Source organism: Aotus nancymaae, unplaced genomic scaffold (genome assembly GCF_030222135.1).
Source record: "Aotus nancymaae isolate 86718 unplaced genomic scaffold, 86718_ANA_hifiasm-v0.15.2.pri h1tg000040l, whole genome shotgun sequence".
Classification (NCBI taxonomy): domain Eukaryota; kingdom Metazoa; phylum Chordata; class Mammalia; order Primates; family Aotidae; genus Aotus; species Aotus nancymaae.
In genome coordinates this window covers 115109401-115231671 of record NW_026988454.1, presented here as the reverse complement: position 1 = coordinate 115231671, position 122271 = coordinate 115109401, and the positions used below count along the sequence as shown (strand labels likewise).

Below are 122271 nucleotides of genomic sequence, written 5' to 3'. Positions count from 1 at the left end.
AGGGATGGCTGATTAAAACAAAGCAGGGCCCCACCCCCAGAGTTTCCAGATCAGTAGATCTAGGGTGGGATCTAAGAATGTGCATGCTTAAATGTGCAAGGATCTAACAAGATCTAAGAATGTGTCAGGATCTAATAAGTTCCCAGGCCAAGGTGCCACTGCTACTGACTCCCCCACAACCCCCACCTCACAGACACCTTGTGAATCACTGCTCTAGTGGATAGAAAACAGGTCTGGAAGTCAAGCAAGCACCCTGGCTGCAGGCTTGGATTGCCCGACCAGCTAGCTGGGTAATTTTAGTAAGAAATCATTTAAGCTCTTGGTCTTAGTTTACTAATTTGTCAAATGGAAATAATAGCTCTCTCCTTCCACACCACTTTACCACCTACAGAGTAGCAGAGTAATACAGTGGGATAATGAATATGAACCTATCTTAGATTTTAATATGTATGAAAATATTACTATTCAATGTTCAGACTAGATAGGAAGCTATTCTATCACTAGCCTGGTTATATTATGTCCAAGACCAAACTGGAAATGGATTCCAGCTTTGTTTTTCTCTGTGCTTCACAGTCCTGCAAACCCTCCACTAACCTCACAGTTAGGCCTGAAGAAAGCTGTGTCCTTAACACTCTGCTCAGTATCTGACCTCAGAAGTGAACTCTAGGCTTTATTGCTGCTGCTGCTATTATTTTCCTTTTGTTTTATTAAAAGGAGCATGCTCTAGTCCATCTCAGTGGGAAAGGCCCCATCCCAAACCAAGGACAACGTTTCTTAAATATTTGAGTTTCTCTCTGGAGGAAGCAGAAGCTCGGATTTCAAAGACAACCTAGTATTTTCATCTAGTACTGCAGATTAAAACTGCTAGGTCAAAATAATAATAAGGAGATGCCAGAATGAGGGTAAAGCATTTTGATAGTTATTTCTCTCTAGATTCTCATCCAGCACCATGCCTACTATCTATGTTCATCACTCTTAGTGATTAATGGTCACCTCTGTTGATTGATTAATGATCTGGCTCACTATAGATCTGACATGGTATTCAGCTTTTCTTTGAACCCAAAGACCTCAATCATTTCAGGAGGACTAGCAGATACTTTATTCTTTTAAGGTGTTGGGGAGTTGATGGCAGAGTTGGCATGTAGGATGGGGAGTAGATAGAGAAATAAGCATTTTATCATGTCTAGGCAGTGTGGAATTCGGGATTTAGATGAACAACATGAAAAATATGGGAAATCCTCCCTGCATCTGGGTGTCTGACTTCTTTAACTTTATATAGTGGAAATAAGTCGTAGTGGCTCAAAATTTTGAAAATGTCTCATGCTTCCTCCACCCTCTCCCTGATGTATCCCCATCTGTTTCATTTCCTTCTATAAACTGACCTGAGCCAATCTGGCCATTCACAAATGCCAGGTTCTTTCAGTAATATCTGGAGCCTCTGATAATTAGAAGTGGGTGGGAATTATAACCCTCTCTCTGATGATGTTAAAATGAATCAAGATTCAAACTAAATTCTGCTACACTTCATATTTGTTAACCATCGAGTCCCCAAATAGCCATCCAACATGTTTTATATGTGTAGTGAAGTCTCTACTCTGTCCTTTTAAGTGCTCCACCAAGCCTTTTGGATTAAAGGTTCATTCTAGACACATGCAGTCAAATAATCTGAAGGCCAGGATCAGTAACTTACCTACTCCAAGGTTTCTGAACCTCAGCCCTGGTGATATTTTGAGCTGGATATTCTTTTCTGTGAGGGCTGCTTTGTGAATTGCAATATGTTTAGCGGTATCCCTGGTCTCTACTTACTGTATGCTCATAGCACACTTCCCCAGTAGTGACAACCCCAAATCTCTTTGACAAATGTCCCCCTGAGGGACAAAATCCTCACCAATTAGGAATCACTCGTCTAGTAGGATCAGTCCATGAAACCTTGTATTAAGTGAGGGAAACCTGGGACCAAATAGAGTTCTAGTCTAAGGTTCTACCCCACAAGTTAGCTCACTGGGCCTGCCAGAATATTGTACCTACAGCTATCTTGATAATTCTGTTTAACCAATGCAAAAATTACTTCTAGCAACCTTTACGCTAGTAACAAATCCTTTGTTGTAGCTTGCTATAGAAATACATAAAGTTTTGAAGTTTTGCAACAGATATTTCTCCAGTAAAGACTTTTGATTAGCATCTTTCAAATACTAACTAACTGCTATTGGAGTGTGTACTCCTTTTCAGGGTACTTTGAACACTATTTACCCTCCCCCAGGGTGTGGATTATAGTCCCCCTGCAGGCTATATACAGTGTGATTCCCATATGGAAGCATTTACAAACAAATTACAGATGACCTCACACCTTTCCTTCTTGAGCTCCTTCTTTCTCATGAATTATATCATCTGCTTTATGGCTTAAAGAAATTTTAGAGATTCTGAAATCCACCTCTTATATTTTGGTAAACTAAGACAATTCTAGAGAGGCTAAGTGCCTTAGACAAATCATAGAGCCACCTAATAGCAGAATCTATTATTCTTGTTTGACTACAGAAAGGCTTAATAAGATAAGAGTTTTGGAAGGTGCTATCAAATATAGGCTAATCTATATCTAACACTATGCAGAAGTCTATTTTAGTTGTTTTTCCTTATTAGGGATATCAGTTTTATGGATGATTAGTCACTACTCAAATTTCTATGTCTTTATAAATATGGCTAAAACATCTTTCTTATGTTGGTTTTAATATAAATGTGTTTTTCAAAAATCTCTAAGCAAAGAAAAGTTTGAAAAGATGTATAGTTATCCTGTAGCTGTGAATATGATTTAGCAAACTCTTGAAAACTCTAGTGAATGGGGGATGGGAGATACTGGAGTCAGGTGCCAGTGATCTCTAATGAGTACTGATGTGAAAAAATATGATGTGAAAGATTTGATATGGGTAGGGCAGTCCACAGGGTGTGTGTGTGTGTGTGTGCACATGTGTGTGTAAGAGTTGCAGCTAACAGTGATACTGGAATAAAAACAAGACTCATCTCTCTTTGCTTCCACAATTTTGCCAAGGACTAGTCCTAGAATCCCAGAATAGATTGAGACATGGCCTCATCTGGGTCACAGCATCACTTAGGGCCAAGACAAATTTAGGACAAATTGACACATGTTTAGCTCACCAGCTCAATGAAAATCATTAAAAACATTTAAAGATCCTATCTGGTCAGGAGAATAAAAGAATAGAAAAATGGGGTCATAAGAAAGGTGTGAGAAGAGACCAGGGGCAGAGGAGATGGTTAGATGACCATCCCCCAACAAAAAGGGTCACCAACATCCATTCTTCTTTTCTCAGTAACAGAATCCCCAAACTCCGGCTGGTCAAATGGCTACTCAGAGTCTAGTTTACATTCTCCTGCTTTTTGCAGGTAGATGGATGATATGGTTTCTCTCTGTGTCCCCACCCAAGTCTCATCTTGAATTGTAATCTTCATGTGTGGAGGGAAGGACCTGGTGAGAGGTTATTCGATCATGGAGGTGGTTTCCGCCATGCTGTTCTTGTGATAGTAGGTGAGTTCTCATGAGAAGTGATGGTTTTAAAGTGCGGCACACTTCCTTGCTCTCTCACTTTCTCTTGCTGCCATGTAAGATGTGCCTTGCTTCCCCTTTGCCTTTTACTATGATTGTAAGTTTCCTGAGACTTCCCAAGCCTTGCAGAACTGTGAGTCAGTTACACCTTTTTTCCTTTATAAATTACCCAGTCTCAGGTGGTTCTTTATAGCCGTGCGAAAATGTACTGATCCAGTGAGGTAGTGTGGCTGAATTCAGGCCAATGGAATGGAAGCAGGAATGTTGCATGTGAGCTTCTGGGAACCTTTCCTAAAGGAGTCTTGGTGCACACCTACAGTCCCTTCCTTTATCTTAATGACTGATAAAGGGGATGTAATGGCCAGAGTGAGAGCTGCCAAATGGGGCCATGTGGTGACCTTGGGGAAAGCAGATTATAAAAAATTGAAAGTATCTGAATTTCTGAGAACTGCATCAAGCCAGGCTGCCACACCAGTCTTGGGCTGCTTATCTGTGTTAGAGAAATAAACTTCTACTTTAAGTCACTGTTATTTTGAATGTCTGGTACACACAGAAAACATAATCCTAATGGATACAATTATTTCTATGGGGCCAATATATGGCTCAGACTAAGTCAATCATGATACCCTGTACTGCCATATATCCACGTACATTTGGAGAAGAAAAGGGTTAGTCTTCTTTTTAAATCCCAATCTCTGGGTATGTGGAACTCATCAATTTCTCTCCTTGAAGATCTATCTTGGAATGAAATAAATACACAAAGAGAGGCAAAATACAAAAGGAAGAGCCAGAACTCTGAGAACACTGTTTGAGCACCTGGATCCAACTGCAGCTGAAGGTGTCCCAATCTAGTATCTTTCCCAGTTATACAGTAAGTGCCCATTTTTGCTTAAACTAGTTTGAGTATGGTTCTGTTACCTGTAACTGAGAGAGCCTTAATTAACACCACTGCTACAGCTCGTAATTGGCTCATCTATAAAGAAAATAGGTAATGAAATTAGTCTGAGGATTAAATAAAATTATGTAATATGTAAGATTACCAAAACTGATTTGAAATGCAGACGTTGGGAAGTTAACCAGGCTCACACACTTGTTATGTGAATTGTTCGCCCACTCTGGCCTCATAATAAGCATGATTTAAACTCAAACCTTGGTAAAGTTATGATTTAGGATGTCACGTACTGTTGACATTACTCTCAAAAGCTCTTAACCATGAATTAAATGTGACAATGTGAAAGGCATATGTAGTTTGATTCTGAGTAGAGCTGGTGTCTAAATCTGACTTCTGTCAAGATCCATCAAAATTCCGAGTGTTGGATATGATTTAGGCACACAGGAAGAAAATATGACTTCTCAGAAATTAAGTGTGATTCTGAGGCTGTGTTTAAACATATCAAGTGGAGAATAGAGACATTTGCCCTAATAAATTTGGCTAAGTCATGATGTATGATGTATATGTGTGTGCATGATACATATATATTGTAATTTTTATGCCTACACAATATGATACAAAATTATAAAGGCTAACTTTATTCAGCAATAATTCCATGCCAGATATGATTTGTAGGCTTTATAAGAATTTTATAAAAACCCATGAAGGCTGTGGCATTATTATCTTCTTTCACGGAGTGGAAATTGAAGCAGAAAGAGTTATTTTACTAAAGGTCAAACTAAGAAGTGGTGGACCAGAACTGAAAAGCACACAGTTTGGCTCTAGAACACATGCCCTTAACCACCATACTGTATTTGCCAAACTGGCTGTCAATCAATGTCCAACACACTATCTATGCACAATGAAGCAAAGAATGCAAAGCATTCAACTAGCAAATCAGCTGCTGTGTCAGTCTGCATATCATGAGGAAAATCATGACTTAGCTAAATTTATTAGGGCAAATGTCTCAATTCTGCATTTGATGTGTTTGAACATAGCCTCAGAATCACTCTTCATTTCTGGGATCTTCCTACGTGTCTGAATGTCATCCAACACTCTGAGAATTCTTGATAGATCTGAGACAAAAATAAAAACAACAACACTGGTGATTGAAAGCTTGCAGGAAGCTCACTTGAATGAAGACTCAAGCTGGGGAGTCCACTAAATAGCTAAGTTGAGATCTACTTTCAATAAAGCAGCACAGCAGGAATTCTTTGATGCTTCATCAGAGACTTAAAAGGGAAGTAGGCAGATTCTGAAGTTTGCCCAGAACATCGGTCATTATGTCCTGGGCTGCCCCAATGTAGAATTATACAGTGAGATGAAGCTTGGAGAAGCCCTAACTCCTCCACCCTATCTGTCACTGTTGTTTTCCCTCTCATTTTGTGCATTTGAAACTCTTCCTGCTATGGAAGCCTACTTTTAAGAAAGTAACTGGCATCAGGTTGCATAGAGAAGCAATATAAGGAGGTGGATACAAGCCCATGTTCTAGGTCAAACACTGCATTCAAAACCTGGTTCTACTGGTCCTCAGCCGTGTGACTGTGGACAAATTATTTACCTCTCTGTGCTTAGTTTTTTCCTCTGAAAAATGCAAAGAAAAAGAATATTTAGTCAGCTTTGGTTTGCTACAGAGTTTAAATGAGATTATATGCATAAAAATCTTAGAACAGCACCAGGTACACAGCAAGAGCTCAAAAAACGTTGGTTAACATAGTTACCTAGTTACCAGCCATTTTCATTGCAGGGTAAACTGAAGTTACTGTGTTTCTCACCCAGAGATACATTTGCATACCTTTTCTGTCCTTGAGATTAACCTGAGATTAACCTTGTTAACCTTGTCTGTCCTTGAGATTTCAGTTTTTGTAAAAGAAATGTCCAACATAAAGGTGTCAGAGCTATTCCAAGGGGATAGGAGCAGCAGGCCAAGGCGTGTAACATCCCCCCAAACTAGAAAGCTGTCTGCCTCATTACTTAAGGCCAGTTCAGCTTGTTCCTCTACTCCAAAGACCAGCCCTGCCAGCAGTTGGCTCTGTTTACTTCTCCTGGGTCTTCCTGGATCATGAATTGGCAATGTGTGCCCAGAGGCTAGGCTAGGAACTTGCCATCTGGCCTCAGCCACTGGCTGGACGTCATACAGCCCTGAGATAGCTGCAGGTTCATCTGCAGATTCATCATGGATTGAAAATGAAAATCCAGGCCAGCAGTAGCTTTCAACGGATGAATTAGAAAATGGAATAGGACCACCTAAGTTAATCCTTCTGCAGGACTGCAAGGCAAAATGTAATCCTTTGCTTTGATGAAGAAAGTATTAGTTTCCTGTGAAACATGGAAGGCACCCATTTTTCTTCCTCAAACGACCTTCCAGCAGCCTATCTGGAATGGGTGAGCCAGATCACTTCTGGGGCTTTCAGCTTTGCTGTCAGTGCCATAAATGAGATTCGCTCAGTGAGCGGGAACACAGGAAAGAGGGAGCTCTCCCGGCAAATATGTCTCGGAAATGTATGCCTGCCTGCAGATGTGCTATGCACACTTGTAAACCAAACAGTCTGTGAGACAGGTCTCACTCAACTTAGAAGTTTATTTTGCCAAGATTAAGAACATGCCTGGAAGAAAGAAACACAGAATCACAGAGACAGTCTGTGGTCTGTGTCCTTCGGCAAAGATGATTTAGAGGGCTTTAATATTCAAAGGGGAAGAGTGGGCTGAGGGGAAAGAGGGAGGGTGTGGTCACATTGCTGAATCCATGCATTGTAAGAGAAAAGGAACAGGTAGGGGAATAGTCAGTGATGTATTCATCTCAGTAAATCGGCACCTTACATAAAAGAAGGTGAACCTAGTGTGGCTAGCTGTGGAGATATCTGGCCTTTCATCTGATAGCTATTTGCTTAGCGACAGAAGGAAAGGCCATTTCTTGCATGACTCAGCTCCCATAATTTTTTCCTTTTTGCATAGTGAATCTGGGGCCCGAAATTTCCTTTGCCTTTCACACACTGAAACTATATGACTGGGATGTTCCCTCCCGCCACAGACCCACGTGGCTTTCTGACTACCCTTTCCCCGGCAAGGATCCTAATATCAAAGTGTTAGGAGGAGGGACTGAAAGGCATTTTTTTCATTTTTGATTTCTGTTATCCTCTATGCCTTGACCTTTGCTCTGTCCATATGACCCAAATTAACTTTCTGGATGTAGCCCACTGGGCGCGTTCCCCGCGTAACAAACGCTACCTCCTATGCGCTTCCTGAGTCATACGCAGGAGGGACGCCTCCTCTCATGCCCACCAGGGGGCGCGCGAGCCTCAGGAAACGCCGGCGATGGTTGAGGAGCCGTGGTGCCTGAGGCCAGCTGGAGATTCCTGTCGGGACTGCTTGGGATAGGACACCTGTGAGGGAGTCCCTGGTGCATGGGAAAACACTCACAGTTCCAGAAAAAACAGAGAACGTGTGCACAGTTTTTCTCGGTTAATCAAAGTCAAATTCCTCTTCCCACAACTGCTGGGGTGCGAGCTGGCTGGCAGGATGGAAAACCCAGGATGGCACCAATCAAAATCCGAAAAAAGCAGGGCCCAAAGTCGTTCCTGGGTTTCGTTGTTTAAAGTCATCGGAAGTGAGCCGTGACAGCACTTGCCCACCACTTGCCCAATCGGGTCCTCTTGCCTTTCATGCTGAGAATAAGCCACGTTTTTATTGTTGTTGTTTGTTTGTTTGTTTGTTTTACCAGGCTCCTGGGTTTGTTCCGTTTAGGCTTTAATAGTCACTGACATCCTTCACTTGGCTCTGCATGACAGAATAAATCCCTGGGGTGGGAACAGGCTGCATATCTCCTAACCATGCCCCATGTGTGCAGAGGGACCTGTCATGGACACTGGTAGCCTTTCAACTTCATTGCAAAGTTTACACGTAAAAAGGGAAGAATGGGTGTGTATAAAATCATTTAAGAATAGGCAGGAATGCTGTGTCTGAATCGTAGGGTACCACGACCGAGGCCCCCAGGCCCACCCCTAACACAGATGGCATTCGAAGATAAGAACTGGTGTCTGGCACAGAGCAGGCTTTGAGAGTTGGCCTATTTCCTCCCTTTTCTTCCTCTGTCCACTCCATATTCACTAAGAATGGGAAACTTGGTTTCTGTCTAGAATGTGCTGTAGGATAAACAGAGCCCTCACACCCTGTATATTCATCTATAGGACATGAGGGCTCTGTTTTCAGCCGTCAATGAACATTCCAAGCAATCCACACACAAATGTTGGAACAGGCATCTGTTTGTTTACCAATTTGGTTCTAAACACTTTACTTCAAGGACTCTTGCTTAAACTTTCTAGAACGTGCCAGATCTTTGCACAGAGCTTGGGAGTGCAGATGATGTGAGGGAAGTCATCAGCCCTGCCAGCCAGTTGAGTTCACCTGTGAGTTGCCAGCCTCCCCCATGTCTGGACGATGGACAGGATCATTGGCTGTTTGGTGAATGGAGCTGCATTCTGGGTGACATGGGGAAGCCTGAGCAGCTGCAGCAGCATGTTGTAAGAAGGCAGACAATTACTGCAAAGACAGCTCAGGAGATCTTATTAGATATTTCGTTGTTACAGTATGGAAAGGAAGCATAGCTGTGTGCTGGCATGCATGACATGATTTTAAATCCCAAGTCATAATGTTAGAAACCAATACTACCTAATATCAAAGCTAAACTACTGTCCTCTTGAAATGATGAGACACTATTTCCATTGCCCTTTTAAAAACACATTCAAAACGTGTGTTCCCTGTGAGTTCCACATTCATTTTAGACACTTGGAGAATCAGACTCTTATTGCCGTGGGTCACCGGTTTTCTCTTTGGGATGCAGAGACCTTATTTAACTTCATCATCACGTGGCACAAAATAAATACATTCCACCTACCTGGCATTTCTAGGACCAGCTATTTCCTTTTGTCTTCAAATGACTATGACTTTCTGCTCCATTCATCTCAATTACTCGCCCATACCTCATTTCTGTATTTACTAATTGCTGTGATCGTTCTCATCTCCATGTAACTTTTTTTTCTGAAGCATTTCAACATGGACCTCTTTGAAGTTCTCTATACAAACCACAAAAGGCTGTGACTTCCCACATTCTTTCTTAATTTCTGGCCTTACCAACCTACATCCTGAAAACCCCATGGACATTTATTTAATTGTTTCCCTACGGAAAGAATAAGAAATGGGGGAGGAGGATCAAGAGATGATATGTTAGTCTGGACTTAGAATATTCCCAGAGAATATTTCTGTCATCTGTATTAACTGCTCATTCGTGAATGTTCTAACCTCACGGCCTTTGATGCATTAGCACAGAGCTGTTTGCAAGAAACTGACTTAATGGAAAGCTCCTAATGGAAGAGAGTTTAGGCCCAGGGAATGGACTTTATACACTGGGAGAGGTCAGGAACACAGGGAAGCACTGGGCGCCTTACAAACAAAGTAGATCGCACAACTCAATGTGCCTTCATTCTCAGTCTGCTGCCCATAGCCTTGCAATCATTGGTGATTGAGAGGTGGCAACCTCAGGGCTGAGTGAGGCTCCTACATTCATAAAATTCTCAGCTTCATGAACTGCTCTTCTACAGTTTTGAATTCTACGGTTCATTTTAGGATTTTCTTGGGAAAGGGTAGTGGCTGGGCTAATGTGTATTACAGTGGGCAGAAAACCAGCAAACGTTTCTCCAGTTATTTGCTTTCATAGCTTTTCTGGAATTTGGACCCAGTGGTGTGGCTTGAAATGGTGAAGGCACCTGCAGGCATGTATGTGCGCATGTGCGAATGTGTGTGTTGGGGATAAGGGAACATGCCCCAGTTAACGAATGTGAGCAGAGGGCGAGATCCACATCCTGTACAACTCCCCACAGGCTCCCGCTACGATGGAAGTTCCCTTCATAGGTTGAACATGATGATTCCCCAAGGGATCCCGGCTGCAGTGGGTGGAAGCTGAGAGTTACTTGTCCCACCGAATTTTTGAACATGACAACCACATCCTGCTCCCAATACTGTGTGTGCTTTCCTTGACTGATCATGTTAAGATAGCCCTGCTCACCGTGTGCTCCAAGCCTAGCTCAATTCTTGATGTCACTCCAGGAAACAAATCAAAGGCCTTCTTTCTCTAATTCTAATTCAAATGATTTCCCCCAACTCAATCTCTGACTCTATCTTCTTAGTACCAAGCTCTGCCCAAAGTTTATCATTCCTGAAGACCTTGGCATGTACTTAAAGCATAACAATTATTTCTTTTAGGGACCTTAAGTAACACACCGTTCATTTGGGACAGGGATGTGACACTTCTCAGGCAAATGTGACAGTAGATGTTTATGTCGTTTGTGAATATGTAGAAATAAAGAGTTCATTTACATTTAACTGTCTGTCCCACCTCTGCCCCATACCTCTTCCTCCCCATGAAGAAAAGAGAGACGGAAGTAGAATTTAAGTAGAATTAAAAAATAAAAATTAAAAGAAGATATTTTAAAGAGTTAAAACATTAAAAGAAAACTTCTTTGAACCTCAATAAAAAAAATGGCTGTTGAATCTCAGCCTCGTTTGCCCCGTCTTCCTGATGGCTGGGCCCATTTATGTTGCCATAACGCCCACATATCCTGAGTAGTTCCACATTTCCGCATCTCTGTTCTGTCTCATTCTCCTTTTGGGATCAGAGTTTTATTTGCAATGCAGGGTTGCTGTATTGCTGGCACAGGGTTAACTCTAATATGGATGCAATTTTCATAAATATTTATATTTTTTTAATGAAATACATACACACCAAAAAAATCACACATGCAGATAATTCACAATCAAATCCTTGGGAAAGGCTCTACCATTTGTTCATCAAAGTCAAGTGTCATTAGGAGCACAGAACAGCCAAATGTAAAATTTCTTTCCAGAAGCTTTCCAAGTGGTTGGAATAAACACAACTTAGATCACGCAAAACTCTTACTGTGTATTGGTCTGGTGGAAAGAGAGAATACATAGGTAGCTATACGACACACCAAGGGCCGTTATCCACAGTAACAATGATGGTGACAACAGCGATAGTAATGTGCAATGTTATAAGATTATTAAAATCTATTCTATAATGCACAGAGAAGTACCTGCTTAAAGCCGTGAAATATATGACAGTTAAGGTCTGTTTTCAGTGCAATGTCTCAAATTTGGCAATTGAAGGGTGTATAAAATATATATTTTTTGCTTTTAAAATGTGGAACACACTAAAATGTGTTTTATACTTTTTTGATAAACTAAAAATTTAATCAGCACTTGGATCTAATGACGTATCTTTATCACACTTCCTCTGCAGATACATTCTACTTAGTTCAAACCTTAACATACAATATATGCATGTGTTTAGCATCAGGAGAATCATGTTTCCTTCCATTCGTTTCTTATAAATATTGTTATCCTCTTGAAGTCGTTCTGATGAAGGAATTTCCTCCCTCTTTTTCAGTCTTTTTCTTTCCCTACTCTTAGCTAAGAAGACATCAGGAAGATATCGCCCAAAGTATTTGTTCTCCATGACTACTTTCAATTTCCATTTTTGAGCCATTAAAAAATAATTATCAGTGTTGTACTATCTCAGTGATTACACTAGATCATTAGCATGGAAATCTTAAAATGTGGCCCTTAAAGTTGTTTCCCTTTATTTGTTCCTATTTTCATCTTTCTCTTTTTCTTTTTTCTTTCTCCTTCTTTCCCTCCCTCCCTCCCTTTCTCCCTCCCTCCCTTCCTTCCTTTTTACAACTCACTGAACTATTTCCTACGTACTAGCCTTTTACTTACTATTTTAATCAAAGCTTATCTTTGTGCCCAATATGTAAAAGTGAAAATGTCTCTTTAACATTCTATATTACAATATAGACAGAGAAGTTGGGCCTTGGGGGGCTCGAGTTTCACTTAAATACTATACACATGTGGTATCACACAAGGGGGAGGGGGAGGGAACAAGCATAAACATAACAATTACTTTTAGTCTGTCTTTACCAAAAAACACCTCTTCTCTATTAAAAAAAGCCTTTTCTGCACTTGCTCCCGGAAACCTGCCCAGAGAACATGTTCCCCATTGCTTTGCAAAAAATCTCTTTTTAAAAGCACATCCTGTCCCCTGGAGGTCACGTAGGTTGGATTTTCCTGTTCTTAGTTGAGCAAAGAATAAGCACTGGATGAGTTTTCCACGGATGAGCTGGTTGTTTCTGGGGTGGAAACATTATACGTTCCTGAAAAACAGAGCAGTAACTCAGCCTTGAAGACAAGCCTCATGAACTTTGGGGTGTGAACATCTCCTAAGGGATCCAGGGAAGAAGTGGTCCAGTCGCCAGGTAAGCTTGGCCTTGCCTGGAAACCAAGCCATACCTGCCCTCCTCCCAAGACCCAGAAATGCCAGAGAACTAACAGAGATATTGTTCTCATGCACGCGTGGCAGCCAACAAGCAGTCACTACCTCACATCACACCAGCAGCCAGGTTTCTACAGAGGACAGGAAGATCTCAAGGTGGGAAGCCCTCCACATGCCATCACATGCATGGCCTGGGAACAGCTGCATGAGGGAATCTCCCTGGACCCCTTGGGTTGTGGTGACTTTGGGAAGCTCTTGGGAGGGACCTGGAGGCGCTACTGAAGATGGAGGCTTGTAAAGAGAGTAAAGAAAAAAAAAAGAGAAAAATATAGGGGGAGAAAAGGCAGGGCCAGAAAAGAAGCAGGAGTCAGGAATTCCAACAGAAGTGCTGAGAATCAGCGCAGCAAGGAAGGCAGCCTCGGAGCAACTGCACAGGCTTGTGTCTGCGGGGAGATGGGGACTGTGCATGGGGACTGGGTGGAGAGTGTGTGTCAGGCAAAAAATGGGTTGAAGTGCCCACCCTACCATCAGATTGCTGAACTGCCACCGCTAACAAGGTTTCCATCATGGCCTGGGGGTACCTTAGGGGCTGCTGACAACATAAACCAAAGTTACAGTGCTTATGGGGACCCAAAACAGGCCCAAGTGGGACTTTCATAATCAGAAGTGAAGGTCCATCAGTTTCATAAGTAATTCATCAAATTGAAGCAGAAAAAACCCCAAGTCCTCTGGAGTTTTAACAGTTATAGGCATTCTCAGAATTTGCTTGTGTATGAAAAACCTTCGTCTGGATATTGACACATTTCTCAACTCTGCATTTGTGAGATCTTTTCAGTTTCCAAAAGCTAGAAGAAATCCTGGGGCTTATTTTCCTGTGGGGGAGGGATGGTGGCATGGGACAGGGGTTTCAATTTGCCAGAATAGCTGAGATCCATTGCCTAAAGTTATTCATTACATTCATTTCATATCTCCAAGGTAGAAATTTAACTGCGAATATTTCCAATAGTTAACTTGGGTGATCCCTTACATAATGAAGTTCTGTACACTTCAATGTGCAACACTAGCACACTTTATGAAAAAGAACATAAAACAAACTTACACAGTGAGATCCTGTAGTAAGATTTTCTAAATGTGTTCTTTGCTGCCCCATAACCCAGAAACATGACCTATCTACTCTTATTTAACGTAAATTGAAAAGAACTCTGTGTTTGACAAGGCCAGCAATTTACAGTTCTTATTTTCATGGATGATATTTTGACAGACAGCTCTCCAAATTATTGTCTAGATTCTCCAAATCTTATTCTTCATGAGTTATCATGAGTTGCCCAGCGAAGGCAGCTGTCCTCTGTACCCACTTTTTGGTGATTTTTGAACATGTAAGTTCCTCTATTTAACCTCTACCCCAAAAGGGGACATTTCAGGTGAATGCCATGAGCGGGGTGAAAGAGTTGGGGTGTTGTGACTCCCCATTTGAGCAAATGTGCTCTGGGCAACCAGGGAAAACCTAGAGGTCACTACTCACCTGTTTTACCAAACAAATTGTTAAATCTTCTTGATATTGGAGAACTCATAGAAAACACAGGTGTGGATGAACCCAGGGACGTTGACTAGAAGAGAGAAAATAAAGGACAATCATAAAGCAAATTTCTGGGACAAAAGTTGTTTCTATCTCTAGGAAGACTGATTTTCCACCCTCTAGTTCTCACTGTCAGCATCTCTAGTGCCACTCTCAGAGGTCACATTAAAATACTGGAATCTTATCATCTGTATTAGAAAAATAACTGTCAGAGCAAGTTTTATTGTTCATTAGGCTTCTAGTATTTTTTCATATGTGAAAGTCAGTCAAATATCTCAAAGAGTGATAATTATGTTTCGAAATGAACTATAGAAAATTCTACCCATTATTATTCTTCAACTTACTTTCTTTAATGCCTCGAATCCCCCAGAAGATTGCTTCTCATTGAACGTTTGATTTCAACCTTAAGTTTATATTACATATGATTTTAAACCCTATTTAAATATGCGGAGTAGCATGTCAATGACAGCTCCATGGCTCTGTTCAATAGGCAGAAAGACTTGAGAAGCAAAAACAACGGAATGATCTATGCCAAATATAACTGTTGAGGGAGAGGTTTGAGGGTGCAATATATTTAACCTAACTGATCAAAATCCCAAAGAAAACATTTAGTACTCTGTACTTCAGAATGCTAGTGGAATATAGGAGGTTATAAAATGAAAAGTCTCTGCAGAGAAAAGGTTTACCTTTGAGTGCTGTGAAGACCATCTGGACAATGAAAACCTACTCAGCAAAGCTTCCTGTACCTGCATCGTTTAAAAGAAGCTATCGTAACTTCAACATGCCACAAGCACTTTAGGCTTTTCTAGAAACATAAAACTGTCATTGTTCTTACCTTCAGATCCCAGAGGCAACCAAAGAGTAAAATGAATAATCCCTGAGAAAAAAAGATTAAAAAGAAGTGCATTTTAATTATAGTCTATTGTCCAGCAAAAGAGAAAGTATTGTTAAGCTGGTGTTAAATTTGTACTTTCTTTCCCCATCTGAGTTTATGGAATGAGTCCAGTACACGACACTGTTCAGAGGGAGGAGATGGTCCACACCAAGGAACTCTGAATGTTATAATGTTAGAAGGACATTTTCTATTTTCCCATTTTCCTTCAGTTGAGAACTGGAAGTCCTGTTGGTTATGCTGTTAATATACCTCTGTGTCTTCAATATTCCTCACATGGTTGTGATGAGAATTTGGGGTATGGGGTGGGATAACTAGTTCCTTCCAAATGAGGCATGTTATGAAGGTTATTACATATGAACTTCATAGCTTGGAGGCACAGACTCAGTAGCAGAAATCAGGGTTCATACGTTCTTCACACAAGCATCCTAAAAGCAATACCTTAAGTGCACCTCCAGCCTCTGCCCCTTCACAAGCTCACAGTGGCCTCAATCCTTGGGCAGGTATTTTTCTATCCTTACCACCTCTCCATTAGGTGAAACAGAATTAATCACTCCCTTCCTTGTTCTCTAAAGGCTTGCTGTCTATACCTCTGTTACAGTAGTTCTAACAAACTGGCCTGCATTGCAATTAGTTATGTGCTGCAGGAGAGCAAAGAAGATGTTTTTTCATTGTAGTATAATCAAGCAAATTGTCTGGCATTCACAAGTCACTCATTCTTTGATTTTTGGTGTTTCCAGAGAACCTGCTATGTGGTACATATCATTTATTTCATTCAAACAATTATTGAGAACCTACTCTGTACCAAGGTCCCTATCTGGCACTAAGGGTTTATTGATGCACAAGAAAGGGGCGATCCCTGTTGTCTCAAAGACAGGATTTTCATTTAAGAGATAGTAGACTGCATCAAGATAATCTTACACAAATGGAGATTTTCCTTTTACTAGTGTAATCAGGGCATTAAGCAGAGACTGGCAAATGCCACTAAATTATAATGTAGGTGATAAAAAGCATGAGGTTCCATAGGACCAGAAGAATGTGTCCTTTCCATCTCACTGAGTTCTCGTTATTACTGCTCTTTAGAGCTGAGGCTTCCTCTGGACTGAAATCCTTCCTCATTCCTACTCTTGTATGTGTTTCTATCATTAATTTGTTCTACAGGAATAAAATCTTCCTGAAAGCCACGCACTATAAAACTCACCTGGAAGACATTGAGGATGGCAAATATGATATGGAATGCAAGGTTGGTCCCGGGGAACACAGTGGTGAGACCAAAACCCCAAGTGAGACCCAAGAGTGGCGTGAGGACCCCAATGCTCTTGCTGATCTGAAACAGGCTGCTCCTCTCCTGCTTGCATGGTTTGTCTCCAATGGAAGGCCTCAGGATCTTGGTGATGACCACAACAGTGATGGTTATGTTCACCACAACAATGATCAGTGCTGGGATGGCGAAAGCCAGCAGGGCCTTGGTGTCCTCCCAGTTGAGCCAACAGACATTCTTCCTCGTGTAGACTTCCCGGGGCTGGGTGGCTGCCAGCGTGATGACCGAGATGGCAAGCGGGCAGCCATAGCCAAGACAGAAGGCAATAGCTTTCTGAGTGGACCTGCTTGTTTCGTGCAGAATGAAAACCAGGCGATAAAACAGCATGAGGCCCAGTGTCAGCATCCAGAAGAAGACGCTGAGGTAGAAGAAGTGGATGAAGAAGGTGGCAGCCACACAGGCTGTCTTGTATAGTATGTAGTGATTGTCCTGGATGGCAGCGACCACGATGAACCAGGTGTTGGCAATCAGAAGGGAGGCAGCAATATTTACTATGCAGGTGTGGCGCATATAGGAAGTCCGGTTCTTGGTCACTGATTTCCACACCACGGCTTCCACAACTAGACAGGCCGCCAAGCTCAAGATGGAAAAACCCACCCCAACGTAAGAAATAATATCCAGTAGTATTCCCAGGAGAGAACTAGGGTCTGGGGTGTCAGCGGACATGAGGATGGAGAATGAAGTTAGGTGGTCACAGATACAGGTGACATTGTCCCCATCACCTTCTTCAACGTAGCATCCACTGCTGTCCCACCCCCCTGTGTTGTTGGCAAGGCTGAAGTTCCAGAAGACACATTTTGTTTCCCCACTCGAAGGGCTGCTGTTCTTAAAAGTCATTGAAATCATGAATGGCATGGTTATATTGTGGCTGACAGTGGTTGTCATCACTAAGCTCTCTGCAAAGTTATTTTCCTGGATATCCTTGGCAAGAATGGCTTGGAGAGTTGGGAAAGCCATAGTGACAACAGATGAATCCGGCTGCAAGTTTTCTAGATGGCTCTTGTCAATGACCACATTGCCCCAGAGGTCAGAATCTGAGAAAACAAACTTCTGTTGATAGGTTTTTAGGTGGCTGGACTTGATTACCATGCTGCTCATCTGCACATTAGTTTGGGAGAAGGACAAAGGAGGGCTATCTCCAGACCGTAATGCTTGCGAGAATCTTTCCACTGAATGCAGTAGCTGTGAACTCTGATTGGTCCGTTGCTGCTGTAAAACCTTCCAGGTGTTCAAGACGGGCTTGCCGAGGATGACATTAACCGTAGAGAGCACATGCTGAAAGTGAAATGGTCTGGGGTCAAACCAACCAAATTCTTTCTATCATAATAAGAGAAAAACAATATCTTCCTAGAAACTGATTGCATAAAGATAAGAGGAAAAGAGAAGACAAAAATGAGACATCACAGGCAGTGGGGATTTATGACCTTCTTATGGCCGAGTTTAGCAGAGGATGGGTCCCCAAGACTGCAAGGATGTCAGTAAGCATTTAGCAATGGTGACAGTGAGAGTCACACCCACTACACACACCACTCACTAAGGCCAATTCATTAGGCTGGCAGAGGCCAATTCAGCAGGCTGGCAAGGATATTTACTATTTTATTTTATTTTATTTTATTTTATTTTATTTTATTTTAAATCTCAAGCCTGTATTTTTAGTAGAGACAGAATTTCACCATGTTGGCCAGGCTGGTCTTGAACTTCTGACTTCAGGTGATCTGCCTGCCTCAGGCTCCCAACGTGCTGGGATTATAGGCAGCCACCTGTAATCCCCGCTACTTGGGAGCCTGAGGCAGGAGAATTGCTTGAACCCGGGAGGTGGAGGTTGCAGTGAGCCAAGATGGTGCCATTACACTCCAGTCTAGGCAACAAGAGGGAAACTCCATCTCAAAAAACAACAACAACAACAAAAACCTCAAGCCTGGAAAGGCTTTTTGGTGGGTGGTATTCACCAGCAATGGTGAGGAAGTGTCAGAAAACCATTTCAAATCCTGAACATTGAATGAGCTATACAAGTGTGGTAAAAGGCATCTTCCTTTTCTGCTGAACAATTTGATTCTCTTTCCCATAGTCATGGGATTGTCATTTTTCATTCAGACCAAATAATTTATCTGCCCTTTATTGCCCTGTTATATGAAATGTGACCCCTAGAGCAGGTTAAAATGAAGGCCCCAAAATGACATAATACATGAATCCTGTGAATGTGACTCTATTTGGAAAAATGGTTTTTGTAGATCTAATGAAGTTAAGGATCCATCTTGAATTACTGATGTGGGTCTTAAATCCAATGACAAGTATCCTTGCAGAAACAGAAGAGGAGAAGAAAAGTGGAAAAGAGAAGAAGGTCATGTGAAGACAGAGGCTGAGATTGGAGTGATGCAACCACAAGTCAAAGAATGTCTGGGGCACCAGAAACTGGAAGAGGCAAGGAAGGATTTTCCTCTAGAGCCTTTGGAGGCAATGCTTCCCTGCAGACCCCTTGATTTTAGAGTCCTAGCCTCCAGAATTGTAAGAGAAAAAATGTGTTATTAAGCTACTCAGTTTGTGGTAATTTGTGTTGCCAGCCCTAGGACACTTATATGACCTCTTTGGACTCTGTTACTAAGCTTGTTTCCAGTTGGTTTAGGTTGGGTTTGGCCAGTGGGAGCCATTGGCAAGAGATGTGAGGATGGGAGAAAAGGGACATTGAGATACATTTTTCCTGCTGCCCACTGCTCTCTCCGCTCATCTCCCTTTCTCCTCAGCACATGTCTGGTTATACCTATGACCTTCCAAGACTATCTCTTCTGCTGACTGGTCCCTCCTTCAAGACTTCAGCTCCCACTGGGCTCTGTTTGCCTTATTTTCTCTTTTTCCTAGGGGATGATAATGTCTTCTAAATGTTGCTGGTCTCTGAGTGCCTCACCACTCCTGGTTTGTTTGTTTGTTTGCTAACCCTGTCTTTACCTCTGTAGGTATCCCTTCATTAAAGTCTCTTCATTTGAACTCTGGTGGGAGAATTCTCTGTGCTTCCAGAACCTATCCTCCCACAATTACTTTAAAGTTCATGTTTAGTGCTAGACCTTCGAGAATCTCATCTTGTATATTCTGAAAACCTTTAATTACTGGTTTCCTGGAAAGTAAGCAAGAATTCATTCCATTTCATGAAAAAAATAAGAAATAGTCTTTTTTTTTTTTTTTTTTGAGATGGAGTTTCTCTCTTGTTTCCCAGGCTGGAGTGCAATGGCGTGATCTTGGCTCACCACAACCTCCGCCTCCTGGGTTCAAGCAATTCTTCTGCCTCAGCCTCCCAAGTAGCTGGGACTACAGGTGTGTGCCACCATGCCAGATAATTTTTGTATATTCAGTAGAGATGGGGTTTCACCATGTTGACCAGGATGGCCTCGATCTCTTGACCTCATGACCCACCCACCTCGGCCTCCCAAAGTGCTGGGATTATAGGCATGAGCCACCACGCCTGGCCACTAAAAAAATTCTTACGGTCTCAAAATGAATACTGGAAACATTTCCTAATATCCTAAAAGCTGTAGCTGGCAGAATGTGTGGCTCTAATATCCTGAGCATTGCTCTGGAAAAGACAGAGAAGCTGCAATGGGAAGGAATTAATGTTTCTTGAACACAAATTCTGAGGTGTAAAAAGGTAAGACTCAAAACTCCTGCAAAGGTTAAGCAAACTCACCATCATCATTTCTGAATTTACTTGGGTTGGAACTGTTGAGAGCAGATCAAGGATGTTAATAACAGCTCCCAGACTCCCAGGAGAAGAGCTGATTTCATGTTCCACTTTGTCTATGCTAATAGAAAGATTCTTCAGGTATGTAGGGAGCTTCTCATCCTGAGAGGGGCTCTTGACCAAAGCCTAGTAAAACAAAAGCCAAAACAAAAAATTTTACAGATCAGTTCAGCTACAGATTTTGCCAGCTGATCCATTTCTGGCAAAATCTCTCACATCTGTAGTTTCCTTTTTGCTCCATTTCCGTAAGTATTTCCCATAAGATGATGCATGTATCCCTTAAGCACTCCATGCGTGCTCTTTAGAATAGAATATGACATAAGACTGCACACAGAAGGGGAACAAACATATGTCAACCTGGTATTTAACTGGAACAAAAAAAGGGAAGCTAGATGTGATTGCCTGAGAAGTAGCTTAAAGTTCAGTACAACGGTCACTTGGATAGTCAGCATGGAAGCACAGCTGCCACTCTGGTTTTCCTCATATCACTTACCCTTCCAGTCATTAAAGTGACTGTTCCTTCCAATTTTCCAGGGACAGGTCTGCTTTCTACCTTTTTTTTAAATATAATGATTAAGAGTGCTCTCTGATATTCTCAAAATATGTCCCCACTTGGATGATAGATTATATGGTCACTCTACCCATAATGATTACACTTCTACTTTCTAATGCTCTAACTCTTACTTATATGCATAGAATAGCTCATATTCTATCTTCTAGGAAAAGAATTTGATGAATGTTCCAACCCAGGAAAGTTCCATCCTCTGAATGCATAAGTATTGGTTTTATATGGCATACTTTTCATTTGTGGCATCTCCAGTAATGTCATCTTGTGTTCTAATTTCAATATTGCTCTAATTAAATTATAAGCTCCTTAACAACATGGACCATGTGCTAATTTCTTTAGATCCTTCTCATATCCCATAATTCCTAAGATAGTATGAGTCATATAACTCAGCATATGGTAAGTATCCAGTAAGTATATGCTGAATGGATAAATCAAATTAAGCATGATAGACCAACATGATCCTTTTCCATTGAAAATGTATATAGGTATCTAGAATTGGAACTTGGTCCCACACCAAGTTCAGATTACAATTTCTATCTTTCTTCATTAGGATAATTTATACCTTCATGCCTCATCCATCAAGGTCCAGCTCAGATGCTTTTTTTTTTTTTTTTCCAAGACGATCTTCTTAATTGATCTTAGCCAAATTAATGTGTGTGTAACTACCCAGTTAGATTATATTCTTTATCAAATCAGAGACCAAGATCTGATTTGGCCCATTTACCTTGACAGCACCTATAACAATGCTTTACACATAATAGATATTTTAATAAATTTGGTGGAAGGGGAGAGATAGAAGTTAATTAGACAAAACACAAATAAGTATTGCCCTAATTTTTTTTTTCAATTCTTCTCCCAGTGGTGAGAGGATTTGGACCTGGCTGTCTGAAGACGTCATCATTGGCCATAACCTCACTAGTTGCATCATCAGAATTTTTTTACGTCACTCATGGAATTTTAGGAGTGTAGCTTACAACAAATCAAGTGTGGAGGTACCACTTATTTATATTGACGTAAGGAAAGGAACTTTGCCCCTGTTACATAGCAGTAACCTCTACTGTAGGTAAGAGAGGTGGGTGATCGCTTCTTCAGAAGTACAAGTTACTTCCAACTAGTGAGGAAAATCTCACACCTGTAAAAGCATCAAGCCCAGCTATTTTTTTTTAAAGAAATTGATGAACCTTATTTTTTGTATTGCTCCTTTTTCTGAAAGGGTTGCAGCTATTTTCTTGATATTAAAATTACTCAAAGGAGAGCAATAAGACAGAGGATAATACCGCTGCCCCTGGAGGTATTGAACACATGGTACTGAGAAGTCAAGGTTAAGGTACCCTGCTGGTCTGAGAGAAGAACACATATTTAGTTTTCTTGATATCTGAGTGTAGGCATTTCATGCAGCTCTGTGGTTGCATCTCCTTTGGAAATACACAAATAAAAGTAGTTTTGGAGCAACACAAAGTAACCCCAAACCCATTTTCCTAAGTGCTGAGAAATATGATAAGTCAGACAGATCTCCCCACCAAGAGCTGAGTGGAAGCTTTAAGGATCACCTTAGCCAGCTGGAGCAGATTATTTATTGGGGCAGAGATGCAATCGTTTCTCTTCTCCTCCCACTGGGAGCCTACACATTTGTAAGTGATGATCCCGCCAACAGGACTGCCAGGGCTGCTGGGAACGTTCGAGAACCGGCATAGCTTCTGGATGACTTTCCCGGGCTCTCCAACACCTATTATGGGATCTTGGCACGTGATGTTTTCCTCTGTGTTGGAAACATTGAAATAAAAGGGATAATTGCAAGGAAGAGACAAGATAGTAGAAACACGGTCAGGCCTAGGTAGAATTGTGATGTTTGAATTCCTGTTTTTCTTTACTTTCAGTGACCTTTTCAGAGCTACCCAATGTCTTAATTTTGCCTCTGATTTTCCAAAGACCCTCACTGTTTTCCACATGAACCTGACTTCTGTAATCTGAACTTGCTTTTCCTAACAGAGTTTTATACCTTAATCTGGAGATTCTCAACTGTGTCATATTAGAATCAGCTGGGGACTTTTTGAAACCACCAGTGTCTGGGGTAAGTGTATGGGAATCTTCAGGGCTGGGATTTAGGCATCAGCAGGATTTTAAGCCTCCCTGGTGATTCCAATGTGCTGTGAAGGTTGCAAATCACTGCCATAATCCAAAGACGTAATGGCTAGTAGGAATTCTGGTTACCCATGACCTGAATATTCTAATCAATACATTTAAGCATTTGTTCCTTCTGGTTTCCCTTAAAGGTGATTCTATGTCACCTCTTCTCATAACAAGACAAGGTTGGGAAAATGACACTTGCTGTGGAATCTCTCATGTCCAGTGGACCCTGACTCTGATAAGACCCCTCCATCACCAACATTTTTTTTTTTTTTTTTATGAGACAGAGTCTTACTCTGTCACCAGTCTGGAGTGCAGTGGTGCAATCTCAGCTCACTGCAACCTCCGCCTCCTGGGTTCAAGTAATTCTTCCGCCTCAGCCTCCTGAGTAGCTGGGACCACAGGTGCGCGCCACCATGCCCGGCTAATTTTTTTGTATTTTTAATAGAGATGGGGTTTCACCACGTTGGCCAGGTTACTCTTGATCTCTTGACCTCGTGATCTGCCCACCTCGGCCTCCTAAAGTGCTGGGATTACAGGCATGAGCCACCACGCCCGGCCACCAACACTTTTTTTTTAACATTTGTTAAGATCTCAACCACTGCATACAAATCTTAAATAAGTAATGTTCTACTGGGAAAAAGAAGTGAAACCATATTTGGTATAAAGAAAGAGGAGAAGAAAAAAGATATGTGAATAAAATGTGTTGGCTAAGATGAGTGAGGGGAACAAGAAAAGGTGACCTTTGCTGCACCCCGGAGAGGTTGTGCTTGTGCGTGGCAAGGTCAGAAGACAGTGACTCTAAATTGTTTCCTGTTTTGGTGCCCAGGAGCTAGTTGCCAACATGTGAGGATGACGACAAGTTATTCAATAAACTCAAAAGTGGTGATAAGCCATGGATCCTTTGTTTATCACAAGTCCTGTTGCTGGGAAGATTTAGGAGGATGAGGTGTTGCTTATGATAGAAGCCCAGGGTCATCATTTATCTCTTGCCTTAACATAAAATCCTCCCTTAAGATGACCTTCTATTAGGATGATCTATCCCTCTCTGCTGCTGAGGGCAGCTCCTCAGCATGGGCTAGCATAGCAATGATTCCATAAATCATGACCTTTCACCTCAAAGATACTATGCAATGGAAAATTGACTCAGTGATGGCAACAGATGGGAAAGGCAGTGGCCTACTCTTGAGATCAGTTGTTTTTGTGTAGCCCTGTCTCAGAAAAACAGTGCAGTGTGGACACCCTTCCTTTGCTGAAACCTCAAAGGATCTCAACCATGCCCAGATACTGTCGACTCCTATCTGCCTGGTGAACTCCTTAGCCCCCAGACTCAGCTGAGGTCTCATTTCACCTGCAAGGCTTTCCTGATCACATTTTCCCCACCTGCTTTCAGCAGAACTAAGCCACCCACAACATTTCTATTGAGCTTTTGCTGCATCACATGTAATAACTTTTTTTGTCACATATATTTCTCCCCTAGACTTGAGACCAGGGGACATGGCTTATTTCTTTTCTTTTAAATACCCCATGGTAAGCCCAGGGCCTACCACAGTGAGGGTATTTAACACATGTTTATTGAATGGGGATGAATGAGGGAGTGAATGAATAAATAAGTCCCTGCTCCTGACTATAATATCTTAAAGTAATTTAAAACGCTCTTACCAGGTACCAGATTCAGCTTCATAGATGGGCTCCAGACTGAATTATTAACAGCATTGGTAAAGTGACAAAACACATCAACAGTTTTTGAACACCAGGAAACTGAGTTTGCATTGAAATTGTGTTTGTAGCACACTTGTTTTTCTTTAACTTCTTTTGCTAAAGATAGAATTATTGAAAGAATTAAGTCACAACATAAGTCTCTAATGCACAAATTGTGTTAAGATGACCTAATATGAAAAAACCTGTCCTAGCTTTCCCCAAGAATGTGCCACATTCATTTTTAATAGGTTTTTGCTTCTGGCTCTTAGAAGTATGTAAGCCCACATTTGCATGTATGATAGCCAAAACTTCTCCTCTACCATTCATGACTCTAAGTCACACATTTTTGACATTCAGGATGCCTTTTCAGCAACCCATAAATCCCTCTCCCTATCTAAACTTCCTCACGCTCTGAGCATTTATCCTATTCTGCCATTACCATATTGGTTTATAGACACCTCTTTATAAGTTTGTCTTCTCTATTAGACCATAAGGTCCTAGAGAGAAAGTACCTTGTCATTTATTTTTCCATCTCCTGATGCTCAGCTCAATATTTGGCACATAGAAAGCACTGAATGCATGTTAGACACAGAATATTGAAATGTTGCATATGTCAAAATCAAGGTTGATTATATCCCTCTACCATGCAGCCTTCTTTAAAGACTACAGTGTTTACCGAGTCCCCACTTTTCTGAACTTCCACTGTTTTTTCAGTCTGTATTCTTCCTTTTGGATATTTTATATCATATGCATTGCCTTTTGTGGCATGGACCCTTCTAGATATTAAAATATGTGCCCCACTTCTTTTCTACATTTCTTTACATCCTTCTCATATCCCATAATTCCTAACATAGTACAAGTCATATAATTCAGCACATAGTAAGTATCCAGTAAGTATACGCTGGTATTCAGTAAGTATATTGTCTCCCTTTCATTGCCTACTATGGTATCTTGCATTGAGTAAATCCTCCAGAATAGTTATTGAAAGAACAAATGAGCTTGTAAATCCCTCATGAAGGTGTCTGTGTTTTGAGATTTTGGATTGTGAGCTCATGTTGGTTGACCTTAATTTCTGGGAATCCCTAAGGATCTGGATGACGGTACTATCTACCAGAGAGACTGATTTTTTTTTCTTTGTTTGCTAGTTGACATAGCGTGCTACCAATGGACAACTTTAAACTTGGGTTGGAGCTCCTGAACCACACAGGAAATATAAATTCAAAGACCAAACCTGGGTGATGGCAGGACAATTATAATTCTTGGGGGAAACCTTTTGTCCACCCAGAGATGAGGCCAAGGCCTCAACTGTGGCCAATGAAGTTTGTTTTCCTAGCTTAGCATTTTACTGAACATGTCACTTTTTGAAGGTCTTAACATCGTGTCAATGGAATGGGAGTGCCCCAGGTACCGTTTGGGGAGCACAGTTTTTACTTTTATGCCCAATGGAGCCTTAAAACCCAAGGTTCTGGGTTTCCGCTATTGGCAAATGCCCACAGAGAAACTCCAGCATTAAAGCATCATTTCTATTTTATTTTTCCTCTACGTTTTTGGCACTTGGTTATTTCTCTTACCTTCTTACATGCTCAATTATGCATTTAAAAGGATTTTTGTGGCGCTTTTCTGGCATGTAACTTTATAGCATGGAAGAAAGGACTGTCAGAATATCTAGTCTGCCATATTCCTTAGAAGGTATGTCAATACTTTCTTCAACTTCTCCCAATTAAAAAAAAAAAAAGGGACTCACTCCACCATTGCAAACTCCCAAGATTTTGCCACAAACCAACGAACCATAAGCCACATAGCAAAATAGAAGGTAACATAGACTCATGGGATTCTATTCTCTTCATTCTATGTCTGATACAGTCCTATGTCTCTTGATCCCTATTTTAAGAGTAAATTTTTAGACTCCACATATGTGAAATAATATGCCCTAACAACTCAGCAGTGAGCATCTTACCAGCAGGAAGGGACAAGGAACCTATTTGGAAAGTAACTTTGTAGTCTCCGTCCTCCTCAATGCAGCATTTGATGTGGTGGGAACCACTACATGACACAGTAGCTTCCAAAGGATCAACGATGATGCTCAGCTCTAGAGGCAGCGGGTGAACAATGACGTCTTTGGTTGCAACACTGTATGAATTCTTATATCTAAATATGCAGTGATAGGTTCCTGAGTAGAAGACAGCAAAAATGAGATGGGATGAAATAATTGCCCTTCAAAGGCATTTTCTGGGAAGGTTAAGGAGAGGTTTGATTTTTCCTCTCAAGCTTTAGTAAAGGAATACCACACCTTCCTGGACACTAGAGGAAAAAATGCTTGATTGACTCCTCTCCTGGGTTCTCCATGTATTAGAAGGACTAACTTATGACCACGTAAATATGCACTTACTTTCAAATAAAATTAAGTGGCTTATTCAAGGCCAAACAGCCTGTTAGTGGCAAAATTGAATTTTAAACCAGGATTTCAATTTCTACTCCAAGGCTTTTCTACCAACCAAAGGAATAAATGGGAAATTTGGCGTGCACAGGGGTGGGGAAGTTTTTTGAAGATAATTGTTAACCTGATGGAACACTATGGTGTTATGATGCCCCGTCTCCTATCTCTAAGTGAGCAGGCCCCTGCTCATCATGGCCGCAGAGGACAAGTCATTATTTGGGCAGCTGCCATGGAGACATACAGCAAGATTACAACGGCACCTACAGTTAAGTAAGACCCTTCAATTTTCTTTACATTGCTTCCCTTTGCCCCAGCTCTGGAAAAGTCAGAAGCAGCAGCTAACCAGAAGGTGAATGAGTAGAACGAGGGGAGAAAGGAAACTCCTTTTAATTCCTGTTGGGGGGAAGAGGGAATTTAAATTGAATATAAAACAACAGTGTAGTAAATTTAGATGATAATATGCTTTTTCAGCAACTGATTATGGGACTGTTTAACAGATTAATGTGACTGGAAAAGCTAAAATTCTTTCTAGGTTATTGACCTGTAGTAGGAAAGAGTAACTGGACAGAGCAGGATTGAGGTCAGCCTGGAAGAAAAAAACTTCCATTTCCTAAACATATACTGCCAAGTACAGCCCAAATAATAACTAGATATTTCTACAATGTTTCCCAGGTCCTAGTTAAAAATATAAAGACGAAATGGGACTCATGGAATCTAGACTTATTAACCTCATAGTTAATGAAAGGCTTCAGAATGGAGTGGCTAAGAGGTGGCCGCTGGAGCCAGTCAATCTAAGTGTGAATCCTGGCTCTGCCATTTGCTGGATGTATAACCTTGGGTAGTTTACTTTACTGAGTCTGTTTCCTCATCTGTAAAATGGGGCTAATAATAACAGTATCCCCTAGGCTTATTGTTTTACATCAATTAATACATTTAAATACTTTGCATAGTGCCTATCACATAGTTAAGGGCTCAATAAATACGAGCTATTATTGTAGCAGTTCTGTCTACCAAGTTCTCTTTGCTTTCAGAGATTTGCATTTCCTCACAACACAAACAATGGATAGAGGTAAACAGGAAACTAAAAGGGGTTTCATTTTTTGGAACCAGGCTTATAAAATCTTTACCTAGCTGTTCTAAAGCACGGTTGGGTTAAACACTCCCAAGTGTCTAGTGAAAGTACTTTTCAAAACAATCCTCATAACTTAATGGCAAGAGCATAAGGTATGAAATTAGAGACACAAGTTCCATTCCTGGCTCTACAACTTAAGGTTTTTTTGTTTTTTTTGAGACAGAGTTTTGTTTTGTCGCTAGGCGCCAGGCTGCAACCTGCGCCTTGCGAGTTCAAGCGATTCTCGCTGCCTCAGCCTCCCGAGTAGCTGGTACTACAGGCGCTCGCCACCACGCCCAACTAAGTTTTGAATTTTTAGTAGAGACGGGGTTTCACCATGTTGACCAAAATGGTCTCGATCTCTTGACCTCGTGATCTGCCCGCCTCGGCCTCCCCAAGTGCTGGGATTACAGGCGTGAGACACCGTGCCCGGCCACAACTTAAGTTGTTTAAGCATAGTTACTTCATCTGTAAATATGGAAATAATGGCCTCTTCCCTCAAAGGACTGTTGCATTAAGTGTGAGGACGTATTGAATTTAAAGTGGCTGGCATAGGCATGTCTCAGAGCAGACCCTACACGGATGTTAACTATTATTGCATGTTTTCAAGGACCCAGGGAGTACAGTATGGTGTCCGGCCCTTCACTCACCATTCCACTCCCTTGTCGAGGTCTTGACTGTCAGTACTGATTCTGCTCCGTTGGGATATCTCCTCGTGGTATAAAACCTTTGGTGTATTTTAATTCCAGCAGAAGTGTTCCAATAAACCTCATCATAGTTACTCACATCACTGATGCATTTTATAGAAAAGTTTTGTCCCTCAGAAACAGAAATTGGGTCCGGGGTTATTGTTAGATTGGCTGAAAAAAGGCAAACAAAACAGACAAAAGAAAACCGACAACAAGTCCAATGTGTAGTATGTCTGGGGACATTGACACATGAGTGAAACTTCAGAGAGGGGCAGGAAAAAAATAGAAAAAGAAACCCGAAGTATCCTAACTCTATCCGCGTCAAGGTAGGATTGGTACCTTGCTGCTCCCAGGCTTTACTCGTTTCTAGGCTGTTCCTGGTGGTGCTCTGCACTGTACTCATTTCCATCTCATGCCTTAGGACCTCGGGCACTTCACTTTTCTGGCTGGAATTATCTCCTGATGATCAGCAGGGTAAAAGGTTGCAAACTTAGGAGTGTCAACTTATCCCAAGCTCCCCTCCAACCTCCTCTGTAATACCTCAAGGGAGAACAAATGGCCGGGTTCCTCTAATAATCTCATTCTCTACTCTGTTAAAATACTTTTTAATAATGCCACATTGTGTATTATTTTCTCTCTTTTCATATCTCTCCTCCATAAAAATGTGAGCCCTCAGGGGTAGAAATGTGACCTCTGTGTCTTTGCATCCCCAGCACTCAGCACTGTGTCTAGTACACAGTCAGTGCTTAATAAGTGAAAGAGTGAATTCTGGAACTACATTTTAAGTACAAGAGTCATAGCATGTATTGCCCAAATATAGGGTGATTCAAAAGTAATGGCAAAAAACACAATTACTTTTGCACTAACCTAATAATTATACCTGTACTGTCTCAGGTAAACTGGGATGTATCGGCACGTTAATTATAATTATAACTCTACAACTACAGTAATACAAGTATTTATATGTAATTAATTACACTATATATTTATTCCTCTAATAAGCTTCTCACAGGTTCAGAAAACTTATTAATCAAAAATATTAATAGGATTATTACAAATTTAAAAGCTTATATGAGCCTCCCACTATTTTCATCTAACCTTCTACTTCTCTTTGAGTATATTTTTACATGGTTGATAGTTCAAAACACCATTACTTCAGTCTTCTATAAGTGAATAGCTTCATTTTGTGAGCCCACTGATGCTGGCCTACTTTCCCAGTCAGTTTGAAATCTTATTCTTTTTTTTTTTTTTTTTTTTTTTTTTTTTGCCTTTCTTGAGACAGGATTGCTTTCTGTCACCCTGGCTGGCACAATCATGGCTCACTGCAGCCTCAACCTTCTGGGCTTAATTGATCCTCCTGCTTCAGCCTCCCAAGAACCTGGGACTTCAGGGACACACCACCATGCCCGACTAACTTTATTTTTATTTTTATTGGTGGAGACAGGGCTTTGCCATGTTGCTCTGGCTGGTCTCAAACTCCTAGGCTCAAGCCATCTGCCTACCTCGGCCTCCCAAAGTACTGGGATTACAGGCGTGAGCTACCATGCCTGGCCTAAAAATCTTATTCTTAATCATAATCCAATGATATCAGAGCTTTTCATAGTTACCATTTAGAAGCTGGGATTCAAATGTTCAGAAACAGCCCAAAGCCACTTTAGCAAGGTGTAATATGTCCCTGTGTTACCCTCCCCAGCTGTAGGCATCTTGAGATGGCTCTCTGGGGCTTAGCTATTTCTGTGAGTAAAAAGAAAAAGGCTCATGGAACTATGAATTTGGTCCTCTTAATTCTCTGATGAGATTCCAAACTACCTGACCAGTGATTTTTCAGCAAAGGCTAAACATGTCCCTAAGACAGGTCCCAGTTTTGCAGATAGGGGTAAAGTTATGTTAAGTAATTGGAGAAAGATTAGGTTTATCTGAAAGCACAATTTCCCTAGAAGAGCTCATGGGTACTTTGAGCAATTTGCAGTTTTCTATAGTGAGAACAATTTTGATTATGTGAACACAACACAACTCTTGGTGTTAAAACTGGGAATGCAAAATTGTTTACCCTGTAGATACATGATTATTATATAGCTATGTATTATATATTATAGATATATATTAGATAGATTATGCCCACATAAACATAATCTTGATCTTTGTAAAATTGCTAAGTCACAGTAGCAGAAAACGTGAACAACAGTTAACAAGTATTGCTTATCTCAGTCCTTTCTCTAAACTTGTTCAGAAAGGGCCTAATAATTAATCTAAATTGCTTATTTTTGTAAGACAGGTGAAAAAACAAGTTTGAATGTCCTCCTTTTACACATGGGGTGAAATTATAATGCTTTATGATATAAGGAGAAATGATGCTTTTAAGAAGCCTAACTAAACAATTAACTGAGAGACTAAAACATCACTCATTCCGATCACAAAATAACCACAAAGAATCAGAGTACTAAGGCTTTCTGCAGCACTGTCTCTGGAATAGGTGAAATGGGAGAGGAGAGGTGAGGGAGAGTGTTGAGGGGTAGGTGGGGAGTGAGCCAGGCTGTTGGAATTTAAGAATGGGAGAATGAGGTAATGGGGGAAAAGGGGAAAATTAGGGACATTATCCTCATTACACATTATTCAATGATAATAGGGCTAACCTGAGTATGAAACCCTACTTCCCACTCCACCGCCTGCCTTACTCACAGAATGCCCTGGGTTCCTTCCTGGCAGCCACTGTGCCCTACCACAACCATTCCCAATTTTAAAAAGACTCCCTCTGAATTTAAATAGCAGGGAGGGAAATCCATTTCTATCTCCCATTGTGCAATTTGCCCTAACCACACATTATTTTGCTCATAGTTCACTGGCAGCACTAATTTAACGTGCAACCTATTTATGGCTAAAAATTCTAGGGAGAGTCCTTACCCATAGAGGTGAATGTCACTTTTGTGTCTGCACTGCCTCTGGCTCCATAGCCACTGATGAACTCACAGGTGTAGATGACTGTTGTTCCAGATGACCCGCTTGGGCATTGGGTTCTATCAACCCTGAAGACGTATTTGCTGCAGATAGAATCCTTGTGTATCTTAGCGGATCCTGTAATGAGAAGCATATGGTTGCCATCCTAGCTGTCTCTTTTATTTAGTAGTAAAGTGGCCAAATCATTTTTTAATAAAAGGAGTTACTATTTAAACAGATTTCTTCTCTGAATGGAGAGGAGGGGTGTGTGGTGATTAGATCTGAGACTCTGTACCCAGGTTGCCTGGCTTTGGATCCCAAACTCCACCACTTACTTGTTGAGACAGTCACTTAACCACTCAGTGCTTCAGTTCTCCCAATGTAAATTGGGGATTAGTGATAGCAGTTACTTCCCAAGACCACTATAAGGTTAAATGAGATAATATACATAAACTCTTAGAAAAGTACCCGACTAGGGCCTGCCCCAACAAAGACCATTAGTGATGGTTATTGGAATGCAGGTCTTGTTCAGAGAACAATAACTACTTCTGTTAGGCTGAGATTCAGAGAACGAGTGGAGAAAAGGCTCCAAAGAGATGGCAAACTCAGAAACCACAAGCAGGACCTCCAAATTGGCATCATTAACATCGTGTTTCCTACAACACCCCTGGGGCTGTGCAAACAGGGGCTCTTCACGGGAGATACTGAATGCAGGTAATAAGCTGGTACCTTGCTTTCTGGAGAAGAGCAGGTATGCAATTATAATTTTGTTTTTCAAAGTCAGATGACATCCCAGACCTTCCTCTATAAAATGGTGGTGATGGTACCTACTTTGCAAGACTTTGGGTGGGGAGTGGAGAAAAACCAAGGTGATAAATGTAAACATTGAAAACAGAGTTGAGGCCAGGTGAGATGGCTCTTGCCTGTAATCCCAGCACTTTGGGAGGCCAAGGTGGGCGGAGGTCAGGGGTTCAAGACCAGCCTGGCAAACATGGCTGAAACCGTCTCTACCAAAAATACAAAAGTTAGCTGGGCGGGTCACCTGAGGTCAGGAGTTTGAGACCAGCCTGATCAACATGAGGAAACCCATCTCTACTAAAAATACAAAATTAGCTGAGCATGATGGCACATGTCTGTAATCCTAGCTACTTAGAAGGCTGAGGTAGGAGAATCGCTTGAACCCAGGAGGTTGCCATGAGCCAAGATCGCACTACTGCACTCCAACCTGGGTGACAAAAGTGAGACTCCGTCTCAAAAAAACCAAAAACGAGTTGAATATATTGAATCTGCCACAATAACTATTTTGTGATCATGGTGATCCCCTTAAAGAATACTTCTTCACTTTTTTCCCATGTGGGAGGAAATCGTCATTGAATTTTAGTCTCTTAAAGTTAGAAATTCTGCCATTGTTGATTATTTTCTTTCTGTCTTATCCTTTCCCAAAGTGCTTTGAATATGCAACCATTTCTGAGAGGAGTTCATTTATTCAGTTCCAAGTGCTTTGGGTAAATTATTTTGCTTTTTTGCATTCTACAGACCTGGAAAAATGGTTGTTAGCTGAGCTTGTGGAATTTGGAAAAGAGAGGAAGCAGCAAGGGCAGGAGAAAGAAGGGCAGGATACCAGGGCAGAGGCTAAATTCATCAGAGAAGCCACGGAGCAGGTCCCCAGGTGGCCAGCCCTGAGGCAGGAAATCCATTGTTCCGCAGTCATTTGTCCCGCTCTAAGCAGCTGTGCCACAGATTTCCCGGTTCCTTTGCCAGAAGGCAAGTTTTTCACCTTTAGGGTTTGAAATCTTCTAAGCCAGTACCACAGGAATTGTGTAAGTCTTCCTTTCATCTGGCAGTTTCTTCAGGATATCTACACCTCGTCTTCCTTAGAAATCAGGAAAGTCACTCCATGTATCATGTGTCAATATTTTCAACAGTTACCACATACCTTCTTCTGAGTACTTTGAAGTCTAATACAAATGCTTGCAGATGAAACATGCTTTGCAAAATTTGCCTCTATATTGATGGGGTTTCTTTTGTTTGTTTTGTTTGAGACAGAGTCTCACTCTGTCACCCAAGCTGGAGTGCAGTGGCGCAATCTCTGCTCACCGCAACCTTGGCCTCTCGGGTTCAAGTGATTCTTCTGCTTCAACTTCCTGAGTAACTGGGACTACAGGTGCACATCACCACACCTTGCTAATTTTTTGTATTTTCAGTAGAGATGGGGTTTCACTGTGTTTGCCAGGCTGGTCTCAAACTCCCACCCGCAGGTGATCCACCTGACTTGGCCTCCCAAAGTGCTGGGATTACAAGCATGAGCCACCGCTCTTTTTCTGATAATTAAAAAAAAAAAAATTTAATATAGTTCCATAGCTAAGGCTTTGTAAAAGGAAGGTTCACCACACTAACGTATTTCATGTGTAAAGCCACATTTTACTTTAAAGACTTTTTCTTTACAGATCAGCACATTATACTGTTGTTTCTCAAGAGAAGAGTTGGATCTTGCTCTGTGCAGTTTCTAGGTAGAACTGTCCTAACTTTGCCTGACTAGCTCATTCCGGTATTGGCCCACCAGGCATGTGTCATATAGTTTGGCCAAGACAAATAGTGATTTTGTGAAACAAGACCTTTGATGAGTCCTCTCTCCCTCCTTCCTTCCTTTCTTTCTTCTGTTTTTCTTTCTTCTTTCTTTCTTTTCATATTTTGACAACCTTGGATAAGCCATATAATCTAACCCTCAATTTCCTTATTTGCAAATCAGAAGTAAAATGCTTCTAATTTGTGGTCAAGCAATTAAAAAGTAGTAACACATTTTTAAAGGGTTATAAACTGTTAAAACAGAGACAATGTTTTAATTTATTACTATTATTATTATTCATCGATATAAACTGGAGGATAGGGAACTTTAGGTAAGATTTCTGATTGAAAACAAAAGCTAACAGGATCAGACTTGATATGAAATGACTGGGAGACAAACAGATCTACAGAGAGAGAGGGGGATCAATCTGGAAACACAGAGAAAGAAAATATTGAGGTATGCATAGATACAAAGACAGAGAAGTGAGAAGGACCAGATACTAGGAGAAGAGACACAGAAATGAGAAGCTCCAAGTTAGACCTCAACAACAAGTGACCTCATCCTTAGCTCTTTGCTGAAGATGGAAAGGAAGGTGAGCACAAGTTTGCTTGTCTTTTTTTTTAATCCAAAATGCCATGGACCTAAGTCATCAGGATCCTTTTCTCTTGGGTCTTCTGCTGCTAGGATCTCATCTACAACCAAAGCATGACACTTGTGTGCATATATTTTTGGAGTCTTGCTCTAGAGTGGCTAAGCTGGAGCTGGCATTAAACCTAATGCCTTTTCACAGTTCAAAGTCCAGAAAATAGCAGCCATCTGACATTTCCCCTTCCACACACCATATCTTCCATTTTCACTTGGCCAAGAGGCGAAAACCTATTTGCAAAAGGGCTTATTTAACATTCTCACCTGAAATATTTATGTTTCCTTCCTGCCTCCACTCTGTTTTTATCCAATCAATGTTACTGTCACTGCAGCAAGACACAGATACAGGATTGTCATCGCATATCACCTTCATTTCTTCATTTGCCAAAATTCGGATAGGTATAACATCTATTTTCTTCTTGGACTCATATTCAAAAATGTCTAATATCAGTTTGCAAACATATTCACCTGCATATAATACACAAAATCATGTATTATTACAACATATGTGTATTTTCATAGAGGAATGGTACCCTCATGTCATGGATCATGACAGTACTTCATGAAGCATCATGTTCAAAAGCATCTGAGACTTGATCTAAAAATGCCTAAAAAACCATTCAAGAAGTGCAGGTATTTCTGGTGCCACAAAGTAGAGTACAGAAATGTTCTGAGGAAATGGTAGAAATCTCAGGGACTTTGCTAATAAGGAAAAAAATATAACAATAGAAGAAGTAGGAAAGAAAAATCGAAAAGACTTGGAGAATTGGAAGATGGATAATATTGCCACAGTATTTAACCATGTGGTAAAATCAAAATCAACAACTATGTGATAGGACCCATATGTCTACAGCTCACCTCCTCATGCAGAGAAAAGGAAATGGCCCCATCTAATAGGGGTTATTGCATTCCAGAATGTGTAAGTTTCACCACTAGTCTTAGTGAAGAATTAAGCCTTATGCTTCTGTAGTTGCTTGGAGTGGGCAAGAGGACAAGGGAAAGCAGAAGGGAGGGATAGTAGCAGAGAACCAGAAAATTTGGTGAGGGCAGGGAGAATGATGAATATGTTCACTTTCTTAATTGTGGTAATGACTTCACAGGCGTACATGTGTCAAGACTTTTTAAATATGTACAGTTTATTATGTATCAATTCTGTCCTCAACAAAGCTATTTAAAATTTTTTTAAAAATCAATTGAAAATTAAAAATAAAGTAATATTATATACCAAAACAAATAATGAAACTATATTATGTACTATAATAGAGCAAATAATGAAAACAATTAATTTTTAAATTAACGATTAATACCATGGTGATATGATTTGGCTCTATGTCTCCACCCAAATCTTGTGTCAAACTGTAATCTCCACATGTCCATGGAGGACCCTGGTGGTAGGTGATTGGCTCATGGGAGCAGTTCCCCCATGCTGTTCTTATGATAATGAGTGAGTTCTCATGAGATCTGATGGTTTAAAATCAGATGTTTGACAATTCACTATTTCTCACTGACTTTCTCTCCCTCTCCTGCTGCCGTGTAAGACGTGCCTTGCTTCCCCTTCTCCTTCTGCCATGATTGTAAGTTTCCTGAGGCCTTCTTAGCCATGCAGAACTGTGAGTCAATTAAACCTTTTTTCTCAGTAAATTACCCAGCCTCAGGTAGTTCTTGATGGCAGTATGAAAACGAACTAATACATATGTGATTAATTTTCAGTTTTGAAAGGTTGAACCAGGAGACTTCTCTTTAAAGAGAAAAACAATATTTACATATCTACATAAACACTATAACATATTTGCTTCTTTACAAGCTCTTCATTTCATTCCTCACACCAGTTATTGAATGGAGACCTACCTGCATCACCCAGAGTGATGTTGTGGATGGTGAGCTTGGATACTGAGGTCATGTTGAATATGGCAGTGTAAATTGAGAATCTGCTGCTGTTCTGAATTTCCAACTCCTGTTCTTTATAGCGCCAAGACACATTGGAGGACAAAATGTCGTTTTCACACACCAGACTGACTGTGTCCCCTTCAAAGATGATTTCTGGTGTGACAGATAACTTAATTTCATCTGGAAACCCAAGGAAAAGATCCCAGAGTAAATAAATGTCATTGATCCTACCCACCAGGCACAACCACCACAAGGCTCTCGGAGGTCTTGGCAGTATCTGTGGTGCTGAACAGGCTGAGGCAATATGTCTCCTAACTCCATCCCCATGCAGCTGGTGTCTGAGCCCTGAGGAGGTGCAGCCTGCTGTATATCAGGGACAGGATTTCCAGATTGAGGTCTTTGCCCTATGGCTCCTTAATGGCAGTAATGGAGATTTTAAAGCTATTTTCAATACTTCAAAAAGTGTGGTAGAAAATTGCACATTTGCTTAGGAAAAAAACACACAAACTAACTTAAATATCAAGTTTCTCTGCTACTGACTGGAATAATATCAACTACTTCTTATCAATAAATGATATCTCATGCTTATTAAAAGCTCTGACCTAAGTCTTGAATGATTTGGAAATGTAAAAACAAATTAATTAACTATAATAAAGTCTGCTTGAAAAATAAGAATTTCCTAATACTATTGGACCTCTTGAAGATTCAGAGCTTTACAGAAAATAAGTTTGGATCTGAGTCCTGGTTCTGTCCCACCTGTAAGTGTATGACCCTAGGGAACTTGCTTAGCCTGGCTGAGCCTTAGTACCCTTGTCTGGAAAATAGGAGCAGTGAAAGAGAGCTACATTGGGAGGTGACTTGGAGAAACTGTAACTATTATTTTTGTTTTGGCAGTAAAAATCCATGAAATCACTCCCTGGACATTTCACAGATAAAAGTGAAAACACAGCCAGGCATGGTGGCTCATGCTTGTAATCCCAACACTTTGGGAGACTAAGGTGGGAGGATTGCTTGGGGCCAGGAGTATGAGACCAGCCTGGGCAACATTGCGAGATCCCATCTGTACAAAAAATAAAAATAATAAATAATAAATATTAGCCGAGTATGGGGGTGTGCACCTGTGGTCCCAGCTACTCCAGAGGCTGATGCAGGAGGATCGCTTGAGTAAGGAAGGTAGAGGCTGCAGAGAGCCATGATTGCACTACTGCACTCCAGCCTGGATGACAGAGGGCTACACTGAGGCTTACTGCTCTAAAACAGTGGTCCTGTATTTCCTATTGGTGCATTTTGTGGATATTTAAATCTCTACTATGATATTAGCTTTACTTTTTTAGATGTTTTGGATCTGTTAATTTAGAAAATGCACAAACCTAGATGGCTCTGTGACCCCCTTGTAAAATCCCTGTGCCCCTCTTCCACACACCCCAGATATAGTGGCATTAGTCAGATTAGGAGGCACTGACATAAGAGGAGATGGTACAGAACCCCCTGTGCCAGGTACTGGAGTGTCTAGCTTCACAGAGGACATTGTAACATAAGCTAGATTTCCTGGTTTAAGCATAACCATAAATACCATGACCATATCTAAACAATTTCACTTACTGCTATTAAATGCTTGAAAGGAGTTGTCATCCATTCTGTAGGTCTGATTGAGGCTCTGTACAACTCGCTCATTGGCTTTGTGAATTAAGTCAAGTGATGGTGCTGTAGTCTGGAGTTCATATGTCACAATCACACTTCCAGACCTGGACAGAGACCACTCAGTTCAGTAAAACAATAGCTGACCTGGAAGAGTCTAGATATTTATGGTTTACTTGCTTAGGAAAACAAAATAGCAAGAACTGCCTGTTGTAGCATGCAAATCTATGGTCCTGACCGGCCAGTAGGATCATCTGGTAGAAAGACATTATTACATGGCATTATTTTATTTTTATATTTCTGAACTATCTGGACTACAAACTTTTATCCTTTATCTTTGCTTGCAAAAATATTTGCATGTGTGTAGAATGAACACAAGTCTTTTTCTCTCTTCCTTTTAAATAGGTACATCTGTAAGGGGTGAACCACTCTTTTCACCTCTACCAAACTGGTCCTGCTGAGCATTCCACATGAATAATGCCTATCTAGGGGGTTTTCCTCCTTCACTACCATATGGATCCCAGCCATAAAGTAGAAATGACAAAATTACACTAGTCTTACTTGAACCCTGTCACAGTCACGCCCTTGAAGCCTGGTAAAATTCCATAACCCTTCCGGAACTGAAAAATAAAGCAAGGTGAGTGTCATACATCAAAGTCTAGAGAGAGGTAGGTCAAAAGATTTGAAGTAAAGTAAAAAGCACATATTCTTAATCACACTGGGTAAAATTATCTTCTATTTTGTTAATTTTGTGGGCATTAGATTTCCGAAGAAGTAATTCCTAACTATCTATGTCAGCCTGGCTCCTCCAAGAAGTAGACCCCTACTAGCAAACTAGATGAAACGTGCAAAAAATTTACTCAGGGAAATGCCTAGGAAAGAATGTGGAGGGAGCAGGGAAGACAGAGAGAGCCACCAGACCCCCAAATGAAAGAGAGAGGAAAGGGAGGTTGGATAAAAGCATCCTAGCCTGAGCCTGGAAAGATTCACTAAAGTCTTCCAAGGAGTCCCAGTGTCTCCCAGACACAGATGTGCTGTGCCCCTTCATTGGTAGGGAGCAGCAATGATGGTCATGGATTTCAGAGGCAGCAGCTGCAGCCTTTGCTCCATGACATGACCTGTAGTTGGAGGTCTGTGGGAGGCATCCTCATGGCTGCCATACTGCAGCATTGACTGGTGTGCCAGATACCTGGGTGGTTGCTATGTAACTCTTTCTTTCAAAGCATGTAATTTAGTATAGTGTGTATGTGAGGAGGATTATCCTGCTGTGCAGAAATATTATATGCCAGAAATGTAAATCAAATATCCCAGAGCTCTTCCGAAGCAGCACTTCATCAAGGCATTCATGGGAAATAACAATATTTGGGTGACACACTGTGATGAGCAGGAGGCTGCTGACAGCCTAAGGCAGGGCTTGGCTGCCAGGAAAGTTAATGGAAGTCATTTTCTCAGCCCACCTGTAATAATCTGTGCCACACTGTTGGGAAGCTCTGTTCAAAATAGGTTAACTCCAGCAAAGTGTTTAGGTTTAGATGAATCAACTCAGTGTAAAGCACTTAAGACAGTGGCTGGCAAACAGTTAACACTGGTATAATAGTCTCTATTTTATGCAAATAAATTTATATCTGTCATAGATATGAATGTCTAGTGACCTCTGGTGTAGAGTGGTTTGAAACCCTCTGTGCCCAGCCACGGGTCGGTCTGCCCAAAAGTTGTTAAAGGTTTCATTCATGTGGTATGTGAAGAACAGAAATGCATTAACTGCTGCTTGTAGGCTAGGTTCTTGGGGCTCTGAATAAGTTTTAGTGAATTGACGCCACCAAATCTTACCTGAACCAGTTCCACCCTGAGAAAAGTTTCTACTTATAGGTTAAGGTGATGCCACACTGTCCCCTAAACATGATTTGATTTGAGCACGTATTAATTAGCCATCTCAGATGCAAAAGAATAACAAATCCCCATCAGTAAATTCTGACAGATCCAATCAACTGTTCACTGTGAATGCAATAGACTCAGTTCAGACCAAAGTTTGTTGGCTAAGAGGCTCTTGGGGCCAAAACCTACCGCTGTTTCCAAGTCAGTCTTGTAGGACCTATAGAGGGCAGAGGAAGTATTCATGAGGTCTTCTTGAAAGCCTACATTTAGTCTGACTCTCATGTTCAGGGTAACGTCTGTTGAGACATAGGTCAGTATTTAAAAATATCACGTTAGTGTTTGAGTATAAACAAAGCAAAAACATTTGTATGCTGTTTTTATTTGTTTGACTGAGATGGAGTCTCCCTCTGTCTCCCAAGCTGCAGTGTTCAGCATGATCTCAGCTTGCTGCAACCTCCACTTCCCAAGTTCAAACAATTATCCTGACTCAGCCTTCTGAGTAGCTGGGACTACAGGCATGCACCACCACAATCTGGCTAATTTTTGCATTTTAGTAGAGACAGGATTGCTCCATGTTGGCCAGGCTGCTCTTGAACTCCTGACCTCAGGTTATCCACCCACATCAGCCTCCCAAAGTGCTGGGATTACAGGCATGAGCCACCGCACCTGGCCATACACTGATGTTCAATAGCCACTCAAAGAGCATTTAATGAGCAGTTACTTACCTTCCTGACGCTGGCAAAAAGGTCCTTTGGGTGGGAGTTCTTTAAGGCAACTGCACTGGTGCCCTGGGAGGAAGACATCATGCTCTTGACAAGTGAGATTGTGAAGACACCTTTCACGAGGCCACCCATAGCCTGTCTCACAGGAGCACCAGATTTCATTTCCAGCAAGTCTGCAGACTATCGTTAACCAGAACAGCAAGGAGAGAGAAGGTGGAAAAGGTGGTCACCATATTTGCATTTATAGCCTGCAGGTATTCATTCTTCAAGAAAATCCTAATCTGACTTTATATTACCTTTCTGAGAAGTTCAATAGCACTGCATGAAATTGATGTTTGCATGTATGCATCACCTTGCTATTAGCCACGACAGTCTGAAAGATGACTGCTGTGATGGTTGAGTGACGAATGGCTAGGTCATCTTTTAGATAGTCATGCCTAACAGTTAATAGCCACCAGATGTCTATAATGATAAGTATAAGGTATCCAACTTCCAAGATGGCCTTTGACCATCCCTACCACTAGGTATTCACATTCTTTTGTAGTACCTTCTTATATTGTACTAAGATTAGTCTATGTAATCAACAGAATATGGCAGAAATGATGGTATAGCACTTCTAAGATTAGGTTATTAAAAACACTACAGCTTTCCTCTGGTTGCTCTCTCTCTCCCTTCACTCTGGGGGAATTGACTGCTGTGGCATGAAGACGCATCATGGGGAGGTCCACATGGCAAGGAACTGAGGTCTGCAGCCATTAGCTAGTGAGAAACTGGAGCCTGTCAACAACCACATGAGTGAGCTTAGAAATAACTTTTCCAGTCCAGACACAGTGGCTCACTCCTGTAATCCCAGCACTTGGGAGGCCGAGGTAGGTGGATCACTTGAGCCCAGGAGTTTTAGACCAGCCTGGGAAACATAGCAAAACCCCATCTCTACAAAAAAAAATACAAAAATATTAGCTGGGAATGGTGGTGTGTACCTATAGTGCTAGCAACTCAAGAGGCTGAGGTGGGAGGATTGCTTGAGCCTGGGAGGTAGAGGTTGCAGTGAGTTGAGATTGCAACCACTACCTCCAGCCTGGGCAACAAAGTGAGACCTGTCTCAAAAAACGAAATAAGAGAAAAAGAAATGGATTTCTGGCCCCACTTGAGCTTTCATACAACAACAGCAATGGTTGATAGATTACTTACAACCTTATGACAGACTTTGAGCCAGAACCACCCAGCTAGGCTGCTCTAAGATTTCTGACCCTCAAAAAACCCTGAAACAGTCTATCTTCTAATAAGAAAACTAAACTTTTTTTTCCATTACCATAAAAACCCTACTTAGGACTCAAAGACATAAAGAAAAAAATGTCTTTTTACATCACACACTTGTGGAGGAAAACAAGAGGTCCTGTCTTGATGAAAACCCCAGTGAGAAAGAATAAGCATTCTCAAATTTAGGTGAGAGCCTTTGGATTGGGGCTGGTTCATCTCTGCGCCTATGTATTGTGTAAAAGGAAGGGTCAACCTTGGCCTGGCAATGAGTGACTTTCGTGGCTTTAGTGCGTTTTCATCTCCCAGAAGTGAGCAACAAGGACCAATGCTTGCTTTCTATATGTTAAATGCAGCAGGATGTATGTAATGCATACCTCTATTTGTAGACTATTGTAGATATAGTTTATGGGGTAAATAAGTTTAGATATATATGGAAGTTTATTTTTATATTACTGTTAGTACCAATATTCATCAGTACTTCCACCTTCTACATCTTAATTCTTAACAAATATAAATACAATGATTTTAAAAACTCTCAGATAATAAATGCTACTTTATGACGCTAGGTTTTAGACTTTGTTATGCATCAATAGATAACAAATATAGAGTGCAAGCAAATTTGTGCTTTCTTCATATCAAGTCAGATGTGAATGCCTACATGAACCCTGCTCTCATTGGAGCTCTGAAATAAGAGTGTTTTGAATCAATTTCCAAAGCTGGACCAAAGTCACATCTTTGAGAGCTGTTTGTTCTGCAGATGGGTGCCCAGGCAAAGTCCCACAGAGTGACTACCCAAAGGGAAGTTACCAAATAGTTGTTTCTGAAATAGGAGGGACAACACATTCCAGTCAATTCCTTGGACACTAATGCAGCCCGTGTCCCAGAAGTGGGTGGCACTTGGGCAGGAGAATTAGGAACAGAAGAAACTGGAGCTGTTAACAAGCTAAGTGTCCACTGGAGGCAATATGAGGATAGCCAACAGGATCCCACTTGTTGAAATCTCTCTCTTACTGACATGAAATTCCAGTGCTAAAGCAATTTTGTTGTTGTCTTCTGTTTTGTGAGGGAGGATTATGGGAGGAGTAGTTGAAGAACTTTCAAGTCCCACATAAAATGCAAACATGCCATAGAAGAATGAAAAAAGTTACCACCTCCAGACCACCTGCCATATCTCAGGTATTGATCAGTGCTTTACGTACATTGTCTGATTTTAAATATCCTCAGTTTTTTATTTGTCATTACTGACAAAGGATCATAAGGTAAGCTGTTAGAAGAATGAGGCGAGGGAAGGATGGAAAGAGGAAGGTGGTGTAAGTTTGGATGCTTAGACATTAGTGCCATGGTCAGTAGGCCTAACCTTCATTGCCCACCCATCCTATTCACTTCCTCTTTGAGGACAATTCCCCTTAGCTGTTCCCTGCAGGTCCTGAGGTCCATGAGACTCAGGCTCTCTCTGCCATGTTGAAGCGTCCACTTTTGTCAAACCTGTTTCATAGTTCGCAATCAGAAAGGATTCACCCCCTCTATGTGTGAATGACCAGTCTTTCTGGAAGGATAAATTAAACTTTCCAAGGTCAAATGCATTCTAATTGAGAAGCTTGTTAACCCAAGTTTTTCAGATGGTTAAACAGTGATGCCTCTTGAAGTCATCCCACCTCTAGCAGAAAAAAATCAGAGAAAGTTTGTTAATATGTTTATACTGAACGTATGTAAGATAAACTCACAACTAAAGCTCAAGTGTCTATAATTACAAGTTGATCAACAAAAAACTATTTTTCATACTTGTGGGTCTGTTGCGTTTACTGGATTCACTTACTAGCACCTACAAAGACACCAAAAGGTTTCCATTAAAAAATCGGGAAGCAAAATTGACTAAAAATCTATCCAATAATTTATTTGAAAGGTAAAATATCTGTACTAGGTGGGAACATTGAACGGTGTTTCCTATGTATGTTCCAAAGTGCCCTAGTTTTGTGAGATGTTCTATGGATAAAGAGTGGGAAACACAGCAGAAGCTCACTGCTCCTGAAGGACTTATAACTGCACATCGGTGACTGAGAATCACCCTCAGTTAGTGGAAAACCACTAATACAAGGAAATTAGTGCTGATGGTAGAATTCAGTGGGAAATAGCATCCAAAAGGAGTGATAAGGGAGCTGTGACTTCAAGTAGCATATATTAAGAATCAAAAATTAAAATGCATGTACTGACATTGGGATGAACTATTTGAAATATGCGAATTCAAGAAGAATTTCAAAAACAAGATTTTTTTTCTTACCTTCATTTTAGAATAATAAAACCCAACATCTATTTTTCTTAACCTCATTGTAGAATAATAAAACCCAAAATCTTTCCAATTTAAAAAGCATTATCTTTTTATCAGACAAATGGAATCCCTATCTCACAGCATCTACTGTATACCAAATCTTGGGTGATGGTCTCTGGAGACATAGAGAAGCTAGCATGACCTGGGAAAAGAGTTAGCAACCAGAAAATCCAGTCTATGACCTGAGAGGTTCTACTTAATGCCTTACTTCTGATGCAGGCATATACTTGTTTCCTATTTCCTTACCTATAATGACAAAGAGAAGGGCATTTGGTACTTACTAATATTCAAGATCTTAGTACTATATATTCAAGATATTAATAAGTACCAAATGCCCTTCTTTTTGGCATTATAGGTTCTATGTCAATTGACTATATTCCATTGACATAGCAAGGGAAGAGGATCCAGGGAAGAGGACCCAGTAGTTTATCTGCCCAAGGGAAGAGGACCCAGTAGTTTGTCACAAAGGACCTGGCCATATCTTGGGACCACTTTATGACAAGCATCATACAAACTACCAAGCAAACCCTTGGTCACCCCTTAACATAAGAAACCTCAGGCTGCAGAGTTTACTCATAGAGGCTTCATTCAGGAAGGCTGTGAAGTCATAGACTCACACATCAGTCCTGGTGAGTCATTTCACTTGCCTACTGAGTAAAAGATTGCTCTGATAGTCAGGAGCTCAGTCTTTCTCATGACATCCAATCATTTACTCTGAAACAATGGGTCTCTCACTCACCTGTTGTCACATTTATGCTCACAATGTCGGTAATTTGGTCAGTGTTATTCACTTGGATTGGAAAACTGAGGCTGTTCAAGTAGGCTTTGACAGGATCCAGGAAGGATGCATTTTCAAAACTGATCTCAATATTAACAGTGTATTCTTCAGCTGCAGGACTTTTTGTGGCAACTACAATGAAAGCACATGAAGGCTGTGAGAACTTACCATGGGAGATGGAGCAAGATCATGATGGATATTTCAGCAGTTAAAGGTAATGACAGGTACATGTGAATGGTTGGTCCATCAACACTTAGGAATTTCTAATGAAACCTTTCAGAGAAAAAGAAGAGCTTATAGTCACCACCTTGGTGTCCAAGGCCAAGGACTGCTGTGTGAATTATGGACTGTAATGAGGCAAGAGTGGAAGCAGAGAGAATAGCAGGGAGGGTCTGGAAATGGTTCAGGGAAAATATGTCACGGTCAGGACTCACAGGAGTGAGTGAGTCAGTGTTTCCAGCAACTTTCAGTCAACAGGTGCATATTCTAAGAGCTGAACCATGCATGACTTGAAGACATCTGGGAAAAGTCACACAGTTAATTCCCTTTGCCCTTAGCCTATGGAAAGAGCGTATATTCTTTGTTCTTCCTCTATATCTCCTGTGTTAAGAAACAACAGGTATTCCATAGAAGTTTGGCAAATTGGAATGTAAAACAAAAGAGATTTTCAGCTCTTCATTGTTTTTCCAAATTGTCTCCAAGTGGTTAACTGGCTGGCATTCAAGGTGTATCTGTTCCCCAACACACACATACATCAGGAAGGCTAGATTATATATATACAGTATATTAATACTAGTAGTCTATAGAGACTACTATATATAGGCTATGTATATACTATAGAGACTACTATATAGAATCTATAGATTACTCTATATAGACTATATATACTATTTACATACTATACTATATATACTAATATACTATATATAGACTATGTATATATAGACTAGACCATATAAGGCATACTATATATATATAGACTTCTATACTATATATAGACTACCATATAGTAGTCTATATAGACTACTCTTTATATAGACTATATATACTATGTATATAATGTACTATATATACTATACATATACTAGTATACTATATATACTATATATAATAGTCTGTATGTACTATGCTATCTGTATAGTCCAGACTATATATATATAGAGAGAGAGAGAGACTATATATATATATTATAGAGACTAAATATATAGACTTTATATGTTATTATATATACTACATATACTATATATACTACATATTCTACTATACTACAGATACTATATATAGTATGCTATATATATAACCTATACATAGATACATATGTAATAATATATAGTCTAGACCATATATATATAATACTATATTCTACATATATAGTAGTCTCTATATATAGCATGCTATATATGTTTTCTAGCCTGCCTGACGTAGGTTTGTGTTGGGGAACAGATCCACCTTGGCTATAGTAGTCTATATAGACTACTATATGTATATAAACTATATAGTCTAGTCTCAAACATGTATAGTCTAGTCTATATAGTCTAGTCTATATATACATAGTCTATACAAACATTATGTACTATTTATACACACTAAATATATATGTGTGTGAGACACACAAACATATACATACACCACACACATACACACACGCATACACACACATTTTGGGAACTTTTCTTTCATAGTTTTCTATATCACATAATGTCTGGGCCATTAGTTTTAACCTTCCCAAGAGCAGGAACTGTTTCTTTCATGTTTCTTTCACTTCTTTTAGCCTTACTTACTCCATCTGGCATAGAGCTCACCACATTATAAATATGTGACCAATCAATTCTTGTTAAACCTGAAATTCTCTAAGTCAAGTCACAAATTCACTTCTCTGTCACTGACAGAATCTTTGACCAAATCTTGGCTAGAATATATAACTGAAGTCATGGACACAGTTAATACTTAATAAAGAACCTTCAAAGAATAAGAATGTTTTACACAGATACATTGAGAATGTTTTTCTTTTTTTGAGACAGGGTCTCTCTGTCACCCAGGCTGTAGTGTAGTGGCACAATCTTGGCTCACCTTGATCTTCACCTCCCGGGCCCAAGTGATCTTCTAGCCTCAGCCTCCTGAGGAGCTGGGTCCACAAGCTCATGTCAACATGCCTAGCTAATTTCTGTGCTTTTTGTACCGATGGAATTTCACCATGTTGCCTAGCCTTGTTTTGAACTCCTGGGCTCAAGTGATCTGCCTGCCTCAGCCTTCCAAAGTGCTGAAATTACAGTCATGAGCTGCTATGCCTGGCCATTGAGAATATTTTATCTTGTCAGTTAAATAAGAAAAAAATTAGTGAATACTTATAAAATGATTACTTTAAAATATACATTCTATCTGAAAAGATAAAGTATACTATACCATAAAGTTAAAATTCTGTATTAAAAGGGCACAAAATTTTCCCATAACATTGCAAGATTTATATATTCCAAGAATTCTTGGTGTGAAATACTAAAATATAGTAAGTTTATCCTGGGAAATTCTAATTGTCTAATGTTTATTTCAGAAAGCTATAACATTTGTTCACTTAGTTTTGTAAACTGTTTGTCTTAGGTGGTCGGTTTTACCCATCAACCTTGTTGAGAATTATTTCATCCTGGCATCATTCAGCTTCCACAATTAACTCAGCCTATTAAAAAGTTCTGTGCAGATTTTCTGAAATTACGAATGCATGTTAAGGTATATTTCCTCTTTATAAAAATGTACTTATCAAACAGAATAAAGTGACTTTTATAAGTAATGCAGAAACTCTGTCGTGATAGTATGGCATTGCCTCAAATTTCCTGTTTACTTTCTGATCCTCAAATGGTTCTGTGAGGAAAACAAGCTTCCTGGAAGAATGGTTAATCTTAATTTATGTGATTCTAACTCTGGACACATTATGTTGTCCATTGGGAATATTTGCAAGGACAGAGGCTGCACGATATTTACAAGGTCTGCCTTAGAGTACATTCTTTTTCCTGAAAAGCAATGCAGCAATGTTTGTATCCTCCAGAGGGTTCACTACCTCCAGGATCCTCTTTGCCATGCCAGTCTGCTCTCCTCCCATAGATATAAACAGGATTTCCTGGATGGTAGCTGCCTTTTGGACGGGTGAGGTCAGTAACAAATCTGTATCTCCCACTTCATTGCTTTGTTGCATCCCAGGATCTGATCCCGCAAAATATCAATGCCTGCCTGAGAGTCACACCTGGACCTGAGCCTACTCCCTACTCCCTGGGCTCTTTTCAGTCACAGCTGAAGCACAAGTGGGTGCCTAGAAAGCACATAGTGATTCAAGGATGTCATCACTCCCCATTGAAACCAAGACAGTTCTGCTCGGATTTTACAAGGATCCGAGTCAAAAACATCAAGAACTAAGAGGAAAGGCTCCTGTGACCTTAGCAAGTTTCAGTCTATAGCATTCCTGCAGCTGTTAATGTGGGCACCCAGTCTCTAAGGATCTCTTTCTCTTACTTACCTTTTATGTTCTCCAATAGCTTCTAAAAAGAGTTTCAGAATCACCCTTAGCCTGAGCATCACCTCTCCCTAGATACTGGTATGGATGAGGAACCTCGAATAGAGAAGAAAATGCCTTCTCCTTGAAAATACTCAATTATTCAAAACAGGCTCAAAAACGCCATTGTAATTTAGCAGACTGTTGGCTTGCCCTTGGAAATCATCTATTCCAGTGATCCCCAAACCTGACTGAGGATTATACACACCTAGGGAATACACACACACACACACACACACACACACACACAGAGAGAGAGAGAGAGAGAGAGAGAGAGAGATTTTGGAGGCTCAGCCCATGTGAACCAAAGTACAGTATTTATGGGTTAGGGCCAGAATCCTGTATTTCTGTTTTGTTTTGTCTTTTTCAATTTCTACTGCTGATTTTGATGATCAAGTAGGTTTGAGGTCTAATGTTCTAATCCAAATGAAGAAACCCAGAAGGGAATTTTGGAGAGCCAATATCGGCAACTATATTTGTGTTTGGCTTTGCATTTTGTTTCCAGACACCTCCTGCGGCTACTCCTATGGAGGCAAACACTCAGGCAGCCTCTAAGCTTCTTTGTTCACACATTTTCTCTTTCTTGCCTCAAGGGAGGTGATACTTGCTCATTCCCTCTCTTCAATGATACTGGATAAATCAGTGACAATAGCAAATGTAACAATAACAGCAGCAGCTGCATTTATTCATCATCTGTTAGGTTCTAGGGCCATGAGAAGAGTATGCATATATCTGTTTGGCAGATGGCAAAATAAGGTTCAAAGAGTTGAAGCCACGTTGACAGTGTCAGTGCTGGGATTGGAAACATTTTTCTGACTCCAAAGTCCATTTTCTTTTCATTGTACCCTGACACACTTCAGATGGAAGAAGATAATGAATGAGACCACTTTTTTTTTTAAACACTTTAAGTTCTGGGATACATATGCAGCACGGGCAGGTTTGTTACATAGGTGTACACGTGCCATGGTGGTTTGCTGCACCCATCAACCCATCATCTACATTAGCTATTTCTTCTACTGCTCTCCCTCCCCTAGACCTCAACCACTGACAGGCCCTGGTGTGTGATGTTCCCCTCCCTGTGTCCATGTGTTCTCATCATTCAACTCCCACTTATAAGTGAGAACATGCAGTGTTTGGTTTTCTGTTCCTGTGTTAGTTTGCTGAGAATGATGGTTTCCGACTTCATCCATGTCCCTGGAAAGGACATGAACTCACCCTTCTTATGGCTGCATAGTATTCCATGGTGTTTATGTGCCACATTTTCTTTATCAGTCTATCATTGCCAAATGGGAACACTTTCTAAACCTTAAAGTACTATTAAAAATATGAGTTATTATTGTTAAATGTGTCTTTAGAACTTGGTGTACAATTCCTAAAGTAAATTCTAAAATAAAATCAAGTTCGAAGGCAAAATGATTGATAAGAAATCAAAGAATTGTGTAAACCTTTGTTTAATTCTATTCAACATAATAAATGTCTTAAAAATTCACATTCAGGTCTGGGCGCAGTGACTCACACTTGTAATCCCAACACTTTGGAAGGCCAAGGCAGGCAGATCACGAAGTCAGGAGTTCAAGACCAGCCTGGCAACACAGTGAAACCCCATCTCTACTAAAAATGCATTGTGACTCATTGTCACTGACACTCGTGTATTTTGATATTAAGCCTTGCTAGCCTCGTTTGTTCCTTGATTTAATGATTTACCTGTAATTTTACTATTTACTGAATGTCTATTTTCTAGGTACTGCACTGGGAGCTAGAGACACAGGGTGAATAAAAGGAGCAAAGCCCTGTCTTCCAGGATCTTTCATCCTTATGCTGGAGGCAAAAGATAAGTTTACATTTTAACTTAATGAAGGAAGGTAAGGAAACTGTGACAGGACAACAGGGAGGGTTTTTGTTTTGTTTTGTTTTTGAATGGTTACAAAAGACCTTTCGTAAGCAGTGAACTGTGAGCAGAGACTCAAATGAAGTAAGGGGTGAACCAGGAAGCTATCTGGAGAATATCACTCTAGGAAGAGTAAACAGGTATGAAAGCCCTGAGGTAGCAACCCTCTTGGCTTCTTGAGGAACAGCAAGAAGATGCCCTCAATTCCCCAGTACACACTTGCAATTGGTCATTTCTTCTTTTCTGAAGCCTAGGACAGTATCATGGTCCTATAGGTAAACAGCATATAGAGGCTATGGCTGAGCCTTCTTGCCCTGTAATGTCCCAGGGCAACAGGATCAGCACCTAAGGAGCAGCTTAGATGCTCAGATATCAGCATGACCCACATAGCGGTGGGGTTAGAGGCTCGCTCGCCTCGCTCCCTCAGAAGGCCCGGAGTTGAGGGTTAGAAATGCCTGCGCCTCTCAGCCTGAGGACTCCAGAGCCTGGAAAGTGACATTCCTTGTCTTTCCCCCAACGACTACCAGGGACCAGGAGGAACAAAGACAGTTCCTCAGCTTCTGTGTGTGTGTTTTGGATGCACTCCCGTCCTTTTCTGCTCCTCGGGATGTCTGACTCCTGATAGTTTAATGTGTTTTCTTTGCCCCTGGCATTGTTAGTCTGGATTTTTCTGGCTCACTGATGCACTTTGTGGAAGGTAGCCAATTCCAGGTGTCATCAGTGTCACAGACAGAGGCCTATCAGCAGGCCCAGGAGGCACAAGACAACCAGGATTTCCCTTCTCCTTTCCCATAAATCACTGCCAGCCACACAGCACTTATCTTACAGGGACATTTCTGGAAAGTTGGCCACAAACTGCAACCAACATATTTGGGTCTTAATCACAGCTGTTTAAGCAAACAATTCCACTTTTGCCTGGAAACACTAATGGGAACTATGGTTTGTCAGCGTCAGAGCTTAAGTAGATGCATAAATTAACTTCTTGCCTGCTAACTTCACCCAGGAGAAAAGAGATTGGTTGGTGTGGCTTCCTCTTGACTAAAGGGGTCAATGCAATTTTACCATTGGGTTTGGCTCTCCAGTTTCTCCCTGTGGGTCTAAGCAAGTAAATGTCAAAAGATACCTACTATTTTGCTTGTTTCTTGACATATTCTAGAAGGTGGCAATTTGGCAGCATTGTCCGTATACTACTGTGCAATTGCTCTGCAGATGCACTGAAGGGATCTTATTCTCTTTTCAAGTTTTGGAAAGAGTCATTCACAAAGGAGAAAATCATCAGAACCCAAGGCTATGGGCTACGTGGCAGGTGTAGATTGTGGAGAAAGTGGGCAGCACTGTGTCATCAAATACCAGACCATGAAGCCTAGGGAAGAGAATTTATTCTACTAACTATCCATATACCCAAATCGTCAAAGTTAGCCCCATTTTACCTAGTAAGATGAAGGCAGATATACCAGTCTTCCTTACTCTTCACAGCTGCTCCAAGAATCGTGAAATGGGACTTCATGAGTCAACCAGGAATACATGTTGAAAACTATAAGTCATAACTATGAGCATGGACTTTGGAGCCAGAGAGAATGGGGGAGGAATGCCTTCTGACCTGCGCAGGTCATTTAACTCTGTGAGCCACACTTTGCTTGTCTGTAAATGAAAGGTAGTATTTTCTCTGCAGGATTATTGTTAAAGAGCTGGAATTGTACGTGAAAACCCCTAATGAAGTGTCTGGCATATAGTTACCAGTAAAATAGTAATTCTGATTATCATAAATATAATGATTATGTTCTAAGCAGATGTGTGCTGATAGGTCAAGAAATGCTCACATTATTCACATCAGGCTTCAACTTTGGGATAGTTAAACAAACAAACAAAAAAGAAAAATGTTAATCAGAAAAATTTTTAAAAAGCAAAACACTCCCAACATTAAATGTGAAGCTTGAAACCAACCCTACACACCAGCGGAGAGCACCAGGTCTTTTATCTCACTCCACCACCACCACTGCTGGCTCAGAGCACTCAGGGCCACATGTCATCACCAGAAAGACTACAGCCATGACAATCCAAAAATCTGTCCCTCAACCTGGGAAATGCACGGCATTTCCTGGACCCAGATCAAAAAGGGCCAGCACATCCAGGCTGCTAGGCCTACAGAGAGGGCAGGATTTCCACTCTGGCAGCCAGAGACCCAATCTGGGAGGAACCTTACTCTGACTAAATAGATGTGAAAATGTGAGTGTATCCAGTGCAGCATTTGGACATCCTGAATCTCCCTTTCTTGCTGTTTTGTCTCTCATTAGTTATTCCTTTGAAGCGAAAGAATAATTAATTGGGACTCTTCTTGGAGCACCAGGCTCCAAGACACACCCCCTTCCCAGTTACTCTCAGAAACCTGGAGTGGAGAACTCGGCCAGTTGACAGCTGTGTTACTTCTAACCATTAACAAACACCCACTTTCAGTTGCCTGTGAAAAGTCCCCTTAAGACTGAGTTTGGAGCTTATCTGCAAACCTCCAGAACAAGCTTTTATTTTGAACTCTGGTCTTTACCTGTGACCTTCCAAAAGCACCATCTTCCAGGTTTGTGCTGTCCTGAAGAGTCACAGGGATTATTGCGGTCCTTCATTCTCAAGTGACATCTGTCCAAACCCTTTTGCTGTGTTTTTCAAAACGTCTTTGGCGAGCATTTCCTCTGCTTCTTTTCTATCTTACTCCATGGCCAGGGTTGCGTGTCCAGACTGACGAGCCTCCTGGCTGGTTTCCCAGGCACTAATTTCTTCATGTAATTTATTTAACCATAACCTTTGGGATACTTTTCACTTAGGTGCATTCATCAGTCACCTCTCTGTGCCAGCCCCATCAGCTGATCCAGAATCTACTTCCTGATGGAATGCTGACATGACTCAGGATCTTTCCCACATTCTTATTTCCCTCTGCTCCATTACAGCCACTCATTGTCCTAACAGGCAGCTCCATGCTTTTTCTTGCCTCTGGGTATTGTGCATGCCTTTTTCCTGACAGAATTTTGACAAAGTTTTCCTAAAATGCTAACTCCTATATCACAGCATCTGTGCCCCTGCTTTCAAGTGGTTATATGTGACTGGTACAGAATACCTTCGCTGGACTGGAGGTAAATCAGGCCCTTTCAAATGCAATACTATTTTATAAATAAACCGATTTTTTTTTGTTTTAAATTTATTTTAAAAAACTATTAAAAGAAAAAAATAAACACCAGATAAACCAATTAACATTTTTCAAGTAATATTAACGTAACCTTATTTAATCTTCCTGACAACCCAATAAGGTAAGACCTCTGAGGTATGTGTGTGTGTATGTAAATGTGACATACATATGTGATACATATATGTGTAATATAATATTTTGTCCATATCGAACATGTACAGCCTTTTTTCTTGTCGCTATTACTTTAAAAGTACAGTACAACAACTATTTACATAACATTCACATTGCACTAGGTATTATAAATAATCCAGAGATAATTTTAAATATATGCGAGGATGTGCACAGGTTATATGCAAATTTACACAATTTAATAGCAGACACTTCAGCATATGCACATTTTGGTATCTGAAGGGTTCCTGGAACCAACCCCTTAGATGCCAAAAGAAGGGCAACAGTACACACACACACACACACACACACACACACATATACATATATACACACATGCATGTACACACACACATATATGTATGTGTGTGTATATATATACACATATAAATTCAAGGGGCCAGTTAGGTTACATAACTGACCAGTCACTTGGGTAGAAATTCATGATGTGCTGAGAATAAATATAAATATTGACCCATCTTTAAAGATGATTCTATTCCAAATGCTAAAGATTTGGTCCAGTGACTCAAAAAAAAATTCCTGTCTTAATTGTTTTTCTTTTAGAACCTTTGTCACCTTGTGACATCCAGGCTTCAGAAAGGGAGAGGTACACGTATGTGAAAGGGAATCGCACCGTGAAAATCAGAGCTCAGTTCTAACACCTCACTTAACGAACACACCGAGCAGAACGCACACCTCCATGTGGCGTCCTGCTGAAGGTAACGTTCCCTGTGGCTTCCTTTCATCATTTTCCTGGAGAGTCATCTTCTTAACTGCAACTAGCCTTCTGGATATCTGGGGCCTGGTGCCTGGGCCTTTCTATGGCCATTTCTTACTTCCGCGATTTTGTAAAAGTACCAAGGTCAATCCATCTTCTGCATATGATGGGTTGATTCATTAACACTTCCCAAATGACTCTAGCGGCCCGAGAACACAGAGGGCCATGTATAATAAATGGAAAATATGTTTTCATGGTGATTTAATGTCATTATGATTGTTTTTAATGAAAGCACACCTGGAAAAATTTTGGAATATCAAATCCTTAGATGTAGAAATGGTTTCCTCCCCAAGGGCTACCCTCTCACACTGTCACCATACGTCATAAACGGCCTGGCTCAGAAGAACAGGAAGACATTCCGTTTACAGCTGTAGTCACCCACTGCTCCTGAGGAAGCTGGCAGCCTGAGCCCTAGAAGAACCTGGCAGAAGCCTGGAGCTGCAATTCACTGGCTAGTAGTTTGATTTTAAAAGGCAAAAGTCTTTCAAAATAGCAAATAAGCACATTCCTGGCTCTGTTCCTGTCATAGGGTGCAGAAAAGTTTAAGGGGTTGTCAGGATGGAGTAGAGATAATGATACCTGTTTCGGAGCATGGAACATACAGATTGTGCTATAGGCCACTTCAGGGAAGGAGGGAGAAAGAGAGGGTGGATCCCACAGGGCTAACAAAACGAAGGCTGAAATAGAAAAGAAAAGAAAGGGAAGAGAAAGGGAGAGAGGGAAAACCAACAGTGGTATGATCTTCCCATCAGTATTTTAAGAGCTTAATAAAATGTGGTCAAATTCTCATTTTAAGCACTGGACACTGCACTGTGAAAGGCTCTAACAAATGCCTCCACTCTGACCTCAGGGTAACCCTGCCTTCTTGGGCAACCGACTATCTCTTTTAGACTGACTAGATGAAGTCACACATGCCTGAAGAAATGATTCCATCATAATGTGATAGGGTAAAACATTTTTCTTTCTAGAAGGTTGGTACAGCCATTCAGCCAGCAGACCCTTCCCAAAAGGAATTCAGAAAGGTGTAGCTGTAACGTGAATGTTCAAGCGCTTCATCTGTTCACTCACTGGTTGAGAAAGAAACTGGGCTTGATGCCAGGCTACAGAGATAAGGAGAACTCAAGTGAGCACTCCTCTACTAGGGGTGGCAAACGGGAAGTAAAATAATTACAGTGCTTTGGGACAAATGTTGTGAATGGAAATGTATCAAGGGGAATGGGAACCCAGGAAAAGCAGTCCCTGATGCTCTGGGGAATGGATGGGAGGCTTAACAGGGCAGGAGTTCATAGAACTTGAGACTTCAGTAGGAGTCTCCCAGATAAACAAAGGGCGACGACGGGCAGGGTGTTGATGCAGTGAAAGGGAACAGAGGAGATCAGGTGGGAAACGCATGGAAAGCTTGGTGAGTCGCGAGCAGTTCCAAGGCCAAGGGAGACCATGAAGAGTTCTATGGAGGGAAACAACAGGATCCGATCTGTGCTTTTGAAGGGCTGCTGTGCTGGGAGCGTGAGTACCAGTCCTGGGAACACCCAGCCTGCAGTTATTCCCTGACATCTGCACAGGGTCCACCCAGGAAGGGAGTCGAAGGTGGGTGTGTCAGTATTCGCAGCTCTTCACCTGCCTCTAACTCTCCAAAGGGCTGAGTCTTGTATTTTCCAGACCACTGCTTTAGAGGCGAGTGGGAAAACTGGAGTGGGAAACAGGAGGAGGAGGACTTGAGCCTTGTGGTTAGGTTGCTTCAAAAGATAAAGTCCTGAGTGAAATAACTTTTCTTGTAAAGGCAAAAAGAAAGGCTTCTGGATGGTGGGCAGAGAAGTAGGCCATTTGGTGACACAGGAGGGCAGCTGAGGAGAGAGCCATAGGAAAATCCTAGGAATGTGAGGAACGGTGATGGCGATGGAGAGGGAAGGGGGTTCTTACATGTTGCTATGACCCAGTTACTGTCATCTGGTAGAGAATGGAGCTTCCTAGTAATTACTTTTGCAAATCACACTGTACTATATGACCCTGATGTCCTTGGAGACTGAATTATGTATGCTACAATGTTTTAAAAAGTTGCAACACATATCATTTGAGTAGACTTACAAAAGAGATTGCCAAGCCAGAGTTTACATACCGGCTCGTTTTTGCCTCAGTGCCTCTTCACCAGCTAGTTCCTGTTCATGAAGACTCTGAAAAGAACATTTGAGAAAGTTGTTAATGCTAGAGAAGTCTTTTCACTGTGGTTCCCTGCTTAGATACCCCTAAATGTTGGAGCCGAGCTTTAGGCGAAATGATTTTGGGTCATCACCATGTGCCCAGTGGATGCCAGGCAACAGCAATGAAATGGTTTGGAAAATGAAGTAGAGTTGCTACTGTAGTGTGACCTAGGAATTCATTTTGTTTTAGACCAGTCTCTAGAGCAGGAACAGAAGAAATCACCATATCTGACTTTCTCAGAGTTCCTGTAGGTTGAATCCTGTCAAGAAATATAAATGATTATAATGTTCTAAACTTGTACTTTCTGCCTGACTCGAACTGTGAATCATCCCAGTGACCTTCAAGACAAGTCTCACGACCTCCTTCTCAGCACTCAGCCTGTCCCCACCTCAATTTTTCTGCTGTATTGGGAGGGCTCTTTAACCATTGTGCATGCTTAGAAATTATTTCTTCTGCTTCTGATCCTTTTTCTCCTGGATGGTGCTATTGCTGGTTTCTGTAGCAGGAACTAAGAGAGCCTGCTCTAGAGTCAGACTCCCTGGGTACAACACTGTGCCACTTACTCTATGGCTTTGTGACCTTGGAGAAGTTACATATCCTTGCTGAGCTTTAGGGTTTTTTTTCCTGTACCTTGGGAATAATAACAGTATCAACTTTATAGGATTGCTATGAGAACTAAGCAAACTACAGTATGGCATACAGTGAGCTCTTAATACAGTTTAGCTATTATGACACCGTGCCGTGACTAAAAGTAAGGACTCTGCAGACATCGAGTTCAAATTCTAGCTCCATCATAAAATGGCTGTGTGACCTTGGGCAAATCAGCTAACCTTTCTGTGCCTCAGTCCTTAAATACAGAATGGGGATGAATATAGCTTATCTCAGAATGTTGTTGCAAGAACCAAATGTTTAATTAATGCAAAGCACTGACAGTAATTTTGGTTATATGGCAAAAGCTATTCGGTGAGGGGTCATCAAGGTGTTCTGGGGCATCATGCTGTACCTGCCACCTGGTGCATTTCTGTGAAGTTCATTTCCTTCATCATGTAGCTTTTTTGTTAAAGAATAAGCATTGATCAGTTTCACTCATGGGCTCACCACCAGTTCTGCAGCTGGTAACAGAGCCTATCCCATACCTTGACCTGACATGGATTTCCTAGCTCGTCCCTGCCTGCCTGCAAGTTTTCCCGTGATGTGTTTTCCACCTCAAACTCCCTTCACACTCAATAGAAAAGTCCCGCCTTTCTGAAGTCTCCCAGATAACCCCTGCCCACAGAGATCTGTGCTTTACCACAAACTCCACAAGTCCATGACCGCCACCTGGGGCAGAGCTCATTCTGCCATCAGGGTTGTCTACCACTATTTTCTAGGTATCTCACATCACCACAATGACAAACATAATACTTCCTCAGATGTATTTAACATCCTGTGCCAGGACAATCTAAGAAGTAGATGCTATTATTATCCACCTTTCACTAATAAGAAAGTACAGGCACAGAGAGGTCCGGTAACTTGCCTATGGTCACACAGACTTCAATTGCAGAGCCAGGATTCAAACCCAGCCGGCTCCAGAGTCTGCACTTGTCGACGGAGGCACTGCATCATCTTATCAGCAGAGACCTGGGAAACTGGCTTTGTCTCAGGGAGCCGGTCTCTCTACCCAGCACTGTTTCTCTCTTTGTCTCTATAACCTCTTCCTATTCCCTCCTCCTTTCCAGTTAATAGTTCCCTTGGCTGGTCTCCCTCCCCTTACTAAGTTACATTTTTATGAAAAGATCAGATGTCAGCAATTGACCACTCAATGTTAGGTTTACCTGTTCCCCTTGCTGATGCCCTTAGGAGGTACTGGTTGAGGAATGTATTAAAAGTCAGTAGGAAATGGGGAGGGACTGTGCACTTGATAGTTCATGAATGTTCTTGAAGAAATTAATAGAGGAATGATGGATGATGATTGGAATTTCAGAACCCCAGTTGCTGCTTTATTTGCAGGGAAGTTATTTTAGATGTACTTGAATATGCAGGAACTGAAGGTGCAAAGTCAATGTATAGGGCTGGTTCCGGCCCAGCTTCCCCTGGAGAATGCTTTGGCTTCGTTCCCAGGCAAAAGGAAGGTTCTCCCTGCTTTCCTGCCTCCATCCTCTCTGGTGCCTGGTAGGGAGGAGGGAGTGGCCACTGGGAGCTTTCTCTGTTCACACTTCAAGGCAGCAGTTAGAGGACTCAGATAGCACAGGAGAATATGACCGCCAGTGGTCACCTTTGGGCAGCTTTCCCAGGTCGAGTTTTCATTCTCTCTGCTTTCAATAGGACTAAAGCATTGAGGTCTTGCCTCTTGTCTTGTCAGTTACGTGTTAAAATCAAGGTATATTTCAGTTCTCTCATGCAGCAATTCTCTCATCTCTTTGTGAGAATAGGATCACTTGTCTCCCCTGCCCCCAGCGTGATTTAGTAGGTCTAAGGTGAGGTGCAGGAAACTACCTTTTCAACCAACGCATCCGTTGACATGAGGACATCTTTTGGAAAACTACTTTTTGAAGATTTCCTGTATCTTTATAGTGATCATCTGGAACTTTCAGGGCACATCTTTGCAAAGTGCTGCTTCCACAGGTCTGTCACCTACAGCCTCTTTGTTGTCCAGTGAGAACAACCTACTTCCTATTTTAAGCCCTGCAAACATCGGAGATGATGGAGGAAAAAGCACACTGATGGCAATAAAGCCCTCTGAGGAGCTGGTGTGGAGATGGGGTCAAAAGCCCTTGACCATCCCCAGATTCAAGGAGGTACAAAGAGCTGGCTGCCAAGTCACAGGACCTGGATTTGAATGGAGCAAATGGTCACACCAAGAACTGAATCCTACAGTCTCAGATTTTCAAGAGAAGTCATTCACTCCCTCTAATCCTCTGTTTCTTACATTATGAAAAATACTAAGTGCTGAGGCACATCAGGTGCTCAGTGCAGTCTCTGGTAGTGGTGTATGCCGTGTATCGTGCTGGCCTGGACTCACTGGGGACCAGCCTTACCATCCTGAGTCCTCATGTCGTCCCAGTTTGGGGAACTGTGGGACTCCAGCACTTGCCTTTCCTCTCACACTTTGGGTGCTGGGTATAACTCTCAAGGGAGCATAGGCTTGCCAGGGCTCCCAGTGCTCGGCAGTGTATTTACTTCAGACAAGAAAACAGAGCTTCCGGTTGGACCTCCCGCTGCCTGCTCCATCTGTGTAGAGGTGTCCAGAGGACTGTCTGATCCACAGTGGACAGTGCTGTCCAGAGGGAATTTCCTGAAGGCCAAGCTTCAGCCGGAAAAGACAAGGTCACCAATTCCAGGAAGTGCCCCACCTGTCGGACATGATGACTTCACACACAATTGTTGTGGCGGTGGGGCAGGGCGGCCTGGAGTGGAGGTGGGTAGTCAGTCAGGAATGAGAGATGGCTTTTTATTCATGAAGAAGAAAATTCCCAGGGAACAGGATGGCAAACGAGGTGGTAAGCAAAGGATCCTGCTTTCCCAAATCTTACCCCTACTCACCCGAGCCCTGCCACACACTTGAAACCTCCAATTTAACATCTTTGCTGCTATGTTAGAAAACTGTCTGAGCAAGAGTCCTCTAGCAATGTCTCCTCACGTAAATATATTCAGAGGGGTTTACTTATATTCAAAGTAATTGCAAAAGCTGCAATTACTTGCACACCAGCTTAATACTAGAATATTAAAAATAACTGCAAATTCATAAGCACTTGGGCTCTGTGCTAGTCACCGTGCTGTGGCTTACATGTAGGACATTTAAGCCTCACAACAAACAGATGAAGGAGACATGATTTAGTCTTATTTTATGTGGAGGAAACAGGCTCAGGGAAACGAAGAAAGTTGACAAAGTTTTGAAAGCTAATGAGAGTCAAAGCTGGGCTTCCACTCAGGCCTGATAGCAAAGTTGAGTATGTACAGCCTGTAACTCTGAGTGGTCACTGGAGCTTGAGCCAGGGCAGCATGTGTGAAAGCCAACATCCTGGGCCCCACTCAGGCATACTGAGCTAAAATCTGCACTCTGGGCAGATCTGTGCACACACAAAAGTTTGAGAAGCACTGGGCTACATCATCACCCTTTAAAAGGCCTTCACCCCACATGTGTACATTCATGCTCATAGGCACATTATTCACAACAGCCAAGAGGTAGAAGCAACTCATGTCCATGGATGGATGAATGGACAAACGAAATACAGTACATACGTACAACAGGACATTATTCAGCCTTAAAAAGGGAAGAAATGCTATAATGGATAAACCCTGAGGACAATATGCTAAGTGAAACAAGCCAGCCACGAAAAGACAAATACTCTACGATTCCACCTACATGAGGTATCTAGAATCACCAAATTCGTAGAGACAGAAATTAGAATAGTGGTAACCAGCAGCTGTCAGTGGAGGAGGAAATGAGGAGTTACTGTCAAATGGGTATAAGTTTGAGTTTTGCAAAATAAAAAAATTACGGAAATTAGTTGTACAATAATGTGAATATACTTAATACTACTGAACTGTATGCTTGAAAATGGTTTTAAGATGTTAAATTTTATGTTAGGTGGTTACCACGATTTGAAAAACCAAGCCCATCACTACACGTTGCATACATGTTGAATTTAAGATGGTAGAAGGTCAATCACGGAAACTGGGTGGCCGCTTAGGGCAGTATAAACTGACCAGGCAGCCTCAAGCACACTTTTCCAATGGGAGTCCTCAGCCTTTGGGTTATATGAGGGCATTATACCTTGAAGCGTAGATCTAGCAAGGAAAAGTGGGGTCGTTTGGGGTGAGTGGTAGGAGCTTCCAGGAAGATGGAGTTCACATTCCACCAAGAGCCCTAGGAGGTCAGCTTTTCCCCTGACCAGCCTTTGCCGCCAGGTAGATGAAAGGGCTTTGCCAGGGCCATCACTAGGAGGGCAGATGTGGCATAGAGGTCAGGCACTGCTGCAGCCAACAGCACTAAGAAACACTGGAACAGAGCAAAGTTCACCCCATTGCTGAGACAATCTCAGGCCCTGGCTTTTACCTCACCTACCTTGGACAGCCAGAGCTCTGCACTACTATGTGAATTCGCAAGAAGCTTTAATGTTTCCCTCCTCTATTTAGATGGGCAGGCTATTGTGTGTGAGTGTATAGGTTGTACCCTGCACACTGGAGTTTGAAAGAGGTGACATGCCATATATATCCCCCAAGTCCTGAGAGAAATAAAGAAAAGACAAAGATAACCTATGTCAAACAATGAAAGAACCAAAAATGGAAATAGGAAGAAAGTGCATAGTCGGGAAACAAAATCCTAACAGTAAGATCAAGGATTTTGAAACTGATATCAAATGGGAATAAATTATGCAAATTTACTTGCTCAAGTTTGATTTAAAAGAAAAAAAATCAAACACACATTGCTTACAAGGGAATTAATAAAGTGGGATATAAAGGCTTAAAAAAATAAAGGACTAAAATCAAGCAAGCACACAAACAAAAGCAGACATGACAACTGGGATAGCAGACAAATAATTAAATTATAACATACAAAGTAGGGCAAAGAGGGACATTTTATAATGTTAAAAATGTACCAGTGAAACTCTAACAATAGTGACTGACAAAAAAATAGAACTGAAACATCTAAAATAAAAAAGTGGAAAATACTATTACAATAAGAGAAATAATAACAGCAAACACTTATATAACATTTATTATGTACCAGACACTGTTCTAGGGCATCTTATAGTATAAACTAATTCAATTTTCGTAACGATCAAAGAAAATCGGTACTACTATTAGCATCATTTTACAGATGAAGGAATTGAGACAGAGAATTACATCAGTCTCCAGAGATTCCCAACCAGGAACATGCCCTTTGATGCAGGGAGAAATCTAAATAAGGAATAGTCTGATAATTTCCATAAGGAATAAGGGGGTACCTGTCCTTCATTTTACTTAAGATAAACTCTCATTGACTTTCCAAAGACAAAAACACCTGGATAATTTGTCAGCAAAGGTCTTAGATGATGTCTACGGTACCTTCAGCTATATCAGTCTGTGATTGTGACACACACGCTTTTGGAGCATGTTCTAGTCTGATAACCCAGTTAGAATGAATCCTTTGAGAACATACATTCTGCTCAATCTTTCAAATCTGTTTTGTTGTTATTGTTGTCAGTTTCACAGACTGGACACCTCAGGCCTAGTAGTTGCAATCTAGTGAAGGAAGGAAGCCTGGGAGGTTTCTCTTGAAGCTACATTGATGTTCCCTTGACACCACCATTTATTTCAGAGCATAGCAAGTGGTCGCCCAGCAAATACACTGACCTAGGTTTAAATTCACCCCTTCTCCTCATTTGCAACATTTTTTCTTACGTTGCAATTAAGGGAAGAATTTTCTTCTCTCCCTAAAGGTTTTTCTCCCTAAACTTTTTAAAAGAACCATTGTCATTCTGTAACATTCCCAATAAACTGAGAAATGTGACAAGAAAAATTATAGCAGATATGGGTATACTCACCAAAGGATGAATAGTAGATTCAGAATTCCAGTTCAGTGTAGCTTTGGAAGAATAAATCACAATAAACATAAGGCACAAGGTGGTTCTCCTTGGGGATTTCATGTCTTCAAGCTCGAGGTGGTTGGCCTGAAATGGAAATATGATGGTTTAGAAACACAGCAATTTATTTCTTAAACAAGGAAAGAACTCGCAAGCCCTGTCTTGAAGGTCATCCTACACGAGAACCTTTTCAATAGAGAGAGAAAAGGAAGGAGGAGCACGAAGGAAATAACTTAGTATTCTCTGCCCAGACCTTTGGGTGATGGTCATATTAGGGGAATAGGGGTTGAGAGGCTGAGAATGGTACATGTAAACAGGACAAAGGTAGCAGATGTATGTGTAAGAAATATTTTAAACACTGTGATCTAGTACACATAATTTATGAACAAAGAAACTGAATAGGGAACACTATTCAATTTTGCTACATGCAATGTACTTTGGTATTTTCAATTCTATCATAAAGTATCTTACCCCATTTTTAATTTAATTCTGGTAACAACCCACTGAATGGACTTCATGACCCATATTAATGGACTATGACCCATTAGTATGAAAACTGCTGCACGTGGTTATAAAAATGTAAGTTGTACCTTAAAGCATCATTTCATATTATAGTGCATACTATGGAATATTCGTATTATTGTATATCTCATCTTATTCATTGATTTTCTTTAATTTTTCATTTTATTTTATTTCTATTTTTTGAGACAGGGTCTCACTCTATTGCCCAGGCTGGTCTTGAACTCCTGGCCTCAAGCAATCCTCCTGCCTCAACCTCCCTAAGTGCCAAAATTACAGACGAGTCATCATACCTGGCCTTATGTATTGATTTTTGAAAATTCCCTTTATAATGCTGATGATAATAGCTTTTTGGTGACCAGATTAATCATTCTTGCATTTAAAACATATGGTGTCACATGGAATAATCTCCACCCTACAAGGTCTGGGGACCAAGGCAATCTACTTTGTGCACACTCCTTTCCTAATGGCTTTTCTATGCCCATGTGTTGTTGTCAAAAGAATGCTAGACTAAGGGACACAATGTATAGGTTAGGATCCAGGATTACTAGAAACTGTGTCCTTGTGTAAGTCATTGTGTTCTCTGAGTCCAAGTTTGCCCATCTCTAAAATGGAAATAATTGTACCACCCCTAATTCTCTCTCACAGTTTTCTGAGACTCAGATGAGATTAAAGGCCATGAAGAACTCCAGAAATGCAGGCTGCAATAATTATTATTCTGATTGTCAATATAATCCAGAAAGCAACCATCCAGAAAGGAAGGCTTTGGCTGCAGTGTTGCAGGGAGCGCCAGGAAAGCATGGCCAGGATAACACACTGATGATAGGCAAGGTTTACATGCCAGGGAAAATCGTATTTCAATCGCCAGCTGCCAACGGCCACCTTTTCCTCTTCCTCAGTGGAAAACTGGAAAACCGATCCAACTTGCAAATTTGACAATCAAACACATTTTTTAAATTCTGAAACTCAGTGGTTTGGGGGAAATGCTTTGCAATTTAGGTTATAGCAATTGTTTAAGACCAGATGCCTCTGCTGTGGGGAAATCATAGCAATGTCCTGCTTAATTTTCTATTGGAAGTTTTCTCTCCCTTACTGAAAGACAGTGTGCCTTTGTGGATATTGAACAGGCTAATATAGAATGAGTCAGGTATTTGGGAGGCAAAATAGTTTTTTCAGGCTCCAACGTAGTACGTCATACTAGTTGGTTCCCTACCTAGGCAGTTAATCAAGGAGAAGAGACTTTAGTAACTGAATAGTTAATGAGCCTCCCTTCAAATCTGATAACCAGGAAAAGATTCATATACTAGAAGGACTAGAGCTGGCTCCATATCTTTCTACAGTTTCCCAATGTCAGCAGTGCATCCTTTTGTTTGGTCAGAGTTAGCAAGAATTCCAATGTTCCCAAATAGTCATGTCTGACCCTTTATATAGGCCATTGGCCAATTCTGTCCCCATCTTCCCCCACCCTCTGCCTCTGCTGAGACAATTTTGGATAAATTAACATTCTTATCTATGTTGACTCATTTGTTGACAACAAGATCACAAGTCAAAAGAAATGGAGATGTAGGAAGGACCCCACCACAGGGAGGAGGGTGTTCTTTGGATGCAGAAGATGACATACAGTCATCAGTTACACAGCAAAGATCAGGGATTCTTCAGTCAAAATAAAGGAGAAAGCCACTACTTTGAAAGAAAGAAAATAGTCAACATATTTGACAACCAGTATGGCATGGACCTGAACAGTGGGAACAGGGATACCAGCTGAAATTCACTTCAGCTTTAGGGGTTGCTGCCACACTTGGATACAGACCTGAAGACAAACTTTTCTTTAACCTACATCATTAATTGTACAAACCTTCCAGCTCACAGGTATCTGTACGTGTAAGGAAGCAAGTAAAAACAGTGTAACTTAGGCAATGGGGGGAAAAAGTCTATATTCAAGGCAATTTGTCTTCAGTGGGGTCCCTTTAATACTAAATTCCCTAAAAGTTCATATTTCTTCTAAAATTCCTGGAGTAAATGGCAGACAAAGACTGTGAGACAAAGCGAGAAGCAGAGGCAGAGAGAGAAAGAACATTAACAGATGTCATTCCCAATCTCCCTCTCTTTTTAAATTAAAATCTAGGACACTGTCTACTAAAACTCACCAACCTGTGTGAGCCAGCTATTTCTTAGAAAAGCTGGGAAATATGACCTAGCCCTCAGTATTAACCTTGTGGCTGTGAGGAACTTCCTGGTCTCTTCTGACTCTATTTTCCTGTCTGTGAAGTTAGAAGAGAGGGAGAGGAAAATAAAGCACAGCCTGACATCATATGCCAGGAATAAGTCATCAAGTTTCTCAGCAACACTGCATCTGGAGGATGAATGATCTGGGTTCCTTGAAGCCACCATTAATGACGTTCTCTTGCAGAGTGATTTATGCACCAGGAACCTTCACTGTGGAACTGGCCTGTTCTCACAACTCTTAGAAACAACTAGTGCTGACTGGGTATGATAACTCATGCCTTGCAATCCAGCATTTTCAGAGGCCAAGGAGGGAGGATCACTTGAAGCCAGGAGTTCAAGACTAGCCTGAGCAACAAAGTGAGATCCTGTATTGTACAAAAAGAAAATTTTTTTTTTAAACTAGCCTAGTGCAGAGGCATGAACCTAGCTACTCAGGGGGCTGGGGTGGGAAGATGGTTTGAATCCGTGAGCTGTGGAGTTCAAGCCTGCAGTGAGCTATGATTTTGCCATTCTAGTTCAGCCTGCACAACAGAACAAGACCCTATCTCTCTAAAAGAAAAAAATAATTAATAAATAAACAATAAGGAAACAATCAGTGCTTAAGATCAACTCTTCTCTTAGAAATCCTTCCTCAGCCCTGAGATCAGAAAACTCGAGATTCAGTAGCTAGGAACTGAATCAGTCAGAACTCCAAGAGATCTACCAATGATTCTCAAAATTTTAGCCAATTGGATCAACCATGTATGATAGGATTGTGGGTAATAACTGCTGGTGTGAGAATGAGTGTAGGAGCCCAGTCTTAAGGGATTCTCACTATGTTCTAGGCCTGCTGCTGAGCTCTCTGCAAGGGTTATGCCGTCTAACCCTCTCAAGAAGCCTCTGATACTACTAAATTACCCCCACTTTTCAGATATGGAAAACAGAAGCTTAGAGGGATGACTAATTCACCGAGACCACACAGCTGATATATGGTAGTGCAAAATTAGAAACAAAGCAGTCTATTCCTCTGAGAACAAGCTGCCATTTGAGCTAAGAGATCTTCTTGGTGGGAAATCAACCAGCACTTTGGGAGGCCCATGCGGGTGAATCATCTGAGGTCAGGAGTTTGAGACCAGCCTGACAAACATAGTGAAACCCTGTGTCTACTAAAAAAAATACAAAAAATTAGCTGGGCATGGTGGCAGGTGCCTGCAAACCCAGCTACTTGAGAGGCTGAAGCAGGAGAATCGCTTGAACCCAGGAGGCAGAGGTTGCAGTGAGCCGAGATTGCACCATTACACTCCAGCCTGGGCAATGAGTGAAACACTATCTCCAAAACACAAAGAAAAACTTTATAGACACCTGACCAGGCAATTGGAAAGAAACTTCTAGTCTCACTTTGCCACTAATTAGCTACGTAATGTGGGGCAAGTCACTTTATCTCTCTGAGCCTGTTTTCCTTTTTTTTTTTTTTTTTTTTTTTTTGAGACGGAGTTTCGCTCTTGTTACCCAGGCTAGAGTGCAATGGTGCGATCTCAGCTCACCGCAACCTCCGCCTCCTGGGTTCAGGCAATTCTCCTGCCTCAGCCTCCCGAGTAGCTGGGACTACAGGCACGCGCCACCATGCCTAGCTAATTTTTGTATTTTTAGTAGAGACAGGGTTTCACCATGTTGACCAGGATGGTCTCAATCTGTTGACCTCGTGATCCACCCGCCTCGGCCACCCAAAGTGCTGGGATTACAGACGTGAACCACCGCGCCCGGCCGCCTGTTTTCTTATCAGCAAATCCAGGGATTTGACTGCACTCAATGATTTCAAAATTGGGGATGCAGGAGTTGGTTTCTTAAAGTCCTATTACTATTCTAAAAGTCTAAAATTCTTCAGTCATTTCGACTCAAATGCAGCCTCACTCAGGTTAACTTCTGAGATTGACTGTAACTATCTTGCATTTATCCCCCTACCTCTGACTTACTACACAATCTAGGCTTTCACTGCCCCTCATGTATGCCATAGCAATGGCTTCCTTTCTTTATTTCTCTGCTCTCTACAGAGATGCAAAATTGATTTTCCTGAAGCACTCTTCTCACAACATTCCCTTTTCAATTTTTCACTGCTTTCAGAATAAAGGAAATCACTTTCATTGATCCTTAAGGTTCTCCATGACCTGGACTTTATTTATAAGAGTGAGCATATGTACTAAACATCTATAATATTTTCACTACCAAAGTCAGTTGCTTTTTCATAAGCTAAGATAGTGCAAGAGATTTTCCAGTGCTCATGCAAAAGTAAAAATGCCAAGTCAATCTTTGAGAATTAATTTTGGGGGTGGACAGGAGTAATTACTGTCAAACAATTTTCCTGTGTTTGGGGAAATCAAAATAATCCTGCCATTTATTTGTTTTATGAATCTCCATTTTTTTCTGTCCCTTAGCCCCAGCACAATCACTGCATATTCAGATTCTATCCATCCTTCAATATCCAGGCAAAGGGCTTCCTCGCAGATGAAGGTTTCCTGATCTGTCCGGTTATAAATAGTCTCTACTTCCCCTGAATACCAACACACACTTAGTCTAGGCCCTTAAGCTTTCCTGCTTGTGTTATATTTATGGTTATAAGTATTCCATGAAGTAAAACTATTTATTCCTTTACTCATCTATTCGTTTGTGTATTCCTTTACTGGGAAAACATTTATGAAGTCCCGTTACATGTTAAGAGTCCTACTAAGTGAAGGGGAAGTAGCAGTAAACAAGACAATGGACCCTGTCTCCATGAAGCTTGAAGTCTAATGAAGTAGATGAACATTATTGAAGAATAAATTACGCAATTCATTGTTTAACTGTGGCTGTGAAAGTAGTACCAAGAAGAATAATCATAGTATTAACATTTGTTGAGGACTTACTATGTGCCACGCACTAAACTCAGCACTGACAGTATTAAATCACTTAATCTTTACAATCCTAATGGGGTGGTTCTAGCATGATATCTAATTAAAGGGCACAGATCTAGTATGATATAAAATTAACTGAGACACTGAGTGGTTAAATAATTTGCCTGTGATCATACAGCTGGTGAGTGCCAGAGCCAGGATTAGAACCTAGAAAGTCTAACTCCAGAGCTTATCCCTTGAACCATTGTGCTGAACTGTTTACAAAAGCCTGTACCAAAAGGACATGACTTAGGGATTTGTGGAAGATATTCCAGGGGAAGTATTTAATTGAGCTAAAACCTGAAGCATTAGTTGGAGTTAGCTAAAAACAACAGGGGAGTTTGGAAGAAGGGAAAGAAGATGGTTCTAGGTGGAAAAAAAGATCATGTGCAAAGGCCCTGAGGTGAAGAAAGAGCATGACACATTTGAAGAGCTGCAATTAGGCCAGAGTGGCTGGAACATGAAAAGAGAGCAGGTGAAGGGTACAAGGCAGAGCTGGTGAGGTGAGCAGAGGCCAAGGTGGGGAGGACTTGTCATTGCAACTAAAGGGTTAGGTAAGATTGATTAGGGAGGCAATAGAGAGAGTAGAGAAGGCAGCCTAGGAACAAATCCCCCAGAATTCTAACAATCAAAGGTCCAGTTGAGAAAGACGAACAAGCCAAGACTATTGGAAATTGTGGAGTCCTAGTTAGGGAAAAAGAGTCAGGCTGGCAGGACCAGGCAAAAGCAAAAATATAAAGCAGATAAGCTGTAAATCTGCCTTTCTTCATGGTCCAGAACATACAGCCTTCCAGTGCAAATAACTCACAATCTTCCTGTGCCCAACTTATGATCAGACCCTTGCCTGATTAAAAATAATGCAAGTTAGCTCCCTGCAAACTTGGCATTATCAGTACTACACAAAGCCCTCTTCAGCACACAATAGAAGCAACATTCTATAAATCCCCCAGCAAGGCTGTGTCTCGTTGCAGTCAGCTCCTTTCTGCTGGCCTGCCCATTGCATCCTTGTAATGTATTTTCATTCTGCCTTTCTTTTCCTACAACTGCCTCGGTAAATTTTTCTTACTGCTCCTGTCACCAGTTCTAAAGAGTCGCTAATCACCTGAGACAGGAAGGAAACCAGAGAGGCAGGAACAGGAGGCAAACAAGGCTAGTGGAGAGTCAAGGAAACCAGGGAAAGTCAAGTTTTAAGAAGGGCGCCGGGTGCGGTGGCTCATGCCTGTAATCCCAGCAGTTTGGGAGGCCGAGGCAGGTGGATCACCAGAGATCAGGAGTTTGAGACCAGCCTGGTCAACATGGTAACACTGCATCTCTACTAAAAATACAAAAATCAGCTGGGTGTGGTGGTGGACACCTGTAATCCCAGCTACTCAGGAGGCTGAGGCAGGAGAATTGCTTCAATCCAGGAGGTGGAGGTTGCAGTGAGCCGAGATCACATCATTGCACTCCAGCCTGGGCGAAAAGGTTGAAATTCCATCCCCCCACCCGCCGCCAAAAAAGAAGGAGATGGTCAACTATGTCCAGTGGTGCCAAGAAGTCCATTAAGGAGGAGATTGATATTGCTCATTGGATTTGGAGACATGATATGCTCTTAGGAAAGAAAATCCCTTTGGGATGGTGGATGGAAATTATATGGGGAAGAGTTATAGAGTGTCTGAGGGGTAAGGACTTGGAGATGGTGAGTACATGAAACCCAAGAAATTTGTTTGCAAAATGAAGGAGAGGTTGAAGATTCTGTCCACATGTAAGCTGCTGAGCTTTCATGTCCATGCAGTAGGTGATGTTATATACATAGTTTTCTCTTTAAGAAAGGAACTAATTGTATTAGCAAGGGAAATCATGCTTCTTACTAAACCTTGGCCTGTAGCTGGCTAACTGGACACAATATTGTAACCTTTGAAAAAAGCCAAGGGCATATAAACTAGTGTCCCCCAAATCCTGTGTTCTGGGATACAGACTATGCTCAGGCAGCCCTTTTGGAAACATATACTCAGCAAAATAGAGACTAAATGAGTCTGAAAATAGATGAGCACATATAAGCATTCTAATCCTAAAGAATAGAGTTTCTCTTAATGGAGGATGATAGTTGGCAATGCCAACTTTCAGGAGATCTATCGTTGCAAATTTTACTGTGATTATTCCTCTGCTCATCTCTATGAGGCGTAAAGTTGCAATAAGGATAGAATGTCATCAGTAGCCGCCTCCCAGAACTGTAGAAGTACAAATTAAAAACCCTTAAGTGTAACTTTAAGAGCCTGCCTTCATAAATCTGTATTTTCAGCTGCAGAGGTGGTAAGACTTATCTTTGCTGACCTTATATGATTAGATGATTCATCTCTTGCACATGTAGAACTATAAGCTAAATATTTATTTAACACAAACATGGGACACAATACCAATTAAAGAACTGCCTTGAAGACATTTTTTTCTATTTAATTTTCCATTGCCTTGAAATCAGGCCCTGCAGAAGCATTGTGTCAGGGAAGCTCAGTACTATCAGATTACAGGGGAACATTTGTTTGTATACAATGGGATCAAGTTTTCCAAAACACACTGCACATGTGGGCAGTGTTGATAACCTTTTATCCATCTTTTCTTGTTGTAACTCACTGAGGAGCTTAGCCTTTAAGCAAGAGATTGCCATCTGTATGAAAACATTGAGTTCCTAACTCTGCTCTTATCTAGTCTATCTTGCATTAATTCACCATGTGGAGGGGTTTCCCTAAGCCCTGGCAAAACAATGCCAGGGGTGCATTCCAATTGCAGACGGAGGGAAGCCCTGTGGAGTGGGTCAGTTTGTTCTTTTTTTTTTTTTTTGAGAGGGAGTCTCGCTACAGTGCCCACACTGAAGTGCAATGGTGTGATCTCAGCTCACTGCAACCTCCACCTCCCAGGTTCAAGCGACTCTCCTGCCCCAGCCCCCCGAGTAGCTGGGACTACAGGTGCACAGGCCACTATGCCGGCTGATTTTTGTATTTTTAGTAGGGACAGGGTTTCACCATATTGGCCAAGTTTGTCTCTAACTCTTGACCTCAAGTGATCAGCCCATCTTGGCCTCCCAAAATGCTGGGATTACAGGCATGAGTCAGCACACCCAGTGCAGTGTGTTCTGTACCCAAGTGTTATGGGAGAAAACTTGGCAGAGCTCATTTTACATTAGGTTGTTTATATTAGGTTGTTCTCAAACCTTACAGTTCTCTGGTCCTACCACATATTAGGTAAGATCTAAAATAATACTCGAATATTTCAATAATAATAATAATGATGGACCAATCATAACAGTCTCTGTCCACTGTGCAGGAGCAGGGAGTAGGGGTCTCCTGCTGGGCCAGACCTTAGCAGTGTCATTGCTGGATAGTAGGGAAGTCTGTGGAGGATCCCAGGAAAGGCGTTAGACAGCTAAAGCAGAGGTGGGGAGGCACCACAGGGGGTGGAGGAAGCAGTTATTTGCCACATAGCTTAAAATATTCCAACATCACAGTAATTGGCAGGGCTACCTTAACCTTCTACTCTTCCTCCCTATATGGCTCCCATCCATTCCTTCTCTCTAAGAAAAGGCTTTGCTGTCCTTGGCCAGTGACTTCTCTTCTAAATCTTCATTTCCTTCTCTAGGGATTTTGTTAGACTTTGATCATATAATGTGTGCACTACTCCAAATGAAAAAAAAAGTATTACTTTATCCCGCCTTCCCCAACCCCAAGAAATACAGTATTCTGAGAAGTTCAAGATTTCCTTGCTCTGGACAGTTTGGCTTTAGTCCTCACCTCATTATGAAAAGTGTTCTGTAAAGGCAAACCCGTAACACTTGCCGCAGTCCTCACTCTCCCTGGCCTGCAGTGAGCACCTGCTCCACTTGTACATGGCCTCCTCCTCTGAAGAGCCCCCCTTTCCCTTTCCTGATTCCCAAGGCTCCCGAGCTTATATTTCTCCTTCTATCCTCCCATCCTCATCATCCTGCAACCTCCTCTCTGTTCACCCTGCCAAATACCACTCCTGAGTCTACAGCTCTTCTCTCCTGACACCTTCTCATAGTGAGCTCATCCACTTCCATAGTTTTATCAATTTATTTGTGAATTTTCCAAACTGTATTTCCACCCTCTGACCTTTATGGCATATTGCCTCTTTTCTTGTTCCCAAAGTTGTCTCTTTCCTCTGCATACCTATTTCCCCTCTTTGCTAGATATTAGGCATGTCTGTCCAACTATGTTATTTCCACTTCAGTGTAAATTTAGATCATTGAAAACTGAACTTGTCTCCTCTTCCACTGCTCTCTGCTAACCTGTCCCTTCCCAGATTTGCCAACTGCTGGCTTCATTCTCCAGTCTCCCAGGCTCACGGCCTCACAGGTGTCCTTGGACACACAAGCAGTGCAGGAGTAGGAGCAGCAATTTGACCAGGCACTAAGTCTTGTTACCTGCTGCTGATGCACTCAGAGACCCTCATCGGTTTGGATATTGTCATCTCACCACACTGGCTTGCACGTTGGGCCACCACATTGGTTTGGACATTATCATCTTACCTCTAGATGGTTACAATAATCTCCTGAATGGGCCCCTCCCTCCTTTCTTCCCTGACCAATAATCCAACACAACAGCAGGGAATTTATTTGCTCAGAACACACTTCTTCCTAAAATGTGGCTGTATCATATTTAAATACTTTAAACATTTGCAAATGCCCAAAGGCTATTTAAGCTAATTCACCAGGCAAGTGTGATCACTACGACCTCATGTAAAATGAGCTCTGTCAACTTCTCTCCCATAACACTTGGGTATAGAAAAAACTGACCTGCTTCCAGCTTCTATTATACTGTCTTTTGCAAAGTATTGCCATAAATATTAGCAGAAAATATTGGTGGAATGATCGCTACCTTGCAGCTTCTTCTCACATTATTCTTGGCAACTGATATGCTCTATTTTTATTTTCTGAGCTTTACTCATCATTTCACGTCTTGCTTATTTATTTGGTAACAACAACAATTGCTATCACTTACCAAACACTTGCTGTGTGCCAGACACTTGCTATATGGCAGGCATTAGGTTAAGCACGAAACACGACTAGACTCATTTAATCATTATAACCCCGTATCATGAGAACTACCACCATCTTCATTTTACAGATGAGGAAACTGAGGTTTGGCTAAATAAACACTGAACCTTGGCTAAATAAACACACTTGGCAAGTGGTCAAGTTTGCCTCCAAAGTTTCAATTCTGACCTTTCTGGCATATTGCTTCTTTTCTTGTCCTCCCCAAAGATATATCTTTCCACTGCATGCACTGCACTGCATTTCTCTGCTCAGCTAGTCATCTGGTCCTACCATGTGGATCACTTTTCAGCACTGCATGTTTTTTCTGCATAGCACAGTAATTAGGTGTATGGACTCTGAAGTCAGACTGCCTGAGATGGAATCCTAACGTGCCACTATTTCCCAGCTTTTTGTTTCAGCAATTTACCTAACTTTTGTGGATTGCCCCATCTATAAAATAGGGATTATAATTTTATCTGAGGCATAGAATTATTGGAATAACTAAATGGGTTAACAATCATCTTTATAAATCACTGAGTATGGTGCCTGCCACATAGGAGGTACTTAGGTACTTGATAAATATTGTTTGTTGTTAAAATTCTCAATGAATATAACTTGCTTTCCATTAAGAGTCTAAGCTGATTAAGGGGAAAGATTTTCTGCCTTTGCAATTCCTCAGCACTTAGCAAGTCACTCCAGAGTAGGTGATTCCACTAGGCTTTAGTTTTAAAGATTTCCCATTGGTGATTATCTTTCAGGTAATAGGGAAGATTCTAATTATTTTAACCTTCATGACAGAGTCACCCCATGTGATCTGAAATGCTGAGCTAATAAGTAATTTATGAATCACAGTGTGCCCTTAGCTAATATGTATATTTAACTCAACCATCCTTATCAGAGCACCTACTCTGTGTAGAAACTTGCAGGTCCTGGGGAAACTGAGATAAATACTGAACAGGCCCTGTAGTCCTCTCTCTCAAGAATACAAACACTGCACTGACGAGATATACTAACTTGAACTATATCCAGAAATGTCAGTGGGGAAAAGGCTGTAGGGAAACATGTTATAATTTAAAAACAGCCATAACTTATTGTCTATTTATATTTAATTCAACCCAGAAAGTTGCAGCTCATGCAAAGGATAATTAGTATTTCTTTTTTCCTCTCTTTCTTGAGATTGGGAGACGACATAGCAAAGTGACCTTGAGTAAAAAGTATGATCTGATAGTCATCTGGCATTAGAAGAGCACATCCTGTTTACCTAGAACATTTAATCTGACTTTGTAAAATCTGCAAGTCCCAGGAAGCCAACGTATCTACAGTGAAGTCAGTGGGGTTGTTCCAATTTAAACTGGAAAGTCAGTGCCATTGTTGGAGGTGTTGGAAATCTCCCCTTCATTCTCACATGCAGATGTGTCTGTTCCTCTGATAAACAGCAGCAGCCAGAATTCTAATGATCTGCACTACTGCTGGTACTTTTGGCCCTAATTTCTTGGCTTCATAAACAGGCATTGCTTCTGCTTCTCAATTTAGCCACTATGTGTATCTCACACATAGTGTATCTCACATAGCCAAGACTCTGTGATTCTCAACCCCAGCTGCATTATAGCATCACATTGGAGATTAAAAACAACAAACAAAAAAACCAACCATGCGCTGGCCCCATCCTCAGAGATTCTGATTCAGTTACTCTTTCTTTTTGTTAAGTTCCTAGGGTGACACCGATGGACAGCAGGTGATAGAACCTACTAATATCTGGACAAGGCAATAGTTTAGTTCACCTTTAGATTCCCAGCAAAATATCTACCATGTAGCTACAAAGCTGACAGAATCCAGACAATCACATTAATTCTCTATTCCACATCATTTTTATCCTTACAGTACTGACAAAAAAATGGGGCTCAGCTGGATATGGTGACTCACCCCTGTAATCCCAGCACTTTGGGAGGCTGAGGCAGGTGGATCACCTGAGGTTGGGAGTTCGAGTCCAGCCAGACCAACATAGAGAAACCCCATCTCTACTAAAAAATACAAAATTAGCCAGGCATGGTGGTGTATGCCTGTAATCCCAACTACTCGAGAGGCTGAGGCAGGAGAATCACTTGAACCCAGGAGGCAGAGGTTGAAGTGAGCAGAGATAGTGCCATTGCACTCCAGCCTGGGCAACAAGAGCAAAACTCCGTCTCAAAAAAAAAAAAAAGAAAAAAGAAAAGTAAATAATGGGCTGCAAAGACAGCAATCTGGGCTTCTTCTCATCTCAGTCCCCCAAAAAGATTCATTGTGCCATGTAAGGCAAATATATTAACCTCTGAACCTCTTGCTTTTGTAGTCCATTAGATAAGAATAAGTTACCTGCTTTATGGTGGCATGGTGAAACAAGAGGCATAAAAGTCTTTTGATAATAAAAAGAGTTGCATATAAATACAAGAGATTGAATGCATAATATTTAGAGGAGACAGATTATTCTCATTAAGCAGAGGAGGTGGGAACCCATGTGGGATATTTTTAATTGCTCCAAAATGTCCCCAAGTACCCCAAGCACAGTAAGTGAGGTAACTATATTGCAGTCATTAAAGCCGCATTCAGTGAGTGAGGCAGTGTTAGTCTACAGGGCCTCAGTGGAAGTCTGTCATGTGGCTAACACTGTGCACTAGGGTGAAATGATTAATCAGAGTGGCCAGGGATGTGGAGAAGGGACAAAGGCAGGCAAATTTTACAGAATGTCCAAAATCAGCAAGGCCTAATGGCCCTATAGTTTGGGGTGGAGAAATCCTGGAAAGAACAAGAAAATATAAAATAGCTAATGAAAGTGTTTGTAATTATCTTTGGATTGGGCATTGGCTATTTATACCTTCTTCCCAAAGACTCTCTTCATAAGGTGTATCAATTTGTTCATAGTGATGTTTTCCTTATTTGCTTGTCTCTTAACATAGTTGGTGGGGAGGGGAAGGCCACCTTTCTACAGAAGACTAAAAGAGAAGGAAAATGAACCCATCTATTAAATGCATTTATTATCCACTGAATGAAAGGACAATCTCTCCTACCCTCACTCTATCTTCTCTGGGCCAATCACTTTATCTGTCAATCTGGCTATTATCCATCTAGTTAATTTTCTGTTATTTTATTTTCTCTTCTTTCATTTCTATAATAAGAAAGTCTTCAAGGGAAAAGCCCAAATTGCTAATTGGCAAATCTAGAATTTAATCCTTGGGAGGTTATTAATATTATTAATTGTCAAAGCCAAAACCAACACAAAATAATAATGGTAAAAATAAGTAAAATTCTTTTAGACTTTTCTAAGAGTTAAAAGAGGTATTCATGTTTCCCACATATCATTTTATTCTTCCACTGAAAGGAAGGAGTTTAGGATCATCACATGAACTTGACCATGAGAATTTATTGTAGTCCTGTTCCCCAGCTTATCCTAAGAACTCAGAAGAACAGAAAACAAAGCCTTTAACTGGTAACACGAAAAAACAATTGATAGAATAATCTTTGGGTAGGGAGAAAGACAGTGTATATTGGGGGTGCAGGTCTTGAAAAAATTAAGAGAAGGCCGCCTGCAGTGGCTCACACCTGTAATTCCAGCATTTTGGGAGGCTGAGACTGGTGGATCACCTGAGGTCAGGAGTTCAATACCAACCTGGCTAACATGGTAAGAATCCAACTCTAAAAAAATACAAAAATTAGCAGGGCGTGGTGGTGGGTGCCTGTAGTCCCAGCTACTCAGGATGCTGAGGCAGGAGAATTGCTTGAATTCAGGAGGTGGATGTTGCAGTGAGCTGATATAATGCCACTGCACTCCAGCCTGGGTGACAGAGCAAGACTCCGTCTCAAAACACACACACACACACACACACACACACACACACACACACACACACACAATCTGTTTAGAGATATTCTTTTACAACAAAAATATATTAAAGTATTATTCGTGTGTTTCAAAACTAAACTGCATTGAAAAACAACTACATTAGCCCTTTATGAAAGGAAAAAAGCTATAGTGAAGTGGGATGGTCTGGCTTTCTGAAGTATGAGAAAATGTGGTTTAAGCAAGCTGCACATCACAGAGTTCCTCCTTTCAAAACAAGTCTGTCTGGCCATGAAGCCCCAGCACTTTTACTGACCTCCTTCCTAACGCTGACTACAAACTCCTTTCCTCTCAGTTCTGGGTGTGAAGCTGCAGCCAGCATTTTACATTTCTAAGGTCACCCCTTGCCCTTCGGAAGGACTCTCCCAGAGCTGAGCGAATATCCAGGGCTCCTCTTGGCAAGAGCAGCAGCTCAGTAGCTCATGAATACACTGGTTTTCATAGTATTTCCTGGTTTAAGGATGAGAGAACTTGTTTGGAAAAAAAAAAAGCCTGTTATAAAGAAAGTCCTAAAGGATCCCAGCTAGGTGCTTGATACTCAATTTTCTTTAACATAGTCTCGTCAACTAGACCAACAGTCTGCACAATGCTCTTGACTGGACATACTTTATCTTCCTAACATACATGTCACAGCTACGCAAAAGAAAAGCAGGCAAAGAGGATCATAAGTGGACGATGCCTTAAAATAAGTGACATAGGAGCCCCTGCGATCTTGCTACAAAGTGGGGCAGAGACAGAACGACAGACCATAGTAGGAGAAATGTCTTACCTGTCCAGCACTGTGGTCCCCCTGCTGGCTCCCACTCTGATCAGATGCCAAAAATTTTCCCAGTTTCCACTACAGGGCCATTTGTCCTGCAGCCTCCTGGGCAGGGGGCCTCACGCCCAGTGGAGGGAGAACCAAGCAAGACTCATTTCGAGTTTTCAGGCAGGACTGGCAGTTCCGCTCCCACACTCAGCCTCACTGGGGCCTCCCCCAGCTGTGATCCTCCCCCAGCTGTGATCCTCCGAGCCTCACAGAGTCATCCCTAAGAGCCGCGCTGCTATTTTAAAAACAAAAAGTGACTTCCTGGTCCTCTTCCCCGGATGGCGTGTGCAATTTCCCTCACGCCCATGGGAAGTCCTTCAGATCCTTCTTATCTGGAAACCTCTCCACCAAGTGGACAGACTTGTTTGGCCAATGCCTCTAGTTCTCACTTTCCTTTCTCCAAAGAGAAAAATATCAGAAAAGCAAAACCAGAGCCAACCAAACATGGGTTAGAGCTAATGGGAAGTGCAAGATGCCTGGTTTCAACTTTTAAAAGATGACCACAAAATTAGATTGTAATTTCAGAGTAGAAGGAAAATTCTCGATGAATTCTTTGTCTTTAGCAGTGCCAAGAAAGCAGAGAATAAAAGAATCCCCAGAAGAGGAGCGACCTAAAGAAGTTGCTTAGTCCTCCCCGGTGGGAGGGCTGCACCTCAAAAATGCCACATTGGAGGCATGTCCAGTTCTCTTAGGTTTCCAAGGAAACTCTGTGAGTATTTGTGTATCAAACTATCAATTTAGTGGTACTTAAAATACCACTAGATAACATGGATATTTAAAGATAAGGAGATATATGGTAAAGGTCTTGCTGGCAGGCTGCATTCAGGTTGTCGGGTTTAAAGATGAATTACAGTCAGCTAATTTTTGAACTGGAAGTGACCCCACTGATCCTCATTTTACAAGAGAGAAAACTAAGACCCAAGGAGAAACGTTCCCAAGATCAGAATACAGATGGAGAATGCTGTTCCACTGCTTAGTCTGGAACTCTGCCCACAGAAAGTGTAATGAATGAGGCCTGGCTTGGAGTCTGCATTGGAAATAAGTGCTTCAGGTGAGAGTATACTCAGAACTCTCTGAGTATCTTCAGAGAATTCTTTATAGTATCAAAGAAAGGACTCTGGAGTCAGGCTGTAGGAATTGACGCTTTAGTCCCACCAATTTTGTGTGGGCACGTACACATTACTTGACCCTATTGAGATTCAATTTTGTTTTGTTTTGTTTTGAGACAGAGTCTTGCTCTGTGGCCAGGCTGGAGTGCAGTTGCGTGATCTTGGCTCACTGCAACCTCTACCTCCAGAGTTCAAGCAATTCTCCTCCCTCAGCCTTCCAAGTAGCTGGGACTATAGGTGCCCACCAGCACATCTGACTAGCTTTTTGTGTTTTTAGCAGAAACGGGGTTTTGCCATGTTGGCCAATCTGGTCTCAAACTCCTGACCTCAGGTGATCCCCTGCCTCAGCCTCCCAAAGTGCTGGTATTACAGGGTAAGCCACTGCTCCTGGCCCTGAGACTCCAGTTTTATTATGTGTGAAAGTGGGATATTAATAGTGCTGAGTTTATAGACTCTGCTGAAACTTAAGAGGAAGAGTTTAGCAACTGTTCATTGTTCTCTGGAGCCCTGGGCTCCAGCGCCTCCAAGTTTGTCCTCTCTCCCCCTCCAGCTGCTTTCCCTTCTGGTTGTGCTATCAGCCTGGGGCAAGTCAGCAACCACCAGCAGGACTTAGGCTTGAGATCAGAGTATTTGGGCAAAAAGAGGATGAACTTCAAAATGTTATTATTTCACTTCTAGGTACTGATTCTCAACTCTGGTCTATACCTTGAATTGGATACACCCCGACTTAAGAAACAGCCTGCTGAGGGACGCAGCTCCTGGCAAATACTGCCTTTTTTCCTGCTTGCATTTTGGCTGTTGGGTGCAGCGGGCTCTCTAACATGGAATGGGCGTTGTCAAAGTGGCTGTCCCTTTCCTTCCCTGAGGAGCAATTCTTCTCGCCCACAGTTCCCCGCTTGTTGTTAGGAACACTCTGTGCTTGCTGCACACACATTACAATGAAAACAAAAGCAAATAAAAAATGGAACCACCATATGGCCTCGGCAGCAACCCAGAATGAACTGTGGATGGAGAGACCCTGCCCTGTCATAGCAACCGGCTGGAATTGACTGTCACAGGGGCCATTTTCCTGAATTCTAAAACATTGATATTGCTGGCTGAACTCAAACCTCTTCAACCAAACTGCAGATGTAGCCAGAGTAACGAATTCACCAGTCACGTTATCTATGTTTGTTAATATGAAGTGTCTCTCATGACTGTAGGGTACAGTCACATTAGAGACAAAGCTCCTACTTTCTCAGGAAGAAATTTCAGCACCAAATAAATACGTATTTTCCAGCATGTTCCAAGCTGTTTCACTGCTCTTTCTCCTTTCTTCACATGGGTAACGTTTAGTCTCTTTTTAAGTTCCAGGTGTTATTTCTTCCAAGGACCCTCTTATTTCTCCCAACCTGAGCCAAGTATTTCTTTTCCTTGATCCCACACTGCCAGATGCATGTCTTTTTAAAGTTACCACATTGCATTCAAACAATCCATTTAATGCATTGACTGTAAGCAACTTGAGGGCAAGCACTAGTCTAATTTGTGTTATGCCCATTCCTATTACAGTGCTGGTATATAGTGGGTTATCAATAAAAGCAAGCAAAATTAAACTTTCCATCTCATTTTCCATTGCTGGTTAAAAGGATTAACATAAGAGTGTCTCATAGCTCAGTCTTTGAAACCCTCCTCTGTTGACAATTACTTCCCAGGTGATCTCTACTAGTTTTGCTGGTGACTTCCAAATGTCTATCTCTATCACAGACCTCTCACCTGAATTCCTGACCCATGTATCCAACTGCCTACTTGATATCTCCACTAAGTTGTTCAATAAGCCCTCAAACAGAACATGTCCCAAACTAAACTCTTGATCTTCCCTCCCAAACTAGCTATACCATCAGTCTCTTCCATTTTAGCAAAGGGCATTTCCATCCTTCCGGTTACCCCATCAAAACTCTAAGAGTCATCCTTGAGTCTTCCCTTGCACACTTTACATTTAATTTGTCATCACATCTTAAAATACATGTATAATCTGGCACTTCTTACCTCTTCTGCTGCCATCATTCTCATCCAAGACATCCCTATATCTTGACTGGATAATTACCAGTCTCTAACCTGTCTCTGTGCATCTCCTCTTGCCCCTTTATAGTCTGTTCTGAAGACTGTAGTTACAACGGTCCTTATAAAATACAAGTCATATAAAACCCATCTGTGCTCAATTCATCCCCTGCAGTCAGAGTGCAAGTCCTTTCAACAGCTGGTGAGCCCTACGTGATCTGTACCACCTTCTCTCCCATCACGCATGTCACTCCAGGCACACTGGCCTCCTTGTGAACCAGGCAGACTTGCATTTCAGGGTCTTCATACTTGTTGTTCTCTCTGCCTCCTGGGGATGCTCTTTGCACAGATTTCCTCAAGACTCACTCCATCACCTCATTCTCACTTTTGCCCAAACAGTGCTTTCTTAGTGAGGCCTTCATTGACAGCCATATCTTACGTTTCATCTCTCCACATCCCCTCTACTTGCTCTAGTTGTCCATATCATGTGTCATCTCTGGTACATTATAATGCACTTTTAAATTTTGCTGAATGTCTCCACCTTCCACCCCCGCACTAGAAGTTAAGCTCCCAAGTCCGGTGCAGTGACTCACGCCTGTAATCCCAGCGTTTTGGCAGGCTGAGGTGGGTGGATCACCTGAGGTCAGGAGTTCAAAACCAGCCTGGCCAACATGGTGAAACCCCATCTCTATGCTAAAATTAGCAGGGCATGGTGGCAGGTTCCTGTAATCCCAGCTACTTGGGAGGCTGAGGCAAGAGAATCGCTTGAACCCAGGAGGCAGAGGTTTCAGTGAGCCAAGATCGCGTCATTGCACTCCAACCTGAGCTACAAAAGCAAAACTCTGTCTCAAAAAAAAAAAGGTAAGCTTCCCAAAGGAAGGGAAGAGATGCCTGTTTAATAGATTCATTGCAAAGGAGTATTTGAAAGTGTAATGCACAAGCAAAGTTATTAATGCCACAGCCCCGGACAGCATAGCTACATAATAGTTCAACTTGCGAAATTCTCCTACCTCCACATCTTGGCAGGGTAGGCTCTGCTTTTTTAATATTCTTTTATTTTTTAATCCATAACCAGATGTTGGTAACCCTTTTGACCCAAGGTCAGCTCTCTTTTGGTATTTCTATATTGAGGTCAGGAAAATTCTCCTTTGGCCCTGACCTGTCCTTATGCAAGGAAGGAACCGGCAAATAATTGGGCAGTTTTATAGTATACAAATGGTCTTATTCTTATCTCACGTGTGTATATTTTGGCAGAACCTCCACTAATGGAATTGGTCGTATTTGTGCTTAGCTGCAGCCACTCAGATTTTATTTTCGCTTACTGCTACTGCACCCATTCTACCAAGAGACCGTGTTATTACACCTTCTTTGTGTATGCGTCTCGCAGACATTGATGTTATTTTACTGTGGAAGATTGCAAAGCTCCCATCTTTTGAGCCAACTGGACACAATTGACAGCTCCCTTCCAGCACTTCTTATGCCTGCAGTAATGGCCCCAGCTTCTGCCAGAAATCCAAATCACCATCCAAGTGGAACCTTGTTCTGAACTCTACTCCTGTACCTACCCTCTTTGCCTTTTCCTTGAAGAGGGAGAGATAGCATCTTGGGGCGGGGGGCAGATTTGAGGTATGCCTCATTGAGGTGTCATCCACACTTCTCTCTTGACCCTTATTAATCTGTTCTTGAGGAATACTGACTGCCAATGGCCTGTGAGTCATCCACAGCCTTCACATTCCACTTTCAGTTCTTAGAGCTGACATGCTGTTTATGTAGCAGGAAGTCATTTCTGATGCCCATGGCATGACATATGTCAACTCAGCTGTGATGCACATATCAGAGTCATCGACTAAAGTTGTTGTCACTGACTCTTTCTCCTTCAGTCCCCTCCAACCTAGTCCCATGGAGAAGAGCAGTTGTCTGAGGACATGGCTTTCCTTCTTGTCTTGGCCTAGGAGGGAATCTATTTAGAAGGAAGGTACACTTTTCCTCTCAGTGTACACGTGTCCTTTTGTCCATGCACACTGGGAAGTCACTCCTATTTTGACCTCTGCTTCTTTACCATGCATCCTGGGTTCAGGCACTCTGCACTGGCGGATACCATGTACTACAGTAACAGTGAGGCTGATCTGCAAACATCAGGCAGAATCCTGGTTTGGGACTGCAAAACCCTGTCTTCATAACACCATCTCCCATCCAAATTCCATCACTCTATGCTATTTTCAGTGCTTTGACATTTCCTTTGACTCCCAAGAAAGTTTCCTTCATTTTTGCCTGTGATTATAGAAATAATTTCCTCAGAATTTTTCAAGGCAATTAGTGAACAGCCACAATGCCAAAACCACGAGACAAATATGTGCTGAAGAACCATCCATCACAGGAGAAAATCGGAATCGAATAATGTTAAAGCAAAGGGCAGGGGGGCTAGTGATCATTTGTTCTAACTCATATTAAAGTTGAAAGGCTTGACTAAGGTCACAAGCAGCATTAGTGTTAGAGCCAGACTTGGAAGTTAGATGTTCTGTCTCTGCATGCAGTGCTGTTTCCTTATGACTGGTGACCCCCAGCCTCCATCAACACATGCATTCCCATCCCCAGTTTTCTGGTAGGAAAAAATAATGGTTCAAAGTAGAATAAGTACACACAGAGGCAAAGTCCTGTTACACATCTGTACTGACGAGAACAATACAAAATTTGCCAGCATTTATCCCCTCTTTATGTATTAAACACAGATAACACTTCCGATGCAAGCCAGCAATAGAATTTCCTTGTTAGCATCATTATCGCAGAAGTAGACCAACACCAGTTAAAGCAGTCTCTTTTCCATCCGGAACCCCCAAGTCCCCATCCACTTACCTAGGTCCCAGCTTTCATAGAGTACTCAGAACAGCATCATAACAGGTGGTAAAGGCCTGAAACCTCCTTCTCAGACAACACCCATAAACAAAGCTTCGTCATCAACAGGTCAACAAACTTTATTGCAAAAGTTTCTCCACGTTATACCTCCCCAGGCTAGAATTAAGCTCATGTCATGCTAAATAGCTGTATTTCCCTCCTGAGACAGAAGCATAGGCTACACTCTGGCTAAAATGCTTCGATTTGATTCTTACTGACTCTAACCAGGGAGATACTGAAAAGTGGGGTGACAACCACAGGAACACGTGAGGGGACAGAAGACCCCACATCAGATTGGGTCCCAGAATGAAGCACATAACCCAAATGCTAGCTGAATCATGGTCTGTCAAAATTCTAGATAAAATTGCTTTACCCCAGCTTGTGGAAGTTCAGAGCCCTCCTCAGCATGCCTGGGCATTCCTGAGGATGTTTATATTCTCCTGGCCAGCTCAGCCCGTAGAACTGCCACACTCCTAGTACGTTGTGTCTGTGTTGCTCAAGGGTGGTATAAAAGAAAAACAGCCTCTTTTTTGAACTTCACTAAACACACATCCAGTAAATGTGAATGTAAAGTTTGGGGCCAAAGGAATGGCTAAAGTCATATTTACAACAAGAAAAATAACAAAGTTGTGATTGGAAGAGGGGATGTTACCATTCTGTCGAGATCCCACCCTGTCTAGCGCCAGCTTCCCACCATCTCGCTGACCTCTCTTCCTTCTTCCCTGTAGTCTCCACTCTCTTCCTGTTGGCTCCTCTTTCTATGGGGGTAACAAACATGTTCCCCTCCTCACTTTACATATGAGACCCTCTACTTTCTTAGAGGTCTCAGAGTCGCAATTCCTTTCTAGGTGCTTATCAGGGTATTTTTCTAAAGACAGTTTTCTCCCAAGGAGGACTATTAAGATACCCCTTTCTCTTACCTCTAAATTGGGACAATTTCACAGTACGGGTGGGGTGTTATCCATATACCTAATGCCTAAGATGAAGTAGTGATTTCTGGGCAGAGAAAGAGGCAATATTAAACTTGCAGTCTTTTCCTTATGATGTTTGGTTCATGATTTAATTAGAGCAAGAAATGACACCTAAATAAACTAGCTCAATGTTTCCAGGGACTATATTTTTCTTCTTCTTTATTATTATTATTATTATTATTATTATTATTTCTGAGATGGGTTTTCCCTTTTGTTGCCCAGGCTGGACTGCAGTAGCATGATCTCAGCTCACTGCAACCTCCACTTCCCGGGTTCAAGCAATTCTTCTGTCTCAGCCTCCCAAGTAGCTGGGATTACAGGTGCCCACCACCACACCCAGCTAATTTTTGTATTTTTAGAAGAGAAGGGGTTTCACCATGTTGGCCAGGCTGATCTCAAACTCCTGACGTCAGGTGATTCGCCCTCCTCGGCCTCCCAAAGTGCTGGGATTACAGGCATGAGCCACAACGCCTGGCCTCCAGGGCTTACATTCTTTCACGGAAGAATGTTAAGTGGTTCTTTTTAACATATTAGGATACAGCTTTTAAGTGAAAGTGTAACGACTGGCACAATAGTAGTCTGAAAAATAAGATGCCAGGTGACATCAGAAGTATAAACTGTCACTTCTGTAACAGGATTTGGGAGGCAACAGAAAAACTTATGTTGACCTGTACCTAGTTCCTAAAATTACGCCGTTAGAGACAAATTGCTTTAAGTAAAGAAACTGCCCCTACTCTGACTCAAATATCTTTGAAATGTTGATGTATTATTCATTTCCATTTCCAGGGAGTTCCAAATTAGTGTGAATTAATTTAAGCTAGCAGTTAAAGATTCAACATGGATGATGGTAGAGATAATAGGAGGACAATGAGGGTAGAAAGAGTGGGAAGTGATGTGGGGATGGTATTTCAGAGAGCAGTTCTTTACAGGCTGGCATGCGGCTTGTATATTAAAATCATTCTGCTAATCATCAGTGGGATTGTTATAGCCACATAACCTGGCAATCCTATTATTTATGTTTGTTTTCTCTCTCCAAAAGGACCATTTCACACCTTCTCTTCTTTCCTCACTCTTAGCAGTATCTTTGCCTCATTTCATTGAAAAAACAGTCAATTAAATGAAACATTTGGCTAGCGTGGTGGCTCATGCCTGCAATCCCAGTACTTTGGGAGCCTGGGGCAGGCAGATCCCTTGAGTCCAGGAATTTGAAACCAGCCTGGGCAACATGGTGGGGCCCCTATCTCTACAAAATAGTGCAAAAATTAGCTGGACATGGCGGTGCACACCTATAGTCCCAGCTACCAGGGAGGCTGAGGTGGGAGGATTACTTAAGCCTGAGAAGTCAAGGCTGCAGTGAGCTGTGATCACACCACTGCACCCCATCCTGGCCACAGAGAGAGATGCTATTTTAAAAAAACAATAAACATTCATCTTCCTACATACAAACTTTCAATCTTCTTGCACCTGCACTACCCATTCTGGCCTTCTTTCCAGTTTAAGAGAATGATAAGGCCTGCTCCTTCTTCCACTGGACTCTGGGCTCTGTCCCCTCTTACTTCCTCAGCATCACCAGCACACATAGAGTATCTCTTTGATATTATGTCTTTCTCTTTCTCCTCATTTACTGCAACAGATTTCTGTTCCCCTTCACAGCTCTTAACTAAAGATTTCATCTCCATCTCTTTACCCTTCTTCTCCAGCCTCAAAGTCAGTCAAATCGATCACCCGTCTCTACTTCTGCATCACAGCTGCTCTCAGGGAGCTCCCCCAGTCTCCATGTTGCCAAAGCCATAGTGAAAGTAATTTCTGAGGAAGGGCTAGAAATTCCCAGTACGTGACAGATGCTCAATAACTTATAAGACCTTCAATAGAAGGGTGACATCGCTAGGTCAGCATCACCTTCTGGTCAACCACGGAAGAGTCACTGTGTGGTGAAAACTACCACCCTCATGTATGCATACCACCTCCCTACAGAGTCACTGCTCCTGGTCTCCTGTTTTATGGCTAATAGTTGTGTCCCTGTACTAAGACTTCCCTCAATTCCTCTGTGGGATGACATATTCTTTTTAAAATGCCCTTTCCAGAATACATAATATGTCATGCACAATGACAACGTTTGCTTGAGAACGAAATCTGAAAAAAGACTAGCCGACGCCAGTGTCTATGAAAAACAATGGTTCTGAAATTCAGTGCCAAAAAGGGGCCAAAAATAAGCTCACGGAGGAGAAGCACAAAGTTGGATGCAGCAGTGACGGGAATGGAAAACGCAGCATATACGAAAATTAATAAAACTTTCTGAAGTTCAGCTCCCTGGGGAGGAGGAAGAATGTGCCTCTTAAAAGCATAGAGAAGTGGAATGCTGCAAAATGACAGAGCTCGTGAGTGAGTTTAGGGGAACTAAGTATCAACTGGATAGTTAGAAAGGTCTTGGTACCTGAGAGCACCACTTTTTATGTTACTTATAGTGAATCATTTTTAAAGAAAATACAGGAATGAATAATTTCCAGATTCCTACACATAGCGCCCAGTAAAGTAACTCCTGTTCAAAGCAACTTGCTTGTTTTAATACTGGAGAAAAGCATTAGCTGTTCACTTCAAGTGGCTTGCCCCTAAATCCACTGAATTCTCTGTCTCCCCAGGTCCAAGTCGTGGACATGTCATTGCTTTGGTACCCTCTTTATTCACTGGTCTGTTCCATCTCATATCACAAGGGCAAACCCTGAGAGACGGACCGACCTTCTAGTTGGCCTGGTGGTCAGGTTGCTACTACTGAAGGTGAGTTGCCCTGTATTCTAGCCTGAGCTTTCTGACTTTTTTAAGGAATAAAAAGGGTAAGAGATTAAAGAGAAAGGTGTTCACAGTGGCTGCTACTGCAATTTGAAATGGTCTAGCATTGTACAGATTGTCATCAGGACTCATGGAAATTGCTCAGCCCTCCACAACTCCCATGGCTCATCTCAGCACAAGGAGGGGTCCATGTTTCCAGGTTCAAGACCTTTCATAACTACGTCACCTTCTATTTATCAGAGTCTGCCTCTCAGGACCACTAAACTATTTTTGGATCTGAAGCACAGTACACAAAACACAGCTACATATCAACAATTACATGATTATTCCAGGCTCATATCCCTTGGGTTTGCCTCATCTGACCTAGAATATTAAGGGAGGGAAAACCACATATATTTTTAGTTTCTTCCCGAATTCCTCAAATTGTTCAATTTTCCATTTTATTGAAAGCCATTGAGATCTAAACTTTGTGTTTTACCCAGCAGTATGTGCACATACTTACAGTATACTTTTGCCTGGGACTCTTCATTTGAACCTCCTGGGCTCTTACTAAATATGGGCAATCTTATGAGTGACCTCTTTCCCCTGAGGCACCTGAGTCCACTAATCTCACACATACACACACACACACACATGCACACTCTATGCCACATACACACTCACACTTCTCTGCATAAAATTAGAAAGCAGTTGGCCAGGTGCAGGGGCTCATGCTTGTAATGCCAGCACTTTGGGAGGCTAAGGCGGGCAGATCACCTGAGGTAGGAAGTTCAAGACCATCCTGACCAATATGGAGAAACCCCATCTCTACTAAAACTACAAAATTAGCCGGGCGTTGTGGCACATGCCTGTAATCCCAGCTACTTGGGAGGCTGAGACAGAAGAATTGCTTGAATCCAGGAGGCAGAGGTTGTGGTGAGCTGAGATCGTGCCAATGCACTCCAGCCTGGGCAACAAGAGCAAAACTCTCTCAAAAAAAAAAAAAAAAGTAGAAAGCAGCCAGCACACAATTCTGGACCATGGGGTTATCTAGCAGAGTTGACACTTGGACCAGATCTTTTATTAACTTTCCCCTCCTTTATATGAGAACATTATTTTTAGCAATAACCCTTATTTGCTCGACTAATTCTTTCAATTTAAAGCAATTGACTAAAAAAGAAAATATTCTACTTTAGGCTATTACAAAAATTCAGTAAAATGTTTCAGTGTGAACTAAAATTTGTATGTGCCAAATAATAATAATATGGCTTGAAGTTTGCACTCTTCTTCGCTGTTTTAAATTTTAAACACAAATCAAACCTCTCTAGGGTCCCATAGAATGACAGAATACTCCTGTTTAGTTTCTTTACAACCACCATGCTAACATAGCGTGTCTTTAATCTACTATTCAACTGCGAGGATATGTCATTCTACAGAGGCTGGGGAGACTTCAAGCAAACTCAAACAGTCCCAAACTCTTAGAAACTTGCTGTTGGAACAAACATATATAGCTGAGTTACTCTGTGTCAGGAGCTGCTATATAAAGGAGAGTTTTCTGAATTACCTTCTCTGTAGAACACTATTTATTAAAAGATATGTAATAAAAGTACATTAATTAGCAACTTACATTACTGAAACTCACCAGTGATGATAGCAATTGTTTAGAACTTAGACCTGCAATAGATTTTTTTAGGAAAAATATTTAATTAATGACATTGTTTGAGATCATCATCATATGGTAATAAGTCTTAAAAAATGCTTTAGTCAGTTTTATTGTTGATTTCAAATTCTCTACAGACAATGCATCATCTTATTGCCTGCACTTGAGGGAACCCCCTACCACTCCACCCTGGTGTCATGGATTCCAGAGTGTGTCTTGTGAGCTCTTTATGCAAGCACAGGAGAACTTTGTTCAGAGGTGCCCCATTCTCTCTTTATTAGCCTCATCTATTTTATCTCAGAGCAGTACTTTTAGGGGTACAGACCCAAAGAGGGTAGAGGAAGAACTTGCCACTACCAAGTAAAAGTGGAGAGAGAGCTCACATTAAAGGAAGGACACATGAATCTGACTTTTTAAGGCATTTCCCGTTTTCTCCAGGGGAAGCTAATCTTGCCTTTCTCCTTTTTCCCAAGCCCCTCACCTGCTCCTGAATTCAACTCCATCTGGAAGCATCTCCCTGACCCAGAGGAAGGAAAGGCTTCAAGGATCTCTGTCAGTGCAGTTCAAAGCTCCCAGAGCCACCTGAAAAAATAAGAGTGTGATGTGTGGTGCTGATCTGGAGTGAGAAGGAAAACAAGCTTTGACTCCACTTGACCCTGAAGGAAGGAAGTAGGAAGCCTTGCTGGGGGATGGGGTAAAGCGGTCCTCCGGAAGGAGGTGTCCTATTACTGCCTGACCCTTTCCCTAATCAGGAATGCAGAATGAATGGCTTCAGCCCAGAAAGCAGAGTATCGGCAGAAGTTTCCACACCTATCTCAAAATTGAAGACTTTGCCTTGCACAAGAAGCAATCCTTAACAGTTCCTACTGTTTACACCATGTCAGGTCCAGTGTGTCAGGTCCTGCTCAAGTTTCACAACACTGCATTCTCTCCTCATCCCCATTTTACAGATGAGGAAAATCAGCCTCAGAGAGATTGAGTTGGTCAAGATGGAGCCTAGAGCTGCCCCATGCCCAAGACCTTCCTGCCTGGGGTGGGGGCTGGCTGGGGCTTGATCCTGTGCCTCTATCGCCTGTAGATTCTAAAGCATTAATCTTCAGACTTTGTGATTTCAGTATTGGTCATACAGAGAGGTCCTTGCGGTATCTTGCCTATCTTTTCTTCCAGATCTGCCTGCTGTATCTACTTTCCTCAAAATATCTCTTCATGTGAAAGCATTATGAGAAAGGGTAAATCTAACTGCATACTATAACAGTGAGAGTAGGTGGGTTTACATCACACACACTAAGAAACTGCTTTAAACTTCTTTCGACATCTCTGTCTTTTCAAATCAGGTACGTATTCATTCCATCACCTAACATCTATTGAAAATCTACACACCAGACACTGTTCTAGGCCCTGGGGATAAGAAGTAACAAAAATAACTGTCCCCCAGGGGTCTGCACTCTAGTTGGAGGAGATGCTGGCTAGCCTCTGTTTACTCTCCAGGCCCATCTTTGCCCTTCTCTGTGCCCCAGGGGGCTAACCCTGAACTCTGCTGTGCCTTGTCTTCTGGGAGGATGATGGAAGGTAGGGAGAGTGGGCGATCCCAGCAGGAGGAGGAGGTTGTAGTGTGGAAGCACAGGAGAGCCAGACATTTTCTCCCTTCCCCTCCTTCCAGGCTGGAGACCTTGCCTTGCACAAGAAGCAATCCTTATGGTTCCTACTGTTTATACCATGCCAGGCCCAGTGTGTCGGGTCCTGTTCAAGCTTTGGCAGTGGTTCTGTTCCTCCCTGCAGCCACAGATCCTGCCAGGTTCCCCTCTCCCACAGCCACAGATCTTGCCAGTTTCCTCTGACACCTCCCTTACCTCCCCACCCTTCTTGACCCTTTTTGCTTAATGGGAGGCAACCCATGGCCACTTGATGCTGCCAGTTCTATGTTGACTTAACTGCCCTTACCTCTTCTGCTACCCTTTGAGAATGTCAATTCTTTTCTGCCAGGATCTTGACTGATACAGAAATACAGAAAATAAACAAACAAATGAGTTATATGTCTGATGAGCAAAAATGCTATGAAGAACATGAAACAAGGTACAGGCAATAAGGAGTGTGTGTGTGTGTATGTGTGTGTTGATGGGTGGCATCAAGCCCTTCTTCCATGTCACTGAAATTTCCCTTATGACACTTACCCCATTTTTTTCCCAGCCCCTCACTGTCTCAGATTTCATGCCATTGGGTTTACTACTGGATCTTCTATTCTCTTATCTTAGTAAGCAGAGCAGTTCAGGCCAATTGTGGCTGCTACCTTGAAATGTGTACCTATGTCCTCCCAACCATTTGTCACCATTCTAGATGCAAGGCAACACAGTGGTCCCCCTTATCGGAGGGGGTATGTTCCAAGGCCCCAAGTGGATGCCGGAAATCATCGATAGTACTAAACCCCATATGTACCACATTTTTTTCTATACACGCATACCTATGATAAACTTTAATTGATAAATTAGGCACAGTTAAGAGATTAACAACAACAACTAACAATAAAATAGGACAATGATATATTATACCAGCATCACTACTCTTGTGTTTTGGGGCTATGACTAAGTCAGATAAAGGTCACTTGAACACAGGTTCTGCAATACATACATTGGCAGTCGATTTGATAACTGAAAATGCTACTAAGTGACCAATGGACAGAAATATACTGGACAAAGGGATGATTCACATTCCAGGTAAAACAGAATGAACAGCATGAGATTTCATTATACTACTGAGAAATGCATGCAATTTAAAACAATTTTTTTTTTTCTGGAATTTTCCATTTAATATTTTCTGACCCCAGTTGACCATGAGTGGCTGAAACCACAGAAGGCAAGACTACTAATAAGAGAAAGGTGGGAATACTGATTTGAAGTTATCAATAATCAAAAATGTTTTCTATTACATGTAACTTGTGAATAAATAGGATTTACAGTTTAATTTTGGTGTTTGGGAAAAATGTACAGTCTTTAATTCTGGAAAGCCTGCAGAACAAATTCCAGTGTTTACTCTGAAAAGTCTTTGCTAGAAGAATGATAACATGCTGGATGCCTTCTACAGCATCCTCCTCCCTTTCCCCTCCTTTCTGCTGGCCTCAGACCCCACCACCTGCCAAGTTATAAGCAGCAAATCAGAGCTGAGTGTGGTGTCTTCCTCCCACACTCCTCTAACCCTTGATGAACACTGTTGACTGTCAAGTAGCACTTGTCTAGTTCTGTATTTTTTGGCTCTGTCAATCATCTTGGAAGCCAATGAGAATGAGAAGCTTTGGGGCTGCTGTGAAAAAGCCAACAGATTCTGGTAGATGAGGCCACTGGAAGTGAGTGCTCCTTTGAGCTTGTGATTAAAATCTCGGAGTCCACCTCCTTATCCCACTAGATGAAAGAGCATCTTGGTGGGTGGGGATCAGCACCTTAGTGATCACTGCACTAGGGTGCAGTGATTTACATGGGTAAGGTGGTTAATCAGCTCTTTTGGTGTCCCCTGACCAGCACTTCTGGGTTGCCCCTGTGAGTTCCCCCACCTAGATTTCAAGGTACAGCCCCAAGGTCTTCATTATTAACAAACCCTCCAGGTAACTCCTGTGCAAACCAAATTTTGAAAACCACAAATCTAGAGATGACCACACATGTTCTACCACAGAGTCCTTCATAAAGAGCTCTCACTTCTCCCCAAAACTAGCCTTATTTTTCATTCTTTCTATTTTTCTGATTATATCAAAGCAAAATCCCAGGGACTCATTGCTCACTCCTTTAACTAGTGGTTCTCTTCTACCCTCTGGGTCAGGAATCTTGCTTTAACATGGTTCACTGAGTGACCAGTCTCAGGGTATCTGGATTGAGGGCAGGCAGAGCTGAAGCTTAAGGTGGACTCAAGGTGGGCTCAAAGGTGTGAAGGGGCACAGGAAACGGGAGGGCACTGGTTTGGGAGGAGTGTAGAGACTTGTGGCGACACACAGTAAATAAGTAGGCAACCAAACGAGCATATGTGACTTCAAGTAAAATCCCTGTGTGAAAATTAAACAAATGAGGGGAAAGAGTAAGTTAATTAAAATGTATTGTCTCTTGGGCTCTATAAAAGCAATTTTTTGTTTACTTCCTTTTTATACAATCACTGTTAATTTCAATTATTTTTAGTAATTTCCCTTCAAACTCATTGTTTCAAAATTCAAAAGTGACTTTCACTAAAGGTTGAATTTTGTTGTGAGGATATGGAATGGGGAGCTTCAACTAATTAATTTTACTGCTATACTAAAGGAGAAAACATGCAGCGCCAGAAAATCTTCAAACATATATTTAGCTCATTGCTTCTGCATGTAGTAGAGATTGTAAATGGAACTGAATCAACTTCGATGAATGAGAATTCCAGCTACTTCCAGATATTCTCAATGGCATTTGCATTTTAGTACTATAGATAGAGGACTTTAGACTACTAGAATGATTATAAAACCCTCACAAGAACTTATTTTCTTATGATATTCAATTACGGTTGACCTTTGAATAACAGGAGTTTGAACTTCAAAGGCCCAGTTTTATGTGGATTTTTTTTTCAATACATACAGTTGGTATTTGTAGTTCTGTATCTGAAACCAAACACAGATTGAAAAATATGGTTTTCCTTGGATGCTAAACCAGCAATACTAAAGGCTGACTTTTATTTTTTCTGTATGCAAGGTTCTGCAGGACTTACTTTGGGACTCAGGATGCACGGATTTTGGTATAAGCTGGGGTGAAGGGGTACAACTCTTGATTCATCACTCATGTTAAAGATTAATTCAGCCACTTGCTATTACATTTTTCACATCAATCTTTTTCTTCTGAATATTTGTTTTGAGAAATTTAGTTTGTGACCATGACATTAAAGAAGATAGTTGCTTTCTGTTGGAGTTTGGTAAGCAAAGGAGAAAATAAGCACATAGGGCCTCTTCTTCCCTATCCATCCTTCCAATTCTCCTTTGTTCGAGAGAATTTTGGATTTCCCAGCCTCCTCCTGCCTTATCTACCATGGAGGAAATAACAGCCCTCAGGATATATTTCAGCCTTAGCCAGTTGGCCACACTCAAAGACACAGATCTCATGTATCCACATGCATAAACCATTCTGCACAGACTCAGATTCAGACTGTTCTAAAATGTAGAGAAATGTGCTAAAAAGCCACAGCTCTGAAGCCCTCTAAAGAGGCAAACGCTTGACTCAAGTGTTTGCTCTGGGCAACAAGTGACTTCCTGCTTTGCAAAGAGAAATTTCAAAGGGCTGATTTTCTAAATTCCAAAGAACCCTACAAGTTCTTATATTTTGACCCCTTACAGACCAAAATGAACCAGAATATTAGGAATAGGAATATTTGGGTTGGATTTTCTTAAACTACAAAAATATTTAGAAGTTAAAGGAGCACTTAGAGTGATTCTTCCTCCCAGGAAATTTCAAATTTTAGTACAACCTAAGAATCACCCAAATAGTTTTGGCTAAGTGCTTGGCTTCACACCCAGAGTCTGCTCAGTAGACAGAGCAGTGGTTCTAAAACGTGGGCCCCCAACATTCTCAGAACTTATCGAAAATGTAAATTCTAGGCCTGCTCAGTGGCTCACATCTCTAATCCTATTACTTTGGAAGGTCAAGATGGGAGGAGCCCTTGAAGCCAGGAGTTTCAGATCAGCCTGGGCAACAGAGCAAGACCCTGTCTCTACAAACAATAAAAAGCTGGGCTTGGTGTCAAGCACCTGTAATCTTGCTCTTTGTGGGGCTGAGGTGGGAGGATCACTTGAGCCCACTAATTTGAGGCTGCAGTGAACTATGACTAAACAACTTGCCAAACTATGATAAACAACTTGTCAAACCTGGTTTAAAACCTACATAAACTGAAAGCCTAGCAAACTGAAGAATTTGATCCCACATGTGTAACCATTAGAGATGTGTGTGTGTGTCTGCGTGTGTGCATGCATGCGCTCATGCATGTGTGCGAATTTTGTTTGGTGGCTTGAGTTATTGGGTTTAAAAATGGAACTAGTGCCTATCAGTAAATAGGCTGTAGTCATTAACTAATTCTTCAATTATAGGTCTTGTTTTTGAAGGATAATGCATTACAATAAATAAAGTCTGCATGTTCCTGAAAATTGTCACAGGAAATTGTTGACTAAAGGTGGTCTCAAGTGAAAAGAGGGAAATAAAACCCTGGATTTAGTAATTTACATCGGATATGAAACTTACACATACAAAAAATAAGGCATAATTGCCTGTTAAAGTAAGTAAGGAGAACTTTAGACCATCTCTGAGAAAATGGATGATTTTTGCAGAAAGTTGCTAAGTTTTATCAAGAGCAGCTGAGGTTCGCTCTCAAGTCACACAGCAGTTTGTTTCCATATTTTCACTTTTTAAATCTTATCCTTTTCCCAATATATGTATTCATATTCACAAATAAGATTCACTGTACAAATGTTTCTGGGCACCTACTTTGTGCAGAATGCTATTTTAATGCTGGAAAACTAGTAGATGATTTCTTTCTTACAGCACGTTTATTGTTGTTGTTGATGATGATGATAGTATTGCTATTTTTAATTGTTGTCTCTTGTTGAGGACCACCTCCATCACAAGGTCTCTGCTGAGTGTTTTTTAACAAGCTATTAAAATGCACAATGCCATTTCATTTTCACAACACTCCATGAACTAGTTAGCTACTCCTAGTTTAGAGAAAGAGGCTCAGAAAGGTTAAACAACTTGCCAAATCTGGTTTAAAACCTGCATAGATTGAAAGTCTATCAAATTGAAGAATTTGAGGTAGACTCTGAATCCCAAACACAGCTCTTGCCACTACTATATCATGCTTCAAGATAAGCTGCTGAAACATAAACAAATGAAAAGTTAAATATACGATGCTTTGAAGGATGGCACGAAGCAATATAGAATTCTGTTCCAAACCTGTAGTCCAGACAAAGGGTACAATTCAGCAGGAAGAATGTCCCTGCAAACATGAGCCTGGACTACAAAATCATTAACCTACCCAGAGAAATGCAGGGAGGGACCCATCTGCCTCTAGTGTAAACATTTTTCTAAACAAAGCTGGTAGATATTTTCTACACATTGTTTTTTATGCCTGACTAAATGTGCCTCATATTTTGAAAGTACTTCTAAGGCAGTGGTCCCTATCCTCTTTGGCATCAGGGACCGGTTTCATGGAAGACAAGTTTTCTTGAAAACCAGGAGAAGCAGGGTAAGTGGAGGCATGATTTCAGGATAAAACTGTTCAGATCATCAGCCATTAGATTCTCATAAGGAGCATACAACCTAGATCCCTTGCATGTGAAATTCACAATAGGGTTCAAGCTCCTATGAGAATTGAATGCCACCACTGATCCAACAAGAGGTGGAGCTCAGGCAATAATGCTGGCTCACCCAAGGTGCATGTCCTGCTGTGTGGTCTGGTTCCTAAGAGGCCACCGACCAGCACCGGTCCATGGCCCGTGGGTTGGGGACTCCTGTTCTAAGGTGTTGGTTGGAAAATGCAGATTTTGCAGCATTGCTCCCTGTCTTACTTCTACCCCCATTTTCCTACACACAGGTTTCAATTTAACAGGTTCAGGTAGAGGTCAGAGATCTGCATTTTGTTCAGTATCCCGCCAGTTTATCTACTGCTGGTCTCTAGACCACACTTGCACAAACTGCTTTGCATCTTCATGTAAATGTTATATTTTATATGTCAATTCTGTTCTCTTATACTAATATATTATACATCCATTATTACAAAAACCCAAAATAGAGATTTTTAAAGGGGTGCTATCTTTGAAAATAAAGAGCAGGTCACATACTTTCTCTTCATAGTTCAACAGAGGAGGTAGCATACCATCTGCCACCCAGAGTTAAGTGAGCCTCTGGCCTTGTGTCCTAAGATGCATCCTTGTCTTTCGAACTTCCGGAAGACAGGAGATTGGGTGGAATCTGTCCTGGCTCAGTGCTTAGGCTCATTCTCTATGGCCACCATGGTTCCTCTTCAGACAGGTCAGTAAATCAATCTTTGTGTCTTTGAAGGAAGAGTAGACAAGTTCTTCAGGTGAGCTGTGGAAAATGTGTGCAACACCAACATCCACAGTGAAGTAATGACCTTGAAAAGTATTAATTCTGCTATACCATGGCAACCACCTCAGGTGCATGAGTATACAGTGTCAGTCATGACACATTTGGAAATTCTCCCTAAGTGATGATTTAAATAAAATGTGACTTCCAAGTGTCATTCATTGCTGCTTTTAAACAGGAATTGCAAACTCATATAGGAGGTGTTAAGAATTGTGATTTTGATTTTAAGAAAAGATAAAAGTTTGATACTAGCCTAAATGTGAGTAAAGTTTCAAAAATTATATTAAAATGAAATGAATATGTCCATCCTGAAACAGTACAAGATGTTATTTTACTTAAATAAGAGATAACTCACTTAAGTGACACTTTTGCCTTCCTAACTCTACATCAAATACTGATTAAAAACCTAATGTGCCAGGTACTTTGCTAGGGGTGAGGGGTAAAAAGATGAATAAGATGGCATCCCTTTGCCGAGCACGGTGGTGCATGCCTGTAGTCCCAGCTACTCGGGAGGCTGAGGTGGGAGGACTGCTTGAGCCCAGGAGTTCTGGGCTGTAGTGCGCTATGCCGATCAGGTGTCCACACTAAGTTCGGCATCAATATGGTGACCTCCCGGGAGCGGGGGACCACCAGGTTGCCTAAGGAGGGGTGAACCGGCCCAGGTCAGAAACAGAGCAGGTCAAAACTCCTGTGCTGATCAGTAGTGGGGCCGTGCCTGTGAAAAGCCACTGCACTCCAGCCTGGGCAATATAGCTAGACCCGTCTCTTATTAAAACAAAACAAAACAAAACAAAACAAAAAACAAAGATGGCATCCCTATGTCCTAGGAAAGAAGTGCACGTGAACAATTACTGAGATTTCAAAAACAAAAGGCACTGTAAAGCAGGCTTGGGACAGTGCTGCAAAGCACTTAGCAGGGAGATTAGTTTTGCACAGGGATGGGGTGACCTGTAAAACGGAAGTAATTTGGTGACATTTAAAATGGGCTTAGGAAGATAGTTTACTTGATGGATGCATTAGTCTATTATCACACGGCTGATAAAGACATAACTAAGACTAGATAATTTAAAAAAGAAAGAGGTTTAAAGGACTCACAGTTCCACATGACTGGGGAGGCCTAAAGTGAGGAGGAACGAAGTCATTTCTTACATAGTGGCAGGAAAGAGAGCTTGTGCAGGGGAACTCTCACTTATAAAACCATCAGATCTCATGAGATGTATTTACTACCATGAGAACAGTATAAGGGAAAGCACCCTCAGGATTCAATTATCTCTATCTGGCCCCACCCTCGATTTGGGTGGGGACAGAGCCAAACCATATAAACAGATAAGGGAGAAAAGATAACTCCAGGCAGAGGAATGAACCACAGCAGGGAGACAGAATGAATGGAGAAGAGGTGGCCCCAGTTATGACCATTGGGAAGTTGAGGAAATGGCAGAGGGAAAGGAACCTGTAAAAAAATCTGGGAAGTTGCAGCCAGAGAAGAAAGAGGAAGGCCAGGACCCTTGGTGTCCTGGAAGGCAGGGACAAGACTAGAGGAAGTAAAAAACAGTGTCAAGTCCTGCTGAAAATAAATGAGTTGGATTTGAGGATACAGAGGTCATAGAGAATCTTGGCAAAAGCATTTGCTGAGGTGCACTGAGGTAGGGGAGACAGAACACAAAGGGAATGGTTAGTAATGATGTGAAGACATGAATAGCCATAACCCTTTCAAGAATTTTGCGGTGAGGGGAAATGAAGATGGAAGTGTAGCTGAGGAAAAATATGGGGTGGAAAGAGCTTCTGTTGCTATTGTTTTAAGAGGAGAATAATTAAATGATAACAGGAAAGGGCCAGTAAGAGGGGAGCCTAGTGAGGGGGCTATGGGAATAGATGGCAGGCACATGGGAGATTTGAGCTCTGGATGCAGGGAAGGGTCTGTCTTCCCTTGGGACGAAACAGGAAGGCAAAAGAGCTGGGTATTGAAGCTGATCCTAGCATGGAGTAGGTGGTGAGAAGGCCAATGGAGTTATCCTCCAAGAAGGCACAGCTATTTCCTGAGAGCAGAGTGTGTGTGCACATGAGTACATGTGTATGTGTACAGTGTACACACTTGGCCACACTGGTGCTTGGAGATTTAAGGACAGTGAAGACACCATGAAGATGTCTCCAGGGATAATTGAAGAGTTCTAGGCTGGATGAGGGCCCATGTCCCTCTTCTAATCTTTCCTGGCCTTAGACCATACAAATATCTGACTTCTTTGCACTCTCATTTGCAATGCGTTGAGTTTGTGTGTTTGTATGTATGTATAAATACATCATATGGTCTTAAATTTTTTTGCAGCACAGAATCTCTGGTTTCTCTTAGAGTCCAGACATTTAGAATATATTCAATAAATAATTCTTGGTTGATTGAAATATCTCTCAACTCATTATACCCTAGTTTCAGCCAATAAGTAGACTCCAAAAGTGAAAAGCAACTATAATTCTAAGAGAGCCCTTTCCTAGGGACAGGGAACTGAAATTGAGTCATCATTTTTAGCAGAAATTCATATTACAATAAAGAAAGACATTTTCTCTGGTCTGACCAATGATTGGGTGCGTGTTATAATACCAAATGAAAAGTTTTTAAAATGCAGTATATTTTGTGCTTTACATATTTCCTTTCCATTAACACACAAATGTATGCACATTCATGCACACAAATGCACACATACATGCACATCTGCGGTGCATGCCACAACCAAAATCCAAACATCTTTTTTCTCCTTAGATGGCTGGTAGAGTGATGTTTCTGTGATATAAATGAAGAAGCGGTGGGCAGGATAAAGGGTTAAGTAAGGCTCTCTAGTAATGCTTCGACTTTTTCTTTAAGAAGTAACAAAGAGAGGAAGCACGGGCTTTGTGGAAGGAAATTCCCAGGCCCCACTTCGGACGTTCACAACCTGCCCTGTGAACCCCTGAGGGGTGTCTGATAATAAACACTGGCAAACAAAACAATCCATAAAGGCGTTTTTACTAACATTCTCACATTCTCACCAAAGGGCTACAACACATTTTCCTGACTCTGTGGACCTGGCGGGGTCCTGGACATCCACCTGCTGGCAGAGGCCAACAACCCAGTTCCTGCTTAGGCTGGTGTTTGTACGTGCAGGTCTCCCTTGCTTCATGGGCCTTTGACTGGGCAAAGGATGGTTATGGGGCTGTGGAATGCAGATCACAGACTTAACACAGGACAGGATGGGTGTGGACTGTTGTGTGCAGACCTGAGATCCACCTCTTCATCTTCCACAGAGACCCCTAGACATAACCCTGAGCATTGTAACTTTGAGTAATAATGCAGCGGCCTTCCCTAGGAGTAGAAAGAGCTTGACAAAGTAATGAAAAGCTCTGTTTGTAAAGTGTGCCAGTTAAGTAGCAAATTGGCCTTCTCTTTCTGTAGTAGCAAAACAAACAAAAGCCCCTGGAGACTCGACAGTAAATATTTGTACAGAAGTTTCTTGTAAGAAGCTCAAAGCATGTTAGGATCAAGATGCAAACACTTAAGCAAAAGTCTATTTTGGGTGAGATTGTTTGTAATACTGTACCTTATTTATCCCTAAACTAATAGGATGTGAGATCTGTTATGCCTATTTCATCAATGAATAGATCAAGGATCAGAAACTTGCCTAAAATAACAAAGTTCTGGGCAATTCAGGTATCTGATACTTGCTCTAGTGAATATGTATCTGTGTATGTGTGTATGTGTATTAGGGCCAGGTGTATACACCTTTATGCCTTTTTAAACTAAAATATGCCTAAAATACCTTTATTAATTGCAATCCAAGCCAAGATCCTCAAATGGCATCCCTGTCTCAGGTCTGGACCAGAATCCACTTCATGGCACGGATGATATTTAGATCCTTGACTACAAAGAGAAAGCTGGCCCTTTACTACGTTTGAATTGCCGTCACTGGTCTCTGGAATATTTTTGGATGACTACACACTTGCATCTGTCCAGAGTTGGCGAGCAATCTCCCTCTTGACCCCAGTCCTCAAGACCACATTGATTCAACCAAGGTGATGACAGGTTCCAGATTTCACTCTAAGCGAGGTTAACATGAGCCTTTACTCAGGCCTCCTTCTGTCCTTTGTGCTTTAACAATGGGCGGAAACACAGCCTTGTTAGAGGAAATTCCCAGGGCCATGCTTTGGACATTAGACAGTTGCTTTGCTATGCTGGGTAGGCTGATGTGCATCTAAAAATAAACACACTGGTCTGGTCTGCAGGGGTTTCTATGATTTTCTCCTGCACGGTTGATTATATGTCAAAGAATTTTTTTTTTAGTTAGTGCTTTTTAAGAAAGCTAGTTTAGGTAAGCCTCGAGAGTAAAATATATCATGGCTTTGTTTCGGTTTGAAAATATATAGCATTTGCTGATATCTATTTCTATGGAAAGGATTGCTGCGTTTTCCCCTCAGGATCTCAAAGTGAGATTGAAAAAAGCCAAGATATGCTGAGATGCTGCCAAAGCATGGTCAGAAATGTATGAGGCTCCAGAACTGCAAGTTCTTTGGGTCCACAAAAGATAAAGTATTAACAGAAAGCTCTGGGGCTGCCTGGAGTGGTTGATGATGTGTATACGGCCTACCTAAGCTAAAGCCTCACCTCTCTAAAAGTTTCCAGGTCCTTACTTGGCAGAGAGACTGCTCTTGAGGTGGTTCATGTAGCAGAAAAGGAAAGACGGGTAGAAGGCAGAGTCCAGTGAACTTGACTCAGAGGCGGCAGGCAGTTCCAGCCAGCTCTCTTCTCTCCCCAAAAGTCAAATATTCCATTCATAGTCCTTGAAATTTAGAAGATGGTAGAATCAGTTTCTTTTTCATATTTTAAAATTAGATTTCTGAATGGCCAGGAACCCATATCCATGTAGTCATGTTTCTGTTTTATAGCTAGAGGAGAAGTCAGGGCCAAAGCTCTGAGTCTTGTTGTTATTTGTCTGACTCTACTTGGACTGAAAATGTACCAAAATGTGGCAGTTGTCTGTCAAATAACAATGTATCTGCAGCACAAGAAGTAACCCACAATTTTGTTAAAGAGTAACCCAAGAAGAGTGGTTTACAGTGAACTTTTCCCTCCTCATTGTTCTCATTTCTTTTTTACTCTTTCCTGGAAGTCCAACCTACTCCATTGTTACTAAGACCCTATTTTAAACTCACTGCAGCAAATAGGTAGGGCTGGCTGGTGAAAAGTCAGCTATCCTCACTCTATCTAGCCTGATGATTTTTTTGCAGACCTCCATTTGGTGGCTTGGATCACTGCACTGACATCACGAGACTCTTGATAGCTTTGAGCGGGAAGGGACCTTTGAGGTCATTACCCGGACTCAACCCAATGCGGGCATCCCTTTGGGAACACCCCGGCCACTGCTCCGTCTTCCAGGGTGCTGGAATATTGCCCAGGACAGGGCGTTCACCATACCACAAGGCAGCTCACTCATTTTTAGATGATTCTGATGGTGGGTAAATCCTTCCACACATTGAGCTGAAATCTGTTACGCTATAATTTCCACTCATGGATCTTCTGTTGGCCTTCCCTTTTCCCACACAGAGCAACTTTTAAATATTTAAAGGCAGCCCTCATGTGCTGCAAGATGTACTTCTGACTTCAGTTGTCCCCTAAATGTTCTTTCAACTTTTCTGTGAATGACAGTTTTCTCATTTTCACCATCTTGGCCAACCTCCTCTTTTAAGACCTGGTGTTTTTTTAAAGGAATCTATTTGACACCTTAGATAATTAATCTTACAACTTTGTGCACTAAGTATTAGCTCATATAAGAAACAAAACAAAGACTTGTCAAGATACAATTACTTGTTCAAGACAAGAGATTAAAAATCAGGTCTTCCTTGTTCTAGCCCGCAACATGCCTCTCATTAAAAAGAAATGTTGAGCCAGATCTGGTCCAGGCTGATCTCAAATATAGCCTGAGATCTGGGCCAGTGGAAACCTCTCATGCAGGTTAACATGTTTTTGTTGTTGCAACACGTGTTTATTGACAGAGATTAAAGTGAATGTGAGTAGTTAAGAAATTGCCAGCAGAAAACATTCAGCTGCTGAAAGGCAGCTGTAGACAAGGTGGGCATAGCAGAAGCCTGGAGGCAGAAAGGAATAGGCGCAACAGAAAGCAAGAAGAGATTCTAGAGGTGCGGGAGGCATCTCATTGGGAAGTTCTGGACAATGGAGGAGGAAGAGAAGAAGCCTGGAAGACAGAAAGAGCGGTCCTTTGAGAGCGCCTCGGCAGTTTGCTTCAGCCTAAACCTGATGGTTGTGGCTGTTTGCTTTCTCCCAAGTGTCCATGTGCTTTATGGGAGTGCAAAACATGTGGAAAAATGATACAAAGCCCTTCTCCAACATTTGATTCTAAGTGAAATCTGGCTAAGACACAAATCTTTGGGTAGAAAAAGGAAAATATCACATGTAGTCAGAAAGGCAATCCTTTTAGCTGTGCTGCAGTAAGTAATGATGTCAGGAAATGGCTATATGTCTACCTACTTCTAGATTTTTCCTGCACCACTTGGTAGAGCTACTTCCTTCTCTTTTCCTGGCTGCTTTCCGAAAGCAGGGACTGCTTAATGGTGGCCCTTCCTCCCTCCTTGTCTTACCTGCTTCAAAGCAGCTCTATGCCCAACAATGAAGGCCTAGCAGATCCCTCTGAGTTTCAGGGCACTGCTCCCCAGGAGTCATGGGCACATTGTCTTCTTGGGGAAGTACCAAAGCATGATGTTAATGTCAATGGCTGAACACATGGGCATAGTAATAAAATGGCTCTCTTTGAGCTGGTTGGACTCAGAGACATATAGAGCACCGCCTGTCAAATTGCCCTGTGGCAGGAGAGAATGTCATTGCAGAGGGTCTGTGGATATGGTCTTCTCTGTACACTCTGAAATCAGGGATTCTCTCCCCTGTAGCTCTCTGCCTTGTTCACCACTTGAAAACATCAACGTGCAGAGAAAGGTTGTGGACCCACCCAAGGGTCACATGGCAAGAGAGTTGCAGGCACAGGACTAAATCTGGGGTTCCAAAGCACAGTTCAGGTTTCTTTCTACTGAATCACACTGACTTCAAGCTTCAAGCTCTCAAGTCCTTTACCTGGATGTGCCAGCATTTGTTAGGGATCAGGTTTATTTCAGTTTTCCCTAATACTTCCATAAAGAGAAGTAGCGTAGAGGATGACAAAAAGTAACTCCTCCAGATGAAAGCTGCGTGGAGGCAGGACTCACATCTGTATTGTTTGCTGTCGTATCTCTGGCACATAGCACAGTGCCTGCCCTAAGAAAGATACTCAGTAAGACCCTGACTTAGAGTGGCAGAGAATGAGGGGCACTGATAGGGGAACACCTAATGAAAGAGGTGGCCACATAGACATAAAGAAATACGTTCTAAAAACCATGGCACGTGGAAAGTACTCAAAATATTTGGTAAGTAAATAAATCCAGCAATATTTCAGAAAGAAGAGTGTGGGAAATGCTATAGGGATTAAAAATATCCTTGGAAGATTCAAACTATAGATCTTGATCTGATAATTAATTAGGGTTTTTCAAACAATGTACACATTCATTCTCTCACTTATTCATTCAACAAAATTGATTGAGCAGAGGCTAGGTGCCCAAAACTATGCCAAGTGCTATGTGTTTAGACATAGAAGACCCTTAACTCCTCAAGAATGAAAATAAATATAGCAACCATCATTTAATTTGCTTAGGGATATGTTGAAACTTTCCACTGAGTACTAGAAAAATCACAGACCTGAGAACCACTTGGTAGAAGGCAGATAGAGGGGAAGGAAGGTGTATAAACCAGGCCTTAATGGGCAATTGGGTGGGGAATATGAATAGAGGTATCCCAAGCAAGGAGGACAGCACACAAACAGGCAGGTTTTAGAGCATTCACATATTAGGGAAATGCAAGGCATTTAGTTTAGTTGTGAAGTCAGGTGGTGAGAGGGTGAGGCTGGCAGAACAATAAGAAGCCAATTTTGATTTTGATTTTCTACCCTCCTTAAGTGAATGCTTCTGAAACTTTAACGTGCATATGAGTCACCCAGGGATTAGAATACCGATTCAAGAAGTCTGAGAAGGAGATAAAGAATTTGTTCCCAAGTTATCACTCCCAACTCATACCTGATGCAACTGATCCTTGGACTATACTTTAGGTAGCAAGACTGTAAGCAACAGAAATATTTCACTGAGGTCTAGCATGGTGGCTCCCACCTGTAATCCCAGCACTTTGGGAGGCCAAGGTGGGCAGATCACCTGAGGTCAGAAGTTTGAGACCAGCCTGGGTAACATGGTGAAACCCCATCTCTACTAAAAATACACAATTTAGCTGGGTGTGGTGGTGCATGCCTGTAGTCCCAGCTACTTGGGAGGCTGAGACACAAGAATCACTTGAACCCAGAAAGTGGAGGTTGCAGTGAGCCGAAATTGCACCACTGCACTCCAGGCTTCGCAACAGAGTGAGACTCAGTCTCAGGAAAAAAAAAAGAATGTGTATATATATATATATATTATATATATGTGTGTGTGTGTGCGCGTGCGCGCGCGTGTGTGTGTATGTATATATGTGTGTGTGTATATATCTATATGTGTATATATGTATATGTATATATATGTATGTGTGTGTGTGTGTGTATATATATATATATAAACTGAGAGTGGCATTATTACAATTGCATATTCCCAAGAGCCCTGTAGCAGGGTATGGAAGATAGAATGGAGGGAGACTACTGAGGTAAAATACATAAGTGGTAAGAAATTATGAGCACTGGAACTAAATAAGCTAGAAAAGAATAGAAAATATTCAATAAATAGGAATGAATTGGTTGATATTCTGTGAAGTCTGTGTAAATTATTCTCTTAGGGGAAAGGCTGGTTTTGAAGACAAGAAGCAACAATAAAAACATAAGAGGCCAAAAAAAAAATCCAGAGAAATGTGTAGTGCTACTTAAGTAAGACCTGATCACTCTCTGAGTCTCAGTGACCTATCGTGTTGAGCGCCAACGGTGACCAACAAGCGCACCCAGCTGAGGAGTGAGTGCCATCCCTGCAGATATCAACCACCACAGGCTCTGAGCCATCACTGGATATGCGCTGTCACTACTTGTGTTGAATTTCAGGAAACCTCAGAATAACAACTGTTTCACTCCAAATTCTAGAAAATAACGTGGAAGTCCACCAGATCCCTGAACAAAGTACTCTTTTCTTTCTACTTACAGCACATAGGCACTCTAAATTAGGAACACCTGCTCCCATTTCTATTAGCAAATTCTCTTTCAAATCTAGTACTTCTTTAACTGAAAAACTCAGAAAGGAATAATAAAGAAATCATGGTAGGAGTCTACACTATTAAAAAGGAAAGGTAATTAGTAAAAATTACCCCTTATGCAGAAGCCAAAAAAAAAAGCAACTTCTAATGAGATTTGCACTCCAAAGAAAGTAAGAATCGCTGTCATGACCTATATACTGGTTGCATTCTTTATCCAAAGACATACAGATTTGAAAAATCCAATGTCATATCCCCTCACTATTTGGCCCTCACAGTCTTGTAAATCAGTAAATTTCCACCAGACACAGAGGTTGAGAGCATGCAGCCCATTAGAAAAGCCATGTGGAAATACACATCTATTCCAGAGCAGCTGGGTTCACATTTAACATGACAAATCAAAACAATGCAGGTACCTACCTTTCTCTTCTGTGGTTTGCAGGCTCCTAAAATTTAACACCTTACTGTAGATCGGCCCAAAAACCTCTCAGGTGAGGTGAACCTTGAGGGACTCCCATTCAATCACACAGCCAGAGGAGGGTGGGGTTTCACAAGACCAGACTTCAGATGCTGGGGCTCTTGCCGGTCCCCAGGCTGTCAGGAGCAGAGGTGAACTGCCTTCTGTTCTCTGCTGCAGGAAGAAGCTGGGAGACACTGAGCCGACTGGAGGTGGGGGCGGGGGCTTGCGAAAGGGAAGTAATATGGGGACTGTAATAAATAAGAGATCCTCTCCACATGATTTCCTGTATTTGGTGCCTGATGCCTCTCTCCAGGCTCCCTAGAGGAAACAAGAAACTTGTCCTCTGGCCACTGGAAAGAAGAGAATAAACACACTGAGAACTGAAAAAAACAGCAGGACCCCAGACAGGGAGCTGCTGGGCTGGGCTGGCCAGCTTTACCTTTACCAAGTGCTTTCTTCCTGAAGTTTCTCTAAGTGTTTAACTCTACAAAAGTCAAGAATCTCCTCTTCCACTGAGCTGAAGCATATTCTGGCCCCAGTCCAGATGTCGTGTTACAGAGAGCTGATGAGAGGCAGGTTAGAAGAGGACCTGGAAGAGTCTGTTCCCAGCCTCAGGAAAGACCCTCTAAGCTCTGTCTTTGGAAAGTCTGATCTTTCTTAATCTTGGACTGACTCCTGAAGTTCTCAGGCCATTTTGCCCTAGAGTTTAAAGAATTATCAGGAGGCCACCATCCATGGGTTGCTAGAAGTAGAACTCTGTACATTATTTATGGGGTTCCATGTAAAACAAAAATGTGACACCACTCATTTAAAAATTAAGAATTTCAGGAAAACAGAACATTGAAGCAAGTATGGGGACTCTCCAGAGCACAGGGTTCTATGCAACTGCACCAGGTCGTAGACTCACCAAGCCAATCCTGGCTGTAGAAAGAAGGTGGGAATTCTGGGGTGTGTGGATTTTCACAAGCTGAGTTGTTGAGAGGCCTGGACTACCTCCATTGTGTTCAGTGGGGTGACAGTCAGTCCTTGAACAGCAGTATACTTGGAAGCTGCCGCAAGGCGGCAGAGGGGGAGGGTGGATGCTGGGTTGGGGGTGTGAACAGGCAAAGATCACAAACATATCATGGATTTAAAAATCACACAGTGGCCTCTTTGTCCATCTTTTCCCTCACTTCCAATCCATTCTCCTCCCAGCAACCAGGGCAATGTCTCTCAAATGCAATCTTCATGGTAGGATTCCCATGCTTAAAATCTTTCAGGAGCTTAAGGATAAAGGCCAAACCCTTTAATTCACAATGGCTGATCTCTCCTACTTTCCGTCAAAGCCCACTTTCACCTGCGCTCTCCCCATGACCCTTCTCATCCCCTCCTTCGCTACCTCTCTCCACCTAATGAAGCACGTCCTCCCCTCCAAGCCCCAATTCCTTGAATCTCACATCCTTCAGAATGCATTTTCCAGTTTCTGGGCCCCTTTAGTGTTCTTCCTAGCAAACCATGTTTGTTTCTCTCATAACACTAAAGCAAGGAAGCCTGCCTACTTGTCTCCCATCTCCTGCTGGGCTGTCCCTCTGTGAGGTCAAGGACTGTGTCTGTTTCACCATTCTATCCCTAGCATCCAGGACCCAGCATTGTCTGGTTTGTGTGTGTTGAATGTTAGGAGGAGGAGCGTCAGCAATTACATTATTTTTGGGTGCGACTGTGCGCACCTATACAAGGCCCAGCTACTCGGGTAGCTGAAGCGGGAGGATTGCTGGAGCCCAGGAGTTTGAGGCCAGCCTGGGTGAGACCCTATCTTTACAAAATAAAATAAAATAAATTACAGTTATTACATGTTAGGGAAAAGGAAAATACATGACTTAGAGGAAAAACACAAGACTGTTGTTACAGTTTTACAAAGTGGATCCACTTCATGGGTGATATTGCAGAGCTATTGCTGAATATTATTAAAATGCTGCAGTTTGTCATAAGCTGTGTATTGCTGCCTCACAGAGATTATTAAAAGTAGGCCACAACCTCTATTCAAAAAGTGCAGTCTTAGACTTGCCCACGATAAAGAGGACTAAAGTTATCAAGGGTGAAGGAAATGGCTGTTGGAGGTGAGGGGAGAGAGGGAGAAAGAAGAGGCAGTGGAAAGGAAAGCAGAAAAGAGGAGGGAGGGATACAGGAGGAGGGATAAAGACAGGAGAAGTGGAAAGAAGCGCAAGAATGGAACAAAGCTTAGAAAACAGCAAGGTGGTGGGGATGGGAGGAAAACCCCTGTGAAGTCAGCATTTGTCTGGAAGCATTGTACCACAAGCAGCCTCTGTGCACCGTGCCTGACTCCCCTGCACTTTCCCAGGCTCCCTGATGAATCAAGCTTGTATTTTCTAGAAGTCAAAAGGCAAGAAAGTGTCTAGGGACATGCCACTACTGCTCTTGCAACACAGCAGTTAGCTTCTGCATTGTGTTTGCACATTCTCATTTTTGATTTCATGATTTTGAACACTTCCATGACAATATTACATATGGAATTTCTGAGCATATATTCTGGTTACTTTTCATGGTTCCCCTGAATCAAGAAGTCACTTTGTGTGCTGATGAGGGCAGTACATGAGTGAGAAGCCCCAGGTGAGGCTGGATGATTGGAGTACAAGCCGCAGTAACAAGACCCGTACTCTAATATCTATAAAGGTAATCAAAATATGGGTGATTCTGAAAACCTGGTTTTGTGCATTTAATTGTCATTTAATATATGCATCTATCTAGAATAAAGCAAAGATATTTATTAAGCTGATCATTTGAACTTCCTTTGTGAAGTCTCGATTCCTAAGTAATGGATATTACTTCTATTTCCAATGGAAGTGTCAGGGAAAATAGTGAAAGGCTTTAAATCAGGAAAAGATGATTGGGTGTCCTGTCAACATCGTGCTAGTGTCCTAGCGAACAACATTCAGCTGAGGAGCTGAATCTATAGGGGTCTATACATTTGATCTTCGACTGGATGTTTAATAATTCTGAAGGATATAGAAACTAATAGTAATGCAAATTATTTTTTGACCACAGAAATGCACATTAGTTTTGTCCAGTAGAGATATAATTGCTTTCCACTCTATAGAAATGGTTATTTCAAACATTAAATTTTAGTACATGTTAGGATATTAGCCAGTTTTTGTAGCTATCAGCAAATTCAGTTCAGCATTCCTGATCGTCTCCATATAAATATATCTGTTCTTAGGATTTTCCTTTGAACAAGTTCTAATGTTTTACCACTCCCTTCATTAATTAATGAATTAAATAAAATATCTTTCACATGTTCATTTTATATTTGTTTGAGTCAAAATTTCACCTTTGGAAATGATCTTTTAACAGAAGGCAGGCGATAGCGCTTACAGCAAGTCATATCAGGAATTTTCCATGGCAAAACTGTTGTCTTAAATATTTGGCCTTGTTTTATACATTCCTTGTGTATGTAAAATAAAAACAGGGAATAAACTAAGTGTGTTGATTATAAAAGTAAATGACAAAGCTACATCAGCTGAATGATCAAGAAGGTGCAGAGTTTCAGTGAGGGCAGAAGAACAGGCAAAGTCCAAAGCAGAACTATTTAAAACAATAACTGGACCCGGGTTCACTAAATATGGTGAAAGTGGCCAAGGTTTGGACTCACTAGAACCAGTATGTTGGAGGAAAGAAAGCTTTGATAAGCAAAGGGCATACATTTCAGGGCTTCTTATTTAAGACAGTATTTTTAGGAATTCTTGCCACATAGGCAAGCATGCAGAAGTGTCCCACGATCAATCAGCTATAGCAAACCCTTCAACACAGTCGACAGGGATATTTTGAAAGGAAGAAACCAGAAAAGATAAATATATTTGTGTTATTTGGTTTCTCTTTAATTTTTATATTTGTTGTATTTTTAATGTGTATGGTATTACACATTAAAATTTGTACTTTTAAGTATCAAAGACATAAAATAATTTATCTTTAAGGATTTGTCTGGCCAGTCAATTTGGTTTTACTCACTGAAGCTCTTAGGGCCAGATAAGTGGCTAAACATAAGGCCTTTTTGTTTTGTTTTGTTTTGTTTTGTTTTTATTTTCAAAATGAATTTGCCATTAATTCTGTAATTTAGTTGGGGGGAGATGACTTATCTAACAGCTCAGTGTGGAAGTTTTGATGTTTTCCTGAGAACAATGATTCTTGATTTTGGAGTAAAATCATGAGAACTGTAAATGATCAATGGCAAATAATAGAACAAATGAGATCTGCTACGTGCTCAAAGATCACTTCCCACAAGCGTGTAGCTCTTTCTGCAAGAACTATGAGTAGACTTACGAAGGGAGACTCTTCCACAGTCTGACACCCCAGCTTTGGCTTCACCTGCGTTACAGGTCAGGCTCTCCTTTCATTGGTAGTTTTTCTCTGCCAAATACTAATATCACATTTGTCATTGAAGATGGAGCTGTAAGAGGGTACTATTAAGAAGCTCTATAACTTTCATTATTTCACTGAGAAATAAAAAGGAAGTATGTAAATGATAATATTAAACCCGTCAAAGAAGGAATACACATGTGAAACAAAAAGAAATGTTCGGCTAAAGAAAGGCAACTGACCATTATTATATGTTTCCAGAGGGAGAAGAGAGAAAGAGAGAGGGAGAGAGGGAAGGAGAGACAGAGAGGAAAGCAGGAAGGGAGGGAGGGAAGGAGAGAGAAAGAAGGAAAAGAAGGAAGGAAGGAGAGAGAAAGAAAGAAAGAAGGAAAGAAAGAAGAAAGAAAGAGAGTTAAAGAAAGGAAGAAAGAAAGAAGAGAGAAAAAGAAAAGAGAAAGAGGGAGGGAGAGAGGGAGGGAGAAAGACGAAAGAAGGAAGGAAGGGAGGGAAGGAGAGATAAAGAAGGAAAAGAAGGAAGGGAGGGAAGGATAGATAAAGAAGGAAAAGAAGGAAGGAAAGCAAAGAAAGAAAGAGGGAAACGGAGAGAGGGAGGGAGGGAGAGAGGAAGAGAGGGAGGGGGAGGGAGGGAAGAAAGAGGGAGGGAGGAAGGGAGGAAGAAAAGAAGGAGGGAGGGGACATACATATGTACATAGATTAAACCAAGTGTTTTAGGGAACTAGGGATTCTCAAATCCTGCTTAGTGTTTTGGGAAGAATTAGAAACTCTCACGCACTTCTTGGTGAGTATAATTCAGTAAATTACTTTGGAGAGCAGTTTCACAGTGTCCAGGGTAGTTCAAAATTCTCTTCACATCATATATTCTAGAAAAATCTTGCCTATATACACAAGGAGAAACACAAGAGTGTTCAATTGCAACACTCTTTAAAATAATTATAATGCAAAATAAGCACATATGCATCATAAAAGCATTAAGAGAAAAATGTTGATATTATTACAGAAATAATAGACTAAGTCTACATATATCAACATGGATGGGTAAAAATACATGTAAAATTTTTTTAAAAGCCAGAAGGAAAACGTCAGTTGCAAAAAAAAAAAAATACATGCATAGTGCTGTATAATGAAAAACTGCACAATGCAGTCTAGGAGGAAGAAGGCCTGAACTAAAACTAAGCAGGAAATAAAGAGGTTTTCATTGTATTCTATGTCTTTGAAATAAAAAAGAAACAAAAATATCAAAATACCAATGTTTAATTCTGCATGGCATGTAATATAGATGTTTGTTCTCTGTAGGTTGTCTTTTAAAGAAAGAAAAAGCAGTTACTAAAATATTCTGTTTAAAAAACAGACTCATTTTGAGTCATAGAGTACACATGTTCTTTTTCACTCTGTACTTACAATGGAGGTAGAAGAAAGTTTCTAGGAAAAGAAGCCTAGGAACAGTCATAACTATCTTCAGTCCTTGATGAAATGAGAGTACTGTCCTTGGCTCCATCTTAGATTCACTCACTCTTCCCACGTGAAATGAAGCCTTGTGTCCTTAGAGTTAAGGACAAGCGTCCTGCTTGTTAGGGAAGCTGGTCACTGAATTTACTGACAGCTTGGGGTGGTCTACTCCATACACCCTTTACTATAATTCATGAGAGAATGTGCAAAACCTCAATAACTACACCTAAACATTTCCCAAAGACAACTTGCTTTAAAAATCTATGTGTCTTTGGAATTTTAAACTGGATATGATTGTATTTAGATGATGTAAAGAGGAACTTGTTTTTAACAATGAAACTTAGGTATTCTGCATCAGACTATGTGACAACTCAGGCATTCTGTATCAGAGTATATGACAACTCAGGCATTCTACATCAGAGTATATAACAACTCAGGCATTCTGCATCAGAGTATATGACAACTCAGGCATTCTGCATCAGAGTATATGACAACTCAGGCATTCTGCATCAGAGTATATGACAACTCAGACATTCTGCATCAGAGTATATGACAACTCGCATTCTGCATCAGAGTATATGACAACTCAGGCATTCTGCATCAGAGTATATGACAACTCAGGCATTCTGCATCAGAGTATATGACAACTCAGGCATTCTGCATCAGAGTATATGACAACTCAGGCATTCTGCATCAGAGTATATGACAACTCAGGCATTCTGCATCAGAGTATATGACAACTCAGGCATTCTGCATCAGAGTATATGACAACTCAGGCATTCTGCATCAGAGTATATGACAACTCAGGCATTCTGCATCAGAGTATATGACAACTCAGGCATTCTGCATCAGAGTATATGACAACTCAGGCATTCTGCATCAGAGTATATGACAACTCAGGCATTCTGCATCAGAGTATATGACAACTCAGGCATTCTGCATCAGAGTATATGACAACTCAGGCATTCTGCATCAGAGTATATGACAACTCAGGCATTCTGCATCAGAGTATATGACAACTCAGGCATTCTGCATCAGAGTATATGACAACTCAGGCATTCTGCATCAGAGTATATGACAACTCAGGCATTCTGCTTCACAATATGTAACAAAAAGGCATTCTGCATCAGAGTATATAACAACGAAGGCATTCTGCATCAGCATATGTAACAACTCAGGCATTCTGCACCAGAGTATAAACCCTGTTTGTTTTGTTTGGGTGGTTGGTTTGGTTAGTGTAGTTTACCAATAAACCAATGTGGGGTGGGAATACACCAAAACCCTTTTTCTCCTTTTTGTTATAGGGATAGAGGAGGAAGCTATGGCTTTCTGAAAAATGTCTCAAATTTCTCTAACCTCTGACTTTCCTATTAGGGAAGACATGGCCCTGGTCTCAACTTCACACTAAACTTTGCCGTTGGGTGTCTCAGATGGAAAAGTCAAACAGAGGCCATGTCTCTCTCTCTTTTTTTTTTTTTTTTGAATTGCATTTTAGATTTTGGGGTACATGTGAAGAACATGCAAGATTGTTGCATAGGTGAATACGTGGCAGTGCGATTTGCTGCCTTCCTCCCCTTCACCTATATGTGGCGTTTCTCCCCATGCTATCTCTGTCCAACTCCCCACCCACTGCTGTCCCTCCCCTATTTCCTCCCAACAGATCCCAGTGTATAGTGCTCCCCTCCCTGTGTCCATGTGTTCTCATTGATCAACACCCGCCTATGAGTGAGAACATGCAGTGTTTGATTTTGTGTTCTTGTGTCAGTTTGCTGAGAATGATGGTTTCCAGGTTCATCCATGTCCCTACAAAGGACGCGAACTCATCGTTTTTGATGGCTGCATAATATTCCATGGTGTATATGTGCCACATTTTTCCTGTCCAGTCTATCATCGATGGGCATTTGGGTTGGTTCCAGGTCTTTGCTATTGTAAACTGTGCTGCAATGAACATTCGTGTGCATGTGTCTTTACAGGAGAATGATTTATAATCCTTTGGATATATACCCAGTAATGGGATTGCTGGGTCAAATGGAATTTCTATTTCTAGGTCCTTGAGGAATGACCACACTGTCTTCCACAATGGTTGAACTAGTTTACACTCCCACCAACAGTGTAAAAGTGTTCCTATTTCTCCACATCCTCTCCAGCATCTGTTGTCTCCATATTTTTTAATGATCGCCATTCTAACTGGCGTGAGATGGTATCTCAATGTAGTTTTGATTTGCATTTCTCTAATGACCAGTGATGATAAGCATTTTTTCATATGTTTGTTGCCCTCATGTATGTCTTCTTATGTAAAGTATCTGTTCATATCCTTCGCCCACTTTTGAGTGGGCTTGTTTGTTTTTTTCTTGTAAATCTGTTTTAGTTCGTTGCAAATTCTGGATATCAGCCCTTTGTCAGATAGGTAAGCTGAAAAAGTTTTTTCCCATTCTGTTGGTTGCTGATTCACTCTAATGACTGTTTCTTTCGCCGTGCAGAAGCTGTGGAGTTTGATTAGGTCTCATTTGTCTATTTTGGCTTTTGTTGTTAATGCTTTCGGTGTTTTGGACATGAAGTCGTTGCCTACGCCTATGTCCTGAATGGTTTTGCCTAGATTTTCTTCTGTGGTTTTTATGGTGTTAGGTCTATGTTTAAGTCTTTAATCCATCTGGAATTAATTTTAGTGTAAGGTGTCAGGAAGGGGTCCAGTTTCTGCTTTCTGCACATAGCTAGCCAGTTTTCCCAACACCACTTATTAAACAGGGAATCCTTTCGCCATTGCTTGTTTTTGTCAGGTTTGTCAAAGATTGGATGATTGTAGATATGTTGTGTTGCCTCCAAGGTCTCTGTTCTGTTCCATTGGTCTATATCTCTGTTTTGGTACCAGTCCCATGCTATTTTGATTACTGTAGGCTTGTAGTATAGTTTGATGTCTGGTAGTGTGATGCCTCCCACTTTGTTCTTTTTGCTTAGAATTGACTTGGCTATGCGGGCTCTCTTTTGGTTCCATATGAAGTTTAAGGTGTTTTTTTCCAGTTCTGTGAAGAAGGTTATTGGTGGCTTGATGGGGATAGCATTGAATCTGTAAATTACTTTGGGCAGTATGGCCATTTTCACGATATTGATTCTTCCTAACCATGAACATGGAATGTTTCTCCATCTGTTTATGTCCTCTCTTATTTCATTGAGCAGTGGTTTGTAGTTCTCCTTGAAAGGTCCTTCACATTCCTTGTTAGTTGTATTCCTAGATATTTTATTCTCTTTGTAGCAATTGTGAATGGCAGTTCATTCTTGATTTGGCTCTCTTTAAGTCTGTTATTGGTGTACAAGAATGCTTGTGACTTTTGCACATTGATTTTGTATCCTGAGACTTTATTGAAGTTGCTTATCAGTTTCAGGAGATTTTGGGCTGAGATGATGGGGTCTTCTAGATATACAATCATGTCATCTGCAAATAGTGACAATTTGACTTTCTCCTTTCCTAATTGAGTACCCTTTATTTCTTTTTCTTGCTTGATTGCTCTGGCTAGAACTTCCAGTACTATATTGAATAGGAGTGGTGAGAGAGGGCATCCTTGTCTAGTGCCAGATTTCAAAGGGAATGCTTCCAGTTTTTGCCCATTCAGTATGATATTGGCTGTTGGTTTGTCATAAATAGCTTTTATTATTTTCAGATACGTTCCATCAATACCTAGTTTATTGAGGGTTTTTAGCATAAAGGGCTGTTGAATTTTGTCAAAGGCCTTCTCTGCATCAATTGAGATAATCATGTGGTTTTTGTCTTTGGTTCTGTTTATGTGGTGAATTATGTTTATAGACTTGCATATGTTGAACCAGCCTTGCATCCCTGGGATGAATCCTACTTGATCATGGTGGATAAGCTTTTTGATGTGCTGTTGCAATTGGCTTGCCAGTATTTTACTGAAGATTTTTGCATCTATATTCATCATAGATATTGGCCTGTAGTTATCTTTTCTTGTTGAGTCTCTGCTGGGTTTTGGTATCAGTATGATGTTGGTCTCATAAAAAGATTTGGGAAGGATTTCCTCTTTTTGGATTATTTGGAATAGTTTCAGAAGGAATGGTACCAGCTCCTCTTTATATGTCTGGTAGAATTCAGCTGTGAACCCATCTGGACCTGGGCTTTTTTTGGGTGGTAGGCTCTTGATTGCTGCCTCGACTTCAGACCTTGTTATTGGTCTATTCACAGTTTCAACTTCTTCCTGGTTTAGGCTTGGGAGGAGGCAACTGTCCAGGAATTTATCCATTTCTTCCAGGTTTTCTACTTTATGTGCATAGAGTTGTTTGTAATAATCTCTGATGATGGTTTGAATTTCTGTGGAATCTGTGGTGATATCCTCTTGATCATTTTTTATTGCATCTATTTGGTTATTCTCTCTTTTCTTTTTTATTAATCTGGCTAGTGGTCTGTCTATTTTGTTGATCTTTTCAAAAAACCAGCTCCTGGATTTATTGATTTTTTGAGGGGTTTTTTGTGTCTCTAACTCCTTCAGTTCTGCTCTGATCTTAGTTATTTCTTGTCTTCTGCTGGGTTTTGAGTTTTTTTGATCTTGCTCCTCTAGCTCTTTCAATTTTGACGATAGGGTGTCAATTTTAGATCTCTCCTTGCTTCTCATATGGGCACTGATTGCTATATATTTTCCTCTAGAGACTGCTTTAAATGTGTCCCAGAGATTCTGGTATGTGGTGTCTTCATTCTCACTGGTTTTGAAGAACATCTTTATTTCTGCCTTCATTTCATTGTTTATCCTGTCAACATTCAAGAGAAAGTTGTTCAGTTTCCATGAAGCTGTGCGGTTGGTTTCTGAATTCTGAGTTCTAACTTGATTGCACGGTGGTCTGAGAGACTGTTTGTTATGGTTTCCGTTCTTTTGCATTTACTGAGGAGTGATTTACTTCCAATTATGTGGTCAATTTTAGAGTAGGTGTGATGTGGTGCTGAGAAGAATGTATATTCTGTGGATTTGGGGTGGAGAGTTCTGTAAATGTCTATTAGGTTTGCTTGGTCCAGGTCTGAGTTCAAGTCCTGGATATCCTTGTTAATTTTCTGTCTCGTTGATCTGTCTAATATTGACAATGGGGTGTTAAGGTCTCCCACTATTATTGTGTGGGAGTCTAAGTCTCTTTGTAAGTCATTAAGAACTTGCCTTATGTATCTGGGTGCTCCTGTATTAGGTGCATATATATTTAGGATCGTTAGCTCTTCTTGTTGCATTGATCCTTTTACCATTATGTAATGTCCTTCTTTGTCTCCTTTGATCTTTGTTGCCTTAAAGTCTATTTTATCAGAGATGAGAATTGCAACTCCTGCTTTTTTTTGCTCTCCATTTGCTTGGTAAATCTTCCTCCATCCCTTTATTTTGAGCCTTTGTGTATCCTTGCATGTGAGATGGGTTTCCTGGATACAGCACACCAATGGGTTTTGGCTTTTTATCCAATTTGCCAGTCTGTGTCATTTGATTGGGGCATTTAGTCCATTTACGTTTAGGGTTAATATTGTTATGTGTGAATTTGATCCTGCCATTTTGATGCTAGCTGGCTGTTTTGCCCGTCAGTTGATGCAGATTCTTCATTGTGTTGATGCTCTTTGCCATTTGGTATGTTTTTGGAGTGGCTGGTACTGTTTGTTCTTTTCTATATGTAGTGCCTCTTTCAGGAGCTCTTGTGAAGCAGGTCTGGTGGTGATGAAATCTCTGAGTACCTGCTTGTTCTCAAAGGATTTTACTTTTCCTTCACTTATGAAGCTTAGTTTGGCTGGATATGAAATTCTGGGTTGAAAGTTCTTTTCTTTATGGATGTTGAATATTGGCCCCCACTCTCTTCTGGCTTGTAGGGTTTCTGCTGAGAGGTCTGCTGTGAGTCTGATGGGCTTCCCTTTGTGGGTAACCTGACCTTCCTCTCTGGCTGCCCTTAGCATTTTCTCCTTCATTTCAACCCTGGTGAATCTGATGATTATGTGCCTTGGGGTTGCTCTTCTTGAGGAATATCTTTGTGGTGTTCTCTGTATTTCCTGGACTTGAATATTGGCCTGCCTTGCTAGGTTGGGGAAGTCTTCCTGGATAATATCCTGAAGAGTATTTTCCAGCTTGGATTCATTCTCTTCGTCACATTCAGGTACACCTATCAAACATAGATTAGGTCTTTTCACATAGTCCCATATTTCTTGTTGACTTTGTTCATTCTTTTTTACCCTGTTTTCTCTAATCTTGCCTTCTCGTTTTATTTCATTGAGTTGATCTTCGACCTCTGATATCCTTTCTTCTGCTTGGTCAATTCGGCTGTTGAAACTTGTACATGCTTCACAAAGTTCTTGTGTTGTGTTTTTCAGCTCCATCAATTCACTTATATTCCTCTCTAAGTTGTCCATTCTCATTAGCATTTCGTCAAATCTTTTTTCAAGGTTGTTAGTTTCTTTGCATTGGGTTAGAACATGTTCTTTTAGCTCATGGAAGTTTCTTATTACCCACTTTTGGAAGTCTGATTTTGTCATTTCATCACACTCATTCTCCATCCAGTCTTGTTCCCTTGCTGGTGAGGAGTTGTGATCCCTTGTAGGAGGAGAGATGTTCTGGTTTCAGGTGTTTTCATCCTTTTTGCATTGGTTTCTTCCCATCTTTGTGGATTTATCCACCTGTCGTCTTTGTAGTTGCTGACTTTCTGATTGCGTCTCCGAGTGGACGTCCCGTTTGTTGATGATGAAGTTATTTCTGTTTCTTAGTTTTCCTTCTAACAGTCAGGCTCCTCTGCTGTAGGACTGCTGAGGTCCACTCCAGGACCTGCTTTCCTGGGGATCACTTGCAGCAGCTGCCAAACAGTAAAGGTTGCTACCAGTTTCTTCTTCTGCTTTGTCCCAGAAGGATACCTGCCAAATGTCAGTCTGAGCTCTCCTTTATGAGGTGACTCTTTGGATATACAGGGGTCAGGGAGCTGCTTGAGGAAACAGTCTGTCCTTTATAGTAGCTCAAGTGCTAAGCTGTGAGTGCCATTGTTCATTCAGGGCTGCTGGGCACATAAGTTTAAGTCTGCAGCAGCAGAGCTCATAAACCCCCTTTTTTTCCCAGATGTTCTGTCCCAGGGAGTTAGGGCTTTATTTATGAGTTTCCACTGTGCTGCTGCCTTTTTTTTTCTTTCTTCAGGGCTGCCCTGCCCGACAAGGAGGCAGCTCAGTCACTGCTGTGGGCTCTGCCCAGCTGCCATGTGAACTTCCCTGCAGTCCTGTTTATATGGGTATAGTTAGAACTGCCTTGGCAATGGTGACCCGCCTCTGTAATGATGGACTCTCTCTGTAATGGCAGGTTGCCTCGGCAATGACAGGCTGCCTCAGCAATGGCAACTGCCTCTGTAGTGGTGGAGTGCCTCGGTAATAGCGGAGCTGGACCGTCCCGGGTTCAGCTGTGCTTGCTGTTAAACTCTCAACTCTGAGCATTTCCAATTGCTGTTTTTTTGTTTTTGTTTTTGTTTTTGTGGGGGTGGGACCAGCTGGGCCTGATCACCTGGCTCCCTGTCTCAGAGCCTTTTATTTTTTAGTTGAATGGTCGGCTCTCTCCCAGGTATCCTGGTCTCCTTTTGAAAAGGCGCCGGGATCTGTGTGATTTCCCATGTGGCGACCCACTGCACTGGCTGAAACTGCGGCTCTGAGATTCGTGGCACTTTTTTGCCCGGGAATCTCCCGGCCTGGCTCCCTGTTTCAGCTCCCTTTGCTGGCTAAGTGGGGACACAGTCCCGTTTACTCTGCACTGGGAACCGCCATGCCAGGGCGCTGGCAAAACAGCCGTGCTGGCCAAAACAGCCAAGCCGGCGACCCGTGGGGCTCCTCCGCCTGGGAAATCTCCTGGTCTGTGAGCAATAAAAATCCATCTGGAAATGCAGCATCAACTCACCCTCTGCGCTTTCACTGGGAGCTGCAATCCTGAGCTGCTCCTAACCAG

The 122271-nt window shown here is 41.5% G+C and overlaps 1 protein-coding gene across 5 annotated transcripts; it reads right to left on the bottom strand.

The window, feature by feature from the left end:
- Positions 1 to 11422: 11422 nt before the first annotated feature.
- Positions 11423 to 108711, bottom strand: ADGRF5 (adhesion G protein-coupled receptor F5). 5 transcript variants are annotated; one of them, XM_064360991.1, is made up of 23 exons: positions 90685 to 90703; positions 63870 to 63995; positions 57278 to 57332; positions 45576 to 45746; positions 41254 to 41430; positions 40718 to 40824; positions 39215 to 39273; positions 38618 to 38760; positions 36977 to 37195; positions 35393 to 35596; positions 31885 to 32055; positions 29323 to 29442; positions 28945 to 29154; positions 26704 to 26916; positions 24708 to 24863; positions 22469 to 22677; positions 20297 to 20476; positions 16501 to 17895; positions 15243 to 15284; positions 15094 to 15153; positions 14354 to 14438; positions 13357 to 13423; positions 12624 to 12712 (listed from the first exon to the last, which is right to left on the bottom strand). In XM_064360991.1, exons 2-22 carry the CDS (start codon positions 63969 to 63971, stop codon positions 13359 to 13361), a joined length of 4143 nt encoding a protein of 1380 aa, XP_064217061.1. In that variant the 5' UTR covers positions 63972 to 63995; positions 90685 to 90703; the 3' UTR covers positions 12624 to 12712; positions 13357 to 13358. The 5 variants fall into 5 exon arrangements, with proteins under 5 accessions (XP_012304235.2, XP_012304231.2, XP_012304232.2 ...); XM_012448808.3 differs by lacking the exons at positions 13357 to 13423; positions 90685 to 90703 and adding an exon at positions 108484 to 108711 and having other exon boundaries at positions 12204 to 12712; XM_012448809.3 differs by lacking the exons at positions 13357 to 13423; positions 90685 to 90703 and adding an exon at positions 79229 to 79591 and having other exon boundaries at positions 12204 to 12712.
- Positions 108712 to 122271: the final 13560 nt, after the last annotated feature.

Excerpts from the sequence above, each read along its gene's own strand:
- ADGRF5 (XM_012448808.3), bottom strand. The coding sequence starts at position 63,971 with ATGAAATCCCCAAGGAGAACCACCTTGTGCCTTATGTTTATTGTGATT. Across the intron at positions 29,443-31,884 it reads AGTGACATTCACCTCTATGG|GAGATAATTCCAGCCAGAAA; the intron begins GTAAGGACTCTC and ends GCTGATCATCAG. Across the intron at positions 15,154-15,242 it reads GTTGCCTCTGGGATCTGAAG|GTACAGGAAGCTTTGCTGAG; the intron begins GTAAGAACAATG and ends TAAACGATGCAG.